Consider the following 144,179-nt stretch of genomic DNA (forward strand, 5'->3'; position numbering starts at 1 on the left):
CTCTTGTACCACCTATTAGCCACCACCCTTATAAGGAAATAAAAATTTAAATTTAGCTTGGGCTCAAACCCATATCCTAACAAGATAACTGCGCTTTCGATGTCATTGTTTTCTACCTTTCACGTTTTGCATCCACTGGGATTTCATTTTTCTTAACGGTTCTCCGTGGTTGAAATGTTAAAGAAATGAAATAGAGCTTTCTCATGTTACAGTCCCAAGGAAACGAAGACTGCAAAGCCCATTCTGCGATGTTGAAGAGGCCTACAAGGTGCACACCCTGCAACTGCTTCATAGCCCCAATTTGATCTCTGGGTTTTTGCACAGCTCCTCTCTCTCTCTTTTTTTTTTTTTTTTGGATGATGTAAACCGCGCAGGAGCATTACAGTCCCCCCACCTTGGAGGAGGATGCGAGAACAATCACCTTGGACTGCCAGTTTTTCTTAAACATGTAGCCATGGGCTATAGGCCCGAATACCCGCCCCCAAACGGGGTTCACAACAATCGTTTCCTCCCTCCCCGCCTTTTACATACAGTACACATACAAATACACACACGCAGAGCAGCCAGCAGGGGCGGGCCGGGCGCGACCACTGTGCCAGCCGCGGGGGTGGGAGACAATCAGCTCCGGCCCGCCTCCATGGAGGCCCTTCCCCTCCCTCCGGTCCCACGGCACCTGGCTGCTGTTCCTTGTAAGCAGGGGCACCTGCGGGCCCGAGCGTCTCCAAGAGCTCCGCTTCCGAGCCACGACCCTCGCCAGTCGCCGCGCCACCCCCACCTGGGCGAGCAGTTGGTACGGCCCAGCGCTAGCGGGCGCCGAGCGGGAGCCGCGCGGGAGCGGCGCAGCGACGGCGGCGGCGGTGGCGGTGGCGGTTGCAGCTCGGAGCCGTTGAGACGCCTCTGCGGCAGCTGGTGGCGCAGGTGGCCGGCGTGGACGTGGGCACAGGCAGCCAGCGCGCCCCGCAGCCCCAGCGTCTTCGCCCGGCAGGTGAAGGCCGCCCCGCCCCCGCTCGGCGCGGGTGGGAAGCGGGCGGCCGCGCTAGCTGCCTCCCTCCCCTCTCCCGCCGCGCCCCTCCCTCGTGGGCTGCGGCCCGTGGGAAAAGCCCTGGCCGCGATGGGGTGGGGAGGCGGGCGGCCGGGTGGCGGGCGGTGATGCTGCCTCAGGTGGCGGCGGCCACAGGCCCGGACGCTGCTCGGGACCGAGGCCGCGTTTCGAGGAGGCGCGCGGGCGGCTCCCCCTCCCCCTCCGCGGCCTCCCCTCCCCCTGCCCTCCTCCCCGCGGCCCCTCCCTGGGGTTTGCGCTTTAACCGCCCTCCCTGCTGTCCCTCGCAGGCTCGTCGGGACACCCCGAGGCATCCTCCCCCGCCCGCGGGCCCGCCAGTCCCAGCTCGTGTCCGCGCTCGCATCTCCTGATCGCGGCTGCGCTGCTCCCCCTTCTGGTCTTGGGACTCCCGGCGTCGCCCCTCCAACATGACTCGCGATTTCAAACCTGGAGACCTCATCTTCGCCAAGATGAAAGGTTATCCTCATTGGCCAGCTCGAGTAAGTGATTTGTAGCCCCAGTGGAGCGGTGCGGCAACCTTTCCAGAAAGAAAGGCCTGCTTTCCATCGTTTCTTCTCCGCTTCCTCTCCCTCGCTTCCCTTTACCGTTATTTGGAACCTTTCATTTTAGTTTTTTTTCAGTACTCTCCCGTGCAATTGTAAAATTGTCGGGTTTTCTGCACACCCGCGCGTTCCCTGTGGCTTGCTTTTGAGTCTGACAGGTGTTCTTCATAGGAAAAATTTAGATATGACATTCAGCTAATGTTCCATTGTAGGTGAAATCAACAAGTATGATCTTTATGTTTAAAAATGACATTTCCTTAAATTTTGGAATTTTAAATAAAATACAAGTCATCGACGAAATATGCAAACTACAATCCCTTGTCAGATGTGATTAAACTAGATTTAGATATGTTTAATACAGGATTTGCAGTTGGTGATGCACTTGGGCCTTTTTAATTCACATTCCTTGCCTTATGACCTTGAGGTTGTTTTATGGTTTTTCTCCACAGGCAAGGGGGAGGGTATAGACGGTACCCTGGGTTAAGGAAACCTGAGAAGTCTTAAGGACTCAAGATGTGATATGAAAAACCCAAGCTCCATTTTCAGAAAAAAGTGATTTTTTTTTCTAGTTTATAATGGTGCCTAGGATCAGAACATGATAAAGAATTTTGATTAGATAAACTCAAAATTTTTTAGAAAATAAACTGATGTTCTGAGATTGTAATTATTCTTCATACAGTTTTTTTTTCTTTTTGAAACAAAGTTTCTCTGTGCAGCCCTGACTGTTCTAGAACTCAGTCAAAATTAACTTGTTTCTTCCAAGACAGTACTTCTCCGTGTAGCTCTCTTTGTCCTGGAACTTGCTCTTCAGGCCCAGGTGATATTGAACTAGTAGATCCGCCTGCCTCTGCCTCCCAAGTGCTGGGATTAAAGTTGTGTGCCACCACCACCATCACTGCCAGTTGAAAAATTAATTATTTTAGAAACCTTTGTTTACAGATGGTTTTCCTTCATATATATTTGTACACCACTTCCATGACTTGTGCTGTGTGCAAAAGATTGTTTGATCCCTGAAACTGAAGTTTCAAACAGTTCAGAGCTGCTATGTGGATACTAGGACTTGAACTTGGGTCCTCTGCAAGATCAGCAAGTACTCTTAACTGTTGAGCTAAGGAGTTCATTTGCATTGGAATAGGATGTTTTTATTCCCCCCACCCCCATTTTCTTAGAAGCAGCTCAATTTGTTTTTTGATTTTTTTGGTTTGTTTGTTTGCTTGTTTGCTTGCTTATTGGTTGGTTTGTCATTTAAGACTCTGTTTAACAACTCTGGCTGTCCTGGATTATTAAAGTCATGCTCCACCCCAGACCTGGAGTTCTGACCCTTACTGCTATTCAAACATGGGGAAATAATGCTTTAAGCTTTTGTTTCGGTCTGCTTTTATATTACTTTTTTTTTTTTTTTAGTTCGGTGTGTAAGTTTGTGTGTTATGTATGCCAGTACCTGAGGAGGCCAGAGAGGGTGATGGAGCCTAGAAGTGGTGGTAAAGGACTTGGCATGGGTGTTAAAAGCTGAACTGGATCTCTGGAAGAGTTGCAAGTACTCTTAACCACGGAGCCATTTCTCTAGCCTCACATTACTTACTGTTTGTATAGCCCTCCTGCAGGATTGCACAGCAGGTTGAGACTCCTGTATGAAATGCTTGGTGTCAAATGTGTTCTGAAAATTAAGTAATTGGGGATTTTAGAAAGCTAATCGTGGTGCACTGCTTTAAGATTTGCTGCTGGGCCCAACAGTGTGGCATAGCCTTTAAACCTAGCACTTGGGAGGCAGAGGCAGGTAGATTTCTGAGTTCAAAGATAGTCGGGGCTACACAGAGAAACTGTTTGGAAAAACAAAAAGAAATAAAAACAATTAAATTGTATGAAAAATAATTACGATTTTAGAACATCACAGTTATTTTTAAATGATTTTGAGTTTATCTAATCAAAATTCTTTTAAGTATTATCTATCATGTTCTGATCCTAGGTACCCTGTCTCAAAAAAACAAAACAAAAGATTTGCTGCTGGGATGATTTAGTAAGCACATGATAACCTTAGTATTTTTCCAAACAAGGATAAAACTGTTAAATGCATGAAAAAAAAAAAGGACTCTGGTGTCACCAAATGAATCCTGAGAAAAATAATCTTGCCTTTAGAACTTATTTGAGTGGATTTGTAAAATGAGTCAATTTTGTATCTGATCCATTTAGGGTGTCTTATTCTGAGTTCACACGTGTGTGGCAGGGTGTGTAAGATTTAAAACTTTACCTTTTCTGATCTTTCTTTTAGGTAGATGAAGTTCCTGATGGAGCTGTGAAACCACCCACAAACAAACTACCCATTTTCTTTTTCGGAACCCATGAGACGTAAGTCCTGATAGTGTTAAGATCAAATGACAATTTTGCAGAGGTTAGGCATAGAATGAAAAGCATGTCGAGATTTCACAATTCAAGGGGAAGTGACAGTGAAGTAGAAGACTATTTTTTTAAAGACAGGGTCTCACTATGTAGCCCTGGCTGGCCTCTGGTGTTCCGTGTTGACCAGGCTCTCTTGAACTCACAGAGATGAACTTGTGTCTGCCTCCCATGTTTGGGGATGAAATGCCATCATATCTGGACTGAGATGGAAAGCTTAAAAGTGATCTTTAACGTCTCCTTTACATTTTTAACATTTATTTTCTTGTTCAATACTGGAACATTGTTTGTTTGAGACAGACTATGACTATGTATCCATGGCTAAGAACTCACTATATAGACAAGGTTGGCATTGAACTCAAGAGATCCGTCACCTCTGCCCCTTAAGTTATGGGATGTAAATGTGCCTGACTGGGCAGCCTTGTTTGAAGGTAGAGATTAAGGACAGTACATCTTGGGAGAAACTAAAAGGAACGTTGGCCACAGGGAATGAGGGGTGAATGTGATCAGACTATGCTATGTAATGTATGAAGTTTTCAGAGTTTGTGAGAAGTTACCCTCTCAGTGATCCCAGGAGTGATGGATGGATGAAATCAGTAGCAAGGCTTTGAGTATTCTTTGTAAGTAAAATCAGGATAGCCCAGCACTGTGTTCGGTCTTGTCCTGTTAGCCATACAGATGCCGTGAAGAAAAGAGGGAAGTGAGACTGTGAGTTTTTATAATCACCGGAGGCAGTCTGTCTGACTGCTGTCCCAGGTGTATGTATGGCTAGCTGGTGAAGGAAATTGGTATTCTATACAGCTGAATGTTGAACTGTTAGTTCCTTATAACCACATGAAATTGCTATGAAGGCTATTTCAACTTATTGCCAAAGCTTATTTTCTTAGATACCTATAATTATTAGCCTTATGTGCACTGTATAATCTACCTGACTTGAACTTAAATGTAATCTATAGGATAGGCTAGGTTACTTGACATGAAACAAAATTATTGACACCTTAATTATCACTATGTATTCTTTTTTCCTTTTCTTTCATATATTACATCTCAACCACTCTTTCCCTTTTTTCTCCTCCCGGTCCCTCACTCCCAGATCTACTTCTTCATTTTCCTTCAGAAAAGAGCAGGCCTCCCAGGGATATCAACCGTACATCACATACCAGGGCTGAACAAGGCAGACTAGTAGGAGGAATCATGTTGTTGTTGTTTTGTTTGTTTTTTGAGACAGTGTTTTTCTTTTTTGGTTTTCCGAGACAGGGTTTCTCCGTAGTTTTGGAGCCTGTCCTGGAACTAACACTTGTAGAACAGCCTGGCTTCTCATACTCAGAGATCCACCTATCTCAAGTGCTGGGATTAAAGGCATGCACTACAACTGCCCTGCTGAGGCAGTGTTTTTCTACGTAACTTTGTCTGTTTGGCTGTCCTGGAACTTGCTCTATAGACCAGACCTCAGACTCAGAGATCCACTGGCCTCTGCTTCCCAAGTGCTAGGATCAAAGCACACATCACTAGTGCTCAGCCCGTAATTAAGTTTTTCAAAACAAAGTTTTGGATCTATATTGGAATAACCTTCACAATATTTAGTTTGACTTAGGTTCACATGTGTTTTGTATATGAGAAAACAACTTTTAAGGATTGCTTAATTTGTGATTCCAGGGTAATATTCCACAATTTAGAGACCTTGTAGTAAATTCAATAGGGAAAAGGTCTTTAAAAGGTTAAACTGCACTGTGTATCAAAATAGGGATGTGCTTGGTGTGGTGCAAGCTCTGAGGTGCCAGTATCACATGGAACTGTAGTCAGAAAAAAATGCTCTTAGGGTCTGGCCCTTATCTGCACTAATTGTGTGTTCTCACTCAGAGCCACAACTCCAGCCCTCCAGAACTTTAAATGTAGAAGAAAAAAGGCTGTCTTTTACCTATCATTTAAAAACAGAACTTTTGTATTGTAAATAGTTTAGATTTTTATTTCTTTTGCAGTGCTGAGGATCATACACAGGGCCTTGCTCTACCACTGAGCTATTATACCCTAGCTTGATTTTTATATACTTGAAGTTCAACAATTGCATTAAATATGCAACTTATTTGGTTAATTTGGAATTAAGATGGTTAGTGTTGGGGCTGGAGAGATGGCTCAGCAGTTAAGAGCACTGAGTGTTCTTACAGAGTTCAATTCCTAGTATCCAGATGGCAGCTGATGACTATAACTCCCATTCCAATAGATCCGACACTTTAACACAGGACACATATATAGGTAAAATACCAATGTGCATAAGATAAAAAATAAAAAATTAAAAAAATTTGTTTGAGCTGAGATTTCAGTTTATTGGTAAAGTGCTTGCCTATAACGCATGAGGTTGTAGGTTAGCTCCCCAGTACTATGCCGATAAAGGTCATGAATGAGGAAAATGAATTAGTATGAAAGAAACTAGGATATAGTTAAAGAATTGAAAGACTTTTTTGTGGGCGGGGAGGGGTTCAAGACAAGGTTTCTATGTGTGCTGCTGGCTGTCTTGAAGCTTGCTCTGTAGACCTGTCTGGCCTCAAACTCACAGAGAGAGCCTCCTTAGTACTGGGATTAAAGGCATCCGCTACCTCTGCCTGGCAAGTTAATATTTTTTTTTCAAAATAGATTTATAGTATTTTAATCTACAGTGGCTATACATACCATTTACCTTTGGAAAAACAGTTGCTATATCCTTGTTCTGGCTATTTAACTTTTTTTTTGGTTTTTCGAGACAAAGTTTCTCTGTGGCTTTGGAGCCTGTCCTGGAACTAGCTCTTGTAGACCAGGCTGGCCTCGAACTCACAGAGATCCGCCTGCCTCTGCCTCCCGAGTGCTGGGATTAAAGGCGTGCGCCACCACCGCCCGGCGCTATTTAACTTTTTAAAACAATTTTTAAAAGATTAATGATGGGGCTGGAGAGATGGCTCAGAGGTTAAGAGCACTGGCTGCTCTTCCTGAGTTCAATTCCCAGCAACCACATGGTGGCTCACAACCATCTGTACTGAGATCTGACGCCCTCCTATGGCATGTGGGCATACATCAAGACAGAATGTTGTATACATAATAAATAAATAAATCTTTAAAAAAAGATTAATGATGGACTAAGTATGACAGTCTTTTTTTTCGGTTCCCAAAATTTGGGAGGGTAATTATTTATTTGAAATTTAAAATTTAGATTTTTCCAAGATGGAAGTGTATTGTAATAAGAAGTTAGAGAAATGGGGAAGGAAGAATATAGAAAAGCAAGTAGAAATTCAGAAGTGTACAACTTATAACTGATTTGTTTCTGAAATTTATTTATAGCTCTGATTGGCCTGGAACTTGCTATGTAAACTAGGCTATGTTTGAATTCACAGATTGACCTTCCTTTGTTTCTGGATTGCTAGGATTAAAATTGTGCACCACCATTCCTGGCCTTAAAGTTTTTTTGTGTGTGCATTTATAGTCCATTGATTACTATATTCTTTCCTTAACATATACACATCTGATTCTCCTTAATCTTTTATGTCATTTATATATCTGTTTTGGTAGTCAAGTTTTAAATATTAGACCTTGACCTCTTAAGGTGTACTAACTATTCATGGTATCTTAGACTTATCTTAGTCAAAACTGATTTTTACTGAGTGGCTCTGATATGGACCCAGTCAAAAAACTTTTGGATTACCAGACTCAGAAGTCTAGATAGTACTTCTCAACCTTCCTAATGTGACCCTGTAATATAGTTCCTTAATGTTGTGGTGACCCCCAACCATAAAATGATTTTATTGCTACTTCATAACTAATTTTTCTACTGTTGTGCATTGTAACATAAGTATCTGATATGCAGGATATCTGATGCAACCCACAGATGGAGAACCGCTGGTCTAGGTGTTAACTTTGATTTCATAGCAGATAATCCCTCCCTTTTCCCACAAATCCTGATTGACTTCTGTTAAAGCTCAATTTCATGCTGTAATCTAGGATTCCTATAATTAGTGTTTTTACATAGGTGTACTCTCTCTCTCTCTCTCTCTCTCTCTCTATATATATATATATATACACACACACACACACACACACATACAAACATACACATAAAATCAGTTATCTATGTTTCAATCAGATCATGCCATTTTGTCCAAAAATCTTCACTAACTCCCTATTAATATTACCAATAACTTAAGTGACTAACTAGCAATAAGTCCTGGTTATGAAACTCTCTATGAATTAACCTTTGTTTAGCTCTCTAACCACATTATTTTAGTTAAAAATTTTTTTAATACTGCCCCAAACTCCTCCCAGGTCCTCCCTACTTACTCTCTCAACTAAAACAAAACAAAATACAATAATGAAGCAAAAATATTATTTATTTATAATGTATACAATGTTTTGCCAGAAGAGGGCATTAGATCTCTTTCTAGATGGTTGTTGCGAGCCACCCTGTGGTTGCTGGGAATTGAACTCTGGACTTATGGAAGAACAACCAGTTCTCTTAATCTCTAAACAACCAGTTCTCTTAATCTCTGAGCCATCTCTCCAGCCCAAGGGAGTCTATAGTATGTTAGTGCATGGCGTGTGTGTGGAGGGGGGTACAAAGAGGATAACTTTGGAGTCGATTTTCTGTTTATACCTTGATGTGCATTCTGGGGACCTGAATCGGTGTTCGCAGGCTTGTGTAGCAAGCCCTTCAGTCACTGAGCCAAGGCCCCAACCAGCCCACGTGGTGTCTTTCACTGCCTTGTTTCATCTTGCCTGAGGGTGTTCCTGCTTTTTTCTGGAAAGGTTATGTTTTCAGATATTAAAGTCAGTCAGATCTTGCTTAGTTGCTCCTGTTTATATTTATATTCTTGGTTGAAATGATGGATGAATTTTGTTTCCTTGGCTTTGACTACAATTGAAGACCCTGAACAGCTTTATTACTTAAGAGGCTACCATGTACTATTAGTTCAGTATTTGATAAAGGACAACTCTTGTGCTAAAATCCTCTGTTTATGAATTTTCTGTTAACATACTGGACAATACTAAATACAGATAGACTAGAAATCAGCCATTTACTTGTTACATGACCTTGAGCAGGTCTCTTCCTGATTTGTAGACTAAGAATAATAATAGAATCTACCTTGGGCTTTTGGTGTGCTACATGAAAAGGCATGGATATGTTTAAAATTGTATTGTTTTGGGCTGGAGAAGTGTCTCTGTCAGTAAAGGATGGCATGAAGACCTGAGTTCAGATTCCCAGTACCCATGTAAAACCTGAGTAGTGGTGTGCTTCTGTAACTAGCCCTAGGGCACAGAGAGTTGGCCAGCCCATATAGATAGCTAAATCTGTGAGGTCCGGGTTTAGCGAGAAATCCTGTCTCAAGAAATAAGATGGAGGGCAAGTGAAGAAGACTGCTTGGCATCTTCATTGATTCGTGCACATAACCTGAGCGTAGACACACTTAGACACATACATATATATTGTAAAGGTTTGACAAGCTTTTGAGAATAAATCCAATTTTCTTGGATTTATAAATTAATATTAACACATTTTATAGTTTACTTATATTTATCTTTCCCACCCCCTTTTTTTGATACAGGATTTCTCTATGTAACAGACCTGGCTGTCTTAAAACTTGCTTTGTAAATCAGGCTGGCCTTGAACTCACAGAGATCTTCCTGCCTCTGCCTCTTGAGTGCCGGGATTAAACACCACCATTGCCCAGCTTAATATTTGTGTGTATTGATTGTCTAATGAATCATTTCTTATCTAAAAAAGTTAAATGCTGTTATGTAGTATAAAATCTTTAAAGTTTTTAAAAAGGTTACTTTGTGTGTTTGGATGTTACTTTTATTTTTTAATTTATTTAACTATGTGTTGCTGTGAAGGTATCAGATCCCTTGGAACTGGAGTTACATATAGTTGTGAGCTGCATGTGGGTGCTGGGAATTGAACTCAGGTCCTCTGGAAGAGCAACCGGTGCTCTTAACCACTGAACCATCTCTCCAGCCCCATGTTTGGATGTTTTGTCTGCATGCCTGTGTATCTATGCCTCTAGCAGCCAGAAAGGGCATTGGATCTTTTGGGACTGGACTTGTGAGCCACTCTCCAGATGCTGAGACTCAAAATCTGTTTTAGAGCCAGTCCTCTAAACTATTTATCAGTCTTTCTAGCCTCTTATATTTACTTTTGTCTCTTGTATTTCAGAATGACCTTGAACTTGCTATGTAGACAGTAGGACTTCTGATCCTTGTCTCTTCCTCCCTTATGTTACATTTGATGCGGTGCTAGAGGTTGAACTCCAGGGCTTGTGTGTTGGAGGCAAACATTGAGCCAGTTAATTGTCCCTCATCTCCAGCCTTTCATGTTAGAGTGGATTTTTCTTTTTTTTTTTTTTTAAATTTGAGGCAGGGTCTTTGTTTAGAGCCAGCCCTCACTGTCCTGGACCAGGACAAACCAGGATGGCCTGAAGCTCACAGACTCCTCCTGCTCTGCCTCCAACGCTCCAGCGTGCTGGGATTTAACCTTTGAATGTTTTCTGAACAGTGAGTCAGTTGTCACCACACAAGCTGTCTCTTGGGAATTAGTAATAATATCTACAAACTAATCTGGATACCATTTACTGATCCGTGAGGTTGCGTCTCCAGGGAGGGAATCGCTCTGCTTTGTTTTTCCTGCATTATGATTTTCAACTTGATCCTTTGATTCAACTCGTTTTAGAATTAGACAGGTGCAAAGATTGTGCTCCAGTAGGCTGCATCATAGCAGCATTTTTAATAATAAAAGTGGTATGAACTAATTTGGTGTAACATTCAGGGAAAAAAATTTGTCAACAAATTGTTTATTGTAGCTGTATGTATGATGTATTGAAGTGATTTTTAACGAAGAATAGTGTAGTTGATAAAATTATGTTATTTTTTTTGTAAGATACAGTATTCTCTCAGAACATAAAAACTGAGACAGTTTTCATGTTCACCCGGCCTGGTTTTGATCTTGATGTACAGGCAGTGATGATCTTGAATTTCTGATGCTCTTGTCTCCCAGCTCCTGAGTACAGTATTACAAGTATGTGCCACCATGCCTATTTTTTTTTTTCTGGGAAAAAAAAATCACAGAAGCTTTATTGAGATAATTGGTTTCATATAGTTTACCCATTTAAGTCTATAAATTTAGTAGTTTTTACATTTCCAAAACATTAGATTTTAGATTATTACTGTTTCAGAAGATACTACAGGTGCCTTCTGTTTCTCTGTCCAGTCTTTGATGTGGCTGACGCAACTCTTAAACTACTTTCCTGAGTAAATGAAACAATTTAATGAGGTCTTTAGTCACTATTAATTTTTAATTTAATATAGTGTTTCAAGATTAATACTTTAGTATGTGATAATGCTTCCCTTATTTACTGCCAACTAATATTTCATTTTCTGATTTTACCATGTTATATTTATGACTTGATAGACATCTGGGTTTCCCACTGCTAGGTATTATAAATAATGTTGATATAAGCACTAATAATGCAATTATTCTTTGGATGATGATGGGATCTAGCCCAGGGCTTTGCATATCCTAGGCAAGCTTTCTACTACTTAATTATATACAGTCAGTCATTGTGTATATGGACATATGTTTTTACCTCGCTAGAAACAAATTCTTGGTTCAAATGACAGCTAAATGTTTAATCATTTGAGAAATTGTCAGACTTCTTGCAGAACTTTCAAGTATAAATATTTCAAATTCTTCATTTTAGTTTTTGCCTTTTTTTTGAGACAGGTTATGAATATCATGAAGCCTTCAGACCACATAGATGAGGTATAAACAGAGGTAGAGCTCTTTCTTCCCTCTGCCCAGCCCCAAATAATCACACAAAAACTTAACTACAAAATCCTATAGCTTAGGCTTATTACTTAACTAGCTCTTACAACTTAAACTTAGAACCCATTTCTATTAATCTACATTTTCCCACATGGCTTGTGGCTTTACCTGTTTTCCAACATGTCTTATTCCTCTGTCAGCTTGCTTGCATCTCTTTCTAAATCCACCCTTCCTCTTTGTTTTCAGTTTGGCTTTCCTGCCTAGCCTTATTCTGCCTTGTTATAGGCCAAATCAGCTTTATCATCAACCAATGATAATACATATTCACAGTGTACAGAAGGATTATCCCACAGCACTTTAAACAGATTCTCCTTTAGAGTGCTGGATTAACAGGCCTTTGTCACCGTACCTTACATGGATTTTTGTGGTCCTGGGAATGAACCTAGGACTTCCTACATTCTAGAGAAGCACTATACCAACTGAGCTACATCCCAGCTATAAATTGTTTTTATTTATATTTCTATGATTGACTAGTGATGCTGTGACTTTTATGTGTGAATTTAAAAAGATCTTAGGCTGGGAGGTGGTGGCACATATCTTTAATCCTAGCTTTTGCAGTCTTGACAGTTTGAGGCCAGCCTGGTCTACAGAGTTCCAGGACAGCCATAGCTACACAGAGAAGCCCTATCCCAAAGAAAGAAAACAAAGCAAAAGATCTTGGGCCAGGCATGATGGGACACATCTATTTTTTAAAAAATTAACATTTTGTTGTGAACATCAAACACTGCACCTAAATATGAGCCATTCATCTGAAGACATCTTTACCATGACTGAAGCACTGGGCTGGTGTTTACAATTACACTACCCAAACTGCTTAGTGACAATGCTGTCTGATGATCAAATGTCACCAGCTGAACACAATTATGAAAAGAGCAAGCTTTCCTCTGCCTTCAAATCAAAATGAAACGTTTTCACCTGGAAAGAGCACTTATTTCACCCGGTTTTAAATAAATCCCAGCATGCTCTCAGGCTCAGGAACGATGTACCCCAGAGCTATACAGTAACGCTGGAAGTTCCCTGCAACAATCAATTGCTAAAAGAGAAGGTGTTCAGTCGTCCTAACTGCTCCTCTCTCTCAGATGCCGTGCTTCAGCAGCACTACAGAGGGGCAGAGGGGCTGCAAGAACAGAGCCTCCCTGCCACGTAGTTCTGGTCCTTGTCCGTTCCATGGTTTTTAGCAGCTTTAGTTTTGGGTCATCACAATAGTACGTTTTTTTTTTTTCCCAACTAAAACTATGCAGATAGGTTAGACCACAGGAAGTGCAGTCCTGATTACAGGGCTGTGTGCATCCTACACAGCCTGATGGAGAGCAGCCATCAGTTCTACAACAGTGCTTCAACACTTGACATCAAAGTCAACACTGAAGTTAGAGTGAGCTGGAGGACACAGGGCAATGCTGACAGAGCCGCTCTGAGGCCAATTTGGCAACAGTGCCTTAAGGTGGTTTTGGTTTTGGTTTTGTTTTTTTGAACCGGGGTTTCTCTGTAGCTTTGGAGCCTGTCCTGGAACTATCTCTTGTAGACCACCAACCTGGCCTCGAACTCAGAGATCCACCTGCCTCTGCCTCCCGAGTGCTGGGATTAAAGACGTGTCTCACTACTGCCCAGCGATGGGACACATCTTTTTATTATTATTATTATTATTATTATTATTATTATTTTTGGTTTTTTTCGAGACAGGGTTTGCCTGTAGTTTCTAGAGCCTGTCCTGGAACTAGCTCTTGTAGACCAGGCTGGCCTCGAACTCAGAGATCCGCCTGCCTCTGCCTCCGGAGTACTGAGATTAAAGGCGTGCGCCACCACCGCCCGGCGATGGGACACATCTTTAATCTAGTACTTGGGAAGCAGAGACAGGCAGATCTCTGATTTCTAGACCAGCCTGGTATACATAGAGAGTGCCAGGCCAGCCAGTCTCAGAAATTTATTTTTTTTAAAATATTTATTATGTATACAATATTCTGTCTGTAAGTATGTTTGCAGGCTAGAAGATGGCACCAGACCTCATCACAGATGGTTGTGAGCCACCATGTGGTTGCTGGGAATTGAACTCAGGACCTTTGGAAGAGCAGGCAATGCTCTTAACCGCTGAGCCATCTCTCCAGCCCCCTCAGAAATTTTTTTTTGTAGGGCAGGTAGTATTGGAGACATGCATCAGTGGTTAAGAGAACACAACTTCTTATAGATGACCCAGGTTCCCATTACCTATGTTGTATGGCTCAAAACTGCATGCAACTCCTACTCCAGGGAATCTGACATCCTCTTCTGACCTCTGGATATTGTACTCGTGCACACTCCACTCTCCCCATATACATGGAATTAATAAAACAAAAATCTCAAAACCTTTGTATAGTTATTATATGCTAGTTATTTAGGTTTGTAAAGGTCTGGGTTTGGAGGGTTCAAAGGATGGGTAGAAGTTTTAGAAACCTGCAAAATGTAAATTTAAACACTACCAATTAGAATGAAAAATTGTAAATTTTTAACTGTTTCTGTGTAAGTGGCATGCTTTTATTGAGACCAAATATAACTTGATTATATTCTGTAATCAGACACCAATTCTATTAAGGTGAGAATAGTGCAGTTCAATATCGTAGGCAGCAGAGAAAGGCTGTACTTAACTTGGTATAGTATTAGCACGCACAAATTTAGTTTCTACAGTTTAAATAACTCACATATCCAGCAACATGTAAAATTTCATTTCTGCTCTAGTAACTAAGATTGCTGTTGGTTTTGCAATCTATAAATTGAGATGTAAAAGATTTATTTATCATGTACACAGTGTTCTGTCTGCATGTCTGCAGAACAGAAGAGGGCACCAGATCTCATTATAGATGGTTGTGGGCCACTATGTGGTTGCTGGGAATTGAACTCAGAACCTTTGGAAGAGTAGCCAGTGCTCTTAACCTCTGAACCACCTCTCTAGTCCTGAGATATAAATTACTGGTCATTACCAGGTCACTTTGAAAGTTTCTTGATGTGCTAGCACACATCTTTAATTCTAGAAGGATCTCTGAGTTCCAGGACACAGAGAAATCTTGTTTAGAGAAAAACAACGATGGTGGGTCATGTTTTTATCATGGTAGATCTGTGTTTATCAGATCATGAGTAGTTTACAAGTAATTTGCATTTGTTTCCTGATAATAAACACCTACATGACATTTTAATAAATGAGCTAGCAAAAAAGAAAATGTACCAAAGAAACAGTAATAATGCTAGAAGTTAGTTGAATGTGCTAACCTTGAATAGATCGATCTGTACATTGGAGAGGTACTAGATGGCCAGCCAGAAGTTGTTAGTGAAGCAGTAGAAACAAATGTCAGCAGAAGAGAGAAACGTGACTGTAATGAAAGGATAAACATGTCACAGAAGTAAAGCCAGCAAAAAGCTATTAAAAGCATTCCCTGGGCCTGCTGAGGTAGCTAAGAGGTTAAAAGCACTGGCTGCTCTTCCAGGGGTCTTGAGTTCAGTTCCCAGCAACCACATGGTGGCTCACAACCATCTATAATGAGATCTGGTGCCCTCTTCTGGTCTGCAGGCAGACATGCAGAAGAAACACTGTACCATGTGCAGGGTGGTGCACAACTTTAATCTTAGTATTCTAGAGTACTATGAGTTCAAGGCCAGCCTGGTCTGAATAGAGTTCCAAGGCATCCAAGGTTATACAATGAGACCCTGTTTCATTATAATATAATGTAATATAACAATATATAATACAGTTTCCTAAGAAAAATGTGGGAAGCTGATTCAAACTTAAAGAGTATGACATTTATCAAGGTAGAACAATGTGCTTGTTGAATGCAAGTTATCAGAACGGAAGTACTGAAGTTGTAGCTTTTCTGTTCAGTTTTTCTTTTGTGGTGTTGAGATTAAACTCAAAGCCAGGCTGTGGTGGCACATGCCTTTAATCCCAGTACATCTAACTGTATATGGGTTCTGGGGATTCAGACTCAGACCCACTGAGCCATCTTCCTAGTTTCTATTTTAGCCCTTTTTTTTGTTTGCTTTGCTTTGTTTTTTCTCCTTTTCCCTTCACTTGAATCTCCCTAATTTCTGAGAGGCATCTCTGAGCACTGCTCATGCTCACAGGTAAGATTAGGAGGCTAAATATCTTTGAGCCTGTCTTGAAATTAAACTTGAATCTTTGAACTTTGCTTTGAAGGACTGAACTCATTCAGTTGTTGTGACCATATTGTGTTATGTAGAAGCTGACTGATCATTGCTGAAGTTAAAAACTATCCCCATGGGATGGCCAAGTATGTAAAGTGTTTGCCTCACAAGCATGGAGACTGGAGTTTGACCTTATAGAAAAATACTGAGCAGTTGGTGGGCTGCTTACAATTCCAGTGCTGGGGAGGCAGAGACAAAGGGATCCTCAAGGCCCTTGGGTCGCCAGGCTGTCCTCCTTGCTAGTTTTTCAGGCCAATGAGAGTAACTGTCTCAAAGGAAGCCGGTGATTTTCTGATTATGACACCCAGGGTTGTCCTCTGGCTCTAATTGCAATTACCTGCACACGATACACTCACACATATACTTACACAGCCACGTGCAAAAATTTAAGTTAAAGACCTCCTGTAAGTTCAGCATACTGGCAATGTATGTAGTTCTTTCCTGCAGGGGTTTCATGGGTGTGTGAGAAAAATTATTCACAGCTGATGGACAAGGCAGTTAATATGCATCTAATATATGAATACATAGTTTATGTATATAATTACATGTGTTCATTTTATATTTCTGAATAACTTGTTTTGTTTTTTAATTAACTTGGTGCTTTAAGCAAGCACACTTACTTATTTTCTTAGTTTCCATGGCCGAGCCGACTGTCTGGTGTTCTTTTCAGCTCATTCCACTCGACTCTTTAGCCTTTGTTTTTTGTTTGTCTGTCTGTCTGGTTTTTCTAGACAGGGTTTCTCTGTGTAGCCATGACTGTACTAGAACTTGCTCTGTAGACCAGACTGGCCTGAAAATCAGATTCATCCACCTACCCCTTCCTCATGAGTGCTAGAATTAAAGGGTGTGTGCTTTTTAAGCCATGTTTAAGTGTACAACTCAGTGGTATTAAATGTATTTCTTTTTTTGTGCAACCTTAAAAATAGAATTATGGATCTAGGAAATAGTGAATTTTATTAAAGTATTTCTAGGCTGGAAGTATTACTTGGTGGTAGAGAGCTTGCCTATCAGTCATCAGTACTATAAAGGAAAAGTAGGGTTTGGCATTAAATATGACTATTTGTATTAATTCCTCTACCAGCACTAATGAGATCACTAGGATTTAAAACTAGTTTGTATGATGTGGAAGTGGTGGTGTACCCTCTTAATCCCAGCACTGGCAGGCAGAGGCAGGCAGGTCTTGAGTTTATTTAGTATGTGAATTCCAGGACAGCTAGGCTACATAGAGAAACTCTGTCTTGAAAAACAAAACAAAATACAAAAAACTAGTTTGCATATATAAAGTGTTTGTTGAGTCATGTCACCCAGTAGCCTAATACATATTTATTTGAGGTTCCTTTGTACTTACATCTTCCTTTCTGTTACAGTGCTTTTTTAGGACCAAAGGACATATTTCCTTACTCCGAAAATAAGGAAAAGTATGGCAAACCAAATAAACGAAAAGGTTTTAATGAAGGATTATGGGAAATAGATAACAATCCAAAAGTGAAATTTTCAAGTCAACAGGTGAGTAATCCTATTAAATTTTATTTAGTGTTAGAGGAAAAATGTTGTCATTGTAAAATACATAACTAATTGAAGAGCTTTTACGAATTTCAGATTGTTGTGCTCTTTTTAGGTTGAACCTTGACATTTTGTGTCTGAATTGTTACTAATCGAATGGCTACCTAGATCTCAAAAACTTGGAGACACTTGGCTGCTTAGCTCTTGACTGACACTAAAGTTTATCTAAACTTTTACTGAGTTTAAAGCCATAATTTTTAAGGTCTTGTTAGATTCAGGGCTTTAAAATGTTATTTGTTTGTTATTGTATGTTTGATATGTGTGGGGACATATGCTGTTGTGCATGTGTGGAGGTCAAGAACATCTTTGTAAAGTTCCATACACCTTTACATGGTTCTGTGGATGGAACTCAGGTTAACAGGCTTGAATCAATGAGCATCACAATCCCTTATCTGCTGAGCCATCTCACTGACTTAATTGTTTAGTATATGCCCTTTACTTTTCTTACAGGTTTATAGGATGGTATTAGAATGGACCTAATGAATTAAATATGTAACAGAAGCACTTATCGCCCCAACGGAAATTCATTTCTATCTATTAATTCTAAACAGTCTCCTGCCCAGAGCTTTTAATTTATATGTGGCATTACATTTTTATAGAGCGGTTTGTTTTGTACCTGGTTTATTCCATTTTCCTTTTTTCGAGGTTTCTCTGTATGACCCTGCCTGTCCTGAAACTTCTTTGTAGACTAGGGTAACTTCAAACTCAAGAGATTTCACCCACCTTTGCATCCCAAATACTGGTATTTAAAGGCATTCACCACTACCTGTTCAGTTTTTATTCTGTAACAGACATATTTTGTTTCTCTTACATTTTTTCCTGTCGTGTACAGATACAGGTTTTGTGTTTGTGTGTGTTTATATGGGTGTATGCATAATGGTGCATGTGCTGCAGTGTGTGCATAGTGGTTTGAGTACAGCTTTGTGGATTTGGTCCTCTATCCACTTTTACCGTGGTGTTGGGCTTGCTGAGCAAGTGCCTTTACCTACTATACCATCTTGTGGCCCCAGTGCTACTTGAATAATGTTTTTCTATATTGCCAATTGCACTCTTGAATATTTGAAAACTCTGGAACTTAGATAAGTGAGCTATTGTAGCTGGGCAATGATGGCACATGTTTTTAATGCCAGCACTTGGGAGACAGGCAGGTGGATCTCTGAGTTCAAGGCCAACCTGGTCTACAGGGTAAGTTTCAGGACATCCAGGGCTACACAGAAAACTTTTCTTGGGACAGAAAAAAAAAAAAAAACAGAAAAACAAAACAACAACAACAACAAAAAACAAAAAAACCCCAATGTTTATACTAAGGCCAGAGAACTTCCAAAGGAGATGTTTATGAAACAATTTTTCTCATTCATCAATAAGATACTTGTTCAGGCCTTAGGTAGCAAAAACTGGAAAAAGTACAAATCACCCTAAAGTGACCCTTTATTCAACTCTTAAAACTGAAGATGAATCTGGTGTGGTGGAGGAAGCAGAGGCAGGTAGATTTCTGAATTTGAGGCCAGCCTGGTCTATAGATAGAGTGATTTCCAGGACAGCCAAGGCCATACAGAAAAACCCTGTGGATGGGGTGGTGGACAAAAAAAAAATCAGAAATCTAGTGTTTTTTTCCCCTATGTGCCATACAGTTTCTTTGCCTTTGACAAATTTTTAGATATTCTGTAGAATTTCGATACCTTTCCTTGATAAGCCAATCCTTCCTTAGAAGGTCTTAAGTCCCTTACTATCTACTTAGTATGTGTCATGGTACTCAGCATCATATACTGTAATTGCTTCTATGTTTGTAACTGCCACAGTCCTTACTTACAGTGTGATCAACTTGCTGATTTAATGCACGATGGCCTCAAACGTAGAATTCACCTGCCTCACTCTCCTGAGTGTACTATGTCTTGCCAAAACTAATTATTTTAATTTATAGTTTAAAAAATTTTGGACACAAGGTGTCACTATATATCCCCGCTTGATTTATCCCTAGCTGTTTAGCTTAGGGTATTTTAAAACTTGTAACCATCCTTCTACCTAAAATGCTGGGATTATAGTAGCACCACTCCCTGCTTTAAAGTTCTACGTATTAATTTCATTTGCTACAGAAATTTGGATACACCCAAATTTTTGTTTTCATGAATAGAAAAAATCAAATTAGGTAAACGATTTTTTTTAGAAATTAATAATTTATTCCTCACAGGCACCAACTAAACAATCAAATGCATCATCTGATGTTGAAGTCGAGGAGAAAGAAACTAGTGTTTCAAAGGAAGATACTGATCATGAAGAAAAAGCCAGCAATGAAGTATGTTTTATATCTTTTTCTGGTCTAAGAAGAAATGAAGAAAATGTATTTATGGATAGTAGTTACTGCAAGGGAGGGATAGGCCTGGGGGTGTCTGGAGTACTGCCTGTGAACTTTACAGTTATGGCAAGAAAGAAATTATAAAGTGAGTTGACTGGCAAATTAGGAAATAATCTTTAAAATATTTGAAAAGTGAATGAAAGCAGCTTAATTTCCTCAAATATTAAATCTGGTTTTATAAAATAGCTATGCATCTTTAGTGTGCATGTTTTAAAAAATAAAAAATTTCCTATATGGATATTTGTGCACTTGATGCATTCCTGTTGCCTGTGGAGGGCATTGGGTACCCTGGAACTGGAGTTAAAAATGGTAGTGAGCCACCATGTTCTGTGAACCAACCATGGATCTTCTGTAAGACCAGTAATTGTTCTTAACCATTACACTTTCTCTTTAGCCTTTGGTTGGATGTTTTTATTTGAAATTGTTTTTATATGTGAAACAGGTGTAACTGTAAGATAGGTTCGTGCTTATTAGAGATACTGGGTTTTTTTTGTTTGTTTTTTTAAATAGGGCTGGAGTGATGTCTGAGTGGTTAAGAGCACTGACTGACTGCTCTTCCAGAGGACCTGGGTTTAATTCTCAGCACCTACATGGCAGCTCACAACTGTAACTCCAGTTCCTCTAGACCCAACACCCTCACATAGACAGACATACATGCAGGAAAAACACCAATACACATAAAATGAAAATTTTAAAATAACAACAAACAATGTACTTTGGGCTGGAAGTGCTTCAAAAACATTTAAAATGAAAAAAATTTTAAGTAAGGCGTGCTTTATTTCTGCCCATGTCATTATCAGAATGGAGATACTCAGCCATTATAATGCTGTTACATTATATAACTGTCTGTTGTATGGTTATTGTTCTATTGCTATGAAAAGACACTACGAACAAGGCATCTTTTACCAAAAGGGGGGGCACTAATTGGGACTTGCTTACAGTTTCAGAAGTTTAGCTTGTCATCATCACAGGGGCATGGTGCTTAAGAAATAGCTGAGAGTTCTAATCTAGAGCTGCAGACAGCAGGAAAAGCTTCTGAGACCTCAAAGGCCACCCTCAGTGACACTTTCTCCACCAAGGCCATAACTCCTATTCCTTCTCAAGTAGTGCCACACTTGATGAAATTTAAATACATGAGCCTTTGGAGGCTATTACTGTTCAAACCTCTGATAATAGGTATTCCAGAATTTTTTTCCTGAGGATACTAATTGTTGCTGTTACTCTAAAGTAAGACCTCATAATTTCAAAGGTCAGAGTAACAAGAGACTTCACCCAGCACTTTCAGTGAATCATGTTTTCACTTTAAGAAAATTTCTTACCATACTCTTGTATACCAGGTTCAATTTCACCTGTGGTTTTGCTAGTTTTGTTCTGCTTTTGTTTTGTGTTTTAGGATGTGTCTAAAGCAGCTGACATAACCACTCCAAAAGCTGCCAGGCGAGGAAGAAAGAGAAAGGTAATTTCTTTAATACACCATAGGAATTTTAAAAGAAATTTTAAACTGAGGAAGAATTGAGATAAGGAAAGCTTATTCACACTTGACCTGTGCCGTTTAATTTTTAAAGGGTAAGTTGTCTAAAAGCTATTTTTTTTTTTTTTTTTTTTTTTTGGTGATAAAGCTGTGGTACATTAAGGTGAATGACAAAAGGAAATAATGTGAACCAATTTTCTCCTTTCAATTTCTGCCACATTTTCTCTGTAAAATGAAAAGTATATAATCACAGTCTTGATTATTTAATACAGTGAAATATTTATAGTAAAATCCTAACTCAGTACTAACACACGACTGTTGTCCATTGTGCTAGTTTACTGTTGTGTGAAGTGAGTGGCAGTGACAGTATAGCCTGAGTATTTCATAGGCTTTATTCATGTTAATGTTCTGTTCACAACTTTCTTTGACCTAGTTATGACATCCTAGGCCTTTGAATGCCAAAGACAGAAATTAGAAAATGGGTCAAGAATTTAATGTTTCATGAAGTAATATAAAAAAACAATTACAGTGGCTTTTTGTCCTGGTGTACATGTGGTAACTAATAACTTTACAGTGTTAAACAATGGGCAAATAAAGGAGCAGATCATCTGAGGGGCCTCTATCTATTCAGGCACATATAGAGGAATTTCAAGACTTTGTGATGCATATTTTATTATTGATAGGCTTTAAAGTTGGAGGTAAATGGCTATTAAAGCTACATTGTTTTTCTGAACTGAAATTGTGGGGAATCATTGAATCATTTTAAATGTTATGTGACTCCCCCCCTTTTTTTAACTTTTTTTATGTGCATTGGTGTGAAGGTGTCAGATCCCCTGCAACTGGATCTTCAGACAGTTGTGAGCTGCCATGTGGGTGTTGGGAATTGAAGCCCAGGTCCTCTGGAAGAGCAGTCAGTGTTCTTAACTACTGAGCCATCTCTCCAGCCCCATGACTCCCTTTTTTAAGGCAGTGTGATGATAGGGAAATTTAGAACTGATTTCACTGGCACAATGAATAAATGAGAGGTTTTTTTTTAATCAAAATAGAAAAATACAGAATGCTTCGTTTTCTTGAGCTTTTCTGTATTGCACTATGGAATACAATATAGGCTTTGTTTTCCCATTTGCTTGTTTATTTACTTACTTATTTTTGAGGTAGGGTCTTTCTGTGTATCCCTAGCTGTCCTGAAACTCACTATGTAGACCAGTTTGGCCTCAAACTCACAGAGATCTGCCTGCCTTTGCTTCCTGAGTGCTGAGTTTCAAGACCTGCACCACCATGCTTGGCCCACCTAGCATTTTACAAACTGAAGATTGGTGGCACTTCTGCTAATCTCTAGTCTTTCCAACAGTGTGTTTACTTTGTGTCATGTTTAGGTAATTCTATTTATAGATTTTGTTATTTCTGTTACGGTGGTCTAATGATCTTTGATAATTTTTTTGAGGTTCCACAAATTGCTTACATAAGACAGCATCCTTAACTGATAAATGTTCTTACTGCTCCCTTATAGGCCATTCTCAGTCTTAGAAGAATACTGAGATTAGTCAGTTTATAAAAGGCCTCTAGGTCTTCAGGTGGAAAAAGTGACAGGCAGGCCTCTTTAACTAAAAGCTATAAATGATTAACCTTAGTAAGCAGAGCATGTTAAATAAAGTAGGCTGAAAACTGAGCTTCTTGGACCTGTCAGCCAAGTTCTGAATGCAAATACAAAGGAAAAGTTCTCATACAAAATTTAAAGTGCTGCTCAAGGGAATCCTGGAATGATAAGAAAGTTACAGTAGATTTCCTGCTGCTAAGGAGAAAGTGTTAATGGCCAGAATAGAAGATTAAACCAGACAGAATGCTGCTGTAAGCCAAAGTGTAATCCAAGGCAAGGCTGATGGAGGTGAAAAAAGGACAGATTCACAGATGAAGCTATCCTGGGTTGGTTCATGAGGTACATAGCAAGAAACTGCCTTCACAGTGTAAAGCTGATGAAGGAGCAGGTCCTGATGGAACGCTCATGCTCATGATGTTACCCAGATCTAGCTAAGACAGTTGAAGAATGTGAACACACGCAATGAAATCTTCAGTGAAGTCAATGTCTGTATTCAAAACCTCAGAAGACAGGCTGATCATTAGGGTCTGGAACTACTTGTGACTTAATAGGAACTCATTTTGAAAACCCTAGGGAATTTAGGACTTAAACTAAATGAACCCTGCCTCTTCGTTATAAATGAAACAAAAAACTCTGGATGGCAGCTGTTCACAACGTGGTTTGTTGAGTGTTTTAATCCCACCAGAGTCCTACTGCTCAGGAGAAAAAGACTCCTTCCTCAGTGTTGAGTGACAGGGCGCCTGGTGGTCCAGGTGCTGGGATGTGGCGGAAGTGTGCAGATCACAGTGAGAACATTTCATGCCTGCGAATAAGTCAACACTGTGGATGAGCAGTGAGAGTGGTTTCTTGATAGAGTCTCCCTGGTGAAGATATTATAAATGTTGAAAGGACACTAAAGGATTTAGGATATTATATCAATGGCTGATAAAGCAGCAGTAGATTTTGAGGAAAGTTGACTGCAGTCTTGAAAGAAGTCTGTTGGTATAGTATTAAAACAATCACTGCATAGTACAAAGAAACATTGTGTGCATGGAATACATCAGTTGATGGGACAGATTTCAGTTTTTGTATCATTTTATGAAATTGCCACAGGTACCCTATCTTTAGTAACTACCATGCTGATTAAGTTGTAGCCATCAGCACCAAGGTAAGGTTATTTGGCAAAGCAGTATGGCTTACCTAAGGCATAGGTGGTTTGTTAGCAATTTAAATCTTTTTTTTCTGTGTTGATCAAATCTGGGGCTGTCAACATGCTATAAACAGAAACTCTACCACTGAATGAATCCCCAAAACCCTGTCTAGTGAATGTTTTTGTAGTGTGGTGCTGGGACTCAGCCAGTGCTTGCACATTCTGGACAAGACATCCACTGCCGAGTTATATGTCCATCATAATTAAGTGTTTCTAAGTTGAGGCATGTGCATTGTTCTCTTTAAGACAGTATCTTCACATATCTAATAGACTAGCATAAAGCGCATGTAACTTTGATATGTAACAGGTATTTGTTTAAATTGCCTATAATGGTTAAGGTGAGGATTGTAACAGTGGCCAAGTATGAATAGGTCATAGAAAGGCCTTTTAAGGAGTTAGCATTAAATTTCAAAGACATAGGCCTTATATCAAGTTACTTATTTATTTTGTTAGTGAGAGAATTTAGAATACTTTTGGAAGTTTAAGTGATAGCTGAATGAAATAAATGGTAAGTAGAATGGAGCAGAATGTAGGAAGACTCCAGGGTGTTTGCTTGAGTGACCGTATACTACATATGGACATAGACATGCCGGATTGGGGTCTAAAGAATTCATGGGAATTGCAGTGAAGATACCTCTGATAATAGTACAAAAGAAGGAAAAGATACAACCACTGGTATAAAGGTAAGATGTTAGAGGAGGTGAAGAGAAAATGTTTACTGGGGTAGATGCAGAAACCAGAATTGGGAGGGGATATAATGGAGATAAGGGGAGGTGCCTCTTCAAAATGGTGACTAAAAGAAACATCAGGAAACCCCAGAAGTTGTCTGTAAGCAACAGAGAAGGGAATTTGAACACGGAAGTTAACAATAGTGCCCGGTACAAAGGATCCAGTGAGATGTTTGGTATTAGCCTGTTCAGGAGCTCTGAGTTTCATTTAGGTAAGTGCTGAGGACAGAAATGAGATGGAGCAGATGGGCAGTTTTTAATGCTAATACATTTTTGAAATCTCAAGAAATGACAGAAACAATATAACAATGCATCAGGGATTTGCATATATAAATAAAATTGTGAAATATATAAAATTGTGAAATAACAGTAAAAATCTTACCATTTTTCTTAGCGAAACTGAAAAATTGGTAGTTAAAGAGTTTGAAAGGATTGATTGAAGAAAAGATGTGTTCACTTTGGCTCAAGGAAATTCTCTCTAGCTCTTTTTCTCCTTCTCCCCCATTTAGTTTAGATCAAGAGTTTGGTTCAGTGGATAAACGGCTAAAGGTTTATGTTAGCTATTCAGGGCTTGTAGTAGTTAATAGGATTAACAACAGATTTGAGATGCCAGCTTCAAATACAGAAAATGATTTCATGTTTGTATCCCTATCCCATCCTGCCTGCTAGGGCTTATCAGCTTAGTAATCTTTGTTTAGGGTTTGTGAAACAGGTGTAGCAGGGCGAGAATGCAGTGGTCTTGGAAAGGGGACATGAATAGTGGGTCCACGATGCCTGTGGGATTACTTTGGGAAAGACAAAAGATAGTACAGTTGAAAGTCAGGATAATAATGAGAAAGAAGTTTCAGTCAGAAAGTAAAGTTATAAATAAAATCTAGTTAGAATGTGAACTTTAAAGATATTCCTGCATATATTTTAAATAACTGAATTAGTCCTTTCTGTGCTCAATATTTTCTAGAGTAATGGCTTTTACTTGGATGATTTTGTATTAATAGTCATAAACATGTATCCATGGTAGAGCCAATCTTTGTTTAGTATTAGAGTTAATCTTTTTTTATTGTCTAACTATTCAAGAATGTCACTTACTGTCTATTGGTATCTTCTCAAATGATCCATCGTACCTGTAATTCTTATTTGCTTTCGACTTATTTCCAAATGCAGAAAGGGTAAGTGAATAAGTTCTTTTTGCCCCGAAGAGCTGATTTATCTATTTGAACCTAACTTTGACTTATTATAAGTCATCAGTAGGAGAGTTTAACCTTTGGGACCTGCAGATTTACTCTTACCTGGTTCCTTAACATGTGGTTGCAGGATTGTAGGATTGTATTTAGAATAGGGCAGCATGATCTCTTTTTTTTTTTTTTTTTTTTATTGTTTTCTGTTTTTGGTTTTTCAAGACAGGGTTTCTCTGCATCTTTTTTAGAGCCTGTCCTGGAACTAGCTCTTGTAGACCAGGCAGCTGGCCTCGAACTCACAGAGATCCACCTGCCTCTGCCTCCCGAGTGCTGGGATTAAAGGTGTGCGCCACCACCGCCTGGCTTTTTGTTTGGTTTTTTTTTTTTTTTTTTTTTTTTTTTTTTTTTTTTTTTTTTTTTTTTTTTTTTTTTTTTTTTTTTTTTTTTTGAGACAGGGTTTCTATGTGTGATAGCACTGGCTGTCCAGGAACTCTTTGTAGCTTTGTAGATCAGGCTGGCCTCATACATAGAGATCTGACTCGCTCTTAACCCTAGCTCCTAACGCAAGAGTTTTTGTTTTTATTCAGATAACAATCAAAGGGTAACTTTAGGTCAGTTTTAATATAGTCTGAGTGCACATTATGCATTAATTCTTAGAGATGGATATTCTTATCATCCCTAGGCATCATTGATTAAAAGATAGATTGAGCTGGGCCTACACGCAGATGCCTGAAATCAAAAGTACTTGGGAGGCTGAAGCAGGAGGATAAGAGCTTTTAAGGCTGGTCTGGGCTGTATTTCTTTGCCACTCCCTTCAAATAGAAGTAAAAGTAATGCTGTTTCTTACTTGGGAACATAAGTAAATATATTGATTTTTTTTTAATTAATTGAATTGGGTTCTACATGTTTAGATACATTCTTGCTTTTTTGGCACAGTTAAGACTGAAGTTGAAGTGGCTTTTGAATGTCCTTACATCCTTCAATTGAATGTGTTAGGCAATTATAACTGCCATCTGTTTCCTCATGTTTTTATTTCTACCTAATATATGGTTCTTATCCTTATATAAGTCATTAATAACTGATTCTCATTGGGACTCATTAACTTTCCAGCCTTGTAGTTTGGAAATCTTTCTATGAGAAAATAAAAGTAACTTCTATAGGAGAGCCTCAGATGTCCATCTTAGTTGGAAGATGAAGCATATGTATATTAGCAAAATTAATGAATTAAAGAGCAATGATATTTGTTACGGCATAATTGCATTATACTTTGGTTCTCTTATTATATTAAAAATGTTAGCCTTATTTTTTCAAATGGGAAATATTAAAAAGGTTATTAAAAAAACTGAGATGATACTCTTAAACTGATTGTTTGAAAGTAATAAAATCATACAGAAATTATTTTGATATTTGTTATTATTATAGACTGGCACGGCTTTGCTAAATAAGTTAATTAAATTTTTGTGATTCAGGCTGAAAAACCAGTGGAAACTGAAGAAGCAGGAATGGTGGCTGCAGCAACAGCTTCTGCTAACTTGAAAGCAAGTCCTAAGAGAGGACGACCTGCAGGTAGATCATTAATACTTAAATACTTTTTGGCTTGTTGTTTATATTCCAATCCATTAAAACATTGCTGGCTCAAATATTTTGGAATAAGATAGAGGTTGATGAAAGACAGTCATGTATCACTTTAAACATGGATATAGATGAGGCCTGAGAAATTCGTCATTAGAAAGGACTGTACTTACACAAGCTGGGCTATCTGTGGTACCAATAGGACATGCAGTCTCACAGGTGTACCACTGTATGTGCTTGTGCTACGTGTCCTCGAGAAAATGTCGTGCATATGTGAGACTGTATAACAATATCAAAGGAGATAGAAATGGTTTCTGTTGGAGACAGCTATTAAGTTTGAAATAATTGTGACTTGGCTTCTACTGCCAAATGAATCTGGTGAGCTTAAAATAACTACTTTGAATAGTGGACTTATTTTTTCACTTTCAAATGACTGCATTCTGGTAGAGTATTTGTTCATGAATAATTTGGAAATAATACAGAGTAGTAGAACACTAAAAATGAAACATAACAGGGCCATTTCCCCTACATCGTTATAGGATCCTTACTGAAAACTGTTAAGGGGAAAAGCCATATTGGGAAAGAGAGACATTAAAATCTGTTTATATATTTTATAGTATTACAATGGAGCAGACTAGTGGTAATAAAGTATGGACAATACTCATACAGAGTTCCAAAGATGTATGCAAAGTATACATAAACTATTGTGATAGAAATAGGATTTCTGAATGAGTGATTATTTCTGTTTTATGACACTTTGTTAAAACAGCAATGAAAAATGCTCTTTAAAAAAATATGTATATATCTTTAAATTTACCCTCTTCTCATACATTATATATTGACTGCAGTTTCCCCTTCCTCCACTCCTTCCTGTTTTTGATTTGTGAAATATAATGAGGACAAATGGAAATTTACTGTTAATAAAATTTTCACTTTCTTGATGCATGGTGTGACTAGTTAAGCCCTTAAAGAATACTTTTATATATCATGCAATATTTGTATTCAACATAAGCTTTGTATTTAAAAGGGAAATTGTATCTTTTTTCTACATGAAAACTAGCTACTGAAGTCAAGACTCCAAAACCAAGAGGCAGACCTAAAGTGGTAAAACAGCCCTGTCCTTCGGAGAGTGACATGTGAGTTTTTAATAGAAAACTCATTATATTTTTATGTTATTTTTGTATATTTATATTTTAATATAAAATTCATTTCTACTTTGTAAATTAGTAGAAAACACATTTGTGTTTTTAACAGTTTTATTGTCTTGTTTCTATTGCTATTCTGTTTCTGAAAATTGTAGAGAGTGAAGAATTTGTGTGAACAGGAAAGTTTTTTTTTTTTTTGTTTTTGTTTTTTTTTGTTTTTCGAGACAGAGTTTCTCTGTAGCTTTGGAGCCTGTCCTGGAACTAGCTCTGGTAGACCAGGCTGGTCTCAAACTCACAGAGATCCACCTGCCTCTGCCTCCCGAGAGCTGGGATTAAAGGCGTGCGCCACCACCGCCCGGCCAGGAAAGATTTCTTAATTGAAAATCTGGTTGTTTGAGTAAAGCTTTTTCTTTGGTGTATGATAACATAAACTTTAGTAATGTAGACTAAAAGGGGAAATTGGGCAGGGAAGATTGCTGAAGAAATGTCTGGGTAGATTGTAGCTAAAGCAGTGTGTCCACAGAGCTTTTTCTGTTCTGTGTAATAAGTTCTTTAAAATAGGAAATATTTAGTTACCAAAGAAGTGGGTTTTTTTTTTTTCTGTCATCTTTTCTCATAAATCCTTCACTTTGGCTTTTTTTGGAGAAAAAAAAAGGAATATTATATTTAGGAAATGATGACTATCTAAAGGTTTTGTAGAGAAAACTCAATTAAGAATGGATTAACTAAGCAGGGCCATTGTGGCACATGATTTTAATCCCAGCACTTGGCGGGCAGAGACAAGTGGATCTCTGGGAGTTTAAGGCTAGCCAGGGCTACACAGAGAGACTGTTTTTAGAAAAAAAAAATATTGATTGTATATTTGGTTGTCCATTTGTCATTTGGAGCCAGCATGGGTAACAGAAAAACTTTTGTCTCTTTAAAAAAATGAAACATAGAAATAATAGCAGTTAATGTACTTGAAATTGCAAAGAAAATTGATTTTAAAGGTTCTTAAATGCTTGTGTTAAATAGTTTGATTGAGCAACTCATGTTGAAATGGCTTACACGTATATATGTATTTAATATATATAATTTTTACTTTCCAGTTAAAACAGTGGCAATTTGTTTACAGTCATTCCACAAGAAGCCTGTGATTTTCATGTTTTCTATGATTATTTGCTTAATAAAAGTAGCTGGTCAGATATTTACCATTATATGCTTTTTAGTCCTTTCAAATGACTATTTCTAGAACAACTTTATTTTTTTTATGTACATTGGTGTTTTGTCTGCATGTATTTCTGTGTGAGGGTATCAGATTCCCTGGATCTGGAGTTACAGTTGTGAGCTGCCATGTGGGTGCTGAAAATTGAACTTGGGTCCTCTGGGAGAATAAAATCTATTAAAACGAATTATGTTAAAAGCAACTTGGAAAACTGGGAAAGATTATTTTTATTGATGTGGTGCCACCATAATTTTGTATCTTGTAATATTTGCTGTAGAAATTCATTTTATGATAGGATAGTATATACTGTCTTTTATGTTTTAGATTTTATTTTACATACACATTTGCAATGATTTTTCCCTTGAAATACTTGTTTGGTAAATGAGTATAAATGAAGGCTGAATAGATCACTCAGCAGTTTAAGAGTGCATACCTCCAGATATACATATACATGAATAAATAAAAATAAATCTTTCAAAAAAGAAAAATATAAATGAATACATAAAAGTTCATCTATTTTTGTGTTCTAACATAGGGTTATTGATGAAGACAAAAGTAAAAAAAAGGGACCAGAGGAAAAACAACCTAAAAAGCAGCTTAAAAAGGAAGAAGAAGGTCCAAAGGAAGAGGATAAGCCAAGAAAAGAACCAGATAAGAAAGAGGGCAAGAAAGAAGTTGAATCTAAACGGAAAAATGTAGCAAAACCAGGGGTTACATCAACCTCTGATTCAGAAGACGAAGATGATCAAGAAGGTGAAAAGGTAGAAAATCACATTCAGACCTCCCTACCATTATATAGTGTGTGTATACAAATAACCACACCAGCAACATCAGATGACCTCCTCTTTTGCACTTTTTGTGTGTAATTTGTATGGTTTGCATGTACACTTGGGTAATCTTTCTCAGTTGCTCTTGACCTGACTGATTAAGAAGTGTTTCTCAAGCAAACCCAAAGCTCCCCATGTGCCTAATCTTGGTGTAGCCAGTTTGCTCTAGAGATCACTTGTATTTGCCTACAAGACTGTAATTATAGATGAGCCACTGTAGTTATCTGGAATTTTTAGTTTTGGGAATACAGACTCTGGTCTTCTTGCTTGCATACCAGGAACCTTAACTGATGAACAATCTCCCTAGCGTCTTTTACCTCAGGTTAATATTTTTTGAATGGCTGTTATGTGAGTTAGGGGTATGTGGGAGTATGGACATGTTGAGACAGGGTTTCTCTGTGTATCCCTGGCTGTCCTGGAACTTGCTCTGTTGATCAGGCTGTCTTCAAACTCACAGACTTTCTTGCTTCTTAATACCTAGTATAATTCTTATGCTGCAAGCATTAATTTTTGTATAAGTTTACATGGGTATCTTTATGTTTTCTAATAGAATTCTATTAGTTAATATAAAAGGCTTATTTGAAACTTTGAATTTATCTTGCCCTTATAATTTTTAGAAATTACTTACTTCTATTAAACCAGCTATGTAAACATGTAAACAGAGGTGTAGATAGATGACCCTGATCAGCAAAGACACAAGAGGTGTATTTATTTATACATGAAATTTTAAGCTTTTCCTATCTTACATTTTTTAAATAAAATGTAATTTTATTTGGATGCTATTACATCTTATTAGGTATATCTTTTTATGAAAAAAATAGAAATTTTGATTAATAGACCTGAAGTGTTTATATGGGCTTTAATATCTCATTTATCTGAATATTTTAGAAACCAAGTTTCTAATTTTCAGGGGAAGGAATGGTTTTAAGATAGGGTCTGAACCTGGACAGTGACCCACCTGCCTCTGTCTCCCAAGTGATGAGATTAAAGGTTCGTGCTACCATACCCTGCTCAAATTCAGTGGTAATTCAGTAACTTCAGAGTGTTCAAGTTAAAATGATTGGAGGCAGACAGGTCAACATCCTTTCAGTCACAAGCTCACTGCTACAGGGTGGTAGTAGGCTCACTTCCACAGACGGAGAAGAGCCAGCACATGCTGGGTAGTTGCTTGCTATCTACCAAGATTGCAATCAGTCAGTGGGAGTAAACTAAATCCATCCTAATTCTCAAACAGAAGAGAAAGGGTGGAAGAAACTTCCAGACCGCTCACAGGAGGAATATGCTGAAAGGCCAACATGAGAAGGAAGCCACAGAGCGGAAACGCAAGCAGGAGGAACAAATGGAAACTGAGCAGTAAGTAGTCTTTTTAGTTCTATAAATCTTAAGCTTTTTTTTTTTTAAAGAGCAGTATGAAAGATTTTAAGTACACTCTCATTTTCCAGACTTGATGAAACCTTTTGAAGCAACTTTCCATATTAGAAAAGTGTTCCGTATGTGCTGTTTCAGGCTGTTCCTTTCTTGGAGGATGAAATGCACTGAGGTGATCCTCCTTGACTGTCTGTAACTTCAGGTGAAGTGCAGCGAGGAACTGTTAGCCCTTTACAGAGCACTCTCTCCTCTTTATCTGTATAACATGTGAAACACAGAATGACGGAAATAGTGGTGGAGAAAGAACGCAGTAAATATTTGTATTTGTTGTACCACCAGCAGGCCTGTATAAAAATTAGTAAAAATAACAAAAGCACAGTTGGAAAGCAGGAAGCCGATGAAAGTAAACCCAAAGGCTGGCAGGACTTGCAGTTGGTGTTTGAATTACATTTTGACACATGGAAACAATAGACGTTTTCCATGAGGAATTTCTTCCTCCTTTATTGTATACCATTATTTTAGCAGAACAAGGAATAGTGATTGCTATGATAATTAGACTTCATGTCTTTATTATATAGTTGTTTCCTAGTTTATCATTAGACTCTTTTAGACCGACACTTTATAGTGTTGAAAATTGGGCTTTTTTCGCTAGTGAGTTGATTTGAAAACATTGTAGGTAAGACAGTGTGGCAACTACTAAAAACCATTTTCTTTTGCCTTTATGATGCATCTGCAAGCTGAACATCTTTATAGATATATTGTCTCTGATTCTGTAGCTTTTTGGAGGATACAGAGCAGTTTAGCTGCTTGAGTTTAAAAGTGATTAAAATGCCAGCCCGTGGGCACATCTGTAAATGCCGTTACTCCTGTCCTTTCTCTCCCCTGAATAACTGTGACTGTTGTTGCTTTTAACTCCCAGACTTAAGACATAAATTAGTTGTTGCTTAGTAAATCTAGCCCAATCCTTCTTCAGAATCTCAAGATATCTTTTTGTATTTCAGTTTCTTTTGAATGTCCTCCAATGTAACTTTCTCAAATTCTAATATTTGTGTTTTCTTTCCTTCTCCTGTTATTACAAAACTTTGTACTTGGACAGTTTTGCTCTGTAAAGCATTTCAGATGCAACTTGTGTGAAATGCATTATGCAAAATAAAGTTTATTGTATTGTATTCCCAGCCAAACAACATGTAATCTACAGTAATAAAAAAATATATCTCATTTTGGGCTCAAAGCATTAATCCAGTAACTGAAAAGAGAATACAAGTGGAGCATACAAGCGATGAAGATCTTGAGACAGACTCATTGGACTGAATTTCCCCTCCCCCCCTTGATGGAAGAAATGTTCGATTCTAAATTGAGGACTTCATTATTAATGGCATTATTAACTGTGTCATGATTGTTAACAAAATATCCTGTAAGGTGCACACTACATATTAAGGTTGGCCATCATTCCTGTTTTTTTTTAAACCAAGCTTAAAATGAAGCTTTGTGTTTGAAAGTTATAACAAACATAGATGAAGAAGACGGTGGTTGTACATTATTTCATTTAGAAAATATGAAAACTCATCTTGTTTTGAAGCTAGGTGTTAAACTGGAATAGCTATTACGTTCTTGAAAAATGGGGCAGTTGTGCCCTTTCCTTGACATTCTTTCGTTGTTAAATTCTTTAGTCTTGTTTTTTTCTTTTTAATCCTGAGAGATTAAACATTAGACTTGTTAAGTAAAAAAAAAATGAAACTGTAACCAAAATTTTAAAATAAAGTTTTTTTTAAAAAAAATGTGATTTTTAGGTATTTTTTTGTTCTTGTCTATTTTAATTGGTTCATAATAGGGCCTGAACACCAAGCCAAGGTACTAGAGATTAAAATTTCTAATTTAAAAGGTTATTTTTGTTAATATTAGCAACATGGTTATTTTTCATTTGAGATGGTTTGTGAATAACAGTGGATGTCATTTAGCTTGATTAACAATGGCTCCCTCTCCAGTTTTAAAAGACAGTCCATATAATCAGTTTAAAGCAGATCTAATCACCATTGAAGTTAATCTCAACGTCCTTTGATTTACCTGCCCTTTGGAGATGTGGGGAACAACTAAATTGGTCTACTTTATAATATGCTTTAAAAAAGTAATTATAGGAAAAGAAGATGACTAAAAATCCATTAAGCATTTATAGGTGTTCTTTTCCCATTGTGGCTTGTTTGGCCAGTGATCTTGAAATTAGATTTTTAGCGTCACATTTCACTGTGACTGCTTCAAAGTCATACTATGATTATCTCTGAAAAACTAAATTAGCATGTTTGAGTTTTGCCTGTATTTATGCTAATGATGTAAAACTGCATAGTTTTAGAAACTAGTCAGTGTCCTGTGTTATAGGCTGATTTACTATTTTTAAGGAACATTTTTTTAAACCTTTACATAGGGGAATATGGGCGTCTGCTAACCTAAGTCACAAAGTTCCAGTGTTTTGAAATATTTTGTGTTAACATTTGATAGGCAGAATAAAGATGAAGGAAAGAAGCCAGAAGTTAAGAAAGTGGAGAAGAAGCGAGGTTAGTTATTTTACTTTCTAAGATACAAAATCACACATAGAAAGTTTATGTAAGCTGGGTATGATGGCACATTCCTGTAATCACTTAAGGAAGCATAGCCAGGAGAACCAGAAGTTCCAGGGCAACCAGGGATACAAACTGAGACCCTGACTTAAAAAACCAAAGTAAACAGATTAAGAGACTTTTAATAATTTAAGAGTAATTTTTGCAGTTCCATCCCATGTTTTTATATTCTACAAATATACCTTTTCAAGTCTGATGGAATCTATGTTAAATTGCATTTTAAGCAATTAAAGTGAACTTGCTAATGTCTTTGTATTTTAATGCTTAACGGCCAGTTTTGCAACCCTGCTAAAGCACTGGAAGTTTACCCATTTTGATAAATACCTTGCAGTTAAATGAGTGAGGTAAAACAAGTTAAGAGCTGACATGTAGGAGGTCATCATTTGAGACAGGAGTTTAGAAACAAATGCAGCTCAGTGGTATTTTTGTGCTTTTATGCTGCATGTTTCTTCTCCAGACCATATATTAAATTTAGTAGGTAACTTCTTAGACTATTCATCTATAATGGGCTTCTTAAAGACTACTAAAAAAACATTTGTTAGACTGTACAGAGATACGGTGTGGGGAAAAACTATTTACTGTTTTTCACATATTTCAATTTATAGAAACATCAATGGATTCTCGACTTCAAAGGATACATGCTGAAATTAAAAATTCACTCAAAATTGATAATCTAGTAAGTGTTTAACCTCATTTAAAATACACTGCTTTAATAGCTTTAAATATTTTCTCACATGACTTAAGGGTGTAAGTTTTTAAAGATTAAGGGAACAATACCTGGCCATTTCGTGCCTATCACCTTAAGAGCTTTAAAAAATCTTCAGAAGTAGATTATGTAGATGTTTTGGTAATTAACAGTTATGAAATTGCTGTTTTGTCATGAAGGATGTGAACAGATGCATTGAGGCACTGGATGAACTTGCTTCACTTCAGGTAACAATGCAACAAGCTCAGAAACACACAGAGATGATCACAACATTGAAAAAAGTAAGTGGTTTGACGACCTGTAAATCTTTTCTCAGTTCTTCATTTTTAAAGAAAGTATAAGTAAATCAATTAGGAAAGATAATCATGACTATTGTTTTCTCAGATACGGCGGTTCAAAGTTAGTCAAGTTATTATGGAAAAGTCTACAATGTTATATAACAAGTTTAAGAATATGTTTTTGGTTGGTGAAGGAGATTCAGTTATCACCCAAGTGCTGAACAAATCTCTTGCTGAACAAAGACAGCATGAGGAAGCAAATAAAACCAAAGATCAAGGGAAAAAAGGGCCAAACAAAAAGCTAGAAAAGGAACAAACAGGTATGTAATAACTTAATGCTGGGTTTCCCTCTCTCAGTTACTTGCCAGCACTGCTTTTGTAAATGGTTTTGTTACATGTGTTAGAAAAGGTGGCTATTGAAACCTGTATCAGCAATGAGGTTGCATTGTATATTGAAACAGCTGAAATGTTTAACACAGACAGTACTTGTACACAACCTGGTAAAAATGTTATGTTGGGTGTTTTGAAGGACTAGAGCAGTAATACTTGTAACAAAACCATTGTTAATGACAGTTTAGTTTCGGGGAAAGAATGTCTTCTAGAGAACCAACCCATTTTCTCTCATTTGCTTTTGCCAAAAAATACAATATACAGTAGGCACAGAACCAGAGTTGTTGGAGCCAAAGATGTTGCTTGTTTCTGATAATGCCAACAGGTTTTCAGTGTTAGTTACCCTAAGCATGTTGTACGCTGTGTTAAGTAATATATCTTTAAATTGTTAAGTGGCTATATGTGGATATAAGTGGTATTTTACTGTGTTAAAAGAAAATAGTATCATCTAAATGGAGTCAGGAATAGAGTGCTGACAGTCAATCACAGACTGTCCAAACAGATGGCCAACACACCTTGTTTTGATGTGCCAATGCATAAAATTGTCTTGAGGCAATGTGTTTAAGATACATACGAAATTGAGTCTTATAATCAAGATATCTAAAACACTGCTGGCTCCAAATGGTTAGGTAAATGAGTGATATATATATATATATATATATATAAAATCTCCATCCTGTGTAGCCTTTTGCCCACCCAAGTAAATTTAAAAATAAATTTCATACATGCTGTAGTTCAGAACTACAATACATTGTAGTTCAGAATTTACCTACAGAGGATTCTAAGACTAGAACACTACTATCTGCCCTCCAATCCCACGACAAAACACCATAACTGGCATATACTTGTGGCAAAAACCAATCTTTTAAAACAAAACAACAACCAAAAAAACTTTTATACTCATTAGATTCCCTTAGATATTTATTAGTAAGTTTTCAGAAAAATGCCTAGTCACATTAGTTTGAGTACTTTATGCTCTAAAATACTATAAATACAAAATTTAATTATTCCCCCCAAAAAGCTACATGCATGCTAGTGACTAAAAAGTTCTGCCAGTTACAGTATTCCAGATGTAATGTGATGAGATTAGTAATTCAAGTCATCTGTACACTTTAAAAACAACAAACCTACTCTAGACTTTGAATGATACAAGTTAATAGTATATCTTTTCATTCATCTTCTTTGAAATGACATCAGACCTAATCCTAAAATTCATCAAAAGGTTGAAGTGTTAGGAACAGAACATCTAGGATACTAGGATAATTTAATGTATTATTTTGTATGTGCTAACAGTTTTTGTATTCTAAAGGTTCAAAGACCTTAAATGGAGGATCTGACGCTCAAGACAGTAGTCATCCACAACATAATGGTGACAGTAACGAAGAAAGCAAAGACAGCCATGAGGCTGGCAGTAAGAAAACGTAAGGGCAGTGAGAAGAGTAATGGCCTTTTGAAAGTAAGGCTGGAGAGATGATGGCTCCAATGTTAAGAGCACGGGCTGCTCTTCAGAGGACTTGGTTTGATTCCCAGCACCCACATATATAAAGCAGCTCAGAACTGTCTTAACTCCAGTTCCAGATGATTTCCTACCCTTCCTGACCTTGTTGGCACCAGACACTCACATGGTACACAGACATATGTTCAGGAAGAAAACTCATACATAAAATAATAGAAAGAAGTTCTTGAAGGGTCTTAAGGGTCTTGCTTTTTTGCTGAGTCTGGCTTCAAACGCCTGAGCTCTAGAGATTCTCCTGCCTTGGCTTTCCCAGTTGTCGGGACTACAGAGTTGTACCATTGTGCTTGGCTTATACAGTTTTTCTTTCTTTTTTTTTTTTTTTAATCCTGGAACTCGTTCTGTAAACCAGGCTGGCCTCAAGCTCAGATGCCTGCCTCTGCCTCCCAAGTGCTGGGATTAAAGGTGTATGTAACTACCACCTGGCTAAATATGCTGGGGAAATACTATATCACTGAGCTCTATGCTCAATGACTAAAAAAAAAAAAAAAGATTTTTGTTTAACACTTCCTTTCCCTACACACCCCTTTTAGACACGGTCTCACTGTGTATTTTGTGTTTCCTGGCTGTCATGGAAGTTGCTGTGTAGACTAGGCTAGTCTTGAACACATAGAGAAGTCTGCCTCTAGAGTGCTTTGATGGTCCACTATATCAGTCTTATTAAATTGTGAATCAAAACGGCAGGAGGGACTGAAGAAGTGGCTCAGTGGTTAAGAGAACTGGCTGTTCTTATAAAGGTCCCACAACCATCTATAATGAAACCTGATGTCGGCTTATGGTGTGCAGAGGACTATGTAGAAAGAGCACTAATTTTTTTAAGGGAAAAGACAAGAGGAAGAAGGGTGGGTGTTAAGTACTAAGGCAGGCTGAGTACAGTCTCTAGCACCAACAAATAGAAGGCTACATAGCGAGACCCTGTCTCACCCCAAGACCCCCAAAAGATTTATTGAGATAGGATCTCCCTACGTTGTGCAGGTCAGCCTTGAACTTATAGCAGTTACTCAGACAGTCTGTTTGGGATTACAGGTTATATAATTACTGCCCCTATATTTACTCAGGAAAATGGATCTCAGTAGGAACTCTGAAAGAAAACAGTTTTTCTTTGAACCTTGATATGTTAAGTAGGTACTTTGTAAAGTACCTATAGACCTGTATTTGTCTAGTTCTTATTTTATGTTGTCATCACAGATACAAATTCTGTTTAAATAAAATTCATCTTAAATTTAGTGCCAGATCTCGGATGCCTCCTTGGGTTATCTCACCAGATCTGTGTATTTCTTTAGCAACATACATGTTCTAGAAGTGTTTGTGATTTTTTTAAAAATAAGAATTAAAGCTTTTTTTCCCTCAAGAGAAAAAAAAAACCCAATACTTGTGACACCTTTCTTTTTTTCCTTTTATTTTAGATCACCCGGAGAAGAAAGAGAAGCCGAACTATCTCTGAAGGAGTCACCACTAGATAACTAGATTGGCAGACGTGGGGTGTAATGAATATGTGAAGTCTGTTGTGAGTGGCTTCATCTGAAATACTTAGGCTGCTGACTGAAAGGATTAAATTTTTTATAAGTATAGGTTTTGATGTTTAAGTAGTTTGGGGGAAGAAAAATCCCTTTATGTTTGTGTAAAAGTAAAACTTATTGCTAATTTTCCGTGTGCAGTATTAACAGTTCCATCATCCAGTTCAAGTGTGAGGGAAACCTACTTAGAAAGGCTGACCTGCTTTATAGTCGTGACTAGTGTATCTCAGTTAGTGTGTGTGTGCGCACATGTAATTGGTAGTAGGCCAGTTACATTTTAAAACTGCTACTTGTATAAATCGTTCTCCCAAATAACGTGGGTTTTGTGCATAGTTTTTACAAATCTTGGATTTACCAGACTGTCTTTTCACTGTTTGTGGGTTTTTTAGAAGTTGAGCATTTTTATGGTTGATAAAATGAATGTTACTTCTAAGTACTCCCTCCCTTTTCTCAGACGTTAATGTAACCTCAGTCTATTGTGCTGCATTAGCTTGCCTCTTCCTAATAATGTATGGTCTGTGTGACACCTACATGTCCAACTAGGAGATACAAATTTGATGACTTTTGAAAGTAATTTAGTTTCAGGGCTGCAAATTCAGTGGAGTCAGAATTAAAGAGAACAGTTTGGGTATATAGAGGAACTTCATATACAATCCTTTACAGTTACTAATCACAAAAACCTAAAACTAGTTTGTTTTTAATATCACACTCATTAAGAAGGTCACGCCCATTGAGGTATGTGTGTGTTTTTAAATTGTAATCAGTCTATGATGCTTATTAAGTGGTAAATAAGAAAACTAATGGGATTTGTATTTAGTTTCTGTATCATCAGACATCACAAGATTACAAAAATAAAAGGTAGAAACATCAGTTGCTCCAAGACAGTAAGTAGATAATCCATAAACACAAATAGACCATCAGGGTCTGCTAAGGAATAACATTTCAAAGGTATTCTGAGTAATCACGCCATCATTGGTTTCCAATAGGAAGAAAGGTTCATCACTATGCTTTGAAATTTTAATGGGAAAGTGACTTAAAAGCAGTGTTTTGTGTGTTATGTTTATATATGACCTTGACGTCTCATAATTATTTTCACTTATGTAAAGGACTTTGAATTATTCAATAATTGAACTTTTGCTCTTATTGAAATGAACTACTGTTTTGGGCAAATGCTGTACATTATATACACCACTCTTCTGTTTTGTCCTTAGTACATTTTTAGCTTGAATGAAAATTATTCTAGTTAAGCCATAAGTGTCAATTGTGTAAACTTGTTTTAATTAAAAATTTTTCTACCAAACTCTATTAGTAAATTATTATTACTGCTAATTGAGAAGAACTACTGAAAGAATTCTAGATTACCTGCTAAGGAAGCAGTGTCGTCCTTAGCCCCACTGAGGTCCTGTTAGGGATACAGGAGGTGTGCAGTAGTAAGCTCAGGGAAGCACCGTCACTTGCCTGCGTGGACTTCCCGTTCTTCACTACCACAGTGTCAGCTATAGTGTCCGCTCAGTGCTAGCAGCGCTCTTCTAGTCAGGCACCTTCTTAGGAGGTGTCTGTCACAGGCAAGCTATCACTCTCAAAACTGCAAACAAAATTGCATTAAAACTACCACCTCTCCCACTGTGCATAGTATGCATGTGTAATATGCATGTATGAATACCTATTTTGATGTTGTTTTTCCCAGTTGTTTGGATCAGTTTCACATATTCCACATAATGAATGAAAGATTCTGATTCCAAGTCTGTATGTACAAACAATTCACCAGTGCTCATTAGACCATATTTGCTATTCTAGTTAGGAATTCTATAGCATGATGGATTTTTACCCAGTGATGTGGCACACTAAAAATAGTCCTGTTTATATCCACTGACCTGATTAAAAAGTGCCGGGTAGGGATGCAGTCTGCCATTTACTCCTGTATGCAGAGCAAAGGCGTCAGTTAACAAACTTTATTCCATTGGTCAGAAAATAGACTATCTACTGCAAATATCAAAATGTGCTTAAATTTGTGTTGTGTGATTCACCAACAGATACTAGTGATGAGTGCCCTGCTATAAAATTACTAGGTGTGATTATCCTTAAAAGAACTGTGAAGTATAAGCAAGATGCTTGAGGAAACAGTTATTTTCCATACAGCAGTCTTGTGCCGATATATCTATAGGGTTTCACTGATAAGGTTGTGCCATTCATATTTACCTCTGCCCTTAAAGTGACACATGAAATTTAATTGTTATGTTGCATTTAAGAGATATACTGGCATAAAGAAAAACTGAAGTCAGGGGCTTTACAACTTGTAAATATAAATTGAAATTCTTTTCATGTGAACTAGTTGGGATACTATATAATTGATAATTACAGTAACCTGGTGAGCCTTTCCTTATTTCTACCATCAAAGAAATGGAAGGTATGTGAACTTTGGGTAAAAAAAAAAAAGTAGTAGAATAGCATTCTTAATAAATAATAAGGATTCCATATAATAAATGTTTATCTGTTATCTGTCATCTTTGTCTATTAAAATGGAATCACTGGCATTACATATGTATTAGGGATAACTAACTTCCTGTAATTTACTTTGGGAGAGTATGAACAAGACCCACAAGAATTGCCATATTAACCTAGGAATTGAATAAATCATTCATTCATTATGTGTATGATATGAAGTAGAATTCTCAGTGTATTTAATGTTAATATCATTCAATACAGGAAAGTAAGAAATTTGGGCACACTGTAAATTAGCCCTGGAGAGTAAATGACCTGTGTTGGCTACAACACTCAACAAGAATACTTTCAGACATACCACACATAGGCACTGGTCATCTCCATGTCAGCTGCCATAAGTGTATTTGTGCATTTAAGTCCATGAAACATGCTTCACAATCTTTAAACAGATGAGTAGGTCTCTGATTTACTGATCTGTTCTTAGCCATCTGGAGAAGATTCAGTGAATTTAAGTTAAACCTAGGACAGAGAAAGTTAAGTTAAAGTTAAATGTCTATTTTATAATATTATAAAGTTCATTTTCTACCCCAAAAGTTTCCATAAAATATTCTGATAGTTTATCAGTTTTCTTTCTTCTGTAGCTCAGAATGAGAAATGTCATTACGATTTTACAGCAAGGGGACAGAAAAATGGAGACGCTAAGCTGGAAAACTTTTACTTACTGATTTTCACATGCTCAAAATTATTATGAGGATTAAGTGAGCCATGGTAATATAAAATCCGCTATTTTATTTAGCCACGGCAGTTTAAACATTTGTGATTTCAAGAAATGGGCTTAACTAAATCTTTTTAGATTCATTGTAGTCTATTGTCTACCTTAAAAAATATCACAGGAGCCCAAAATGAAATTATAGCTGCTCCTAATTTTCTGCATTTAGTTTCTCCTTACTACAGATACTCGAAGGGTCTTTACCTTGGAAGCTTCAAAGTAGGTGTAGCTCTCATGTCCTTCCCAGATTTCTTTAGAGGACTTCTAGATGATGTATTGTCAGCTGCATTCTACCATTAGCAAACCCATTCGGGTACAGAATGCATAGGAGTCAGAGACAAGAATCAAAAGCTGGTTTCCAACAATGTTTATATATTCAGAATACAAAAAAGTATTTCTAATCTCAGTAACATAAACAACATAAGTAAAAAGCCACAAGGAAAAAAAAACCACTGTATAATAAGTATGAAATATATTAACCAAATTTTAGTATAATATATATATATATATATATATATATATATATATATTTGTGGTACTAATTAAAGGTTCCTGGGTCAACATAAGGATAAGCAAGGAATTCCCCTAGTTTGTTGCCTTCAGAATCATAATGGAGCATTCTGAAACAGACATCACAAAAGAAACATGGATCCTCTGGTGCAAAGGTGTCGTTGTTCGTCACCCATCTGGAGTTTAAAAAAAAAAAGTATGTTATATTATAGCTGGGATTTTTTTTATGCTTCAGTATTCTATGACTTCTGGCCTATAACAGTAGTTCTCAACAGATTACATAATTCATAATAATAGGAAAATTACAGTTATGAAGTATCAACAAAAATAAATTTTACGGTTGGGGTCACCACATCATGAGAAGCTCTATTAAAGGATCATAGTTATAGGACAGTTGTGAACCACTGCTCTGTAGCAATACATAAAAAAACATTCTCACTACTGCTTCTATACCAACACAGTAGGGACATACACGAGGAAATTGCTGCTTACGGAAACTATCAGAAAGCAGCACACACATTTACGAGAACTCCTGTCCTTTAACTCATTTGTTTTCTAATAATCACCCTGGAAAATTAATAGATATACATTTTACAGACCCCAAAAGACTTCCTTAAATTATGTAATCCAGGCTGGCTTTCAGAGTGCTGGGATTATAGATATGTATCCACATACACAGATATTTATTTTAAAACAAGACCAGAAAACAGTCCCCACGATGTAAGCACGCTGGCCGCACTCAAGCCTGGCTAAAGAGCTCTTCACATTGTGCGCATCCCCACCTTCTGTTTCTATTCTGTGAGGAGGTGAGGTCTTACACTCAATCTTCCTGCCTCAGCCTCAGGGAATGCGCACAATGTTTTAAAGATAGGGCCTCACACAACTGAGCTGACTGTCCTCAAACCAATGGTGTAAATTAAGGACTTGACCTTGAATTTCTTATATTCCTGCCTTAGTCTCTTGAGTACTGGGATTATAGGTGTAAACCAACTGAGATGATTCGTACTGTTAATCAGAGCCAAAAATTTTGGTCTATTTAGGGAAAAAGTTGAAAATTTAGTATCTTCAGTTTACTTTGGATTCCCTATCAAAGTATTTTTCTAAAGGATCATTAGGAAAATAGAAATCAGTTACCAAAATGAAAATCCAGGGGTTGGCTTAAATTTTTCAGATCAGAAAAAAATTAAACTAAAATGATAAATTTAAGAGAAACTTAAAAACAGAAATTTCATGTGATCAATGACACAGCATGAAGTAATCTCAGGTGAACATTGTCCCTATACTCTGTGTATAGACCAAATTGTAATATTTTTATCTTCAATCTAGATTAAAATCCTTACATCCCAAACTAACCAATTTTTGTTAGAATAAGCATGATATAGCATATTATGGCCCTTATGCAGGGATCATATACAAATTCAAGTGTTTATTTTGATGGCAAAGGTAACCAACCTATCATCTCCAATCATTGATACATTGTAGAGTAACTAAAAGACATGGTCACTACATGTAGAAATGTCATGCTCTATACTATTTAGATATATGTACTTTTGTCTTGTTTGTCCCACATTGATTGTTTAGAACATAAAACTTTCTTTTGGCTTCACGAAAACCTGAGTTGAAATGTAAATGACAGTCAAGCAGAGAAAGCATGGCTCCTTGATGTTTCTTCTGAACTCATGTATACGCTCCCTCATTTTCAAACGATATGGGATGTAGCCTAGTGGTGTACACATGCTGATTAACAGGCAGCAGGCTCTGGGTTTGATCTTCCGAACAAAAAGCTCATTTTCACCAAACTGCATTAACACTGGCATACTGACTCTAGAATATTAAAACTTTGAAACCCAAACTGAACACAGATATCTGAAGCACTGAAAGTGAAAGCCAGTACTTTTTAAAGGAAAGAAAGCTGTCACTCACCTTGCTGTATACATTTTGCAAACAAAACATTTTCTGGTCCACAGCCAATGCTTCTTGGTAAGAAGGGGATAAAGTGTTCTATCCAAGCAGTCATCGTGATGCACAAGCCTTTCACGAGGAAAGAGATTATGTGAAACACAAATGCTATACCTGTTCCCAACATTAGGAACATGGTTTGACCTTCTATATTTTGTTCACAAAAGATTTCAGTAAACTGATTTCTTACACTTGGTTTAAGCAGCTTGTACTTTAAAAAATACCTATCCCATTACTGGGGATGTAACTTAGTTCTAGAGTTCTTGCCCAGCTTACTATAGGGCAAGACTATATAGGCACCTGTGCTGAACACTTTGCCCAACATGCTTTTCAGATTGAGCAAGAAATCAATTTTTCAATTCCCTTTATGATAACATGCTGTGACAGTCTAGTCTGCATGTGGTATTTTTTATGTATTTCATCAGAGTCCTTATTCTAACACCACACTGTTATTTGTGGAACACAGTATAAGCAAGGCTGCCCAGTGATACCTTGCTTAGATCAACTGACTCTTACTACATGACTTTTTCATTATTAAAAATCAAAGATTTGGATCCTTGAATGACATGAATTATGATTTTAATGTTAAATGTCAGAACTACAAAATTTAAGTGCCACTAACCAGCAGCAGGGTGCTGGATAAGTCATAAACCCTAGGATCTATTGTAAAATTTACAAACTAGGTTTAATCTCAGCTCTGCTGGGCTCCTGACATGGATGGTTGTGGTTATCTTGTGAGTGCTGGAGGAGCAGTTTGTGCTCTGGACCACTGAGCAATCTTTTCAATCCCAAGGGCCAGGAGTTCAGTGCTTAGCTTATACAGCATGTGTGAGGGCCAGCCTGGGCTAAGTGGAACAAAACAAAATGTATTTGTACATAAATAAAAGACCAGGTTTTAAATCTTTTAAAGGTTAGCAAAGAGATATACTGTAAATAGGTTTTAAAGGTAATATAAATATGAAGTTATGAGATCTTACCTTTATATCATTCCTCCCCAGGGAACTAGTTTTCTGTTTTTTATGTGTCTGGGGTAGGTCTATATGGTACTTGTGTGCGTGTAGGTACCTGAAAAGGACATGAGATACCCTGCACCACCACTCTCTGCCTTACTGCCCTGAGACAGGGCCTCTCACTAGAGCTAGGCTGGCAGTCAGGAAGCCCCAGTGATCTGTCATTGCCTGCCAGAGCACTAGTTACAGGTGTACAAGGCCATTCCTGGCTTTTCATATTTGAACTGGTCTTATCCACAAAGCCATTTCTTCAGCACCTCAATTCTAAACTATTCATTTTTTTTGGAATTTAGTTACTCAACTTCCCACTATAGAATCACTATTTCAATTAAATTTAGATACTTAAAAAATATGGAATTTTAATCCTCCAATAAATACTTATTTTTATAGGTTTTCTAATATATAGTTTTGATTTATAGACAGAGTTTCTTATTAAATAACTCTGGCTGACCTGGAATTCACAGAAATCTGCTTGCCTCTGCCTCCCAAGTACTGGGGTAATAGGCCATGTCTACTAGATTTTCAGAAAAATCAAGCAGATGCTTACTGCTCCCAGGCCAAACCACAGTGATAACTCTTTAATTCGCTGAATTTCTTTTACGTTACGTATACTTTTGTAGGGAGACAGAAAAGTAGTTAATGAGCTATCTCAGTGGGTAAACATGCTTGCTTCTGAGCTTGATGACTTCAGTCCAATTGCCAGGGCCCCATGCACATGGTAGAAGGACAACAGACTCCTGCTAGTTGTGAATAGCATGTGTCCTCCTCCCCCCCATTAATGGCACTTTTTAAGATAAAATATTCTCCAAGTGATGCCACATACCTTATGTCTGTAATAACAACAACATGTTCACAGTCTCCCTGGTGACAGTATAAGTAAGGAAAGCCAAGTTTAATATTCAAGTCATTAAACGTGAAATCTTCCATTCTAGCAGTCTGAAATTTTCCATATCCTCGATCATGGGACTCTGACCATTCTATAATAGTTCTGTTTGGGGGGAAAGATAGGGATAAAGCATTATTATTAAAACTTGAACAGGAAAGAAAAGAGTTTATACCTGCAATGTTTCATACGATCTGGCCTCCTTATTAAATGGATCGTTGCCATCTAGAAGGGAAGATCATGGTGGTTTGTGAATTCTTGGATTAAAAGAACAGTGAATTTGGACCAGTAGGTAACAGCATTGGTCACCAAACCTGATGACCTGGGTTCAGTCCCCAGAATCCCCCACTGGAAGGAGACTAACTCCTATCATTTTCCTCTGTTCAAACTTGTGCCATGGTACAAGCATACACCTAAGCTCCAAGAATGAGAAATAGTTAAGGGGAGTAGGGGTGTAGAGAGGATTAGATATGGAACTTTTTATCCGACTGAGTAACAGCTCTTTTTTATTCTTGGGTTTTTGTTGTTTTCAGACAGGGTGTGGCTGTCCTGGAACTCACTATGTAGACCAGGATGGCCTTAAAATTAGAGAGTCACTTCTGCCCTTTTCATCTCAGTAAGGACCAGTTTTTTAGGATGCTGTTTTTAGGATATGTACCACTTTAGCACAAACAAAAAATGTTTAACAATGCCACATTTTGTCCTCAGTTTATTTTTGGCAATAGGGTTTTTGGTTGTTTTTACATATTTAGCATATGCTGAGATTAGAATGTTACTATTTCTTAGTTTCAAATTGTAATTAAGGTGCTAGCTGGTGGTGGCAGTAGTGCACGAATTTAACCCTACTTAGCATTTGGGAAGCAGAAGCAGATGGATCTCTTGAGTTCGAGGCCAGCCTGGTCTGCAGAGCGAGTTCCAGGACAGCCAGAGTTACATACAGAAACACTGTATAGTTAGGTGTGTTGGTTAGCATTTTTAATATCAGTACTTGCGGAAGCAGAGGCAGGAGGATCACTGAGGTTCAGGCCATCCAGGACTTTCTCAAAAGGACAAAAAGCAACAGGAAACAAAACACGAAGACTTGAGAAGATTTTTGGGAGTAGTACCTGCTTAAGTCTCTGCATTCTGGGTACCTTTTGTCATTGTAAAAGGTTCCTTCAAAATAAAAAAAGGCTGATTTGTATAGGTCCTGCAAGAAAACAGATGGTATTTAATGAAATCCAGTTGTAACAATATAAGTATTCAAAATCTATACACCATAAAATCACACGAATACCCTTGGTGCCCCTCTCTGCTGCCATAAGCTGTCACTCCTCAATAAAACCCCACACCACACAAGAGAGAGGAGGCTCTTTTCAGTTGTACCCTTTTGCTGTTTTAATCATAGTGTGTTCTGAGACTCCAGAAAGGTAACCAAACTGATTCTGGTCAGCCTCACTGCTCACTACTCAGTCATTTCTGTATCAGAACTAGAAACTCGACAGTCACAGCTTTGGTGGTAATAAATGACAAAGATCTCTTAGTTGTTTTTAGTTTTATATATAAAACTTTCTTATTTTCAATAACTCTTAGAGCATGGATGTCTATTTTTTGGGGGAGGGGGACAGAATTTCTCTGTATCATCTTGGCTGTCCTAGCAGTCTGTAGATCAGACGGGCTTCCAATTCAGAGATCCACCTGACCTGCCTCCTGAGTGCTGAGATTAAAGGCATGCACGACCAGGATTTCTGTTCTTAAGCAGTCTTGCCCCACAAGTAATAGGCACAAGTGGCCTCAATTCGGAGGCTTTAAATCATATTACCAGACTTCAAGGGGTGGCCATGATCCTCACTACAGTAGGCACCGCGAATCCTCAGGGTACAGTGTATTTAATGTCCCGGCTGGCAGCTTGAACTCCAACCTGTCCAATGTATGCTTCTGAAGCACTCAGAACTGTAAACTAAAATCTAAAATGAAGCTTCAAGGGCCAGCGAGATGGCCTGGGAAGTAAAGTGACTGCTGCCAAGCCTGAGGGACCTAAATTTGAACCCATTCTCACAGTTGCTCTGTGGACCTCCACACATGGACCACAGCACACGCTTGCCTACAAACATACACAAGTAAAAATTTTCTTCTTTGTTTTTTCGAGACAAGGTTTCTCTGTAGCTCTTGCTGTCCTGGAACTCAGATCCCCCTGCCACTGCCTCGTAAATGCTGTGATTAAATGACATCTAATCCCATCATTCAGAGAACTGCTGCAAGTCTGACACCAGTGAGTTCTGGATCAGCCTGTGTTACACAGTGAGACCCTGTCTCAAAACAAACAGCCAACTAATGTCCTAAAACAATGAATAGTGCCTTTATTTTGTTTCATTTTGGAAACAAAATAAAGTTTGGTATGCATACAATTTTGTTTGTCATATAACACTTGTATAAAACTTCAGAAGTGACTTGAGCAATTTAATGGCTTCTCACATTATTGCTTATTTACAAAGAAAACTCTAAAAGAACAAGAATGGCTTCCACCAAAAGTTAGCTGTTAATAACCTCTCCTCGCTGTACAAACAGGTAACATATTGGCAGATTCAATTCCAGTACTGGTGAGATTGAAGCAGAAGAACCACAAGTTCCAAGCCAGTCAGAATACATAGGAAGACAATATATTTGATACTTGATCAGAAAATACTAGCACTGTTAACACGTTTGTTTTAAAAATACAGTTCCATTCTAAAAAAATATATATATAATTTATAAAAAACCCAAATATCTGCAAATTCTTTTCCACTTTAAAGTTATAGGGACTTAAATACACTGGAATTTTACCCGAGTTCTGCGCACACTGGCAATGACTCATCGTACAAACTGCAGGCCCTGTGCACCTCGTCCACAACTGCCAGTGGGACATATGCTAGGGAGCCAACGAAACACCAACCCAAGGGCTGCTTTTCATCTTTCTTTGGTGTACATAACACATTCTCTATATTGATTATATGCTTGAAAATTTTCCGACAGAAACCTCACAAATGAGGGGAAAAGAATCCCAACAACACTGTAAAATACAAATGTCAATGAAATCTTTTTGTAAGGCTCATAAATTGTTAGGCTCAAGCCAAGCCATGATGGCACACACCTTTAATCTCACCACTTGGGAGGCAAAAGCAGGTGGATCTCTGTGAATTCAAGGTCAGCCTGGTCTACAGAGTGAGTTCCAGGACAGCCAGGGCTATGCAGAGAGACAAAACAAAAAAACAAAACAAAACAAAAAAAAAAAAAAAACAACAAAAAAAAAAAAACAAAAAATCCAACCCAGTAACAACAAAAAGATGCTAGGTTCAGTCAATACCTCATTTATTGTTATCTGTCCTTCTAAATGCTTTTAAACTTCATAGATTTTTAAAACATCAATGAAGAACAAACAAATGGAGCAGACTTCTGAAGAGATGAATAATCCACAAAGCACTGTGCTAGAAGCCTGTTACCAGATAGCCATCCACAGCCAGCAGCAGGGGTTTGGAGGGAGAAACATGGGTCTGACTTCAGCCTCTACCAAGGCTTGAACTCATGACTGCTCTGTCTCCTGTGAAACGGTGACAACTCTCTCCAAGGCCAGCATGTTCTGGGCACATAACTGCTACACGATCAGGCTATTATTTAGTAGACAAAAGCAGAAGGAATGTCGCAGCACAGCTGTTGATAGCATTAAATAAGGCAGGATTCAGAGGGATGGCTTAGTGGTTCTGAGCAATGGCTGTTCCAGAGAACCTGGGTTCACCCCCAGCACCCACATAGCAGCTCACAACCCACATGGAAGCATAAAAGCATCCCTAACTCCAGGTTCTAGGTCCAGTGCCCTCTTCTGGCTTCCTCAGGCATTGTATACATGTGGTACAGATGTGTAGGCAAAACACCCATACAAATTTTACAAAATGTAATAAGACAAACTGTTTAGTTCCTGCTTAGAAAACTGAAGGGTTTAGCACCAAGGTGCAAATTCTATAAACTGACTGGTCCTGCTGACTCAAACTGCTCTGACCAATCCTGACAGGTTGCTACAGATGGTGAGTTAAGATTTTTCACATTAATTGTTTTTGCCCTCTTGTTTTCAAAGAAAAAAAAAATCTCTATGTAGCCCCAACTATTCTGGAATTTGCTATGTAGACCAGGCTGGCCTTGAACTCACAGAGATCTGCCTGCCTCTGCCTCCTGAGTGTACCACCATGCCCAACTCACGAAAATTAAATTAATTTATACTTATACCTTGCTTTTCTGCTAGGGTTAAGAAAGCCTGCAAAAGACCAGTGCTTTCTTCCTTGGGAAAAAAAAAAAAAAAAAAACATTTCCTTAAAATTCCATTTGCTTCTCTTTATCATGGCAGATACTCCTCAAGCACTGACAGGACAATTTGGAAGAGTTTACGTATCTTAAAGCCATTTTCAACATAAGCACAGACATTTAGTGTAATCTCTGCCTGAGGTATGATGCTCATTTCCATGTCAGTCACTAGAAGATGGTGGTTTATAGGGCAAACAGATGGAAACAGCACCAGGACATCACAATATGCACTGTAATAGACACAGCAAGCCTGCAATCGAGTTTGGAAACGTGACTATGAAACCCCCAGATGCACGGTAAAGTGCTTCTTGCCACACCGTGATACTCAAAACAGGAAAGTGGAACACATGGAGGACAGACACACAAATTCAGTCGTGAAGTCACATGGGATGCTAACATGGGGCTCAAAAATCAAAGAAATAAAATGTACATGGCTGGTGGAAAAAGACTGACTTTTTTTAAAATGATTTTTTAAAAAATATTTATTATGTATACAATATTCTGTCTGTGTGTATGTCTGCAGGCCAGAAGAGGGCACCAGACCTCATTACAGATGGTTGTGAGCCACCATGTGGTTGCCGGGAATTGAACTCAGGACCTTCGGAAGAGCAGGCAATGCTCTTAACCACTGAGCCATCTCTCCAGCCCCCAAGGCTGACTTTTGATTCTTCTCTAAGTTCTAGCTTCATTCTACTGTTTCAGATGTCATTTCATGTGCCTGCAGAGATGCTCTCTCCTCAGCGGGCATGTCAACCCAGGGTTCTCTGCCAAGATGGCACCACGTAACAGACTCTGTCTTGAGAATTCAGCGATATTAGGTCATTCTGTTTGTTTAGGTAAGCCCTCCCTCACTTCTGAAAATGTTTTGGGCAGCCCACCTGATACTTTGCTCCTCTCCAAGACATACTTGGGGCATTTCTGTCTCATGAAGAGTGCCCTTATAAGGAAAGGCCAGCAAAGATCAACTTTCCACATCTCCTTGTCTGACATTGGCCTGTGGACTTACTGCTCCTACAAGCAGTGAAGGAGTGCAAATGACAGGCTCTTACGAATGACAGGCTCTTATGAACTCCAGACTTTTCCTTGAGGTAGTTAAGATGGGCTGAAAACCTTACAGCATTTTAAACAGGAAAGGATGAAGAACAAAATCAAAGCAACAATAAGGCCAGGGCTGTAACTCAGTGGAGAATGCTTCGTTAGCACTAAATAAAAACAAATAAATAAGGGAGCCATGGTGAAGTCCAACTGTAAGGAAAAGGAAAAGAGAACAACAGGCCAGACAGCTAGCTGGTCAGTATTAGCGCAGAAGGAAGAACATCCCAGACATGCTGTACATGGTGAGCACTGAGGAACACAAATACTGCCTCAGTCACAAGAACCATGAGAACAATCAACATTCATGACCCTGTTGCAGCAATTACTGTTTCCTCTGCTTACTGTTTTCTTCTTTAAGGGAAGGGAAAGGACACCTTACTTTGCTGATATGCTCCGGGGCTTGGTCTGGAGTGCTACTGAATTCTCCGCCAATCTGGAGGTCACTGACACAGCAGATTGAATCCCGCAGTTCGGTTAGCTTCTGACTGCCCAGTACCAACACTGTCTGGTAGGGCTTGTGTTCTTTGTGCTGAAGTCACACAGTAAGGAAGTGTCCGTTAGAAAACCCAGATAACCACAAATCCCATGACCTCATCTACATCAAGTTACTACTCCCCCCCCCCCCCCTTGAAACAGGGTTTCTCTGTGTAGCCCTGGGTGTCCTTGAACTCAGAGAGTGACCTGCCTCTCCCTGAGTACTGGGATTAAAGGTTGTGCACGTCAGGTGTGATTCTCTTTATTTAACCTACCCCGTTAGGCTGGACAAGGTTTGGTAGTCAGCACTTGCCTAGTGTACACAAGCTTCTGAGTTTGATTTATAGTACTGAAAACAAATCACATTCTTAAGTTGGCATTCTGTATTTTCTTAGTTTCTGTATTTGCATATTTCATGTCCATTAATTAGAAGACCAACCTACCACAGTCAGCTCAGTGGTAAGGTGTACGTCCGCCATGCACAGGTGCTGGGTGTAATTTATTCTTGGTTTTTGAGACAGGGTTTCTCTGTAGCTTTGGAGCCTGTCCTGGAGCTCACTCTAGACCAGGCTGGCCTCGAACTCACAGAGATCTGCCTGCCTCTGCCTCTTGAGTGCTGGGATTAAAGGCGTGCGCCGCCACTACTCAGGGGAACATTTCTTACTAAAACACACCTTGTCAGTCCTAAAAAGTAAGATGTCAGACTGTATATGCTAACATTTATTTTGAAACCTGAGATAGAACTCAAATAATTAAATACCTTGTTAAAAGTTCCTTTTAGGGACTGGTGGTATCCCCACGGTAAAGTGCTTGCCTAGTATGCTTGCGGTCCTAGGTTCTACCCCTAATGCTCAAACAAAACCAGGTTTCACCACTGACCTTATTAAATATAACAGGGTATAAGATGTTCACAGATAAGATGAGCTCCCCTTCTTCGATCATGTCTTCTGGATTTTTAGGTTTTTTCCCAAGTGCATGAGATTCCTGAAAAAAGAAAACAGGACCTTGATTGAAATCAGTCACTGTAACTCAGCTAAGAGACAGTGCAGTGCAGAGGCCCTAGTGAGGGCTCCAGTCAGCCTTGGGTTTGATGGCCATTTCCAAGTGAGGAACGGTTTGTCTCCTTATGCTCAGCTTCACCTATTGTAAGAACAGAGTACTTTTTACAGACTGGTTTTTGGGAATGGGCACATAAAACATGTAATAAGACATTTGGTGTTATATGCTTAACAACCAATGATAAACAGGAATATTAGCCAATTGCTGTTCTGAAAGGCATTTCTCATCACTACTCCTTGTTTACAGCCTTAATATGCTTATAAAATCAGTTTAAGAGAAAGAGGGGCTGGAGAGATGGCTCAGTGGTTAAGAGCATTGCTTGCTCTTCCAAAGGTCCTGAGTTCAATTCCCAGCAACCACATGGTGGCTCACAACCATCTGTAATGGGGTCTGGTGCCCTCTTCTGGCCTGCAGATGTACACACAAAAAGAAGAATATTGTATACATAATAAATAAATAAATATTAAAAAAAAAAAAAAAAGAGAAAGAGCTTGAGGTTCAGCAATCTACTTAGGATTGCAAATATATATTATCTTTAATATACCATATTGTTTTATATGTGCTTAATAGTTATAAGGGGCCACTAAAGTACAACAGTTTTGTTTTAAAATTAGTGAGAACAGCTGGGCAGTGGTGGCGCACACCTTTAATCCCAGCACTCAGGAGGCAGAGGTAGGTGGATCTCTGTGAGTTCGAGGCCAGCCTGGTTTACAAGAGCTAGTTCCCGGACAGGCACCAACGCTACAGAGAAACCCTGTCTTGAAAAACCAAAAGAAAAAAAAATTAGTGGGAATCAGGGCTGAAGAGATGGCTTGATGATCAAGATCAGTTAGTGCTCTTGCCGAGGTCCCAGGTTTAGGTTCCAGCATCCACACTGTGGTAGACAGCCACCTGTAAGTGCAGTTCCAGGGGATCTAATGCCCTCTTTTGCCCTCTGTATGTGGTGTACATTCATACATCCAGGTATGCAAACATACACACAAACTAATATTTTTGTTTTTTAAGAAGTGGGAGTGATGTCATGCAGAGTAGGAAGTTCTCTCTACAGAAAAAGCCACTAGGCTGAGAAGATAAAATGGAATAAATTACTTTAGAAGTCTGGAAAGTGACTCCCACATGCAGGAGTGTTTGGAGAAGGGAGAAGCTGATTGTATTCTGCAAATAAGCAGTATGTGCAAACCAATACTTCTCACTATTCCCTCCACCCCACTGCAGAAGTGACAGCAGCTGAGTTCCCAAACAATAGGAGGGCAGTGCCAGGGCAGACAAGCAGAGACCCTGTCCTTAAAATGTAGGGTTATGTTTTGGTGTGCCTTAAGGGCCTGGCCAAGTGCTGGCCTTGAATGGCCCTGTAGGTAGTACCCAATAAAGCCACCTATTGGAATATTTACATAACATTTCTTAACAGGTTTTTTTGTTTGTTTGTTTGTTTTTTTGACATTTAGGTCACCGATAAACACAGACGTAACTGAATAGAATTATCAATGACTATGCACATAGCAAAACAGTCTGGAAAGAGCATAACAATAATGTATAGTTTTCAACAAAAACTCAGGCATGGAAAAGGAATATATGGCTCATTTACAGGGAAGTAGGAATTTTATACTAACTGACCTCAAGGAAACTCAATCATTGAAATTACTAGTTAAAGAGTTAATTAGGAATTAATTAAACCCAGCGCTCAAGAGGCAGAGGCAGGCAGATTCTGTACGTTCTCTCTGACATCTCTTTGCCCAGCAAGTTCTACAAAGTGACTTCCAGGACAGCCAGAGCTACACAGCATCTTGAAAAAAATTAATGAGGGCTGGCAGATGGCTCAGCAGGTAAAGAGTCTGTTGCCAAGCCTGGCAACCTGAGTTCTTGATCTTAGGAACCCTTACAGGGAAGAAGAGAACTGAGTCCTATAAGTTGTCCACATACATGCTGTGGCAGGAGTATAGACATGGTATATGTACATCCTGCCCAACAGTCTCACGCGTCTCTCTGAATACAATGTAAAAAATGTTTTAATACGGCAATTAATTATTCCTACACACAAATTCTAGACTCACATATAAATAAAAGTCTATTGAATAAAAGCAAATAAAAAAGATGCTAAGCCAGCTGTCATAAATATGGTCAGTGAACCAACAGAAACCAATTACTTAACTACAGGAAATCAGGTTCCTCAACTGATTTAACAGCAGATTTCTCACCAGAAAAGACAATAAACAAGTCAGATGACACTCTTCAAACCACAAAAGAAAAGTCACCCAGAATTCTGTACCTACCAAATCTATTAGTGATGAAGGGAAGATGCAGATGCTGAGGTCCACAGCAGCAGACCTTCAGATGCAGTGAAAAGGCAGCAGCAGAGCCACACACGGTAACCACTGACAAGGTATTTTCAATAAAGGTAGAAAAGGAGGGAGGTGGGCATCAAACTGATATACAAAAATCAGTATCTAAAGTAAGGAAATAATGAAAGGACAGAGGAACAAAGGACAACCAAAGACCTGAATAACAGAAGCTCTTTTCTTTCCCTGCTTTGAGACAGAGTTTCTCTATAGAACAGCCCTGGCTGTGAGGCTGGCCTCGAACTTGCAGAGATCCCCCTGCTTCTGCCTCCCACGTGCTAGGATTAAAGGTGTGTGCCGCCACTGCCCGGCTAGAAGTCCCCCCCCCCTTTTTTTAACCAGTAACCAGTGTAACTGTAAATGGATGCTCCTATTGAAAGGGCAGGCTGACAGACTGGATTGCAAAAACTTTATTTAGCTGTATGTTGTTTACAGGAGACTCGTTTTAGATACTAAGATGGAAACACGTTGAAAGTCAAAGGGTAGAAGATAGTCCATGCAAATCATAAAAAAAGAAAACTGTTGGAAGTGCCGGGGCGGTGGTGGCGCACGCCTTTAATCCCAGCACTCGGGAGGCAGAGGCAGGCGGATCCCTTTGAGGTCGAGGCCAGCCTGGTCTACAAGAGCTAGTTCCAGGGCAGGCTCCAAAGTCACAGAGAAACTATGTCTCGAAAAACCAAAAAACTGTTGGAAGCTGTTTTACTGTCTCTCTTAATCTTAAACAAGGTTTAAGAGAGATTATGAGACAGGGTATTATATGTTGATAAAAGGTGCTACACAGTAGTGAGACACATAATTACATAGAACAAAAGGATCCTAAAATATATGCGAAAAAAGCTGATAGAGTTTTTTAAAAAAAGAACCAAATGATTCTGGACTTTGATATTTTTCTTACAATAATGAACTCAGACAAGAATTCATTAGGCAGTGGAAGAACAAACTGAACACGAAAAACAAAGACATAAACTGCAGACTCTTCAGCCAGCAGTAGCCTTCTCAGGTGCACACGAACCATTCTAGACTTAAAGGAACTAAAACCATACAAAGTAGTTCTGACCACAATTCAATAACCCTAGAAATCGGGGGCTGGAGAGATGGCTCAGAGGTTAAGAGCACTGGCTGCTCTTCCAGAGGTCCTGAGTTCAATTCCCAGCAACCACATGGTGGCTCACAACCATCTGTACTGAGGAGATCTGGCGCCCTCCTCTGGCGTGCGGGCATACATCGAGGCAGAATGTTGTATACATAATAAATAAATAAATCTTAAAAAAAAAATAACCCTAGAAATCAATAATAAGGAAAACTGAAAATTCCAAATGCTTGACAATCTTAGAAATTCAATAGTATAGCCATGCACAGTGGTTTATGCCTGTTACCCCATCAATGTGGGGTCAGGGATGACTGGGACAGGAAGGTGTTAAAGTCTGAAGCCAGCCTGGGCTATACAGGGAAACCCTTCTCAAAAACAAACCAATGGGCTGAAGAGGCGATTCGGAGGTTAAGAGTATGTACTGCTCTTGCAGAGGACCTGAGTTTGGGTTGCAGCACCCATGAATCTAGCTTCGGGGGAATCCAATGCCCTTTTCTGGGCACTGCAGGCATGTTCATAAATTCCCACTCAGGCACACACATATACACAATCAAAATTAAAAAACGAAACAAAACCCATTTATAAGACAACCACAGGACAAGATACACAAGGGAAGTTAGGGAACACTGAGACAGCGAAAGCACAGCAAACTGGAGAGAAGCTTGTGCACGTAGGACAAGCTCAAACATTCATCTTATTTAAAAGATAAAAATTTTTATCTTTTTTATCATATGTGACCAAATCAAGATAGTATTCTAGTGAGATATCCTACCCCTAGCACTGGGATCTGAGCCTTGGCCTGGGCACTGCAGGCTAGCACTCAGCCTAGACCAAACCCATCCATCTCTTCACTTCCTGACTGCTCAGAAAAGGGACCACTTAGTGCTTCCTGCTTCCTAGAAAGAAATTAGAAAAGGAGTGGAAGGAGGCGAGGGAGAGAGGGCATGTTCACACCACCAAATCAGCCACATGAACTCATCTTGTCACCCTTTTCTCAAGTTTGTTTCTAAGGTGTCTTCATCATGTTTTGTATTAGCCAGGGCTAGAGAGACCTTGACTACCTTCTGTGTAACACTTACAATTTTATATTATTTTGAGTGCCAGTGGAGTAGCACACACCTTTGATCCCAGGACCAAAGGCAGAGGTGGGCAGATATCTCAGTTCAAGACCAGCCCGCTCTACATAGCAAGTTCCAGGCTAGCCAGAGCTACACAGTTGAGACCCTGAGGTCTCAACAAAACAAAAGCAAACACAGACAATTTAAAAATTATGCTTTTAGGGGGCAAGGGTGCTCTGTACCGTACCCCACCTGGCTGCAGTCTGTGGGCTGGTGTGTACTACTATGTATGAAAGAATGAAGTTAGCCTTTATTTTACATCACATATTAAAACTAATTCAAAATGGGGCTGGAAACATGGTTCAGCAGTTAAGAGCATTTCTTTTTTAAGAGAACCTGGGTTTGGTTTCCAATATCCACATAGGGTTCACAACCATCTTTAACTATGGTTCCAAGGGATTTAGCACCACTCTCTGGCCTCCATGGGCACCAGACACACGGGTGCTGTACAGACCTACATGCAGGCATAATCCCCAAACATAAAATAGCTTTCTTTTTAATGTTAAAAAAATCAAAATGAATCAAAGTTTTAAAACCTGAAAACATCAAGAGTGAAAAAGATAATCTAGAGAACGAAAGAAAATATTTTTAAATCATAAATAGGGTAAAGCCTAGCATTCAAAATACCCACTAACAAGACAATATACTTTAATTGGTAAAGAATTAAAATAGCCCAGGCTGGCCTTGAACTCATGACCCTCCTGTCTCCGTCTCCTTCAGCAAATCCTACCAAAGTGCCTTTAATCCCAGAACTCGGGAGGCAGAGACTGACTCTGTGAGTTCGAAGTCAGCCTTATCTACAGAGTGAGTTCAAGTATAGACTCCAAAGCTACAGAGAAATCCAGTTTCAAAAAACCAACCAACCAACCAACAAACAAAAAACAAAAGAAATTAGAATTTAGAATAGATGTTTTTCAAAGAACATATACAAATGACCAATAATTACATAAAAATGCTTACCAATGGAATCGAATAGAAGACCCAGATCTTAACCCACAAATCTATGAACACCTGATTTTTGATAAAGGAGCTAAAAGCACACAATGGAAGAAAGAAAGCATCTTCAACAAATGGTGCTGGCATAACTGGATGTCAACCTGTAGAAGAATGAAAGTAGATCCGTGTCTATCACCATGCACAAAACTCAAGTCCAAATGGATTAAAGACCTCAATATCAATCTGAACACACTGAACCTGTTAGAGGAGAAAGTGGGAAGTACTCTACAACATTTGGGCACAGGAGACCGCTTCCTACGTATAGCCCCAGCAGCACAGACATTAAGGGCAACATTGAATAAATGGGACCTCCTGAAGCTGAGCAGCTTCTGTAAAGCAAAGGACACTGTCACTAAGACAAAAAGGCAGCCTACTGACTGGGAAAAGATCTTCACCAACCCTGGAACAGACAAAGGCCTGATCTCCAAGATATATAAGGAACTCAAGAGACTAGACTTTAAAATGCTAATTAACCCAATTAAAAAATGGGGCACTGAACTGAACAGAGAATTCTCAACAGAAGAAGTTCGAATGGCCAAAAGACACTTAAGGGCATGCTCAACCTCCTTAGCAATCAGGGAAATGCAAATCAAAATAACGTTGAGATACCATCTTACACCTGTCAGAATGGCTAAAATCAAAAACACCAATGATAGCCTTTGCTGGAGAGGATGTGGAGTAAGGGGTACACTCATCCATTGCTGGTGGGAATGCAAACTTGTGCAACCGCATTGGAAAGCAGTGTGGAGGTTTCTCAGGAAATTTGGGATCAACCTACCCCAGGACCCGCAATCCCACTATTGGGAATTTACCCAAGAGATGCCCAATCATATTACAAAAGCATTTGTTCAACTATGTTTATAGCAGCATTATTTGTAATAGCCAGAACCTGGAAACAACCTAGATGCCCTTCAGTGGAAGAATGGATGAAGAAAGTGTGGAATATATACATATTACTACTCGGCGGTAAAAAACAATGACATCTTGAATTTTGCATGCAAATGGATGGAAATAGAAAACACCATCCTGAGCGAGGTAACCCAGGCCCAAAAAGAGGAACATGGGATGTACTCACTCATAATTGGTTTCTAGCCATAAATAAAGGACATCGAGCCTATAATTCGTAAAAAATCCTAGAGAAGCTATATAAGAAGGTGAACCCAAAGAAAAACATATAGTTATCCTCCTGGATATTGGAAGTAGACAAGATCGCCGGACAAAAAATGGGAACATGGGGGTGGGGTGGGATGGGGGGATGGGGGGATGGGGAGAGAAAAGTGTGAAGTGGAGGATGGGAAGAGCTTGGGGGAATAGGATGGTTGGGGTATAGGAAGGGTGGATATGGGAACAAGGAATTATATATCTTAGTTAAGGGAGCCATTCTAGGGTTGGCAGAGACTTGACTCTAGAGGGGTTCCCAGGTGTCTAGGAAGACGCCCCCAGCTAGTCCCTTGGGCAGCTGAGGAGAGGGTGCCAGAAATGTCCAGATCCTATTGTCATACTCATGAATATCTTGCATATCACCATAGAACCTTCACCTGGCATTGGACGGAGAAAATGACAGAGCCCCACATAGGAGCACCAGACTGAGCTCTCAAGGTCCTGATGAGGAGCAAAAGGAGGGAGATCATGAGCAAGGAAGCCAGGACCGCGAGGAGTGCTTTTACCCATTGAGACGGTGGGACAGATCTAACGGGAGACCACCAAGTCCAGTTGGAATGGGACTGATGGAGCAGGGGACCAAACCGGAATCTCTGAATGTGGCTGACGGTGGAGGAGGACTGAGAAACCAAGGACAATGGCAATGAACATGAACTCTACAGCATGGACGGGCTCACTGTGAGCCTTGTCAGTTTGGTTGCTCACCTTCCTGGACTTAGGGGGAGCTGGGAGGACCTTGGACTTAACATAGTGAAGGGAACCCTGATGGCTCTTTGTCTTTGGAGAGGGGTGGAGTGGGGGTATGGGTGGAAGGGAGGGGAGGGAAGGGGGAGGAGATGGAAATCTTGAATAAAAAAATGAGAAAAAAATGCTTACCATTATTAACCATTAGAAAAGGACAAATCAAAAATAAAATTATAAAATAAGATAGGTGTCTACTAGGGTGGTTATTCTAAACAATGTATGAATTGAAAAGGATCTGAAGAAACTAAGCTTCATGAATTACAAGTAGGTACAAAATGCACCTTTTTATGGAGGACAATAGAACTAAGAATTATCACATGTCTATAAATTTTTTATGTTTATAAAATTTTAAGCAATAATTATAGTGCCTAGCAATTCCATCCCAGCTGTATCACAAAAAGAACTGAAAATAGAACTCAAACACTTACTTATACTTCAGTATTATTCACAATAACCAAAAGGTGGGAACAACTTAAAAGCTAACAGCATACTAACAAATAGAATGTGGTGCATCCATGTAACAAAAGATTTCATTTGGCCATAGAAAGAAATGAAGTTCTAACATATGCTACAACATGGAAGAAACTTTAAACTTTATGCTAAATAAACCATACAGAAAGAAAAATATCATGTAATTCCACGTATGCGAATATGTACACAGAATAGCAATTTCATACAGATCAGAGTTACCAATGAAAGGAGACTAAGTCATTTCTTACTGGGTACAGAATGTCTGGTCCTGGAAGTGATGATCGTAAACATCTTTGTGAATGCCCCCCCCTTTGGATTTTCAAGACAGGGTTTTTCTTGCTGTTCTGGAACTTACTCTCCAGGCTGGCCTCGAACTTACAAAGATCCACCTGCCTCTGCCTCTCAAATGCTGGGATTAAAAGTGTAAACCATCACATCTGGCTAGTCTTTGTTGCTTTTTGATTGTTTGTTTTTTGAGACAGGGTCTTACTGTGTGGTTTTGGTTAGCCTAGAACTTGCTACAGACACCAGGCCTGACCTCAGACTCGGTCACTTTCACTTTGTCGTAGAGTTTCAGGCAGGAAGCAATAGATTAAGTCTATAGTTTTAAAAGCTGCGTGTGCTGGTACGTGCCTTGAATACCGGCACTTAGGAGATAGAGGCAGGTTAATCTTTGAGAGTTCAAGGTTAGCCTCATCTACAGGAATCTGCTCCTGTTGGAAAACAATATGGTTAAAGTAAAATTAGGAGCAAAACAAAAGGCTCCAGGAACAGAGTGGTAAGCGGGCATAAATGTGGCCGGATACTGACAGTAGTAACACACTAAAGCAGAAGTCAGTCAGTGAGGTGGAGTCCAAGTGTGGTCCTTTCAGCTCCGTGGGGAACGCTCTCGGTCACTAACAGTCAGTGACATTCTCAGCTTACTGTCTCAGAGCAGAGAGGGGTGGAAAGGTGAGACTTACCATTTCATAAGCAAATGTTTCTTGTCTACAGGCGCGATCTATTGTGATGTTCTCTTCTCGATAGTCCAAGAGCCCCTTCCTAACACTGACATGGACACATGAAAATAAAACAGTCAACATGCTTTCCTGAATATTGAAAAAAACTCTTAAAAAAAGATTTTCATTTGTGTGTTTGCATGCATGTGTGTCTGTGCACATGTGTACCTGGTGCCCACAGAGGACAGAAGAGGACATCAGATTTTTTGGAACTGGAATTACAGATTTGTGAGCTCCTATGTAGGAATTGAACTCAGGTTTTCTGGAGGAGCAGCAAGTGTTTCTAACCACTGAGCAATCTCTAGGCCTTTTTTTTACTGTTGTTTTAGCAGGGATAAGAATCAAACCCAAAGTTTCACATATGCTATGCACTGTACTACTGATTCACACTAACCAGCTCCAATCTTAATATTTTACACTACTTTTAGACTTGAATTACAAAAATAGCACAAGACTATCTCCCTTATGTCTCTCCCCACAGCTTCCTCCTTCCAGTATCTTCTGGGATCACAAAATCACAAATAGGAATTAACCTCAGCACAATGATTATTAGCTACAGATGGTTTCCAGAATGCACACAACCTTTAATTTTTCCTCCCCTGTTCCAGAGTCCTACCTAGGATCCTACATGATGTTTTTTCTCTTTGACCCTTTAAGCCTGTTCGTTTCTCAGTCTCTCCTCATCTTCATGATTCTGACACTGCAGAAGAGTGCCAGTGAGTCAGTTTACACAACGCCCTTTAATTTAGGTGATTAGTTTCCATGGACTGGAATAAACAGCATTTTGTCAAGAACGTTGCAAGACTGATGGCGCTATTCTTGGGGCAGCCCAGTCCAAGAGTCCGGTACTAACATATAGCGTTACTAATGATGCTCGCGTCAATTCTGCCTGCTCAGTGCCCCACAGAACAATACTTTATTTCCTGTGCAACAGGTAGAGATTTGGAGAGAGGTTCTTTGAAACTGTGCAATGCTGCTTCTTTATGCACTCATCTCACACACACACACCCCCAACACTATTTACTGTGGTGCATACCTAATGATTGTCCCCCATTGGAATTCTACTGCAAACTAACATGGCTTTTCTTTACTCTTTTTTTTTTTCTTCTTTTTTAGGTTTTTCGAGAAAGGGTTTCTGTGTAGCTTTGGACCTTGTCTTAGAACTAGCTCTTGTAGACCAGGCTGGCCTCGAACTCACAGAGATAGATCCGCCTGCTTCTGTATCCCAAATGCTGGGATTAAAGGCGTGCGCCACCACCTGGCTTCTTCGCTCACTTCTATTAGTACAAACTCTACTCACACTCATTTTATTCCACGGGTTAAAAATTTAATATTATTTTGTTGCTCAAATTGTCCTAGTTTTGGTTATGAGGAGCCCCAAACATTCAACAGGCTCTGATCTTTTATTATTTTTGGTAGTGGAGGAAGGTGTGTGTTCCTTAGTTTTTGGAAACATGAACATTCAAAACTCATGCTCTACTTTTCCTATGAAAACCCTGGCATTAACTCTTCTAGGAGCCCGAGTTCCTTTACTGGAGAGGAATTTTTTGTTTATTTTTAAACAAGGTTTCATGTAGCCCAATCTGTTCTTGAACTCACTATCCAGCAAGGGATGACCCTGAACTTTTGTCTCCATCTTCTAATCACTGGATTACAGATTACACCATCATGCCCAACTTGGGAGACAAATTTAGAAACCAGTATCTAGATACTGTGTTTTGATTACTAGAGTTACTGCTTCTACACCTTTTAGCTGAGACAGGCAAAATAATGTATGTCTGTTAACCCATGTATGGACAAGTAGCTATATTTTCTGTGCCTTCATTATGTATTAAAAAAAAACCCCTAAGTTTACATATGTATACTTTTATGTGCATGTGGTACACACATACAAGTGTGTATATATGTGTGTAAATGGAGGTCAAAGGTTGACACTGGATGTCTTTATCATGTTCCTTTATTTTATTTTAATTAATTTGCTTATTTATTATAACAGGATCTTACTATATAGCCCTGCTAGCCTGGAACTTGTACACCATGATGGCCTTGAACTTGGAGATCTATCTGCCTCTACCATCTCAGTGCTAGAATTAAAGGCATACATTACCATATCTGGGTTCCCCTTATTATTTTTAAATTACCATTATTTCATTTTATGTATATGGGTGTTTTGCCTACATGTCAGTCTGTATACCACCTGAGTGTCTGGTGCTCTTGGAAGCCAAAAGAGAACATCAGATTTCCTGGAAATGGAATTACAGATGTTTGTGAGCTACCATGTGGGTGCTGGGAATTGTACCCAGGTCTTCTGGAAAAGCAGCCAGTGTTCTTAACCCTTGAGCCACCTCTGCTGTACTGTTCTCAGGCTCCCCATGTCTCTGCTTCACCTGCAGCAGGATTAGATGTGCACCACTACCTCTTTTACAGTAGGGGCTAGGGATCCGATTCAGTTGTCATGCAAGCACTTTCCTGACTGAGCCAGCTCTCAAGTCTTCTATTTGACACTCCAAACCCCAAAACCAAACCACAAGACTCATCACTGTGTTCAACTTATTACTTCTCTCCACAAGAGAGAAGGATGGCTCCAAGGACTGGCACCTGTTATTGGTTCAAGTCCAGTAATCACATCAACCAGTCTCCAAGCTGCTGCACTACAGCCTGTGTTCAGCCATACATCACCCCCAGCTGCAGGCTCTGAGCCAGTTCTCTGTGTCCTCCTTAATGCTGTCATACAATTGCTAGTTTTTGTATCCTATTCTGGGCTTTTGTACTCATATGCAGGCATACATTTTCAAGTGTGTGTGTGTGCGCGCGCGCGCGCGCGCGCGTGCAAGCCAAAGGACAGTCGCTAGTGTTGGTCTTCAGTAGCTAGTCACTCTCTAAGATTTAATTATTTACTTATTTATTTTGTTTTTTCAAGACAGGGTTTCTCTATGTAACAGCCCTGGCACTGGTTGTCCTGGAACTCCTTCAGCAGACCAGGCTGGCCTCAAACTCAGAAATCCCCTGCCTCTGCCTCCTCAGTGCTGGGATTAAAGGTGTGCACCACTGCCCTACTTAATTTACTTTTTATTGGTGAGGTCTCACTAGACCAGGGTAACCTTACACTCATGGTCTGTCTGTTAGCCTCCCAAGTGTAGGATTACAGATGTGAGCCACCACATCCAGTTTGCAAAATATTTGTAGTATCTTAAATACATACACACACATATATATGAATATATATGAGAGTATTCAACACACTGTGGGAAATCCACACGGTAGAATAAATAATGAGGCTATAATGAAGATTGAAATCAGTAACTTCCAAGACATAGTAATGAATGAAGACAGCAAAGCCACACAGCATATGGTAACCTTGGAAGAAAGGTAAACTGGGTCCAGCCCATTGGTTCTTACCTACAGATAGACATGTTTCTACCTGTTCTGTAAGAACGAACCTTCATGTTTTAAATAGTTTTCGTTTGCCAGCTGGCACTCATTAACTCTGTAAATAAAGGACAGTGGAGAAACCTTGTATTGTATGTAGCCCATGAGAGACGTGCCAGCTCAGCAGTCCTAAAGTGTACACAGCCTCCACCATGCCAATGCTCAGCTCCCACAGTGCACTGCAGTGCACAGCACCTAGGTCCGGAGGTCTTCCTTGCCGCCTTCTCTGAATAGCTTTTCCTGGTACACTCAGGGTGGCGCTCCACCACAGTAACATCATGGCCACCCAGGAAACACAGGCAGGCCCTCTCTTAAGGGTCCTACTCTTGGGGAAGAAAGGCCCTTCTCCGGCATCCTCTCAGCCCGAAGTATAGGACGTTCCTAACATCTGCTCTGCCATATACTCATATTTCTTTTATTGTTTCTGTCAAGGTGCCATTTCTCCAATCTTTCTTAACATTTGTTTACTTGTTTTTTAAACTGGAGGGTTTTCCGTATAGTCCAGGCCGTGCAGGAACTCACTGTGTAGTCCAGCTGGTTTCAAAGTTGGAGTAATCTTCCTGCCTCCTGCACCTAAGTGCTGATATTACAGGCATATACTACTATGCCCAGCTTTGAAGCTAACAGTTCTTTAGATTAAGCTTTCTCCACTAAAGTGACTGTTCTGCTTCTCCTCCTAACTCAGACTGCTAAAGGAGATAAATATGAACCAATGCTGTAGAGAGAGGTTGGCTGTCTGCAAGGGGCCAGTGGGTAGGAAGTGAGGGAAGGGGAAAGCTTAGTGAGACCTAAGGGGTGTGGCATTCTTGACTCTGCATTGTTGTGGTTACATTTCTTCTCGCTGTTGTTATGCCCTAAGGTAGTCAGGCCAAATCAGTGTTTCAGTTTTGCTTTGACTTTGGAACAGGAGGTCAAAGCCAGTGCCTTATGCACACTCTGCAAGTGTTTGCTACCAAGAGCATCTTATTCTGGGGTCTTTTGAGACAGGGTCTAATTTGTAGTCTAAGCTTGCCTGGGACTTGCAGTGACCCTTCCACTTCAGCATTTCAGCCAGGACTAGAAGGGGTTGTAACTGTGGTCCACATACCCACATCACCTTTCTTAAAAATTTAAATGTAAACTATTGGCTCATATCTCTTCCCCTCATTTTCCCATGGACTATTTTTGTCCTATACATGGCTCTTTGTAGTAAATACTTTTCTCCAAATTCACAGGCTGTCTTTTGGTATTTATAGTGCTTCTGCCATAAAAGCATTTTATCAGTTTCTTCTCACTGTCTGTGATGAGTCCCAGGTTTATTGCACCTTAAATTGACCTATCAACAGCCACTTCCTGCAGTAAGTTCTCTTTGGAATCTCATTTCCTCCTAAACATGTTTCTGTGGTATTTGGGATTGGTTTATAAGAGTCCCAATTTAATGGTGTTTTTTTCTGTCATTCTAGCATTCTATAGTTTTTGTTTTTACATTTATTTGTTTTGTATGTGTGCAAGCAAGTATGCTCTTACTATGGTGGATGTACGGAGATCACGGGAGGATTTATGAGGAGTAGGTTCTCTCTCTTTTTTCTTTTTTTTAAAATTTATTTATTATGTATACAATGTTCTGTCTGCATGTATGCCTGCCCACCAGAAGAGAGCACCAGATCTCATAGATGGTTGTGAGCTACCATGTGGTTGCTGGGAATTGAACTCAGGACCTCTGGAAGAACAGCCAGTGCACTTAACCTCTGAGCCATCTCTCCAGCCTGGAGTAGGTTCTCTTACTTCCACAATATGGATTCCAGGAACTGAACTAAAGTTGTCAGGTTTGATGGGAAATGCCTTTACCCACTAATACATCTTGGTGGCTCAAAATCTACTTTTAAAATATCGTTTCTGGTCTTGGTCTTAGGATGAGAGTTATGGACCTTCCACTTTTGTGGTTCTCTTTTTATTGTAGAACTTGTACAGTTTCTTTTAATCCTTTAAATGGTCCAAGATGGCTGGAGCAGTAAATAGTGCTTTCTTGGCCACACCAGTGAGGGGGATGGGTAGATACAGTAGTTAAAATTGTTATGTGTGAAATGTAATAAAGGTGTTGAAGGCTTTGGGAAATAGATTTTACCATTAGCATATATAGTATTAACAATTCTCTCTCTGTGTTCATGAATTAAAACCCTTTGTTTTGCCGGGTGGTGGTGGTGCACGCCTTTAATCCCAGCACTTCAGAGGTAGAGGCAGGCGGATCTCTGTGAGTCTGAGGCCAACCTGGTCTATAAGAGCTAGTTCCAGGACAGGCACCAAAGGTACAGAGAAACCTTGTTTCGAAAAACCACAAATAAATAAATAAATAAATAAATAAATAAATCCCTTTGTTTTAAGTTGTTAAAAATTTGAATACTGGGAGCTGGAGAAATGGCTCAGCAGTTAAAAGTACTGGCTGCTCTTTCAGAAGACCCAGATTCAATTCCCAGCACCCACATGGCAGCTCACAACTGTCTGTACCTCTAGTTCCAGGGGATTTGGCACCCTCACACAGGCAAGACACTGCATAAGAATGAATACATCTTTTAAAAAAGGAAAAAAAAAACCCTTAAATACTAAAGCCAAGTTATTTATCTTGTTATGACAAGGAGGATGGCACAGAGCAAGAATCCATTTCTGACACGTGTCTTCTTTCCCTCTTCAATGCCTGAGTGTGCCAAGAAACTTCTTCATCAGAAAGGGATACAGGCTGGGCAGTGTGGCACACACCTTTAATCCTAGCACTTGAGAGGCAGAGGCAGGAGGATCTCTGTGAGTTCAATGCCAACCTAGTCTACAGAACAAGTTCCAGGACAGGCTCCAAAGCTACACAGAGAAACCCTGTCTCAAAAAAACTAAAGAAAAAAAGGAGGAGGAGGAGGAAGAGGGGGAAGAAAGGGAAACAGAGTGGCAGAAATTTATAATTAAGGAATTTTAGATTTCTGTTCTTAAAACAGCCTGCAATAAGGTTGACCTTGATGTTCTGGCAATCCTCATTCCTCTCTCTCTCTCTCAAATATTGGGATTACAAATGTGAGCTGCTACTCTTGCTAGATTTTTGTTCTTATTTTTATGTTATTGACAGAAGAAAGTTTTAGGGAAAGATAAGCATAGAGACAGATTTAGGCTGTTTTGAAAAGTCGAACATTTTACAAGATTAAGATTAATTAGTGAGCCTGTAGGTGGCGTCCACACCTTTGACCTGTTACAGAGAAACTGGTGCTTGTTTCTTTCTTTCTTTCTATTTTCTGTTTTTTTTTAGACATCATATATATCCCTGGATGGCCTGGAACTCACTATGTAGACCAGGCTGGCCTCAAACTCACAGGGATCTGCCTGCCTCCCTCCGCCTCCCTGGGATTAAAGGTGTATGTCATCTTTTCTACAACTCGCTCTTTACCATGGGTATTTCAAGAAACACTATCTGAGTTATTTAGCTTACATTCCAAAATCTAAATAGATTAAGTCTATATTAAATATAAGTACGAATTTGAATATGTATTGTATATCAGAGGTTTTGTGTTTATCAGGTTTTATTTTAGATGTAGAAATATCAACCTTGCTAGGCAGTCAGTGGTGGCACACGCCTTTAATCCCAGCACTTAGGAGACAGAGACAGGAGGATCTGTAAGTCTGAAGCCAGCCTGGGTTACAGAGTTCTAGGACAGGCTCCAAAGCTACACAGAGAAACGCTGTCTTGAAAAACCAAGAAAAAAAAATCACCCTGATTATGCAAAATGGTACGTTTGGAGCTACAAAATGATGTACTAGTGGGAAAACTGTGCCCCATACTCAAAAGGTTAAAGCAAGGAAGTCCAAATGTTTAAAAAACAACAAAAATCAGTCGTTGAACTCACTGTGTAATCGAGGCTAGCCTCTAATTTGCATTAATCTTCCTGGCTCAGCTTCCTAAATGATGGAATTGCAGTCATGAGCCAGGACACTAAACTCAGTGGTTGAATTTAAGTGGTGGGAATGTGGAGAATACTACACTTTCCAAAGGAAGACATTCCAAAAATGTTCAGATGAATAGCAGAAAGGCTAACAGGGTAGTTTAGTGATAGGTCGTGCTTCACCCCAGCACCAAAACAAATAGCGGATAACAAAACAAAATCATACCATAAAGTCACTAGATCAGTGTTCTCGGGGATGACTTCTGGGTCTTCATCTTCTTCGAGGCATCTCAGTTTATCAAGGCTTAGAAAGAGGGAGGGGTCGGGAGGAGAAAGGAAAAGCAACATTTTATGATCAGCAGAGCATTTTTCAACAGCGGGTCAGAGCTTGTCCTAAATACATCACTAAATAATTAAGAAGTCTTATGAAATCCAGCAGGCGGCTCAAAGGAGGCCAGAATTCAAGACAATGGTTTTTGTGCCAATGTTACACTGAAAGGATGGACTTGAGGACAGTTAGTACGGTCAAATGGAGAACTATTACAAGGAAGTTTTATATTTCTACCCCCAGGTAGTTCTGGAGAAATTTAAGTAATAACATATTAAGGAGTACCACTAGAGACTACGTTTAATTCGGGCTTCAACAGTGCTCTGATTAAGGCTTCTCCAGCCTCACGTACTTCCATTGTCCAAATGTCAATGATATACACCGCTGGTACTCCAACAAGCGTTTTAAAAGATCAAAGAATAGGAAAGTCTTCTATTCAATTGTCGTGTCCCGTTACTGAATCTATCCTCATAAACTGTACTTTTGGACCCCAGCACCTCTTCTCCTTCCGGAAAGGGTGGGGGGTGAGGGATGAAGGTTAAACCACTGTCCCTCGCCCAGAAGAGTCCCCGGGGAGCGCAGGGACGAGGCTGCACCCTGCCGTACCCACGCTGAGCGCCGAGGCCGCGCACTCACCCGCACACGACCCTCAGCTCTGCCGACGCCTCCAGACTGCAGCCCAGATCCCGGGCCACCGCAGCATCCTCCAAGCTGTTGTCCGACGCCCCTCGGTCTGCAGGCTGCCCGGCTGCCTGCGGCTCGCTCAGCGACAAATCCCTGGCCCCGAGCCGGCCGCGCCACAGCTCCCCAAAGGCGCCCACGTGGAACGCCCGGGTGTGCAGCTCCGGAAGCTCGTACTCTGGGAAGCTGCCGTGGCTCACACTAGGGACTGGGTGCTGCGAACAACCCGTACCGCCGCCCTGCAGGTTCTCCGCCATGTCAACCGCGATCCCTTCCGGCAAATCTGGCGAGCGAGTGTCGCGGGGCGTGACGGGATTTGTAGTTGCGCGCGGCTCCCGGGCGGCGGGCAGTTGCGCAAGTCAGGCCTCAGAAACTACATTTCCCGGCAGGGCGCGGCCACCGCCTGGGCGCGGCTCGGTCGCTGGGGGCAGGGCTGGGTGTATTGTTCTCTGGGTTTGTCCGAGGGCGGCGGCTTTCGGTGTGTGCAAGGCGGAGCTGAGGGATTGCTGAGACCAACAATTACCTAAAGACTCTATCACTTTCCTCAGCCCTGGGTCGTGGAGGCACTTTTTTCCACTGGTGTTGGGGGCTGTGCTGCTACTCCCCTGTCCTAGAGCGAGAGAGTCCTGGAGGGCAAGGACCAGGGGCACTGAGACTGGTTCGATCAGAACCTTTTGAAAGGCCCCGTGTGCATTTGTATGTGTGCCTTGCTGTATACATACAGAATAATGCTCATGGAACGCGGCTCTGCATCACACACAGTTCATTCTTAGCCACGGTGTTATTTTAAAAACTTGCGACTTTTCCAGGGAGAGAGAGAGTCGTATGTGACTGTTAAAGGGGTTAACGAATAAACTAGCAAATGGAAGTGGCTTGAAACTCCGTGGGTTTAGATACATAAGAAGCTTTTGCCATCTCTCAGGTGTTACAAAAATCAAAACAGGGTGTGCAGTACAAGCCCTGGCTTGTATGGTTGTCATGTGAGACATACTGTATAATTCATCCAGTTAAGCTATTCTTTCCGTGACTGTTGAGGATATTCAGTTGAGCAACGGTTTGAGCGTTTTACCACTCACAAAAAGAAAGTTAGTTGCATTTAACTGTAACTCCTAATCCTTCCAATTTCAGCCAACAACTTAAAAACCGTGCATCTGTAAAGTTTTGGTATCTGGGCTTTTGAAAACAGGATTTCACTATGTAAACCAGGCTATCCTTGAATTTACAGGGATCAACCTGCCTCTGCCTTCAGAATCCTGGAATTAAAGGTGTTTCCCACTACACCCAGCTTATTTTCTGTAGTTAATATAAATATGTATGATCGTTTGTGACTGGTTTCTGTAATATTGCACAATAGTGCCACTTTATAGCAAGTTTTGTTACTTTATTCCTTTTTTGGTTGAATTAAATTGCAATGCATAGATATTACAGGTTTTATGTGTTGAAACTGTCATTGGATGGGCTGGGATGTAGCTCAACTGAATAGAATATTTAGTTCACATGCGTGAAGCCGTGGGCTCAGTCCTCCACACCACATAAACCCAGTGTGATAGCACACACCCATAATCTCAGCTCTTGCAAGGTGGAGGCAGGAGGATCAGAAGTTCAAGATCACTTATAGGGAATCGGAAACAAGCCTGGTATACATGAAACCCTGTCCCCAAAGCAACAAGGGGGGTATGGAGAGGTGGCTAAGGAGCTCTGGGTGCTCCTCAAGAGGACAATGGTTCAGGTTCCAGCAGCCACAAGGCAGCTCTCAATAGTCTGTAACTATAGTTACTGGGTATCTGATGCCCTCTTCTGGCCTCCTTGGGCACCAGGCATGCAAGTAGTGCACAGATAATACATACAGGCATAACATCCAGAAACATTTAAAAAAAAAAAAAAAAAAGGAAATGCCAAGTAAAAGTAATAGGAAAAAAGTTCAATTAAAACAAGGGGGTAGAGAGATGGTTCAGCATTTAGAATACTTGCTGCTCTTTCAGAAGACCCTAGTTCAGTTCCTAGCAGCCATGTTGAGCTCACAATTCCCTGTAATTCCAGCTCTAGGAGATTCTGATGCTAATGTCCTCTTTTGGCCTTTGAAGGCACCAAGCACACACATGCTTAAGGAAAAAATACTCATACACATAAATCTCAAAACAAAGCAAGAAGCAAGAAAGAAATGTCATTGGAAGATTTTTTTCTTTATTTTTCTAAGTTCTGAAGGAGACATATACAAGATTTCACACAAACACCCTGTCACTTCTGGCTCTATAGCTAGGAGTGTATTTATGATAATTATAATGTAGGATTATCATGAGCAGGATCCTAGTTTCCTGTCTTGAACCCCAACAGCAATTTCAGTGTTATCAGGGAAATTGGAGTTCCTTCTTTGGGTACGTAGTCTCATTAATAAAAGAATTCTAAACTTTTTTTTTTAAAAAAAAAGGAAGGCTTGGTAGCACACACCTTTAATCCCAGCACTTGGCAGACAGAGGCAGGTGGATCTCTATGAGTTTCAGGTTAGCCTGGTCTACAGAGTGGGATCCTGTCTCAAATAAAATAAATATTAAAATGGACCCAGAAGGAAGCTTGAGGATGGTTTTGTTAGAGTTTAAGAAAGAAAACAAAAACAAGAGAGCAGGCAAACTGCAAGTCTCAGCAGCTTCCAGGAGAATAAAGTGGAAAAGAGAGAGAAGAAAGCCACGCCTTTTGAGTTAGACCTGGAGGTTGGACAAAGAAGAGAGCGATTGTGGCAGAAGCTGGGGCGTGGAGTGCTTAAGGAGAAAAAGGCAAATGCCCCAGGGAAGGTCAAGACCACTCCCACAGACTATTTAAACTGCCCCTCAGAGAAGGAACAAGTGGTCTGCCCAGTTCTCCTTTCCCTTCTCCGTGTTTTCCTGAAAGGCCACCTAAGTGCTGGCATCCATTAAACCTGGGCTTTTTCTAATTTGTTTTAATTCGGTCTAATTTGGATTATTGAATCGGCAGAGAGGCTTATTGGGCCACAATCTTTTTTTAATATTTATTTATTATGTATACAATATATGCCTGCAGGCCAGAAGAGGGCAGCAGACCTCATTACAGATGGTTGTGAGGCACCATGTGGTTGCCGGGAATTGAACTCAGGACCTTTGGAAGAGCAGTCAATGCTCTTAACCGCTGAACCATCTCTTCAGCTCCCCCCTTTTTTTGGAGGGGGGCCTCAATCTTGAAGAATCCAGAGCATGTACTGGCTATTTTTATATCGTTAACAAAAGCTAGAGTCATCAGAAAAGAACCTCAACAGGGAATGTTATGGTAAAAATGAAACAGTGCAGAGGTCCCCAAGTGCCTGCAGCGGGCAGTGGGCCACTGGGGCTGTGGTGGTTCCCCAAGTGACCCATGGGTCACGAGGGCCAGCAGGTCCCAGGTAAGGAGCTGTGAGGTAGGTGAGAGACAGAGGTGTGCCATGCAGAGAAAGAGCGTATTTATTTAGTGGGTTATGGAGGGGAAAGGGGGGAAGGGGAGAAGGGAGAAGAACAGAGAGAGGGAGAGAGAGAGAGAGAGAGAGAGAGAGAGAGAGAGAGAGAGAGAGAGAGAGAGAGAGACTGGAGACACATAGAGAGAAAGAGAGAGAGAAACGGGGAAGAGAAGAAGTGGGGAGAAGGGAGAGAGGCAGAAGCTGCCTTTCAGGAGAGAGATGGAAAGGAAGAAACTCAGGCTGGAAGCAGAAGGAAGATCTGCTTGCTTCAGCAGGGGTGGGGGGAGGGAGTAGGAGGGGCTTGCCTCTTAAAGGGACAGGAGAGACCATTACAGGGAAAATGCCTCCATAAGATCTGGCAGTAGGAAAGTCTGTAGGAAATTTTTCTTAATCGGGGAGGGGAGCAAGTCAGTAAGCGGCAACCCTCCATGAATTCTGTATCAGCTTTTGCTTCCAGGTTCCTTCTTTGTTTGAATACCCATCCTGACTTCTTTCAGTGATGACCTGTGATGTGGCAGAATAAGCCAAATAAACCTTTTACTCTCCAAGTTGCCTTGATCATGCTGTTGCATCGCAGCAAAAGCAATACTAAGACAGATGGGGATGCAATGGTCTGTCCTGTCCCTTTAAGAGACAAGCCCTGCCCACTCCTTCCTCCTTCACTGCCTATCTTCCTTCTGCTTCCAGTCTGAGCTCCCTTCCTTTCCATCTCTCTACCAAAGAGGCCGTGGCTCCTCTCCTCTCCCCCTCTCCCCCTCTCCCCCTCCCCCCCCCCCTCTCTCTCTCTCTCTCTCTCTCTCTCTCTCTCTCTCTCTCTCTCTCCTTGTCCCCTTTGTTCCTCCCTCTCCCCTTCCCTTCCATAACCCACTAAATAGATATCCAACCTCACTCTGCATGGCATGCCTATCCATCTCTGTCTCTCACCCGCCATGTGGCTCCCTGCCTGGGACAGCTGCCTTCATGGCCCGCCACGGTCTTAGGTCCCTCTGCCTGCTGCAGCCACTTGGGGAACAGCACCATTTTACTATTACCATAGCATTGGTGCTTGTGACTAGGCCAGGCTCTCCACGTTCCCTCCTGCCTGTGAGCAGGACTGCTGAGGACACATGGAACCCTGGGCTCAGGAACCAGGCTTCTTTACAACAGCTCTGCATTCTATCTGCCTGAACGCTGACCTCTATGCACACCGGCAGCTTTGGTGGAGAGTTTTCCCCTTCCAGTCCCCAACCACAGCCTTCACAGCCACAGTTGAGCCCTTCGCTAACTTTCATCTCTCGTTGCTTTCCATAGCCAAAGACATAACTGGATGACCCAGTGTCAGTCCTCCCACACTAGCACTGCACACTGCTGTGCATTTGATTTGGGAGCCCAGGGTTCCTTGAATTTTTCTTTATCCTTTCTTTTACTTTTCTTCATTTTCTTTTCTTTCTTTTTCTTTTCTTTTGGACCACCTGTAAGCGGTCCCTGCTGGAAGAGAGGATTATTGTGATGCAGATACTTTTCAGTGAAGATGTGTTACATTTGTTTCACTTTGCCTGCCTAAGGCACCGAATTGGTCTAATAAAAAAAAAGCTGAATGAAAAAAAATTTTAAAAAAAGCTGAATGGCCAATATCTAGATGGGAGAGGACTAGGTGGGACTGGTGGCAGAGAGAATAAGTCAGAGAAATATAGGCTCCAGAGAGATGAGAAGGAAGGAGAAAGAGAGGGATATGCCTGGGGCTAGAAGCCAGGCAGTTGCCAGCCAGCCATGGAGACAGCAGAAAAGCAAAAGAGAGAGAGAGAGAGAGAGAGAGAGAGAGAGAGAGAGAGAGAGAGGGAGGAGGACGAGAGGAGGAGGGAGGAGGAGGGAGGGAGGGAGGGAAGAATAAAGGTCCCAAGGAAAAACATAGATAAAGAAAAAAGATTAAAATAAGAACATTTATAAATAATAACAAGTCTCTGGGTCATCATTTGGGATCTGGTTGATGGCCTAAAAGAAAAAGTCTGCTACAAGTACCCCTTTCATAGGCTTAGTCTCATAGATAAAAAAGAATTTAAAAATGAAGTCAGGATGAAACTTGAAAGGAATAGGAGATGCAAGATGGAAGAGAGGTAAAAAGCCACAAGGCAAAATGTAGATTAATATAAATGAGTTAATTTAAGTAATAAGAGCTAGTAGGACAAGCCTAAGCTATAGGCTGAGCTTTCATAATTAATAAGTCTATATCATTTTTTTGTGAGTTGGCAGCCCAAAGAAAAAGTCCGATTACAACCAGCCTTTCTGGTACTATTTACCAGGCCTGTGTGCCAGCTCTCTAAAGAAGAGATGGGCTCCTCCCATTTTGTTAGTAATCTGGCCTTTCTTTCTTTCTTCCTTTCTTCCTTCCTTCCTTTCTTTCTTTCTTTCTTTCTTTCTTTCTTTCTTTCTTTCTTTCCTTCCCTCCTTCCTTCCTTCTTCCTTCCTTCCTTCCATTCATTCTTTCTCCCTCTCTCTTTCTTTCCTTCTTCTTTGTCATCTTTTTTTAAGAACAGGATGGATCTCTCTATTATGTATCTTTGGCAATCCTGGAACTCACTATGTAAACAGGTTGTCCTCGAACTCACAGAGATCCACTGGCTTCTGCCTCAAGGGCTGAGATTAGGCGTGTGGTACTACACTTGGCCACTCTTGTATTTCTTAATTGAGAAATTAATTCTGAAATGTTGATGTGAATTGAGGGTGGCTTAGAAGACTTAGGCTTGGCTCGGCACTGCTGTGGAACCCATAGCCTCACTCTGTCTTATGAAACTGGATGTAGGGAAGGACCTTAGAGTAGGTAATATCAGGTCCCCTGTACCAACTATCCCACCTTATGCTGCACAGAGTTGGACACATCTGCAATCCTGTTTAGTTTAGCAACCCAAAGGGCTGCATGGTGTTCCATGTACTTTGAGCTAGTTCCTATGTGGATCTGTGAGCTCTAGGTTAGTGAAAGCAATGTTTCCCTGAAATTGTTTCTTAGTTGTTGGCATTGAGAATAATAGTGATTATAATAAAGCTCTTGATTTGGGGGAATGGAGAATGATGTTCTTCTTTTGATATTAGAGAAGATCTTTCACCAGTGGTAGCACTTTTTTTTAGATTTATTTATTTTTCATGTATACAGGGTCCTGCCTCCAGAAGAAGGCACCAGATCTCATTACAGATGGTTATAAGCCACCATGTGGTTATTGGGAATTAAACTCAGGACCTTTGGAAGAGGAGCCAGTGTTCTAAACCTCTGAGCCATCTCTCCAACACCAGTAGCATATGTCTTTAATATCAACACTGGGGAGGCAGAAGTAGGTGAATCTCTGAGTTTGAGGCTAGCCTGGTCTACAGAACAAGCTCCAGCCACGACTACATAGAGAAACCCTATCTTGAAAAAAACAAAACAAAAGACCAAAAGGAAAGGAGCTTTCACAGGTGATGATGGACATTAGAAAATAATTCCACACTAGCTCAGAATTGAATATAATAAAGGGTTATTTATTTAAGGGTAGACTCACAGATCACAGTCCTCTGCATGAACGGGGAACAGGAACAGAATCCAGAAGCTGGGAGAAAGAGTGAGCACATGCTTTACATTGGCATTTATAGTAGAAGAGGTCATGCCCAAGTGGGCTGTATCTTAAAGGCTACTGGCTGAAGGAGTTCCCACAGCACCTCCCCCTTTTGTTTAAATAAAAGAGTTCTAAGCCTAATACAAAACCATGTATAATAAGAACAGATATCAAGTACAAAAATTAGAATTACAACCAGTATAAATAATATCAAACAAGAAACAAATGCTAAATGTTTCAGTAATTATCCTATCCTAAGGAGTCCAAGTCTTGTATAAGAAATAGCTTGGCCAAGTCATGAGGGAAAAGTAACTTACAACTATCTAGTCTTCAACCCCATCAAAGACTTGAGAAGTGAAATAATACTACTTGAGTAGACAGGAAGTGCAATCAAGCAACTTCCAAAATCTGCAATAAATGACAGAGACAATTGATTACCTGGGAAATTACTCAAAGTCTCGTTTGCAACATTGGAGCAAACAACTTTGGCTAAGGCCTAGCATAACTGACAGACCATTTTTGGAAGTAGGAAAAATTTCAGAACCATCTTACCCTGTCTTGTCAAGGTTTGGCTTTAACAAGCCTCCTGAAGTGAGCTGCTTGTTGGTTCCTGGCTGCCCAGCTAGTTTAGACCTGAAATAATTATGCAGAAACTGTATTAATTAAATCACTGCTTGGTCTATTAGCTCTAACTTCTTATCAGCTAGCTCTTACATTTTAATTTAATCCATCTCCATTAATCTGTATATCACCACATGGCAATGGCTTACCTGCAAAAGTTTCAGCATGTCTGTCTCTGACTGCGCTCCATGGCATCTCCCTGACTCCACCCTTCTTTCTCCCTGCATTCAGCCTAGCTTTCCCCACCTACTTCTGTTCTTCCCTGCCATAGGCTGAAAGCAGTTCTTTATTCATTAACCAATAAAAGCAACACACAGACAAAAGGACCTCCCACACCATTTGGCAGTCTTTTTTCTTGTATCCTGCTTGTCCTTTCTGGACGCTGTGCATTTTGTCAGTGGTCAAGTGGGCAGTGTCAGTGTCAGATGGGCAGTTCCTTGCCCAAAGGTCAGTTTTGTCAAACAGAAAACAAATTCCAAGTAGAGTGTCTTTGGTGCTCAACAGTCTCTTGAGAATAGATCAGTGCTGCCAGGAGCTTCATGTCTCATACAAACAGAACCCTAAGAGATTTAAATGCCATGTTCTACAGTTCTCTGAAGTGGTTAAAGATTACGTATCTATATGGAATACAATCTATATGTATCTAAAGAACTTGATTAGTCTTACTATAAGTATGACAAACATGGAAGACCATAGACCTATAATACTTAATAAATATATAGCTTAAAGACTAAGACTTCATATTAGAATATTAAACAATCTTTAAACACAACTGTTCAGCAAATGAGGACAATTACTTCAAAATGTAAACAATGTATAAGTATCTTGATTAGAGGTAGAAACTTCATATTAGAATATTAAACAATCTTTAAACACAACTGTTCAGCAAATGAGGACAATTACTTCAAAATGTAAACAATGTATAAGTATCTTGATTAGAGGTAGAAATGTATATTGTAATATGATAAATATATCCTAAAATTGTATCATTATACAAAATGTCTTAAGCAGAGGGAGAAGCATGCATGTATACAATATGACAAAATAAATTTGCCTAGATGTACAAATAATGTAAAGAGAAATAGGAGCATATTCAATATAATTTGAATTTGTATCAATATACAAGAATCTATACCAATATAAATTGCCTATAAATAATAGTTCACAAATATTTTATTATTTTAAATATTTTAAATAAATATTTTAAAAAACTATTATTATTAGTGTGAACAAGCGCATACTAATCTATTATCCCATCCAGTTTCCTCTCTTTTAAAAAAATGTTTATTTATTTATTATGTATACAATATTCTGTCTGTGTATATGTCTGCAGGCCAGAAGAGGGCACCAGACCCCATTACAGATGTTTGTGAGCCACCATGTGGTTGCTGGGAATTGAACTCAGGACCTTTGGAAGAGCAGGCAATGCTCTTAACCACTGAGCCATCTCTCCAGTCCCTCCTCTTTTTTTTTTTTTTTTTTGGTTTTTCGAGACAGGGTTTCTCTGTGGCTTTTTGGAGCCTGTCCTGGAACTAGCTCTTGTAGACCAGGCTGGTCTCGAACTCACAGAGATCCGCCTGCCTCTGCCTCCCGAGTGCTGGGATTAAAGGCGTGAGCCACCACCGCCCGGCCCTCCTCTTTTTTTTTTTTAAAGAGATCCCTGATCCTACATAATTTCCATCCCAACCTGCAACCCTACACCAGTTATAATCAACCCCTAATTGATATCCCTAAACCTGAGGACAAACTTTGTTGGGAGAGGGGACATTATTTTCTAGAATTACTTCTAGCCATCATGGGGGTGATGTTCTTGCTTTCCTTTTTTTCCTTTTTAAAATTAATTTTATTGAGATATACATTTTTCTCTGCTCTCCTCCCTTCTTCTACCCTCCCCTCCAAACCTCTCCCATGGTCCCCCATGCTATCAATTTACTCAAGAGATCTTGTATTTTTCTACTTTTCATGTAGATTAGATCCATGTATGTCTCTTTTAGGGTCCTCATTGTTGCCTAGGTTCTCTGGGATTGTTAATTGTAGACTGGTTTTCTTTGCTTTATGTCTAAAAGCCACTTATGAGTGATATTTGTCTTTCTGGGTCTGGGTTACCTCACTCAATATGATGTTTTTTTGGATCCATCTATTTGCCTGCAAATTTCAAGATGTCATTATTTTTTTTCTGCTGTGTAGTACTTCATTGTAGAAATGTACCACATTTTTCTTATCCATCTTTGTGTGAGGGGCATTTAGGTTGTTTCCAGGTTCTGGATGTGATCAACAATGCTGCTTTGAGCATAGTTGAGCACATGTCCTTTTGCTATGATTGAGTATCCTTTGGATATATACTCAAAAGTGGTATTTGCTGAATCTTGAGGAAGATTGTTTCCTAATCTTCTGAGAAATCACCATACAGATATCCAAAGGGGCTGTACCATTTGCACTCTCACTAGCAATTCAGATGTGTTCCCTTTACCCGACAACCTCTCCAGCATAAGCTGTCATCAGTTATTTAATGTTGGCCATTCTTACAGGTGTAAGATAGAATCTCAGAGTTGTTTTGATTTGTATTTCTCTGATGGGGTTGGTGAAGATCTTTTCCCATTCTGTAGGCTGTCGTTTTGTCTTGTTGACAATGTTCTTTGCTTTACAAAAGCCTTTCAGTTTCAGGAGGTCCCATTTATTAATTGTTTCTTTCAGAGTCTGTACTTCTGGGGTTATATTTAGGAAGTGGTCTCCCGTGCCAATGTGTTCAAGTGTACTTCCCACTTTCACTTCTATTAGTTTCAGTGTGGCTGGCTTTATATTTAGGTCTTTGATCTCTTTGGACTTGAGTTTTGTGCATGATGATAGACATGGATCTATTTTTCTTCTTCTACATGTTGATATCCAGTTACAGCAGCACCATTTGTTAAATATGCTTTTTTTCCATTTGATTTTTTTTTTGCTTCTTTGTCAAAAGTCAGGTGTTTGTAGGTGTGTGTGTTAATATCCAGGCTTCAATTTGGTTTCATTGGTTCTCCTGTCTGTTTTTATGCCAATACCAGGCTCTTTTCAGTACTATAGCTGTGTAGTAGAGTTTGAAATCAGAGATTGTGATGCCTCTAGAAGATCTTTTATTGTACAGTGGTGAGGGAGGTCCTTCTGTCTATGTGTTGCTTTTATTGGTTAATGAATAAAGAAACTGGCTTGGGGACCCACTTCCGTCCCTTGCTGCTGGAGACGGCGCTCCGCCGGGGTAGGTGAAGGATCCCAAGATGGCCAGGCGTAAACTTGCTCTAAAAACCATTGACTGGGTGTCTTTTGTGGCGATCATACCCCGAAACCAAAAGACCCTCCGCACCAGGTTGGTAAATCTGTCTGAGAAACCACCAGCGATTGACTGGGCTTATTACAAGGCCAATGTGGCCAAGGCTGGCTTGGTGGATGATTTTGAAAAGAAATATAATGCCTTGAAGATCCCGGTGCCCGAGGATAAGTACACATCACTGGTGGACAGCGAGGAGAAGGAGGATGTGAAGAACTGTGCTGCGTTCGTGTCTGAGTCCCAGGTCAGGATCCAGGAGTATGAGAAACAGCTGGAGAAGATGAAGAACATCATCCCCTTTGACCAGATGACCATCGATGACCTGAACGAGGTCTTCCCGGAGACCAAGCTGGACAAGAAGAAGTATCCCTACTGGCCTCACCAGCCCATTGAGAACCTGTAAAAGAGCCCAGGAGGGAGCCAGCCCTTCATTCCAGACTCTGGACTTTAAAATAAAGCATTTACATAAAAAAAGAAACTGGCTTGGCTTATAGCATGGGAGAAGGAAGGCTGAGTCAGGGAGAAGCCATGGAGCTGTTACTGGAGACAGAAGCAGGGAACTTTACCCAGTAAGCCACAGCCATGTGGCGATATACAGATTAATAAAAATGGGTTAAATTCAGATGTAAGAGTTAGCCAATAAGAAGCTAGAGCTAGAGCAGTGCTTTTAAATAATATGGTTTTATGTGATTATTTCAGGACTAACCAACCAGCTAGGAACAAACTAGTGGCCTTCCTACTACAGTACAGGATTGTTTCGGCTATCCTGGGCTTTTTGCTTTTCTACATGAAGTTGAGTACCATTCTTTTGAGGTCTGTGAAGAATTTTGCTGGGATTTTGATGGGCATTGCATTGAATCGGTAGATTGCTTTTGGTAAGATTGCCATTTTTACTATATTAGTTCTACTTATGCAAGAGCATGGGAGATCTTTCCACTTTCTGTTGTCCTCTTCAATTTCTTTCTTCAAAGATTTAAAGTTCTTTTCATATAAGTCTTCCACTTCTTTGGTTAGAGCTACTCTGAGATATTTTATGCTAATTTTGGCTATTGTGAATGGTGATGTTTCTCTGATTTCTTTCTCAGCCCATTTTTTCATCTGTGTTTGAGTTAATCCTGTATTCTGTCTCATTATTGAAAGTGTTTTGGGTTGTAGAAGTTCCTTGGTAAAATTTTTGGTGTTGCTTATGTAAACTATCATATCATCAGCAAATAGTGAGAGTTTGACTTCTTCTTTTCCAGTTTGTATCCCCTTGATCTCCTCTTATTATAGACCTCAAGAACTATATTGAATAAGTACGGGAGAGAGTGGACAACCTTATCTTGTCCCTAATTTCAGTGGAATTGCTGGGAGTTAAATCTTTCCATTTAATTTGATGTTGGCTGTTGGCTTGCTGTATATTGCCTTAATTATATTTATGTATGTTCCTTGTATCCATGCTCTCCCAAGACCTTTATCATGAAGGGATGTTGTATTTTGTTGAAAGCTTTTTTGGCATCTAATGAGATGATCATGTAGTTTTTATTTTTCAGCTTGTTTATATGGTGGATTATGTTGACAGATTTTCGTATGTTGAATCATCCCTGCATCTGTGGGATGAAGCTAACTTGGTCATGGTGGATGATGGTTCTGATGTGTTCTTGGATTCGATTTGCCAGTATTTTATTGAGTATTTTTGCATCAGTGTTCATGAGAGAGATTGGTCTGTAATTTTTTTTCTTAGTAATATCTTTCTGTGGTTTGAGTATAGGGTAATTGTAGCCTCATAAAAAGAGTTTGACAATGTTCCTTCTGTTTCTATTGTATGGAACAATTTGAAGAGTATTGGTATCAGTTCTTCTTTGAAACTCTGGTAGAATTCTGAGCTGAAACCATCTGGTCCTGGGCTTTTTTTAGTTAGGAGACTTTTGATGACTGTTTCTATTTCTTTAGCAGTTATATCTGGTCTTGATTTAATTTTAGTAAGTGATACTTTTCCAGAAAGTAGTCCATTTCCTTTAAGTTTTCCAATTTTGTGGAGTACAGGTTTTCAAAATATGACCTGATGATCCTCTGTATTTCTTCTGTGTCTGTTGTCATGTCCTCCTTTTCATTTCTTTTTATTTCATTTCTTTTGTTAATTTGGATATTCTCTCTCTGCCTTTTGGTTAGTCTGGATAAAGGTTTGTCTATTTTGTTGATTTTCTCAAAGAACCAACTCTTTGTCTCATTGATTCTTTGTATTGTTTTCTTTGTTTCTATTTTGTTAATTTCAGCTCTCAATTTGATTATTTCCTGCCATCTAGTTCTCTTGGGTGAGTTTGCTTCTTTTGTTCTAAAGTTTTCAAATGTTCTGTTAACAACTGGTGTGGGATTATTTCCAGCTTCTTTATGTAGGCATTTAGTGCTATGAACTTTCCTCTTAATACTGCTTTCATTGTGTTTTATAAATTTGGGCATGTTGTGTGGTCATTTTCATTGAATTTTAGGAAGTCTTTAATTTCTCCCTTTATTTCTTACTTGACCCATTGATGCTTTTAGATGAGCATTGTTTAATTTCCATGTGTCTGTGGGCTTTCTGGACTTAGTGTTGCTGTTGAATTCTAATTTTAAGTTATGGTGATCCGATAAGATACATGGGGTTCTTTCAATTTTTTTTTGTATCTTTTCAGGTTTGTTTTGTTATTAAGTATGTGGTCAATTTTTGAGAAGGTTCCATGAGGTGCTGAGAAGGTATATTCTTTTATGTTTGGATGGAATGTTCTATAGATGTCTGTTAAGTCCATTTCAGTCATAACATCTGTTAGTTCCCTTCTCTGTTAAGTTTTGGTCTGACTGACCTATCCAGTGGTGAGAGGGGAGTGTTGAAGTCTCCCACTATTCGTGTGTGTGTGGTTTAATTATATAGTTTAAGCTTTAGAAGTTTTTCTTTTACTTGTGTCCTTGTATTTGGGCCATAGATGTTCAGTATTGAGATTGCCTCTTGATGGATTTTTCCTGTGACTAATATGAAATGTCCTTCTTTGTCTCTTTTGACTGATTTTCGTTTGAAGTCTATTGTGTTAGCTTTTAGGATAGCTACACCAGCTTGTTTGTTAGTTCTATTTGATTGGAAAATTTTCTCCCAACCCTTTACTCTGAGGTGATGTCTGTATTTGAGATTGAGGTATGTTTCTTGTATGCAGCAGAAGGATGTTAATGTAGGAGTGTTTCTATCTATCTGTTGTTTCATTGGTTAATTAATAAAGAAACTGCTTGGCCTGATAGGTCAGAACATAGGTAGGCAGGGAAGACAGAACAGAATGCTGGGAAGAAGGGAAGTTAGTCAATCGCCCTGCCTCTCCTCTCTGGGGCAGACGCCATGGAGCCAGCCGCCAGGTCAGACATGCTGAATCTTTCCTGATAAGCCACCACCTCGTGGTGCTACACAGATTACTAAATATGGGTTAAAGCAAGATGTGAGAGTTAGCCAGTAAGAGGCTAGAGCTAATGGGCCAAGCAGTGTTTAAATGAATACAGTTTGTGTGTTATTATTTCGGGTGTAAAGCTAGCCATGTGGGATCTGGGCGGGATGAAAAGTAGGCCTGCTCACCTCATCACTACAGGATGGATTCTGTTTTTGTATCCAATCTGTTAGCCTGTGTCTTTTTATAGGTGAGTTGAGTCCATTTATATTAAGGGACATTAATGACCAATGATTGCTATCACCTGTTAATTTAGTTTTTGTTGTTGCTGATGCTATTTTGTGTGTTTTTCACTTCTTTGGGATTTGCTGCTGTAAGATAATAAATTATCTGTGTTTTTGTTGATGAAGCCAACCTCCTTGGGTTAGAGTATTTTTCTGGTACTTTAGGGTGATGTTCTTTCCATGGGATCCTGTAAAAGTAAAATGATGGTTAAGTTTCAAGATGACTGTCTGGTATAATTGCAAATAGTCTTTGAGTACTTGGTAGGGTTTATTTATTTATTTTTAATTAGATTTTTAAAAAAATACCAATTTAAATTCCCACTCCCTCACCTCCTCCCATTCCTTCCACATACCCTCCCACCTGGTTTTTCTTATTTAAAACTCTAACTGGAATGTTGGTGCCAATGTGGTCAACTAAATCCACTTAAAAATGTGAGAGAGCTTGAAAAGGATTTCTAGACACACACACACACACAAAAAAACAGAGTTTAATGCAGCTTCTTGCTCTGTTTGCTGGTGGGCAAGCAGAGACATGGCTCCTTTAAGAGGTTTCCAGACTCAGCCTTAGCGGTAAAACCTGCATGGCTTCCTTGTTGCCAACACAAATAGTTCTGACTCTTTCAAGAGGTCTGGCTAAGGAGCGTTTTAATGGGCTCTGTGAGCAATGTGTTACAAATTGCTTAATGGTGACATAGACCCACTGCAACCCTGGCTCTGGGGTGGAAAGAATGACTCTCAGAACAGTGAACATGCCTCTGCCATGTTGTAGTGGGTGGAGTTGGTTCTAGGCATGCCCAGTTAGCATTAAAAAAAAAGAGTGCTCCTGGTCAAAAAATAAATACAGATACACACACAATAAAGTCAGATTCAGATAAAAAAGACCTCTGAATGAGTCACAGTGTTGGATAAATGTATGTAGGCTTAGGAGAGAGAAGAAAAAGAATATACACAATTAAAAAATAAAAATGTAAAGTCTTTAAAGAAACAGAGTGGAGACAGTCATTGATTAAAGGAGTAAAGTAAAATAAGCCATGTAAAGATGGAATATACACAGAGAGTCTGAATTATGCAAATTATTGTAATTTCTTTGAATTTTTTGACTGCAGAGAGACATTTGATTCTGGGGATTGCTAAGCTAAACCAACACATATATTTTAAAGGTATCTTGACTTCAAAACTTGGGTCTAAGGATATATTGTTGGTTTTTGTTTTGTTTTGTTTTTAGAGACAGGGTTTCTCTGTGTAATAGTCCTAGCTGTCCTGGAAATAGCTCTTGTAGACCAGACTGGTCTCAAGATCACAGAGATTCACCTGACTCTGCCTCCCAAGTGTTGGGATTAAAGGCATGTGCCACAACCGCCCAGCAAGGATATGTTGTTTTGGAAAAAAGGTTCTGTTTGTGTTTCCACAGAGAATGAGAACCTGTGGATTCCTTCCAGACGAATGTGGTTTGATGGAACAAGACTACTCCCCCCAGAGGTCTCCGTGAACCCTAGGAATGATTTGCCCAATAAACAGCAGGAAGCAGTTTGGAGAGAACTATGCCCAAATTCCCCAAATATTGTTTATACATGTTTATTTGCATTTAAAGAGGGATATGTTATAGAGATGAATACTTTACATTGGTAAGGATCTTGGTCTGTTGATACAAATTTCAGTTCAATTTTGTAAAACTGTGTATTTGTTTCTGTTTCTGATTAAGGTATGTTTGTGCAGCTCATTTAAAAATGTAATGTATAATTAAGAAATACAGATTAATAGATAAACATCTGTAATAGTCAATCTGGTAGTTATGTTTGTTAGGTTTTCTAGATATATAGAGATATATATTAGTAAGTTAGGTCTTCTTCAAATCTTTCAAAGACTAACAGGATATGGCATTTAAATGTTTTAAGAAATTAGGACTTTTCATGACAACAAGACACATTTGTTCCTGGCAGCACCAATTACTTCAAGAGGAAGAAGAACATTGAAGAGGCTCATTATGGAGTTTGGTAACCATTTGGGCAAGAAACTGCTCTTGCCTGGTCTGCTTGATGTTATTTATGCTGTATGAACTAGACATGCAGGACCGATAGAAAAATGAACTGAACTTGCTGAACTTGCCTAAAGGTGAGACAGTCCTTTGGGATTCCTGCTTCATGATAGAACAGAACGAGTCTGACAGATGTTCTGCAGGACACAGAAGAAAGCAACTGATGGACTTTGCCATTACAAGGCAGAACAGATCTTCAAATTTCTTGCTTCATGGAAAAGTCTGCTGGATTCTATGGACGTGTGTAGAAGGAAGCGGCGGGCTATGTCCCGCCAACCGGCTAGCTTTGCCCAAAATAATTACACGGAAACTGTATTCTTTTAAAACACTGCCTGGCCCATTATCTGTAGCCTCTTATTGGTTAATTCTCACATCTTCCTTTAACCCATATTTAGTAATCTGTGTAGCACCACGAGGTGTGGCTTACCAGGAGAGATCTTAACCTGTGTCCATCTCAGAGAGGAGAATCATGGCGACTCACTATGGCTACTGCCTGAAGCGTCTCCCCACTGCCTGCTACCCCTTTTCCCACAATTCTGTTCTGTCTACTCCGCCTACCTAATTTTCTGTCTCTTAAAGGGCCAAGGCAGTATCTTTATTAAAAATGAAAGTAACACATAGACACTCCTCCATCAGACGTGTAGGCTGAAGATTGGATGCCCAATGTTACAGAAGATTTGGATGAGTGTCCAGGTAGGGAGATGTTTCTGTCAATTCTAGAGTTTGGGATGTTGCTTACAATACACTTCCTATTTACTTAGGTAATATATCCTTTTGCAGTCTTTGATGGAGTTGAAGAATAGTTATAATTATAGTTTTCCTTAGTTATAACAGAAGATAAAATCGATATAAATATTTTAACTTTAATTCTTACTTGATAACTGTTTTGTTGTATATAATTTTACTATGTTAAAGTTAAAACCTTCTTTTTTACTTAGAAAAGGGGAGATGATATGGGAAGTCCTTCTGTATATGTGTTGCTTTTAGTGGTTAGTGAATAAAGAAGATGCCTGGGCCTATGACAGGGCAGAATAGAACTAGGTGGGAAAACTAACCTGAATGCTGGGAGAAAGAAGGTGGAGTCAGAGAGAAGCCATGGATCTGCTGCAGGTGACAGACACCGGATGCTGGATGGAACTTTGCCGGTAGGCCACAGCCACGTGGTGATATAAAGATTAATAGAAATGGTTTAATTTAAGAAATAAGAGCTAACTAGCAATATGCCTAAGTGATGGGCCAAGCAGTGTTTTAATTAATACAAATTTCTTTGTGATTATTTCAGGAGTCTGGGTGGCTGGGAAATGAACAAGCAACCTCCCACAACACACAGGGGATTTTCTTGTCCCACTGATCTTTGTTTTATTGTCTGAGACAGTGACTCCCTGTGTAAATCCTATGTCTTGGAATTGTTGGTTCTTAAAAATAGCATGTGAGCCAGGTATAGTGATGCATGCCTTTGCTCCCAGAGCCTGTAAAACTTGGTCCTGATCTCTCAACAGGGGGAGCTCTCACTTCGGATAATTCTGTTCAAGTAGCATTCTTGCGTTATCTGAAGTTGTCTGACATTGGTTGCAGAAATAGGGGCCAGAGAAGTTCCTGGGCAGCCGTGTGTGAGAGAGGACAGGGTCAGGAGAAGTGGAGCATGGTGGATGGGGGGTTAGGGGGATTGCAGGAAGTGTTACACTCTCAGATTTTCCATTGGAAAGCAGCAGCTTGAGAAGTGTAAGGTTGCAGGAGGATTAGTGGTGAGCACCATACGAACCACAACAGGTTGACCGGCAGCTGCCCTTTGATGGGAAGAGGCACAGCAAAGACACCTTCTGGCCCTATGGCATATTTGGTTGATGGGGATGTGAAGCCTGGCAGTAAGACCAGATGACAGTAGAGAGAGAAGGAGAGATTTCTGCTTCCAGAATAACTATGGTTCCTGTATTTCTCTCATCTCACCTTTGTCCTTAACTTGGAGGGAGGAATGAAAAACAACCTATGATTTCCTAATTGTGGATATTGGAACCAACCACTGTGCTACAATCACGATGTAGAGTATAGAGTCAGGAATTCTGAGTACTGGCACAAGGCAAAAAGGTTATGAAATGTTATCTGGCTCTTGATTTCCTAACGCTTTTTTTTTTCTCTTCTGAGACAGGGTTCCTCTGTGTCGCACTGACTGTCCTGGAACTCACTCTGTAGACCAGGCTGACCTTGAACTCAGTGTTCTGCCTGTCTCTGACTCCCCAGCACTGGGATTAAAGGTGTGTACCACCACTTCCGGGCCCCTAACTCTTCTTTTATCAAATAAAAGACTAAACATAGGTGAATGAGACTAGGAACCCATGAGCCCTCTAAGTTTGCCTCTCAGGTTTCTCACCTGGCTTGAATCAGCAGGTGATACAATTATAGTGATCTTAAACAAGACAAGCACATTGTCCACCCAAGGCTCAGGCAATATCACTGAAGAAGGGGCAGAAGGATGTAAGGGCAAGGGATGGGAATGCGTGCTGGTTGCTATGGTTGTGATGAGACCCATGACCAGAAACGACTTGGGGAGGAGAGGGTTGATTTTGCTCACACTCCCTCATCTCTGAATCACTGTTCATCACTGAAGTTAGGGCAGGAACTTGAGCAAGGAAGGAGCTTGGTTACTGGCTTGCTCCTCATAGCTTGCTAGACTTCTGTTCTTATAGATTCCAGGACCACTGGTTCAGTAGTATCTCCACCCCCAATAGGTTGGGCCCTCCCCCATTGATCACCAATTAAGAAAAGGCCCTATAGGCTTACCTGCTTACAGCTTAGATATTCTGGAAACTGGATATTTTCTTAAATGAGTTTCCCTCCTCTCAGATGACTATAGCTTATGTTAACTTGACAAAAAAATAAAATAAACTAGACAGCACACTTGTGAATAACTGCTTTCTGGACATGATCTGAACTTACAGCTGCTTTGATTGCCTGCAGAAGTCCTGTATGAGAAAGGGCCCTTCAACATTCTAGTATGGTTGAGGGGGTGAATCACAATCTCTAGGCAGCTACTGGACATTCTTGCTGCCTGGGCAGTAGGAATCATATTCCTCAATGGTGTGTCCTTTGGCAAAGGCCCATCCATGGTCCAGTAAACAACCTCCATGCACCCTGAGGTAAGCAACCCTAAGTCTGGTGCATCACAAAAACCAAAACCAAACCACAAAAAGAAGTATTCGGACTTGTTGGGAAGAAAAATGATGTCAGTGAGACCAGGATGGGGGAGGAAGGGGCATGGAGGATGGGGATGAGCATTCTATCTACATGTGAAATAGTAAAAGATAAAGACATAAAATAAAGACAGAGGAGCAGCCACTGTCTGAAGGAATAGCTGCAAAACCAGTGCCATGTAGGCGGTCAATCCCTAGAGCCCACGTGGCAGAAAGAGAGAACTGACTCCCACAAGCTGTCCTCTGACCTACACACACACAAACAAATAAAAATACATGTTTTTAAAAAGATGTCATGCTTTAACCTCACAGTTTTCAAAAGAAACAGATATGAAACATTTATCTAATTATTCTTTATCAATAAAAACTCAGGAGGTAAGAACCTGAATGGTCAGAGAAGTGGTGGAAAAGTACCCAGAGGCCTCTTCAATCTCCTTCCTCAATTAAAAAAAAAGCTGAGAATCTTTCTAAGCCCCATCCTACTACTTCCTGTAGCTCTCTGTATGTCCATGATTCTCCAAAACCTCTGTGGCTAATTTTGGTCAGCTAGCAGCTAGCTCTGCCCTCTGATTCAATGTAAACTTTATTGCTGGTCTTGGGAGTTTCAGAGTGTGATCAAAATATCCCACAACACAGATATCTATTTTTATTTATTTATTTGGTTCTTGAGAGAGGGTTTCTCTGTGTAGCCTTGGCTCTCCTGGAACTTAATTTGCAGACCAGGCTGGCCTTGAACTCAAAGATTCACCTACCTCTGCCTCCTGAGTGTTGAGATTAAAGGAATGCACGACCGCTGCTGGGCTTAGATGTTGATTTTTAAATATAAAAATATCTGTTCTTAAAATGTTGGTAATTAATTTATATTAATTTTGAAAGCAGCAGTCATCTGTCCTGTGGCTTACAGGTTTGTGACCTTTCATCTATGGTATTTCTACCATCATTTAGCCCCCAATAAATGTAATTCCATGTGGGAAATCCTCCCAGTTTGTTTGCTTGCTTGCTTTTGCTACTACCGGGGATGGAACCAAGGACCTCATGCATCCTGGCCTGGCCAAGTACTCTATTGCTGACCTACAGCCCTGACTACAACAACTCTTATAAAGGAAAAAAGTTTAACTGGGATGACTTACATTTTCAGGGGTTATTCCATTATCATCATGGTGTGACAAGGCATCATGCAGGCAGACATGGTCCTGGAAAAGTAGCCAAGTGTCCTACATCTTGACTTGTAGGCAACAGGAAGTGGTCTGTCTCACTGGGTGAGGCTTGAGCATATATGAGACCTCAAAGCCCACCTCCATAGTGATACACTTCCTCCAATAAGACCACACCTGCCGGGCGGTGGTGGTGCACACCTTTAATCCCAGCACTCAGGAGGCAGAGGCAGGCGGATCTCTGTGAGTTCGAGACCAGCCTGGTCTACAAGAGCTAGTTCCAGGACAGGCTCTAAAGCTGCAGAGAAACCCTGTCTTGAAAAACCAAAAAAAAAAAAAAAAAAAAAAAAAAAAAAAAAAAAAACCACACCTACTCCAATAAGGCCACACCTCCTAATATACCATTCCCTTTGGGGGCCATTTTCTTTCAAACATCACACCCTGCAATCACCTTTTCATCTATCCATCAAAAGGTTTATGCTGAGAGTTCATGAACAGTGGTCTCATTAAATTACGCCTAAAATCTAATCTACATGGGAAGTAGAAAAAAGACAAGATTTGATGAGTAAATTGGGAGCATGGGGACCTTGGGAGAGGGTTGAAGGGGAGGGGAGAGAAGGGAGGGGAGCAGAGAAAAATGTACTGCTTAATAAAAAAAAATCAATAAAAAATTACGCCTAAAAATGGGCCTAAGTAAGAAAAACAAATCCATGCTGGATCACCAGCCTGCTGGAATTCTGGAATCTATATATGTAGATGGGTAAAGAAGTTCTTTTTTTTCTCTCAGTTAGAGGGAAATTTGAGAGAAACCTGGGTGTCCTGGGGAAGAGAGGTGACACTGGAGGGTTGTACTTCCCATTGGTCCACCCAGGGGTGGTGCGGGAGAATTGTCTGTAATCTTTCAATCATGTTTTAAATAAAATGCTGACTGGCCAGGCAGAAAGTATAGGCAGGAAAACCAGACAGGAAGTAGAAATGATGTAATGAGAACAGGAGAATTCTGGGAAGGAGGAAGTTGATTCCTCCCACTCCTGCCCAGATCACTGAAGAAGCAGGATGTGATCTGCAACCACTGAAAAAGGTACTGAGCCACATGGCTAAAATAGATCAGAAAAATGGGTTAATCAAGATGTGAGAGTTAGCCAGTAAGAGGCTAGAGCAGATGGGCCAATCAGCTTTATAACTTATAGAGATCTCTGTGTTATTTCTTTGGGGCTTGCTGGCTGTGGGGTACTGGGCAGGACAGAAACCCAAACAAGCAGGCCAGGCTCCCTCATTTTACACAGGAGGAAACTCCCCTGAGATGTTTTTCAGAAGTGCTGTGAAACTGTTGATCTATTTCTCATGGTGACCCAATGAAATGAAAGCCAACCACAATAGACTCCTGAAATACACAGACACCATCGTTTCTTGGCTCCTGAGCAGAGCTCCCTCCTCTCAAACCCTCTTCATTCACTTGAAACACACGTCCAAAGAAAACACGAGTGCTAGAAACAGATTACATAGCACACATACTTTTAGACAGGGCCTCACTATGCAACCTTGGCTAGCCTGGAGCTCATTATATAGACCTGGTTGGTTTCGAACTCATAGAGATCCTCCTGTGTCTGCCTCCTGAGTGTTGGGATCAAAGGCATGCACCATCATGCCTGACCTCTTTGGGAAATTTTCGTTTGCCAATTCTTTCTGCATGGCAAGGACAGATCATTTGGGGTCCTAAACCATTCCCTGGTGGGGGGCAAGTGTCCACTGGGCATGGTGATGGCTCTGGTTCCTGAAGGGAACACTCATAGTCACGTGCTTATCCAGATCCTACCCTTCACTGCATTCTTGGCCCAAGGCAGTGAAAAGCAAAGCTCCGAAAGCAATCCATGAACCCAAGAGAGAATGTCTCTTAACCACCACCAGGGTGGTACAATATTGCCACTTCTGTGGAGCTCTGGCCAAAGCTAACTAGGAATTGGGGCAGCATGCTGCCTCTCAATTCTGTAGATACCTTAGTTGGCCAGGACTGTTTCCTGACTGACAAAGGTTGGGATCCACAGTTTGCCTTAGTATGTGGGGATCAGGATTGCCATCGTTTTTTTTTTTTTTTTTTTTTTTTTTTTTTTTTTTTTTTTTTTTTATAAATGAACAAACTCCTGAATTAGGTTAGCACAGATATTGTAGGAGACATTTAGTCTTGGAAGATAGGAAAGACCCTATAGTGGGGTACAGAAGCATATACATACACAGAGGCCAATCATAGGCAAAGCAAGGGGGCTCATAGATCTGGGGCAAGACAGAAAGACAGTCTGGAGAATGAGTCCTCCAAAGGAGTCTGCTCAAGGATCGCAGCTGGGATTTGAGCTATCAGGAGATTATCTAAGACATAGAATATAGCCACCTGCTCTTTCCTCATAGGGTCTTTTTTTTTTTAAGGCAGCCATGGTTTACTTTATTTATTTAATTTATTTATTAATTTATTATGTATACAACATTCTGCCTCGGTATATGCCCGCACACCAGAAGAGGGTCCAGAAGAGGGCGCCAGATCTTATTACAGATGGTTGTGAGCCACCATGTGGTTGCTGGGAATTGAACTCAGGACCTCTGAAAGAGCAGCCAGTGCTCTTAACCTCTGAGCCATGTCTCCAGCCCCGTCATAGGGTCTTTTTTAGATGAGCCCATGTTCAGGTATCACTTCAATCTTTGTATTTTGACCATCAGTCTACACTTTGTTTCAGGGTCCTGAGTCAGCTCACCCACTGTTCTATTATGGCAGCACGTTTGTTAGTCCCCCTTACAGCTAACCTCCTGCCTAACACCGGGTAAATAGGAGTTAGGCTCCAGACATGTGTAAGACAAGCTAGGGCTCAGATTCCATGTCTCGAATGCCGACCTGTGGGGATTTAGCTTTGGTGTTTGATCTTTTGTCTCTGTCAGCTATACAAAGATAAGGGTCAAGAAGAAAGATGAAGGTAGCAGTTCTTTCAGTGGTAAGGGTACATACCCATGTCAATCAACATGGAAGAAAGAGCATGCTTGCGATCTTGTGGGGGATCTAGGTTCTGTTTGGTCTCCGCATGCACATGAAGGCTCATAACCACCTGTATTGCAGTTTTGGGGAGGCGAACACTCTCTTCTGACTTTCACGAGCTTCTGCAAGCACGTGGTGCACATGCATACACTCCGGCATACACATACGCAGACATACAAACATGCAAGCACACAAACATTTTTTAAAAAGGGAATCTAAACATTTCCTGGGCAAATCGCTGTTCAGATGGTTTTTTTAGACCCCTCTAAACATCAGGTAACTACAGGAAGTTTAGAATTTCCTCTGCTCTGTTGTATTTGAGAACAGGAAATGGAGAAGTTGGCTTGGCGATTCTCCTGAAGCCACAAGGGCATGTGCTTTCTGGCAAAGAGAAGAGTAGTGGATCAGTGGGTGGAGAATCGTGTCCACAGGAAGCCAGCAGAAGAGGGCATCGCTATGAAGGCAGCGTAGTAAGAACAGCCATTGCTGTCAGAAACAAGATGCAAGACCGCTAAGAAGCCTGACGGTATATAAGGAATTCCAGCCAGGTAGAAAACCTGACTCCAGTATCTGCTCTGTTCTAAGCAGTGCTTCTGATAAAGCCTGAATAACTAAATAGATGCATATTTGCATAATGACTTTTCTCTTAATTGCCCTAAGATGTCTCCACAGTTCCTATTTCTCTCAGCACAGCCGTCTCAGCTCCACTGCTATGTGAAAATAAGAACTAGCTTTTTCAAGAATTGTGCCCGACTTATTGGAAGATGTTGAAGTTCCTAATTAGCAGGGGCAGGGGGGAAATGTGGTTAAAAAATACAGAGTCAGAGAAAAGACATCAGAAAATATTCTAGTTCTACTAGGTTATAGGAATGTTGGATACAGGGTGAGTGTGTGTATGTGTGTGTGTGTGTGTGTGTGTGTGTGTGTGTATGTGTGTGTGTGTGTGTGTGTGTGTGTAAAATGAAGGATTTGGGAGAAGATGCAGTATTTTTGGTATTTTTTTTATTTTATTGGGCTATAAATTTTTCTTTGCTCCCCTCCTTTCCTCTCCCCTCCCCTTCAACCCTCTCCCATGGTCCCCAAGCTCCCAGTTTACTCAGGAGATTTTGTCTTTTTCTATTTCCCATGTAGATTAGATCCATGTCTGTCTGTCTTAGGGTCCTTATTGTTGTCTAGGTTCTCTGGGATTGTGATTTGTAAGCTGGTTTTCTTTGCTTTATGTCTAAAAGCCACTTATGAGTGAGTATATATGATAATTGTTTTTCTGAGTCTGGGCTACCTCACTCAATATGATGTTTCCTAGCTCCATCCATTTGCCTGCAAATTTCAAGATATCATTTTTTTCTGCTGTGTAGTACTCTGTTGTGTAAGTGTACCGCATTTTCCTTATTTATCTTCGGGCGAGAGGCATTTAGGTTGTTTCCGGGTTCTGGCTATGACAAATAATGCTGCTGTGAGCATAGTTGAACACATGTCCTGTGGCACAGTTGAGCATTCTTTGGATATATACCCAAAAGTGGCATTGCTGGGTCCTGAGATAGGTTGTTTCCTAATTTTCTGAGAAATCTCCATACTGATATCCAGTTTGCACTCTCACCAGCAATGGAGGAGTGTTCCCTTTACCCTACATCCTCTCTAGAATAAGTTGTCATCAGTGTTTTTGATCTTGGCCATTCTTACAGGAATAAGATGGAATCTCAGAGTTGTTTTGATTTGCATTTCTCTGATGGCTAAGGATGTTGAGCATTTCCTTAAGTGTCTTTCAGACATTTTAGATTCTTCTGTTGAGAGTTCTCTGTTTAGATCTTTACTCCATTTTTTTTTATTGGATTATTTGTTCTTTAGATGACCAGTTTCTTGAGTTCTTTGTATATTTTGGAGATCTGCCCTCTGTTCAATGTGGGGTTGGTCAAGATCTTTTCCCATTCTGTAGGCTGATGTTTTGTCTTGTTGACCGTGTCCTTTGCTTTACAAAAGCTTTTCAGTTTAGGAGGTCCCATTTATTGTTTCTCCCTTGTCTGTGATACTGGGATTATATTTAGGAAGTAGTTTCCTGTGCCAATGTGTTCAAGTGTACTTCCTATTTCCTCTTCTATGAGGTTCAGTGTGGTTGACTTCATGTTGAGGTCTCTGAGATGCAAAATCTCTCTCTGAGATTTTGGAGAGAGGTTTGGATCACAATGTCTGAATTCCATGACAGGAAGCTAGCTGGTGTTACCCTAAATATCTTAAATTTCATGACAGGAAGCTAGCATTATCCTATGTTTCTTCTTCTTCTTCTTCTTCTTCTTCTTCTTCTTCTTCTTCTTCTTCTTCTTCTTCTTCTTCTTCTTCTTCTTCTTCTCCTTCTCCTCCTCCTCCTCCTCCTTCTCCTCCTCCTCCTTCCTCTGCCTTCTCCTTTTTCTCCCTCCCTCCCTCCCTCTCTCCCTCCCTCCCTCCCTTTCTTTTCTTTTCTTTCTTTTTTCTTTTTTTGAGACAGGGTTTCTCTGAAACTTGCCCTGTCGACTAGGCTGGTCTCAAATTTAGAGATTTACCTTCCTCTGCCTCTCAGGTGCTGGGATTAAAGGAGTGCCTGGCATGTTCTGAATGTCTTAAGCTGATTTTTTTAAAACTTCCTTCAGTGATGAACAGTGATGCAGAGATGAGGGAGTGTGAGCAAAATCAACCCTCTCCTCCCCAAGTCGTTTCTGGTCATGGGTCTCATCCAACCATAGCAACCAGCACGCATTCCCATCCTCTTGCCAGAACGTCCGCTGCCCCTTCTTCAGTGATATTGCCTGAGCCTTGGGGTGGTGATGAGCTTGTCTTGTTTAAGATCACTATAATTCTATCATCTGCTGATTCAAGCCAGGTGAGAAACCTGAGAGGCAAACTTAGAGGGCTCGTGGGCTGGGGGGAGGGGAGGCAGACCAGAGCCAAGACAGGCTCTCTTAGTAGTCCTGATAGAGATCAGGCCTTAGTTTCCGTTCACTAGACCGGACAGAGCTAAACAGAAAGTCCTCAGGAAAACCACAACTTAGGAGAAACAGTGATCAGGTGCTCCACAGCCTCTGTTAGCTTAGTAGGCACCCCAAAACCCTTTCTACTGGCTCAGCAAGCCCCCAAAGCCCATTTTCTGGCTCAATAGGTACCCCCCAGTCTCCTGATAACTAGAGGTAGCTTTCCCTACCCTGCTGCTGAGGTCCCTAACCACTAGGACCTCCCACCAATCAGTCCCCATACTAATCTTTCCTCCACCAATCAGCCCAGATTAATCCCCCCTCTCTGGAATTCCCCGAACTCTACTTAAAACGAGCTTGTGACCTTTTTTGGAGGTCGCCAAGTGCCACCCCAACATTGGGATTAATAAAGGGTTCTTTTTATTGCATATGTGGCTGTTGGTCTTTCCTTGAAGGGGCTTCTCTTAGACCCTAACATGACTAATGTCCCATATCTTGATTTTGGTTGTAATTTTACAGAATTATGTAGTGCCAAACTTATCAAACTATATATTTAAGATGACTGCATGTCATAGTACATAAATTAAATCTTAGTAAAACCAGTTTTAGGGAAGAGACGGTTGCACTTTTGCTAGAAGGAATGATTTCATTTCTGCTAACTAAAGTACCTTATAGCTTTTTGGAAAAGACTCTTGGGTTTTTTTTTTTGTTGTTTTGTTTTGTTTTGATTTGATTTGATTTGATTTGATTTTTCGAGATAGGGTTTCTCTGTAGCTTTTGAGCCTGTCCTGGAACTAGCTCTTGTAGACCAGGCTGACCTCAAACTCACAGAGATCCACCTGCCTCTGCCTCCCAAGTGCTGGGATTAAAGGCATGCACAACCACCGCCCTAGCCTTATAGCTTTTTGGGAAGGAGGAAAGAAGGAAGGAAAGGAAGAAGGGAGGGGGAGAGGGAGGGAAGGAGGGAAGGATCTTTGTTTATTAATATGCAGAGTAAGATTCTGTAAGATGCGCTAGAAAGAGGGGCCGCAGTAGGACAGCCGGAGAGATGGACACAGTGATGCACACCTGTAATCCAGGCACTGGGGAGCCAGAGGCAGGAGGACCAGCAGTTTGAGGCTAGTTGGGTATACGGAAGACTTTGTCTCAGAAACCAGCCATCCAAACAAACAAAAAAAACCCTAACACAAAATAACAAAAAGACATCCAAAAGGAGTTACTCGGTACACCACTCCACACTTGGAAAGAACCCCAAGAGAGCATCTCTGTAAGCAGAAATAGGCACATTCAGGCCTGGGCTGTCCTGGGAGGGCTCCCGAGGAGCTGAACACACAGGCCCAGATCAATATCCTTTAAAAATATGACCAAGAAAAGAAAAACGCAGAGGGAAGCCAGTTTCCTGACAGGACTGGGGCATTACCATTTAGAATTCTCCTGAGCTAAACAGCTATGCCATGTGACAGCTGCATCCGGTGGGAGGTACCTTCCAGATTGTCTTGATGTCTGAGAGAACTCCCACGCAGAGAAAACAGAGTGGTCAGTTCTTCCTTCACAGGCTCCAAATAAAACAGCCAGCGAGCTAAAAGCCGGAGCTAGCAATTAAGGAGGACACACAGGATTTGGTTTCTTCTGCTCACCTGACGTAAGGCAGGCCCCAGCCGGGGATCTTGGATTTCAGAGCCAAGATCAGTTGTTTGTGGTGTTCAACCTCGGCTCCCGCTGAAAGCCAGGCAAGAGTTAGCTGTGCTCAAGGAAAAGCAAATGATAGGTAGAGAAATACCGTTCTCTCCTTCCCGAAGGGCGATGTGGTACAGGAGACAGCTTGAGCCCCAATAAGGCGCTTAGTTATTATGGTTTGGATCTCTGTCCTCCGTTCTGCTCTAATCATGCTCTTTAATTACAGAAGCTAATAGCCACCTTGATGAGCTCTTGTAAGGTTTAAGGAGCAGGCTCGCAGGCGCCTAGCACAAAGCCTCGTACCGAGTGCCTAGGGAATAGTAAACGTTATCTGAACAGCGTCTGAAATACCACCGGAGAATGTTGCGTAGCGAACATCCTATGTAAATAGTGACTAAATAAACGGTGTATGTGCGCGTGGACCTCTGTTGGAGGTTGTTGCCATTGCAGGACTAACCCCGAGAGGGTTGGGTAAGAGTGAGCCTGGCGGAGACTTCCTGCCTTCAGTGGGGAAGCAAAGCAAGATCTGCAGTGCTACCGCAGTGCTACCGCAGTGCCGGCCTGGCCTTGTCGGGTCTTCTCTTTGACCTCACAGCCGTTTCATTCCCCGGAGGCGACTCTCATGGGCTCTCTTACTCAAGCTCCTGCGCTGGCTGGCTCCCGGTTTAATTGACCAGTGTGGGCTCTGACAATTTCTCATTGAGTGAGAGGAGGGAGTTTGGGCATTGCATCCCTGCTGCCTGTCTATACTCATGCCACGCCTTTGGCAGTGCCAGCATCCTTTCAGAATGATACGTCTAGGCTGCTCCTCGATCACCTTTCTTGCTTTATTATCGACACTAGGGCTGTGCTGACTAACAATGCTCACAGTTTCAGAGGTGTGAAAAATCTTGGTCTTCCTTTACTCTTTCATGCCTGGGGTGGTCATTTTTGGTTTTGTTTTTTGTTACAGATCTGTAGGCAACATTGTCTTTCTGTGTCCCATTAAGCCCATTTTTGTAATCTGTGACGTGGCCCCTTCCTTAGAGTCTGAGGGACCATTTGAGGTACATACTATTTATTCTATGTCAAGGTCCTGACTCAGGGGTCTCTAAAGAGGTCACAAATATGTGCTTTAGGAAATGACAGTTGTTATTACCATCCCTGGGTAACAAGGCTCTGAAAAGGTGTTAAAAATCTCTCCATGTTTGCATTCAGGGAACAGGACTTTGGGGGTTAGAATAGCTCAAAGTCCTGATCCCAGAGAGGGACTGTCTCCCAAGGAAAGGTTAATTTCAGTCTGACAATTATCTTAAAGTTAGTTCATACTCAGTTATTCATGGTTCTGTTTTACCTTTTCTGTAAACTGTAACAGGGCTATATAGGCAAGGCAGGGGGAAGCAGGGAATCTTTCCTTCCCCAGGTTTGGCCAAAAGTCTAAATAAACACATTTCTTTTTGTCAATTCCTATCTCTTAGTTTCAGTCCAACCTAAGCAGAGAACCTGAGGTTAAACGGAAACAACCGCTTAACCTGGATTGTGCCAGCAAAAATTCCATGTCCCCTAATGCTTTTCCTGGAAATATTAGAAACACAGCTAGCAAGGTAAAGAAGAAATAACAGCCCAAAGTGGCAGATAATCTAATACCACCTGATAATGCGTTAGAGATGGGCAAGTGGGGAGAGCGGTCCTCAGCTAACAAGAAACTCAAGCCTGAGACTGTAGCACTTAACCAGGTAACTGGAGGAAAACCAGGAAGGCCTCTGTGGTGTCTTGAACATCCCTATAGGCTCATATGTTTGACTGCTTGGCCTCCAGTTGTTGGCTGTATAGAGAGGATTGGGAGGTGTGTCGTTGGGGGTAGGCTTTGAGGTTACAAAATACCTGAGCCATTTTGAATTGGCTGTCTCTGCCGCCTTGCGCATCTCAATGTGAGCGCTCACTTGTTCCTGCTGCTGTTGTGGATTCTAGTCCTCTGAAACCTTATGTATGTTTAAGTTTCCTCAGTCATGGTGGGTTGTCAGAATAGAACAGGAACTAAGACAGCCTCAGTGTCTGCTTTGTGATTTTAGGAAAAAATTCCAATGAGTACATTTAAAAGAGGCAAATGTGACTTGGGGTGCTGATGTGGGACTCCCCTCTGTGTGCTATGAATATCATTGGTTAATAAAGGAACTGCTTTGGGCTATAGCAGAGCTATAGGCAAACAGAGCTAGGTGGGGGTCGGGGTAGGAGGGAACTAAACTGAATGCTGGAAGAAAGGAGGCGGAGTCAGAGAGAAACCATGCCAGAGACAGATGTGCTGAAACTTTGCTGGTAGGCCACAATCATGTAGTGATGCACAGATTAATGGAGATGGGTTAAATTAAGATGTAAGAGTTAGCCAATAAGAAGCTAGAGCTAATAGGCCAAGCAGTGATTTAAATAATACGGTTTCTGTGTGATTATTTCAGGGCTAAGTGGCTGGGAATGAAACAAGGGGCCTCCTCCAACAGGGTGTAGCTCACTGGTAGAGTTCAAGTTTAGTGTATGTGAGGCTCTGGATTTAAGTCTCAGCACCCCCAAAATAAAGTAAAAATCAAAGAAAAATAAATACGCATCACTGTATTTGTTAGGGCCATGCTGCTTAGTAGGGAGATTCTGCACTTTCTGTGGTGTACTAGCGGCAACTCTGGAGAGATTAGTCTGCCAACAAGGTCACAGAGGTAGTAGGTCTCACCCATGTTACCAGGAACACCAGAAACGACCACTCAGACAGCTTATAGTCAACTGCACTGGTGTTCAGGGTCCTGGGTGTAGGCTGGGGTGTCCAGAGCATGGGATTTTTAAAGGCAGAAACCACATCCTGGCATCTTGATAGTCAAACCTGATCTGGCCTCAGCAAGAATACACAGTGGAGGAACCTCCTCTGCCTGCCCTGTCACATACATGCCCCATGCCCAGCTGTGGATGGACATCACAGAACTCATTGATATTTTGGAGCTTAAAAAAAAAAACAAACCTTCCAGGTCTTTTGCTCATATATCATGGCTTCTGGTTTTGTGTTTTTATGTTATTTCTGTGTGTGTGAGTGTATGTGTGTCTCTGTGTCTATATATGTTTCTTGTGCTTTTTCTTGGGCTCTTTTTATCTGTTTTGTTCTAGTCTATTTTGTTTTTATTTTATCTTATTTTGTTGTTATTATTAAATATGAATTATCATTATTAGACATGAAAATAATATAAATATTTTATAATAAAATTGCTTTATTAAACATAATTTAATAGTTCAATAGGTTAGCTTTCATAAATATGAAGGGTACAAAACTGAAGGAAAAACAATGGGCTCAAGTTTTTATGGTGCGCAGCAAATGTACATGGGAAATAGCCTCTTGGTGACAACTGCCCTTGGAAAGTACCACAAAAATATTATTCTGAAGGCAATTGCCACAGACAACAAGGCAGAAAAGCAGCTCCTTCTAGAGAGCATCCAAAGAGAAATATGGGCCAGTGAGATGGCTCAGTGGGAAAAGATGCTCGCTGTCAACTAGAGGACTTAAACTTGATTCCCAGGATCCAGTGGTGGAAAGAGAGAATGGATGGGAACCTGCAAGCTATCCTCTGACTTCCACACATTACTGTGGCATGTATGAGCATGTACACACACACACACATGTGTACACATGCATACACACACACATGCATGTGCACGCACGCATACACACACACACACACACACACACACACTTTTTTGGTTGTTACTTTCCTAATCACTCATCTTTTAAGGGCAATAATACTTTGTTCAATTGTTTGTTATAATTGTAGACATTTTCCCCATCATTCTTTCAAAAGGAAAATTACCTATCTTTTTTCAATTTTTTCTTTTTAAATAATAGGTTTTCTGCCTCCTCCATAATAGGTTTCTCCACTGATGCAGTAAGCCAGATCAAGCTGAATTGGAAAAGTATAACAACAGGTTTATTTGAGCAAAGCAACTCCCGGGCGAGTGCTCCAGCCCAGAGATCAAGGCTGAAGTAGCCACACACCTGAACTAAAGCAGGGAGATCATATAGGTTGCAGGTGACGGGTGAAGACGTGTCCACCACAAGCTGGGTTTGTGCCCAAGGATGGTCAAAAGCTGATGACCACTTTAGGCAGTGACTTTTTCATGATGCTGTTAGCAAAGTTAGTTGTTAGGGTTAGAGCCTATCTCGTGAGAGGCTGTGCGTGACCACTTGTCCTCAATAGAGCAATCACAGAGAGAGGCATAGGAAGATTAGTTACATGTTGCCACTGTTAATCCATAGATTCAAGGAGAAAGGCCACCCACTCAAATCATGGCCATATTAATTTAAACAAGCTTCTTTTTTTTCTGTGTACACAGGCTGTCTCTTCCTAAACATAACATTCAAGAGATCAGCATTGGGCATAAGTAAGTTAAGGGCTTTTATAGCTTAGGGGAATTCTGATGCTGAATGCATTGAATGGGGGAAACGCAAGTCAAATAATCCCAAACTAACTCTGAATAGAGTAGTCTAAGGTGGTTTTTTTTGGGGGGGGGAACTCATGGAACAGGAATGGGGGTCCATCATCAAGGTGTGGGGCACAGGAAGAAGGGGCAAGCAGCAGGACCCCAGCCTTTTGGTCTCCCAAAGCCAAGCCTCAACCTGATCCAGCCTCTCAAAGGCCATTGGCTGAAGGCGGTTCCTCATCAGAATTCCAAATGGGGATTTGCCAGGCAAATAAGTGGAATTACAGAATCAGAACATAAGCATAACAAATTGGCCATAATAGCCTCCTGAAACAAAGACGTGCGTGTAAGGTGGTCCATAACTAGGTAATCATAACAAGGTGTCCAATTAGCACAGTATAATTTTCTATTTGTTCTATTCATCTACATTTTCAGAATATCCTGTAACGTGTAGTGTTTTTGTAATATGAAAGCTGTTTTCTTTGCCAGGCGGCGGTGGCACATACCTTTAATCCCAGCACTCGGGAGACCGAGGAAGGTGGGTCTTTATGAGTGCGAGGCAAGCCTGGTTTATAAGAGCTAGTTCCAGGACAGGCTCAAACTACAGCAAAACCCTCTCTAGAAAAACAAAAACAAAAACCAAGCAAACAAACAAAAAAACAAAAGAAAGAAAGAAAGAAAGAAAGAAAGAGAAAAGAGCTGTTTTAATTTCTAAAAGGTTAATGAGAAAGAACAGCATTAAATTCATTGGACCCTGATATTCAAACTCTGGACCAGGGAAAGGTCCTAGCAAAGGGCACCGCAAAGGCTTTCTGACTTTCAAGCACAGCACAGTGGTTTGTTTGTACTTACAGGTTTATATGTTCCCATAAGAGCAGCCTTGGTCAACTGAGAACAAATGGACTCTTATTATCTTGTAAATTAAGTAGCTACTCTTTGGTTATCGAGACTAATAACTGGGAAGACAGAATTGAAGTTAGAGTGAGCCAAAGAAAAGCAACACAATCAAAAAGTTTGTTTAAAAATATTTTCCAGGCCTGGTGATTCAGGCCTGGAATCCCAGCTACTCCGTTGATAGATGATGGCGCTGGAGGTGAAACCTGGGGCCTCATGCTAGGCAAGGACTGGACTCGAGCATAATTCTAGCTCCTTGGGAAACTGAGGCTCAAGGGTGGGAAGTTCAAGGCCCACCTCAGTGTCAGGAACATGGGTGATCACTTTTGTGTCCTACAGTGTCAGAATTTACAAATTCACAGGCAACATTAGCTTCCTTGGCTGGAGTTTGCCACGTAGTCCCTTGATTTCTTTCAAAACATGGATTATTTTATACCAGTTCGTGCTACCAACACTAACTCCCAAAGATTACACTTTACGTTGTAATTGTATCTGTACATGTACATATGTGTAGATAGAAAATTAAAGAGGCCACAGCAGAGTCCAAGGAGTTAAAAAAAAAAAGCCTTCCAGAGGGCAGAGGCAGAGCACTGATACGGCTACAAAGAGAATGACCAGGTGAGATGTGTGGATCCCAGTTGCAGTGCTGCTGGGGTTGAGCAGAGCTGAGTTGTGGCATCATAGGGGTGAGACAGAAACAGAGCCCCTTGGGGAAAGAGGCATAGGACCACAAAGGTGAGATGCACAACTAGGTCTGGATGGGTGAATGCAGGGATGTACCGATACTAGATGAGGATTGGGCTGAGTGTCAAACATTAGCGATTGAGTTGAGCCGAAGCCCCACAGTCAGCTTGGAAATCTGCCTGTCTGTCCTTTGAAGTACTTACTTGTGGTCAGATGATGGGTCAGTGTGCTCATTGCCTTCACAGGATAAGGTGTACTCTTTATGGAGTACAGGTAGGAGCATTGCATGTCTCATTAGTCTTGTGTATCTTATTTTGTGTATATGAGGGCTTTGCCTTCATGTATGGATGTATAACATGTGAGTGCCCGGTGCCTGTGGAGGTCAGAAGGGGTCAGATTCCTCTGAACTGGAGTTACAGGTGCTTATAAGCCACTGTGTGAGTGTGGGCCCCAACCCCGGGTCATCCATAAGGGCAGCCTGAGCCAACTTTCCAGCACCAAAATGTCTCTTTCTTTTCATTTAATGTTTAGTACTTTTTTTAAAAAAAAAAGATTATTTTTATTTTATGTGCTTGGGTGTTTTGCTTGCATATGTGTCAGCGCAGAACATGCATGCCTCGTGCCCTTAGAGGCCAGAAGAGAATTTCAGGTCCCCTTCTGATGCTTGTTTCAGACCATTGTTTGCTGTCATGTGGGGGCTGGGAATAGAACCCTGGTTCTTTGGAAAAGCAGACAGTGGTCATAACCACTGATACATCTCTGCAGTCCCAGTACTTTTTTTTTTTTGAGATAGGTTTTCAGTATGTCCTCATGGCTGGCCTGGAACTGGCTGTGTAGCCCTGGCTGTCCTTGAACTCAGAGATTCCTCTGTTTCTGCCTCCTGAGGGCAGGTACTAGAGGTGTGTACTAGTCCTCCCAACTGTAGTGAAGAGCTGCGGGCAGGCCTGCTTTTCATCCCACCCGGCTCCTGGCCGCCTGACTAGCTTATGCCCTGAAATAACAACACACAAATTATATTTTTTTAAACACTGCTTGGCCCATTAGCTTCAGCCTCTTACTGGCTAACTCTCACATTTTGATTAACCCATATTTAGTAATGTGTGTAGCACCACAAGGGGAGGCTTGCCGGGAAGATACTAGCCTACGTCCATCTTGGGTCAGAGCTTCACTGCATCTGACCCAGAAAGGAGAGGCATGGCGATTGTCTGAGCCATCTGCCTCACTTTTCTCTTCCCAGCATTCTGTTCTGTCTACTCCACCCACCTATGTTCTGACCTATCAAGCCAAGCAGTTTCTTTATTAATTAACCAATGAAATCATCAGATAGATAGAAGACACACCTACACCACCCAACTTTCACTAATCTTTCAAACATCTTGCTTGACAAGTTCTCAGCCTGTTTTTTTTCCTGACATGGTTTTAATATTCCCATATGCTTCTATGCTCTAAATCTGCGTGTTAACATTATAGATGGTAATAGGTTTTCTGCTCTCCAATGGTAAGTTTCTCTGCTGATGCAGTAAGCCAAATTGAAAAAAAAAAGTAGAACAAGAGGTTTGTTACAGCAAAGCAACCCCAGGGTGAGTTCTCCAGTCCCAGAGATCAAGGCCAGGGAAGCTGCACCCCCACCCCCAAATGAAGCAGGGAGATTATATAGATTGTAGGCAAGGGGCATGATGTGTCAATCATAGATTTGTGCCCAAGTATGGTCAAACACTGAGGACATAAGCAGGGATTTGGGCTGCTGGTGGCAACAGGGGAGGAAGTTGCAATAGTTGCCAAGAATGTGGAACTGGGCATTTGGGTGCAGGGCAGAGGGGGGGGGAAATGGGGCTTTCCAGATCATTCAGGGGCGAGCTGGAGGTTCCAACTGAACAGGTGGTACCTTTTTTCTTTTAGGAATAGGTTATTATCAGTTTGCACTCTGTGGTTAGTGCAGGAAAGCTGGTGTTGTCTGCCTTTACACTAAAAAGGGAACCAGATGCTGCACTGTCAAATGGAGCCAGCTAGGGCAAATCTGCAAGCCACTGTTGTACAAAATATGGAGGAATTAGGACAGGAATTTGAATCAGCCATACAGGCGTGTGCTCCGTAGACTCAAGATACTTTGGAATAAAGAGAATACTAAACCCTTAGCTCCTTGTGGTGAAGCCTGTGATGTGTGATACCAGGTTTTCCAGCAGTTTTAAAATCTACATTCTCTTTCTTGAATCCGTGGAAGACAATGTCCTTTCTGCCTTGTCTAAAGCTAATCCCTGCACTTCTGGTCTCTTAGAATAGCCAAGTACACACATACGTATACCTCATTGATTTGCACAAGGAAATTACATTCATAGACTCTCTTAACCTAATATGAGAATGTCCAGGGGACTTTATACCTTGGTGGTATAATGTTCCCTCCCCCTTTTCTTTCTTAAGGGACATTAAAAGAAAACCTTGTGTTCCCTGGGTAGGCTAAAGCTTTATTTCTGACCCCTGATGTGCTAATGGCTCTAATAAGTAGCTTACCCAGAGTACAGCGGGGCTCTATGCCTTTCTTTTCAACCTTCCTTCCCAAATCTAACATCTTGGTGCTCACACACCTGGGAGAGGTAACTTCACAGTAGGGTCCTGTGGGGCCCCTCCTAGGCTGCTGTTTTCTCTGCTTCTAGCCCTGAACTTGGACTCTTTTCTGATAATTCTCCGGGGTCCTCAGAGACACCTGTCTGTCTGTTCCAGGAATTTTGGTACTTGGTCAGAGGTCCTCTGGGCTTAAGTCTGTTCCCTTGTCCAGACCTGTGAGTTTGGGGGCTGGAAGGGAACCTGAGGAACAGGAGGCTGCTTGTTTCCCTCCCTCCATTTCCTCCAACCCTTTTTGAGTCAGTGGAGTTCAGAATGGTCAACCTCACTTACCTGAAGACACACCCTGCTTAGTTATCTTCTTTGTGACTTCACAGTGCTGTATCCTGGGAGTGGTGCTTGACCTAGGAAGTCAGTCTTCCTTTTCATACTGTCTGGCCTGTCTGTAGCATTGCTGTATGCTAACTGGATAAGGGCAGGCAGTGGCTTGAAAATGGTACCTTTGACTTTACCTTATTCTTAGAGACTTAAGCAAATTCATTCAGGGCAATGATATAAAGTGGTCTGAGAGTCTTCATATTTGGGGTTTCTTCTTTGTCTACAACCAACACCCCCCCCTCGTCAATACTAAAACACCTTCCAAATCCTGCTAGGAGGCAAAACACCTGCACCTTTGGTATAACCTTCTCTTCTGGAAGATCAACTCTGGCCCCACTGACTATGCTTGTTAGAGCATAATGCTTGTTATCATTAATGGAGGCAGCACAGAGCAACCAATTGTGTTCACCTGGTATGGAGGTCTTGGGGTCTTATAAGAGGGAAAAGGGGAAACTTTGGGGATGGAAGATTCCACATTACAGGTCAGCTCCCCTGTTGCCTAGAAGTGGTAGATACCAGCGGGTTTGGTGTGTGGGTCTCCTTATCGGAAACTTCCACAGGTGACATCATCACATCCTGTCCACAGTGGCTTCGGCCACCTGAGGCTTTTAGGTGATTAACCCTTTAATGCTCCCTCCCTCCTTATGTCCCTTAAGCTGCCTTCAATTACTTCTCCTGGCCCTTTACTGCCTTTTCATTCTTCTCCCCTGCTCCTCTGGTCCCACTAACCAAATGACCTGAATTCTTTTTCCTCTGTGGCATCACAGAGCCAGGTTCCTCCTCTCTCTCCCTGCTCCAACATTCTCCTGACTCTTGCCCCTCTCCCACACTGCTTTTCCCTTCAGCCATTGGCTTAAAACCCAATCCTTTGAGGTTTCTAGAACCTTTCTGCTCTCCAAGTTACTGCGTCCAAGGGTATATTCATGTTCACACACACACACACACACACACACACACACACACACACACACACAGCCTCATTTTTCCTGAATCAATAAATGTCTGTGGTCTTCTGGAATCCTACCTGGTTCACCAAGGAATTCCAGCACATCTTCAACTCTCAGGACACTTATGTTGATATTTCCTTCTCTGCTATACTGTAAGAAGAAAATCCCATATCTGGGCTTTGGCAATGTTTTTTTTTTTTTTTTTTTTTTTTTTTTTTTTTTTTTTTTTTTCAAACTCTTTTTAGTCCCAGGATTCCCACTATCACCCTGCTGGTAATGAGGTTGTCCCCTCTACCTAACCTAGATAGAATTATCAGCCTAACTCTGAAGATCTGGTATGCATGTCACTTCCTCACCTGGGGCTCCAGGATATGGAAAAGGCCTCCCTTATGGTAGTAAACTATGATAAGATCTAAGAAATCACCAAGAGGGCTGATGAAACCCTGCTTGCCTTTATGACCCTATCTTACAGAGCTTCCCAAATATAACCATCTAGATCTGAATTCAAGGGCAGGAGATCTATGTTTACATATCTCATGCATCACCTAATCCTCCTGAGACACTAGGAAAATGCTCTCTAAACTGGAGGATGGCCTTTAAACTCCTCAGAAGGACCTTCTTAAAGAAGCCCTGAAAGTCTTTAATATTAACTAGGCAGCAAGCACAGAAAGATCAGGTCAAATACCAATTAATTCCACTCACATCCAGGACACCTGAACAGGAAGCCACCAGGGCCTTGCTTTAAGAGTGGTCAAGATGTAGCCTGGGTCAAACCTTGCCCAGACCCATGAACTCTACTGGGACACTAACCAGCATGTACCATTAAGGGACATTGAGAACTAGAATGTTTTTAAACTTGTGGGTGGAGGCCAGCTGTTCCAAACACTAACTCTGAGCCAGGATTCTCAATGTCTAACCTGGCTGGTTAGTTTTTTGTCAGCTTGACACAAGCTGGAGTTATTTGGGAGAAGGACCTCAGTTAAGAAAATTCCCCATCAGACTGGCCTCCTGGCAAGCCTGTGGAATATTTTGACAAATGGTTGATGTGGAAGAGCCCAGCCCCTGTGGGCTGAGCAGTAAGTCAGCAAGCAGCATTTATCCAAGGTCTGTGACTCAAATCCTGCCTCCAGGTTCCTGCCTTGAGTTTCTGCTCTGGCTTCCTTTCATGGTGCACTATAAGCTTTAAGTTGAAATAAACCTTCTCCACGCCAGTTTCTTCTAGTCATTTATCACAGAATAGAAAGCAAATGAGGACTCTAAACTTTTAGAACAGACCAGCAACTATACTTCTGTCTGGTGGGGAAGAATTGTTTATATTCTGTCAATTATGTTTTAAATAAATGCTGATTGGCCAGTAGCCAGACAGGAAGTATGGGCGGGGTAACCAGACAGGAAGTAGAGGCAGGTCAATGAGAACAGGAGTATTCTCGGAAGGAGGAAGCCCATTCCTCCATAGTCCTGTCCAGATACCAAAGAAGCAGGATGTGACCTGACCCACTGAAAAAGGTACTGAGCCATGTGGCTAACATAGATAAGAATAATGGGTTAATATAAGTTATAAGAGTTAATAAGAAGCCTGAGCTAATGGGCCAATCAGTTTATCATTAATATAGAACTCTGTGTGATTTTCTTTAGAACTTGATTGCAGAAACCTGGTGGGAAAGAAATCCCAACAAGCAGGCCCTCATGTTACATCTGTCCAGACTCAGAAGCCCTCACAGACACTGCCATCACTCAGGATGAACCTAGAACAAACATCATAGTTGCAGGTAGGTCAATACCCAGCCTTCCTTTTAGACTCATTTGTTCTTAACTGGACACTCAGGATCAATGCTATCACTTTTTGTCTTTTTTATGTAGATGGATAGCCTTACCTCTCAACCCCTAAAACCCAGCCCCTCCTGTGTCTAAAGACACGTGAATCTTTACTCATGATCTGATTTCCACTTTTGGGGTGAGACATTCTATTCTCTACATTGCTCTCCCTGCTCACCTGCACATGACCCATATAAGGATTCTTCTCATCCTAATGCCTCCTCTTCACTCTCAGCTCCTCTCACAGCCCAAGTCAATTCCATAGTTTGGGACACTTAGCATTTCTCTGGGGCCATACCTCATCCTCCTGTAAACACTGCTCTAAAGATCATTGTCCTGGTTAGGGTTTCCATTGCTGTGATGAAACAACATGACCAAAGCAAGCCAAATAGAAAAGGGTTTATTTGGCTTACCCTTCCACGTTATAGTTCATCATCAAAGGAAGCTGGGACAGGAACACAAATAGGGCAGGATCTGGAGGCAAGAGCGGATGCAGCAGTCATGGAGGGTTGTTGCTTACTGGCTTGTTCCCTCTGGATTGGTCAGTTTGCTTTCTTATAGAACCAGGACAGCCATCCCAGGGGTACCACCTGGGTACCACCTACCATGGGCTGGGGCCTCCCCCATCAATCACTAATTAAGAAAATAGGCTTGACTAGAGCCAGCGACATTTTCTTTTTCTTTCTTTCTTTCTTTCTTTCTTTCTTTCTTTCTTTCTTTCTTCCTTTCTTTGTTTTTCAAGACAGGATTTCTCTGTGTAGCCCTGACTATACTGGAACTCACTCTGCAGACTAGGCTGCGTCAAACTAAAGAGATTCCCCTGCCTCTGCCTCCTGAGTGCTGGTATTAAAGGCATGTGCCACTATTTCCTGGCAACAGAGGCAGTTTATTAATTGAGGTACCCTGCTTTAACTTTAGCTTGTGGGTAGCACAAATCCTACTTGGTCTTAATAACAAAAACACAGAGTCAGATATTAGGGGGTGAAAGCTGAAAGATCAGAGAAGTAAAGTAGCCAGCCACTAAAGCTCTTACCTCTACAAAATCCTCAGACTTAAAAGGGCTGAGTTCCTGTCTCTGCCCACCTTATAGTTCTCTCTCTGCCCAGCCATATCACTTCCTGTCTTCTGTCTGTACAGACCTCCAGACCTCTATGGTTAACTAATGGCTAGCTCCATCCTCTGACTTTCAGGCAAACTTTATTTGTTAGAATACAAACAAAATATCACCACACTTGTATCAAGTTCATATAAAAGCCATCCAGCATAATCATCAACTTTCCAAATGGGATACAATATTCCTTTCTTTCTCCGAGCATTACAGAGCTTCCAATGGACCATAAATGCTTCAATCCCACCCTCTCTCTATTCTGGTTGTCAGCCACACTCCCCCACCCCAGGAAGACAATAGCTTGCTCAGACAGCATACTTCAATTAAGCAGTGAAAGATCTGAAATTCTTCCTCAGACAACGCACCAACCAGACCAGTGATAACTGACCAGATGTTCTGAGACAGTCTCTTCACTGGGTCACAGTTTTTCTAAAAATAGTTCTTTAAAAAGTCCAGTTGTAGGCTGGAGTGATGACTCAGTGTTTAAGAGCACTGGCTGCTCTCCCAGAGGTCCTGAGTTCAATTCCCAGCAACTACATAGTGTCTCACAACCATCTATAATGGGATCTGGTGCCCTCTTCTGGCATATAGTCAATAGAGCGCGCACGTACACACACATACACACACACACACACACACACACACACACACACACACACACCTTTTAAAAATCCATTTGTTTTGTGTGCTTTGCATGTGACGTGGCACATGCGTGGCTATCAGAGGATGACTTTCTGGAGCTGGTTCTTTCCTTTGACTGTGGGCTTCAGGGACTGAATCCAGGTCTTCAGGCTTGTGCCGAAGCTCCTTTACCCCTGAGTCATGTCACTGGCCTGGAATACTTCTTACCCTGGACTGGAGTATGACAGCTTGTTGACTTCCTTTGGGTGGAATAATTTTGCATGCCAGAGCTCACTTTAGCTGAGTGTGCCCCTGCCTTTTGGTGCCATGAGTACTTTAACAATCTACCCTCTGACCATTCTGTTCTCTCCCACACTGCAAGTGTTTAAAAAACCCACTGCTTAAGACACAGCCAATCAAACTGCTTTTCTTTTATCATCTACTTTTACTGAACGTGTGTCTTCAGTGTTTGTTTTTAGCTTTGGTTCTTCTCTTATCTTCTTGAGATGGGTCTTGCTATGTAGCCCCAACTTTCTTTGACCTCTTTATCATTCTGCCTCAGTTTCTCAAGTAGTTGGAAGACAGGTGTATTTTTTTTCTATTGCTATGAGAGAAAACCCTAAGAAATAAACTTAAGAAAAAAAAGCTTTTTTTTTTTTGTTTACAGTCCTTGAGGAATATACTCCTTCATGGCAGGATACATCAGGAAGCTGAGGGAGAACAAGAAGTAGGACCAAGTTACCAAATCTCACCTCCATCCTCCTATGATTTCTTTCTCCAGCAAGGCTTCATCTTCTAATGGTTTCACACCCTTCAGAATAAAGCCACCAGCTATAGACTACGTTCTTAGATACATAAGCCTATGGGGGACCCTTCATGTTTAACACAGCAGGTATGAGCTGCTATCTTCAGTTTCCTAATGCTTGCTTTCACTCTGGTTACCTTTGCCTGCCTTCATACTAGTCATACCACATTGAGACCTGAAAACAAAGCCTTTTCCTATGTAGTGCATGTTGCAGAACATTATTTTAAGATGTGTTACATTTATTTATGCTGCAGAATATTTGTTTAATGATGCAAAGATATCTTGCATTCTTTAATGTTGCATTTGTTTAATTTGGTGAAGCTGTGTTACTTTGCCTGTCTAAAACACCTGAGTGGTCTAATAAAGAGCTGACCAGCCAATAGCAAGGCAAGAGAAAGGATAGTCGGAACTGGCAGGCAGAGAGAATAAATAGGAGGGGAGATCTCGGAGAATAGATTGATGAGTGAGAAAAGAAGGGACCAGTCACCCAGCCACCCTGCCAGACATAGAATAAGAAAGAAAGAAAGAAAGAAAGAAAGAAAGAAAGAAAGAAAGAAAGAGATGAATAAAGAAAGAAAAGATATACAGAAATAGAGAAAGGTAAAAGCCCAGAGGAAAAAGGTAGATGGGATAATTTAAGAAAAGCTACCTAGAAATAAGCTAAGGTTAGACATTCATAAGAAAGAGTAAGACTGTGTGTGATTTATTTAGGAGCTGGATGGTGGGTCCCCAAAGAGTAAAGAGTAAAAACAACTAACAAGTGTATTCATTGGATTTCTCAGTTACGGACGTAGGCAAGTCAGTTATTTGTAGCTTGGGTACAAGTTAGTCTCCATAGAGTTTATGCATTATTAATGCCTTGGCTCAGTTCAGACCAAATGAATCATACTGAGAGGGATCCAGGCCACAGTATTTCGAAAGACTTTCCCAGATGATTCCTTATGTGGCCAGGGTGGCAAAGTGGTGACTTATATCATGTCAGCATCTTGTCATTATTTGGCTCAAGGATGAGTTTTTCTTAGTCATTTGGACAGACAATAAAGGGTGGGACAGATATGGTGGCAGCTCTCACCAGTGAAGTTTCAGGAGCATTAGAAGCTGTGTTGTTGTACGTCTAGAGACGTGTAACATTCACATGGGGACAAGTGTTTTCAGGTCCTCTGACCATCTAGAGAGAGCTATCAAGAGCTTTCATGTCCTCTGACTATCTAGAGAGAGCTACCCATATACTTTTCCCACAAATGTTTTTCTCACCACTTTTGTAATTATGCTCCTTCCAAGGCCCTGACCATCAGCCAAACCAGTGTCTACAATCCATGCATCAGTATGTAACCATACATCTGGCCATTTTTTCCTCCCTTTCTCTATTCTCTCTCTCATATTCATATATATATATATATATATATATATATATATATATATATATATGGACTTTCTTAGTCTGAGGGACTTTCTTAGTCTGAGGAGAAGAGATATTCTATAAACTTTACAAGGGAGCTGAGAGATGCTATGGAGGAGCATGCAGGAGAAAAGAAACCAGTAAGTGTCTTTAGTAGAGAGTTGCTGACAGCTATATTAGGCCAGAGCCAAGAGAAAATTGCCCATCTGATGGGTACCCAAGGGTGTAGTAGACTCCCAGAGCTAAAGAGACACTTATGGCATAGACAAAGAGTGAAACGGTTAAGGGATAAGGAAGAACAAGCAGGAACTCCACCCCAAGAAGAGTTCCAATATCGTGGAAGCCATAAGGGTGTAGAGAAGCTGCAGGACTTTCAGGATTGAGCTGAGAGACAGGAGGGACAAGGTGGCAGAGGCCCAGAGGACTTTCAGGGAGTCGCGTGGTGAGGCTCCATGCTGCTGCTCTCCGAGATGGACACAGGTTAAGATCTCTCCTGGTAAGCCACAACTCGTGGTGCTACCCAGATTACTAAATATGGGTTAAAGCAAGATGTGAGAATCAGCCAATAAGAGGCTACAGATAATGGGCCAGGCAGTGTTTTAAAAGAATACAGTTTCCGTGTAATTATTTCGGGTGTAAAGCTAGCCGGCTGCCGGGTGGCGGGACACAGCCCCGCCGCTTCACACTACAAGTTCCAATATCGTGGAAGCCATAAGGGTGTAGAGAAGCTGCAGGACTTTCAGGATTGAGCTGAGAGACAGGAGGGACAAGGTGGCAGAGGCCCAGAGGACTTAAGGAAGCTGTGGGAGTTAGCAGGCAGTTCTTTGGGGAAGGCCAGGGTACTCACAACATAAAAGAGAGATGCCCTGGTGGGTGTAGTCAACCAGAGGTGTAGCAGGCTACAGAAGGTGTCTATGTGGAGGACATAGCAGGCCAGAGCCCAGAGAGATGAAAGACAAAGGGTTAGAAAGTAAGTACAGGAAAGAAGTGACAGCTGAAGAATTGGACTCTAGAACTTGTGATCAAATTTGTATGTGGTGGAAGCCAGCAAATGATCTGTGCATATCTTAGGAGAGGCTGTTCGGGGGGAGCAGAGAGACACACAAGCCAGTGAGAGGTGTACCCAGTGTGTGAACACTATGGCTAGCCTGCTCCTTTGCTTTCTCTCCTCCTCCTGCTAGGTCTGGCTCCTGGCTCCCACTTTGCAATAAACTTACAGATCCATAAATGACAACTTAAAGATAGGACATTTACACAGTGTGTGTGTGTGTGGGGGGAACCAGACAAAAACAAACAGGACTTGGAGCTAAGAAAAGAGAGATAGGGAATGGGGAACCTCTTCTCAACCCCACCCCTATCACTTGCAGTACTTGCAAAGGTCTCAAATAATATTGGGACCTAGGGTGCTACTCATCAGCCACATTTGGATTGATTATCTGAGGGATATTGAGGCCAGATTTGATGCAAAAATGAATAGATTTGGGGCCCTTCAGGTGGAGTGCCAGATAGAGAAGCTAGAAGTTTTCTAAAAGGCACCCCAAAGGGGAGCCAGATGGCATGAATGATGCCATTCCTGTGGGTGAGGAAGAGAGGGAGTCCTAAGCCTGTAGTCTACGGCATCCCCAGGACCCAGGAAGGACTGGATGAAGAAGACACAAGCCATTCAGGGGGCCAGTACTGTACTCAATGGGGGTCAGAGCTAATAGCCCAAGGAGGCTCAATGCCTTGTACCAGGGCTTTCAAGCGAAGCTAAAAGGCAAAAACCAAGCTCAAAATTGAAAACTCCAAGGAAAAGGTTTGGAAATGCGATGTGTACCTTTACCTTCAAGAGTACCCAAAACTCAGGTAAGTGTTTACACTGATGAGAGAATCACTTAACAATTGCCAGTGATGGATGGAGGACCAAATGGACAGTGGGCCAGGGCATGGGTCTGTTGTGGGTGGAGTGAATAGGTTGTGTCCTGATGTGACTCAGACCTTGAGGAGAAGCACAGGTACCAGGAGGGTCTATCTGAGTCACAGCACCAATGTAAGGGTTTTGCAGTGAAGGATCCTGGAGATTGGAGGGCTGAGGAATGTCAAAGAAATTACATCAAACAGACCTTACACAAGAGATTTGTGGATGAGTGTTTTGGGGTATTTGTCTTACTATGCAAAGATGTGTTGCATTTGTTTAGCTATGTAAAGATATATTTGTTTCTGTTGTGGAATATTTGTTTAACTATGTAAAGATGAGTTGTTGTTTTCCCTTGCCTGCCTAAGATACCTGATTGGTCTAATAAAAAGCCGAATGGCCAATAATAAGGGAGGAGGTATGGGTGGGACTTCCAGTCAGGGAGAATAAGTGGAAGAATTTAGACATAGGAGAAGAAAAGGAGACAACAGGGAGATGAAAGAGACAAGCCATCCAGAAAAGGAGGAATCAGGAAAGTAGGACCTATAAAATGAAAGAAAGGGAAAAAGCCCCAAGACAAAACATAGATGAATAGAAATAGGTTAAATTAAGTTAAAAGAGTTAGTGGGACAAGCCTAAGCGAAGGCCATGCTTTCATAATTAATAATAAGTCTCGGGCTGGAGAGATGGCTCAGAGGTTAAGAGCACTGACTGCTCTTCCAGAGGTCCTGAGTTCAATTCCCAGCAACCACATGGTGGCTCACAACCATCTGTAATGAGATCTGGTGCCCTCTTCTGGCCTGCAAGTATACATGCAAGCAGAACACTGTATATGTAATAAATAAATCTTAAAAAAAATAATAATAAGTCTCCATGTCTTCATTTGGGATCTGGTTGATGGCCTAAAGAAAATTCCAACTACAAGGGGTTGGTGAAAGGCTGCTTCTGGATGGGGAAGAGAGAGAGAGAGAGAGAGAGAGAGAGAGAGAGAGAGAGAGAGAGAGAGAGAGAGAGAGAGAAAGAGGAGAGAGAGAGCAGGCCAAAATGAGGTGGTGTGGAACATGTGAGAAAACACTCAATGGTGTTGATGTGTCACATTGACCTTTAGTAATGATGACTGAAGGTGGCCTGGGGATGGGGAACACCTGGTTCTGCAATGTGGGCTGTTCCAACGCTGAGTATGGAGGAGGATCCACTGATGTGGACATTAGTGGTTATTGACTGATGTTGCCTTTCAACAACCTTGGGAAAGGAAAAAGACTATTAGCTACTCTTCTGCTTCTGTGAAAGGCACCATGATCAAAGCAACTTTAGGAAGAGAGGGTTTATTTTAGCTTATGGTTCCAGAGGGATAGAGTCAATCATAGTTGGGAAGGCATGGCATGGTGGCAGGAGAGGAAACCAGCCAATCACATTTTTACCAAACATAGGATGCAGAAAAAATATAAAGTGGCTATAACCCTTCAAAGCCTGGCCTCAGTGATGTACTTCTGCCATCAAGGCACTGTCTTCTAAAGGTTCCATAACCTCCCTAAACAGCGACACCCATGGAGAACCAAGTGTTCAAACACACCAGCCTGTGGGAACATTTCCCATTCAGACTACCATAGCATCACTGTTTGTTGGCTTATTTATTTGGGACAGACTCTTACTGTGTAACCCTAGCTGGCCTGAAACTCATTATGTAGACCAAGCTAGTTTCAAACACACAAAGATCCACCTGCCGGTGATGTGGGAGGTGATGCATGCTGCAAATATTGTTTTATTTCCATTGGTGGCTAATAAAGAAGCTGCTTTTGGCTAATGGCATAACAGAGTAAAGCCAGGCTGAAAGAGATATATAGAGAGTAGGCAGAGTCAGGAAGAAGCCATGTAGCTGTCACCAAAGACAGACATGCTAAAACTTTGCCAGTAGGCCATGACCTTGTGATTATGCGCAGATTAATGAAGATGGGTTAGTTTAGGATATAAGAGCAAGCTAGAAAAATGCTTAAGCTATTGGCTAAACAAGATTGCAAATAATATAGTTTCTGGGTGATTATTTCACGTCTGGGCAGCTGGGAACAAACAAGCGGCCTTCCTCAATATACCTCTACCTTTCTAGAATCAAAGGCATGCACCACTATGCTTGGCCTGACAGGATTATTTTAAATTATCTGCTTATTCTCCTCTGTCTAAAGATTATTTGAGCCAATTTCTAGTATGGCTGCAAAAGGAATAAAAATATAGAATGGTCAGGGAATCTTAAATGGTGACCGTGAGGATAGGCCATGGAAATGCAGTAGAGCCTGTGTTAATCCCACAGATGAGGGGAGAAAAACCACTGACTCAAAGCATCATGACCAAAATTAATTATTAAAGCAAGCTTTTTATTCATGTACACAGGCTACTTCCCACTAAGGTACGGTTTCAGAGGTCAGTTTTGTGAGTCCTCAAAAAACAGAAATAAAAAGCAAAGGCCATGGCTGCTTCTAGATATGGTAGAGGAGAAATTTTATTGTAGATACATGAGAGGACAGTCAGAGGCAGGGACATCTGGGAGAGTCTGGAGTGAGCATGACCAGATTACCAGATTAAGCTGGGCCATGTGGGAGAGGGGGAGTAGAGGGGAGAGGGGAGAAAAGGGAACCAGGTGCAGCAGCCAGAAAACAAAGGGCCAAAATGGGTTTGTAACCAAAATGTCTGGTTTATATAGGGAACAGCCTCTAGAGGAAGGGCAGCACAGCCCCTGGGCTGAGAGTTCAGTTCAGAGGGAGGGGTATGCTGCAATCCTTTCCCTATAATGGGTAGGGACTGAGGGATGCTGGGAGAACCTGGTGGTCAGGTCTACTTTGATATGTTAAATAGGCACCAAGCCTTTTTTCTGGGTTTGAAACTTAACAGGTTATAGGCAGGGCATAGCCCAATCACTAAAAAACAGAAGTTTAATCACAAACAGGAATAAACCTGGTTTATCTTTACAATAAGTTGGAGGCAGGCTAGTTTTTCCCATGTAGTCAGTATCCAAGCAATAAGAAGCTATCGCAAGCTGGACAGCTAGATCTACCACAAATGAAGGACATGTTCAACAAGATGAAAGGGCAGCCTACAGAATGGGAAAAGATCTTCACCAACCCCACATCAGACAGAGGGCTGATCTCCAAAATATACAAAGAACTCAAGAAATTGGTCATCAAATGAACAAATAACCCGATAAAAAATGGAGTACAGACCTAAACAGAGAACTCTCAACGAGGAATCTAAAATGGCTGAAAGACACTTAAGGAAATGCTCAACATCCTTAGTCATCAGAGAAATGCAAATTGATACAACTCTGAGATATCATCTTATACCTGTAAGAATGGCCAAGATCAAAAACACTGATAACAGCTTATGCTGGAGAGGTTGTGGGGTAAAGGGAACACTCCTCCATTGCTGGTGGGAGTGCAAGCTGGTACAGCCCCTTTGGATATCTGTATGGAGATGTCTCAGAAATTTATCTTTCTTTCTTTCTATCTATCTTTCTTTCTTTCTTCCTTCCTTCCTTTCTCTCTCTCTCTCTTTTTTTTTTTTTTTTTTTTTGGCGTTTGCAATGTTCTCTAGGACAGAGTTAGAAGGTCTGCCGGGCTCTCCCTTTCATTCTGCTTCTTGCTGTTGAGAGCTGTCGGGTTAGGGATCCAGCTTCATGCTCTCATCTGCCACCGCAGGTGGTCCATGGTGTGTGATCATGACTGAGGACTTGGATTTACTGTGAAAACAGTTTCTCTTGCAATGAAGTGAGCAGAGCTGTCATTGTTCACAGAGGGTGACTAAGTCTGAGTCAGCCAACAGTCTCTTACCCCTGCATGGTAATAGTTCTCTTTTTTGTTTTCTAAACCCTTCCAACCATGCCGTGATACAAGAACAGAAACGTGTGTGGGCTCTGTATGTGTAGCATTCTGTGTTTCTTGGTTAAGATTTCGTGAATATGCTTTAAATATGCTGCAAATGTGTTGTCAGTGGAAGGTTCAAAACACTCAAAGAAGCTATTCTAGCTGGGTAGACTTGAACAGGGAGTGGTAGTGTACATTTAGTAGCCGAGCATTCAAGAGACTGAGGCAAGAGGATTACCAAGAGTTCAAGGCCAATCCAGGCTACGTAGGAAGGTTGTGTCACATTAAAAAAAAAAAAAACAAAAAAAAACAAATTGGGGGTGGGTGGGTGAAAGATGACCTAGTTGTTAGTCTACTAAGAACCACACACATTCCAGAACCAGGTGCTTTCCCATCCCCCACCCTACCTGTGATGACTCAGCGTCAATGGGCACCATTATTACTACCTGCCAATGGGACACACTTCCACCAATGTTGCCACCATTGCCTTGCCCAGTTTTCCCTATACACATGCTCCACACCCCTCCTCCCAATAAAGTCTGCCATCACCACCTTGACTGCTGTCTTCATGCCTGCTCAGAGGCAGCCATTTTGCACCCCTCCCCCCAATAGATCTTGTGCATCAGGTCTGTTGCATGGTGTGATTTTTGTGGCATTCCTTGGTCACAGTTGACAAGATAGTTTTTCACCAAAAAACTCTTTCATTAGTGGTTAAGATTACAATCTCCTCTTCTAGAGGACTGCAGCTCAGTTTCTACTACCCACATGGGACAGCTCCTAACCACCCACAACCCCAACTCCAGGGTATCTGATACCCTCTTCTGGACTCTGAGAGCATCTACACTCATACATGTACATACCCATCCTTCTTCACATATACACATCATTAAAATAAAATAAATATTTACAAAATAAATAAATAAGAGGTTGGAGAGATGGTGTTAATCCCAAAGATTTCAAGGAGGAAAAAATAAACGCCAGTCCAAATCATCAAGGTCAGATTATTAAAGCAAGCTTTTTTTTATTCATGTACATGGACTGTCTCTCCCTAAGGTAGGGCTCAAGGGGTCAGTATTGGACATGCGGGAGATAATGATTTTTGTAGCTGAAGTGTAGGGGTTTTCAAATGTGGGATTTGACAAATAGATGGGGTTCTAGAAGCAGAAAATAACAAGGTAGTCATAACAACAAAGTAGTCATAAGAAGGTAACAATAACAACAGGTGTTTATAATAACCTTTTGAAACAAAGGTAGGGTTGCAAGATGTTCATAACAACTTTTTAAAACAAAGTATTGGTTGCTGTTTTTCAAAGACTGAGGCAGGGCCGGGCGGTGGTGGCGCACGCCTTTAATCCCAGCACTCGGGAGGCAGAGGCAGGCGGATCTCTGTGAGTTCGAGGCCAGCCTGGTCTACAAGAGCTAGTTCCAGGACAGGCTCTAAAAAAAAGCTGCAGAGAAACCCTGTCTCAAAAAAAAAAAAAAAAAAAAAAAAAAAAAAAAATCAAAGACTGAGGCAGAATCAATGTCCCAGTAGATGGGAGCACTGTTGCTCTTCCAGAAGACTTGAGTTAAATTTTCAGTACCTGCATAGTGGCTTCTAACTCTCATAACTCCAGTCTCAGGGGATCCCAAATACTCTTCTAGTATCCATGGGCACTAGGCATGTACAGGATCATAAAAAATATATGCAGAAAAGTATTTTAATAATAAGATTAAAAAGATGGAAAAATGACATCATTCCTTTAGAAATATCATGTTCATTCAATACCTAAATACATATTGGAGTAATGATAAACATTATAAACACTTCACAATTTTATTCACCCCCACTGGCAAGGTGACACATACTTGTAATCCCAACACCTGGAAGGTGAAGGCAGAAGAATCAGATATACAAGGATATCTTCAGCTACCTAGAGAGTTTGAGGCCATCTTGGACTACATGAAATTCGGTCTCAAAAAATACTTTTTTAAAAATCTAAAGCCAAGTGGATAGACTTGTTTATGTCTGATTCCTTCAGGGGCGGTTCCTGTAATGATCAGGCTCACTGTGTTTCTGCTGCATTGTCCTCCGCCAGGTTTGATACAGTCTCTCCTGTTGGTACACAATATAGTCTTGGAAGTGAATTTGTAGGTTGTGTAAGTGGGAGTTAAGTAAGTGATACATGGGTATTAAATTTATAGAGAACTAAGAGAATAGCAAAGTTATAGTGTTTGAAGAGGCCTCTTGCCTTAGAAATAGGTAGCTAAGTGTGAGAGAGAGGTTTTTGGCATCTTGCTCCTGGAGGAAGAGAGAAGAAAGTGAAAGGGAGATGCTGGGCTCAACCAAGTAAGGCTGGATGTGGGGGAGTGGGGCACCGGTGGGATAGCGTAAGAGACTGGGTGTGGTATTGCTAAGTTCTGAAAGAGGGTTGTCTATGCTGACAAGAATGGCAGCCCTTATAAGTAAGGGGCATTTTCTTTGGCACTTTGCCCAGCGCAGACACTCCACAGCTATAGCAGCTCACAGGTGAAATCAATAGTATTAGCTTTAAATTGGCCGAGTGGAGTTGAGAAGATTAAAATTTCTGCCTGGGGCTTTAGCAGTATTAGTTAGTGTACAGTATCAGAGTCTATGACTTCTAAAAGCTGGTGTCCTCCCCCTAACTGATGTCAGCCTTGCCTCATGTAAAGAAGGAAAACCACATGGCACCATCATTCTGTAGCCTGTAAAACTTTGTTTCTATAGATTTCTTGATTCAGTCACACAAGGACGCTTGCAAAACATTGGACCCTGAAGGCAAGTGTGCTCCAAGACTTGAAGGCAGTCAGAGGAAGAATATATGACCACATGCTGACATATGTGAGGAACAGATCACATGCATAATGGTGGTCCCTTAAGGTCATGTCACATAAGATACTCTGGCTGTCTTAGTTTGTTCCTGTACACCATGATGTTTTCATAATGAAGGAACCTCCTAATATCTTTGACTATGTTTTATTGTTAAGACATGTATGAAGAAAAAAGATGTATGAAAATATTTTTCTCATGGTCAGTTATAAATGTGCTTTACTTAAGCAATTGATGTTTTGTAGGTTAGCTGGAAGTAGGCTATTTTTTCTTTTACAACTGAGTCATCTATTGAAAATTTCAAGCTTTCTATTTAAATAAATATATAATAATAATCATTTACCTCTTTTTTTTGGAGACATGGTCTCACTATGTAGCCTTGTCTGGTTTAGGAATTAGCATGGAGACCTCAAACTCCCCTTGGCCTCATTGAGATCTGGCTACCTCTACTTCCTGAGCGCTGAAATTAAAGGTATATGATACCATGCCCCGCTTAAAAATTCACTCTTATGAGCATCTGTATTTAATAAATTTCATTTGCCTTTCAAGTTATTTTTAATTTTTAAACATTGAACCCAGTAGCCAGTTCTAAGAGGATTCTTTTTTATTTTATTTTATTTTTTATTATTATGTTTTTTTATTTAAAATTTCTGCCTCCTCCCCGCCTCCCATTTCCCTCCTCCTCCCCCTCCCTTTCCAGTCCAAAGAGCAGTAAGGGTTCCCTGCCCTTACTGTGGGAAGTCCAAGGTCCTCCCCCCTCCATCCAGGTCTAGGAAGGTGAGCATCCAAACAGGCTAGGACCCCCCAAAGCCAGTACATATAGTAGGATCAAAATCCAGTGCCATTGTCCTTGGCTTCTCAGCAGCCCTCATTGTCCGCCATGTTCAGGGAGTCTGGTTTTATCTCATGCTTTTTCAGTCCCAGTCCAGTTGGCCTTGGTGAGCTCCCATTAGATCAGCCCCACCATCTCAGTGGGTGGGTGCACCCCTCGCGGTCCTGACTTCCTTGCTCATGTTCTCCCTCCTTCTGCTCCTCATTTGGACCTTTGGAGCTCAGTCCAGTGCTCCAATGTGGGGCTCTGTCTCTATCTCCATCCAACGCCAGATGAAGGTTCTATGGTGATATGCAAGTATCATCAGTATGGCTATAGGATCGGGCCATTTCAGGCTCCCTCTCCTCAGCTGCCCAAGGAACTAGCTGGGGACATCTCCATGGACACCTGGGAACCCCTTCTAAGAGGATTCTTATGCTTCATGTTATGCCCAAATCCACGAAGTCCCCACAAAAGCCAACAAGGAGACTGAGTCCTGTATGTAAAAGCAAAGAACCTTTATTTTATGCAAGTTTGCAAAGACTGTCTTTCTGCATGTCCAATGTATTGGAATAAACGGAGAGCCCCAATCTCAGTTAGAATTGGGTTTTTATAGTAGTAAAGGTGCGGGTAAGGGGTTTCTAAGGTTTAGGACCCCTGATTGGCTGACATTTGTCTAGGGGTGTCCTGGTGAGTGAGTTCTGTCTGGTGGTCCTATCTACAGTGGTTGGAATGCTAGGAACTTCCTTTGGATGGTTTGTTTTTGGGTGGTGCTTGTGTAATCTCAGTTTGTGGTTCTTCCTGCAGCCAGGTATTGCTTCAGGGTAAACTACTGAGACTCAGGCCTCTATTTAAATTTATTAATGGCTGAGTCCTACTATGGCAGGTGATAATGGTTGGAAGTAAAGAACTTTCTTTGGCTGACCTGCCCACATACTTAGCTTATCATGGCTGGCTCCCATACTTCACAGCTTTGGTGATCCCTACCCATATATAGTCAGAGGTAATCCTAGATGATGGACTAGAACAAGGTAGAGAAGATAATGTGATGTCTGAGGACAGATAATAAAGGGAACCTGCTTCTTCATTCTCTTAGATCTTTTGCTCAGTAAAAAGCTAACCACCCTGTGAGGCTACTCAGGGATCCCTGAGAAGAAGTCATGGGGAAGGGAAACTGAGGCTTCTTGTTGCATGACTTTTTCTGAGAAGATTTGAACAAATGTCTGCTCACTTTGGTTAATGCACCAACAACAGACTAAAACCACATATTTCACCCAAGTCTAGCTTAAAGAAATAGTAAGTTCACTACGGCTAATTATAGCAGTGTGGATGAGCAGTTGCTTACTGGAGTATGGGTGACTCAAAGGCGGCTGCCCCACGGAAAAGCCCACCCCAGAATGAGTGACTCACAACAGCTGCTTCCCTGGCACCCCCTACACAACTTACAGGCAGGTTGGCAGACCAGAAAGTCTTCAGCAATGACTTAGTGCTTTTATAACTTTGGAGAAGGACCTTGTGAGTCATGTAAGTTTCAGGACTTCCCTGGACCTTGTATGTTGTGTGAGTTTTCCTCCTCCCTTTGGTAGGGAATGTTTCAGAGGAAATACCTACATGACGTTATCCTTTCCTCTGGCTCTTATATTCTTTACGTCCCCTGCAACGTTCTCTGAGCTACTGCTATAGATGTCTGGTTATTCCATTCATGGCTGAGTACTGGGCCACTGTGGCAGAGCAATAGTCCCTCTTAGGATCCTGAGCAGTTATGACTCTTTGTGGTGTATTTTTCATTGCAAGAAAGAAGTTTTCCTGTCATGACCAATTGAGGATAACAAGAGCAATAATCTATAAATGTTTACAAAGCAATTTAACAGGCATACCATATCCATCTAACAAGAGAATAGCAATCACTTCTGCCACAGGGGCTTATTGTTACAGTGGTATTGGAGGGCCATTAAGGGAAAGCCATTTCTCTCTCAAAAGAATAAATCTACTTCAGAGATATGCCTTGTCTCCTCTCTAAAGAGTTAATATAATTGGGTAGGTTAATCACCTGGCCCAGAGCCCACCTGTAATGATCTGTCTCTTTAAAAGACAAGCCACACCCACTCCCTCCCCCATCCACTGAGGCAAGCTGATCTTCAGCTTCCAGCCTTAGTCTCTCTCTCTCTCTCTCTCTCTCTCTCTCTCTCTCTCTCTCTCTCTCTCTCTCTCTCTCTCTCTCTCTCTCTGTTCTTCTCCCCTTCTCCCTTCCCTTCCATAACCACTAAATAAATATCCAACCTCACTCTGTATGGTGTACCTATCAGTCTGTCTCTCACCTCTCACCTGTCAATGCCACATGGCTCGACACTGGTGACCAGCCACCTTCAGAAACCTGCCGTGTGGTCTGCATGGGACTGGCTGCTCTTGGGACCCCCTGCTCACTGCCTGCCACTGCCAGGGATCCCGCAGCAAGCTACTTGGGGATCCGCAACAATCTTTAATAATCCATTACATCACCCTCAGAAAGACTGATTAACTTTAAGTCATGCTCAGAGAGGTTCTTTCTTTCCCAGAAACCATGCCCACAGAGGAGTTGTTAATGGAGCTGCTGCCTTGCAGTTAAGCCTGCCTGCTCTCATGAACTACTCAGAAAGCTTAATTTGCCCTTCTTCTTTTCTGTCTCTTTCATACGTTGGCTAGAGCCCAAGGATGCTTTCTCTGGCTTTTTTTTTCTCAGAGTCCTCTCTACTCCCCTATGTGGTTGACCACCATCCTGGCTTAATTCCAATAACATGGCCTTTTCTCTTCCTTTTCTTCATCTTTTTTACTTGGATAACTGTGGATTTGTAGCTTTCCTTTGGGCTTTTTAAAAACTCTAATACAATTGTCGTCAAGATTCTTTCTGAGTCAGTTCTTAACCTCTTTCATTAATTAGACTAAGATTCCTAAGCGGGGACCCTAATTTCTCTGGCAGCATATTGTGGAGGCCAAAAAATGCAGGTGCATTTCCACTTTGTTTGACACTCAGAGAGTTTGGAGATTGACAAGTGTAGTTGCATGTCCCAACTCAGGATGTGTTTGGTTGATTTTTTTTAAATTAAGATAGCTCCATGCCATGCTGACAGGTGGTCAGGATATGCAAATGTACTTCTGCTCCTTCTTTTGTAACTATGAGGTCACCTGGGGAGGGGCTGCCTTCAGAATACGGGATCTAGAGCAGCTTTGCTACCTGGACAACAGAATGCTAATGATTTGATGTCTCAGGGTAATAAAAGATTGACTGTATGAATTACCCTTTATGTCATGTTAATAAAGTCTTTTGTTACCTTCTCCCCTCACTCACCCCTACCCCCGCCATTTTTGTTGGGTATAAAATCTGTGGAAAAATAAACCCAGGTGACTTCAGGATTTCAGAATTTCACTCACTGGAATGCCCTCCTGATACTTTCTGTGGTTTCTGTCTTATTAATTTTATGCATCTTTATATTCTTTACTTATTCTTATTCACTTCCCATGCCCCTACCCTGGTTAGAAGCACTTTTGTCGAGGCTGGTCCTTGACAGCATGTGGTGCTTAGGAGCGACTCTCTCCAACATGTCCATCAACACTGTGATCTCTCCTGACATTTTTATTATAGTACCAATCATGTGGAGTGATGTTTTGTTTATGTTTTAACAAATAAATTTGCCTGAAGATCAGAGTGCAGAGGTAAGCCACTAGAGGCCAGGGAGTGGTGGCACACACTCGCAGACAGAGGCAAATGGGTCTCTGTTAGTTCAAGACCACCCTGGGCTACACAAGATTGAGTCTGTCAAAAAGAGAAACAGGGCTCACACAAGGGTAACTCGAGCACTAGGGAGGTGGAGACAGGAGTGATACGGCTGGGTGGGTAGAGAAATATAAGGCAGAAGGAGACAGGAGCTCAGTGCAGAATGAGGTTTGGTGGAGACAGTTGCAGTCTGAGGATGAAGTTTGAGTAGACAATCTGAGGACAGGATTGCTTCTTTGATCTGAGCATTGATAGAGGCAAAAAAAAAAACTCTCTAGTGACTTGGCACTTTGCTTCTCTAGTCTTCAGAATTAACCCTTTTATCTGACTCTGGGTTTTTAATATTAATACCAAATAGAATTTGTGCTATAATTGTAATGACTTCAGTCACATAAAGGGGATACCTCCGGGTTCTAGGGGTCATACAGGTGCAGACAAGCCCTCAGGCAGAAGTGCCTAAATGCCCCCAGGGATGTTAAAGGGCCCCTGTGTGATCCACATTTGACTCAGCTAAGCCCTTGCGCACATGTGTGAGCCCCATCATCTGTGTATGATGTAGCCATGTCAACCCCCTGAACATATGCACTGGGCAGCTTTTGAAAGCTGGACGCTCCATCTTCCTCTCTTTCTCTGCACACTGACTTCCCAGGCCCGTGCACTTCCTCTCTAATAAACTCCTAAGCGGGTTTGTTGTGTGTTCCGTGTTTCCTTCTCACTTGCGCCAGTGATTATTAATTTCAATAATCATGAGTTACTTCATGGGGTTCAGATTTTAAACTGAATCCAAAAGTCGTTGATAAAACCATGATAGCTGTGCCACTATTCCACTTGTGGGCACATCCAGCCTGGCATGCTGCTAAGCCCCCTGGAGCCAGTTCTTCCCCAGAAGCCTACGTGGTGCCTTCCAGCATTACAAAGGCCAGTCAGCAAGAAGGGAGCTGCCAGCTTAGTTCCGACCTGAATTCTTTGTTGGTTCCAGTGGGGCCACATCACACTGACCAAGCTCAGGCCTAATGGAGAGCAGGGCCCTGGTCTAGCTTACTGTGGAGCCAGATCCCTGCTTTTGACAGGTTCCAGGCCAGCAACACGGCCTTTCCCTGTCTGGGGGCCACACCTGGATGTTGGAAGGACTCTGGGTTGGCTGAGCACTAAAGCTTGCCTCTCGCTGGGTGGCCCCAAAGATGGCATGACAACTATGGCAGTTACCAGACTTAGGTCCATGCGTTTGCCACCTCAGTTACCCTACCTTCCAGAGAAGTTAGGATATAGAAGCTGGCTAAGGAAAACGGATCCAGCAGGCCGGCACGAGAAAGACACATGTTTCCTTCTGGCTTCTCATGGGAGGGTCACGAAACAAAAGCCAGGAGACCGCACTGTTAGTGAAGCAGTTAGAGGCAGGTGAAGACTCTCCTTCGGCTCCTCCCCATCACTGCACAGGATTCTGGAAGCTGTTAGAGTCCTTTGGGTCTCTTGTTTTAGGGTTCCTGTGTTCTAACCACTTAGTAATTCAAAAGTAATTGAATTGGTAGAAGATACCCTTACACCTGATGAAATTATACAGCACAGCATATAAATATTGTTTTGACCTACTTGGGGGTAGATAAAAGCTCTCCTGAGGACAAGGGAAAGACAGATTGAAAATATGAGGAAGAAGTTTCTTTAAAAAATTCTGTTTTGGGTTTGGTGAGATGACTTGGTGGGTAGAGCTACTTGTCACCCAACCTGATACCTGAATGCGATCCCTGGGATCCACAAGGTTGAAGAAGAGACTTGATTCCTGCAAGTCTCCTGCCCTCCAAACACACACACACACACACACACACACACACACACACACACACACACACACACACACTTTAATACAGAATTTAAAACTTCATTCTCCAAAGTTGGGTATGGTAGCAAATGCCTGAATTTACGATTAGGAGGCAGAAGCAAGAGGATCAGAAATCCAAGGCTAGCCTTTAGCCACACAGCAAGCTCAAGACTAGCTTGGGCTATGTGAGGCTGTACTGGGTGGTTTTGGGTGTCAACTTGACACAAGCTAGAGTCATCAGAGGGAGGAGCCTCAGCTGAGGAAATGCAGCCTTGAGATCCAGCCCTTAGGCATTTTCTTCTTTAGTAATACACTCCTTTAGTAATCAACAGGCCTGCAGTCATTTGAACTGGTGGTAAGAAAAGAATTTCTCACACTAAGAATCTTTTGTTCTTGCTTTTCTTTCTCCATATATAGATACATTTTACGAAAATACATTTTTGAGACAAAGTTTTATTGTGTAGCCTTGGCTAATTGGAACTTACTCTGTAGACCAGGCAGGCTGGACTCATAGAGATCTACTACCTCCACCTCAGTGCTGGGATTAAAGCTGTGGGGCACTGTGCCTGGCTTCTCTCTGATTCTTGCTCTCTGAATCTTTGTTCTTCTGAGAAGACTTGCGTGTGTTTAGTAAGTGCATTCTGATGGGCTAATTACGTAACTTGACTTTATTATTCAAAATACAGTTATTCAGCAAAACAAGCTTAGTCTCTATCTCATGAAGCTTTTACAGTCTCATAAAGAGTATTACTAATCAAATAAAATTACAAATAAATATATACCTGTGATCTATGATAAAAACCATGGAGGAACAGGATGCTATGAAAAACCATTGAATAGTCTTTACCAACCTAAGGAAGGTCAAGGAAGATTTTCTTGGAAAAGCAGTTTTGTTACAAGTGTAATGATTGTTCTGTCTCTTTAAGAGACAAGCCATGCCCACTCCCTCCCCGATCCACTAAGGCAGGCTGATCTTCAGCTTCCGGCCTGAGCTCGCTCTCTTTTCCGTCTTCCTATTGGAGAGGCAGCTTCGTTTCTGCTTCTCTCCCCACTTCTCCGCTTCCCCTGCTTCTGTCTCTCTCTTCTCCCCTCTCTCTCTCTCTTTCTCTCTCTCTCTGCTCTTCTCCCCTACTCCCTTCCCCCTCCATAACTCCCTGAATAAATATCCAACCTCACTCTGCATGGCATGCCTATCCATGTCTCTGTCTCTTACCTGCCTGCCACATGTCTCCCTGCCTGGGACCAGCCACCACTCAGGGACAGGCAGCTGTTTCTGCCTGGGACTGGCTGCTCTCAGGGCCCCGCTGCCTGCCGCCACATGGCCTACCACGGCTTGGGGACCAACAGCATTTCTGCTGCCTACTGCCACCGGGGATCCTGCAGCATTTTTAACTTTTCCATAACAACAAGTGTCCTAAGCCAGACTCTTAGGCCCAGTTGTCCTAGAAGACCAAGTTTGGCCACTTGTCCACAGGAATCCAGACAGCAGAAACGAATGGTGTTAAAACAGGAGGGGGTTTTGTTCCACTTCCTGTCAAAGGAAGGACAGGAGAACACCATCCTAAATTCTGTGCGGTGGTTTGAATAAGAATGGCCACCACAAGCTCAATGATTCGAATGTTTTGTTAGCAAGGACTGACACTATTAGGAAGGATTAGGAGATTGGGCTTGTTGGAAGAGGTGTGTCCCCTTGTTAGGGTAGGTCTGACCTTGTTGGAGAAAGCGCATCACTGGGGGTGGGCTGTGGGGTCTCATGCCAGGCCGAGTCTCTCTGCCTTCCTGCTGCCTGTGGCTCCAGATGTGGAACTCTCAACTATCTCTTCATTACCATGTCTGCCTGCATGACACCCATGTTTCTTACCATGATGATAATGGACTAGACCTTTGAAACTGTAAGCAAGTCCCATTACATGCTTCCTTTATAAGAGTTGATGGGGTCATGGTGTCTCTTCACAGCAATAGAACAGCAACTAAGGCATATTGCCTTTAAGGTGCTGATGATAGCTCCAGGATCACACAGAGGGAGAATCAGAATAAAAGGCTAGGGAGGGGGTGTACTTAGAAAATAGTCAAGCTATTGCTGGATTGATCGTTACTGCAGGTCTGGCTTTGCAGAGTCTCCTGGCTCTAGGGAACCACCATTTCTTGTGGGGGTGATTTCAGTTCCCATCATGGGTGTTTGCTTGCAAGAATTGCTGTTCCTGGAATTTGGAATAATGTTTGAGGAGAAATGTCTCCAAGAGTTTGCAGCAACAACCTCTTTAATTAAGTTGTTAAAACAACAACTGAATACTCCTTTCTGGAGACACAAAGGACAGCTTCAAAGGACTTGTTACAATTTGACAGTAAGCCTGACAAAGGATGGAAATAGGACTAGGTCACACACCAAGGTCACAAAGTAGACGGCAGGTCAGTCTGAGGGAACAGAAGTTACTGTTTACCTGTTAGCCACTTTTCCTCAGTATAATGAAATAGCTGTGAAAATTAACTTACAAAGGGAAAACTTTCCTTCTAGGTCACAGACATGACAGTCTTAGTTGATGATTGACAGGTCAGGTGCCATGAACGCCAATACTGAACATTCCACGAATTTAAACACCTACCGCCCTGAGCACTAAGCAAGTTATTGGGACACAGAATCAACACACAAATATCAGCCACACTTCTGTATCCTAACAGTGACCACACAGAAACCAGAATTTAGAATGTCACCACATTCAACAATTGCTCTAAAGGAAATAAAGTACTTTTGCTTTAAATATTACTCTTATGAAAATAGTATGCACTTAATAAAAAGAAAAGATCTATGTGAAAATCAAAAAACCTAATTAAAGACTAACACTCAAACAAATAAGGGTGACTGTTTCCCTGAATACTGGAAAAATCAATTTAGTACAGATGTCAGTTGTTTATCAGCAGCAGCATCATTATTTTATTATCATGTAGCAATTCCTACCTAAAAATCTTAAGAAGATTTATGAAGAAGACTATTCCAAAATTTATATGGTAAAACGTAGGTGCTGCAAGTAGCTAATGTTGTTGAGGAATAGGGAAGTGGGAGGACTCGTTCTTCCTAACAATAAGCAGTGACAGATCAGTAGAACAAGACAGAACTCAGAAGCACACCTCATAGACATGCTCAGAACAAGACAGAACTCAGAAGCACACCTCATAGGCACGCTCAGAACAAGACAGAACTCAGAAGCACACCTCATAGACACGCTCAGAACAAGACAGAACTCAGAAGCACACCTCATAGACACGCTCAGAACAAGACAGAACTCAGAAGCACACCTCATAGACACGCTCAGAACAAGACAGAACTCAGAAGCACACCTCATAGACATGCTCAGGACAAGACAGAACTCAGAAGCACGCCTCATAGGCATGCTCAGAACAAGACAGAGCTCAGAAGCACACCTCATAGGCATGCTCAGAACAAGACAGAACTCAGAAGCACACCTCATAGGCATGCTCAGAACAAGACAGAACTCAGAATCACCCCTCATGGACATGCTCAGAACAAGACAGAACTCAGAAGCACACCTCATAGACATGCTCAGAACAAGACAGAACTCAGAAGCACACCTCATAGGCATGCTCAGAACAAGACAGAACCCAGAAGCACGCCTCATAGACATGCTCAGAACAAGACAGAACTCAGAAGCACACCTCATAGACATGCTCAGAACAAGACAGAACTCAGAAGCACACCTCATAGACATGCTCAGGACAAGACAGAACTCAGAAGCACGCCTCATAGGCATGCTCAGAACAAGACAGAACTCAGAAGCACACCTCATAGACATGCTCAGGACAAGACAGAACTCAGAAGCACGCCTCATAGGCATGCTCAGAACAAGACAGAGCTCAGAAGCACACCTCATAGGCATGCTCAGAACAAGACAGAACTCAGAAGCACACCTCATAGGCATGCTCAGAACAAGACAGAACTCAGAATCACCCCTCATGGACATGCTCAGAACAAGACAGAACTCAGAAGCACACCTCATAGACATGCTCAGAACAAGACAGAACTCAGAAGCACACCTCATAGGCATGCTCAGAACAAGACAGAACTCAGAAGCACGCCTCATAGACATGCTCAGAACAAGACAGAACTCAGAAGCACACCTCATAGACATGCTCAGAACAAGACAGAACTCAGAAGCACACCTCATAGACATGCTCAGGACAAGACAGAACTCAGAAGCACGCCTCATAGGCATGCTCAGAACAAGACAGAACTCAGAAGCACAAATCATAGGCATGCTCAGAACAAGACAGAACTCAGAAGCACAAATCATAGGCATGCTCAGAACAAGACAGAACTCAGAAGCACACCTCATAGGCATGCTCAGAACAAGACAGAACTCAGAAGCACACCTCATAGGCATGCTCAGAACAAGACAGAACTCAGAAGCACACCTCATAGGCATGCTCAGAACAAGACAGAACTCAGAAGCACACCTCATAGGCATGCTCAGAACAAGACAGAACTCAGAATCACCCCTCATAGACATGCTCAGAACAAGACAGAACTCAGAAGCACACCTCATAGACATGCTCAGAACAAGACAGAACTCAGAAGCACACCTCATAGGCATGCTCAGAACAAGACAGAACTCAGAAGCACACCTCATAGACATGCTCAGGGATTTTTGTCAAATGTACAAGAGCAATTTGAAGGGAGGATAGACGTTTAGTCAACCATGCTGAAACCATGGGGACTTTGAACTATGGTTCAAAGACTCAACAAAGTTCAACCAGATGCAAGCATTTATTCAAAATTGGTCATGAAATAGGTTTTCTTTTTTGAGACAGGGTCTCACTACGTAGCCCTTCCTGTAGGAACTTGCCGTGTAGGCTAGGCTGGCTTTAAACTCAGAGATCTGTCTGCTTCTGTCTCTCAAGTTCTGGGATTAAAGATGTGCACCACCATACCTGGCTAAACATAAAGTCTTGAGGAAAATAGAGAACGGAATAAAACTCATCAATCTCTAGATTTAGGCAGAGCTTTCTTAGGATCCCCGTGAAAGTACCATGTAAAACGTTGCTGAACTCAAGTTCACCAAATAAAAAGTTCTCTGTGAAGTTCCTCCTCAGCGAGGAGGTAAAATAATGTGAGGGGTGAGTTTACACACTCACAAGTCCACAGAACACAAGTATTTAGGATGCTCTTAAACACAGGAGTAAAGATATTAAAATGGGAAAAGCTGTGAACAGACACCTTACAAAACAGGGTATATAATAACAAAAAAGCTATGAAAAATCGTCTAAAACTGTTAGCCACAGGAGAATGCTAATTAAAGCGCACCATTAAGGGCAAACAAGCCAAGAATTAGTAGTCAGAGAGAACGTTAAGATCCGGGCAGAGTTTAGAAATATAGAGCAAACAAACAAAATACAACTAATCAATAAAAGAAGTATTGAGTCTCAGAAAAGATAAAATCAGCCAGGCTAACCTAGAGAGAAGACCCAAATTAGTAACATTAGAGGCAAAAAGGGAAACATTGTAACAGATACCAATGACATTCAGAAAACCATAAGGACTTATCTTTAAATCTTACATTCCACTAAACTGGAAAAAAATCTAATAGAAATGGATGTTTAGATGTATATGACCTATGAAAGTTAAACTAAGATGAAATAAATTTGCAAGAGACCTATAACAAAAAACGAGCCTGAAGTAATACAAACAATCTGAATTTGAAATGCCCAGGCTCAGACAAGTTCACTGTGGACCTCAGCCAGATTTTATAAGAACTAATATCAATCTTTCTCAAATTATCATGAAATAGAAAAGGTTTCCAAGTTCAGATTATGGAGCCAGTGTTACCCTGATACTCAAACCTGAAAAGAAACAACAACAAAAAGAAAATTATAGATCTCTCTTCCTGATGAATACAGGTGTAAAAGGTCTCAATAAAATATCTGCCAGCCTGAGAGATGGCTCAGTGGACTAATGCTCTTGCTGTGTGAGCCTGATGTCTTGAGTTCAATCCCCAGGTCCCATGGTGGAAAGAGGACCTAAAGTTATCCTTTGACCTTCACATACGCACCTCCACTCTGAGAGTTTTCTGGTAGAAGCATCTTGGGGTCTTGTTTGTTTATTGAGTTAGGATCTCATGTAGTCCACGCTGATCTTAAACTCTTTATATCACCAGATCAGGCCTTTGAACTCCTGGTCCTTCTGCTTCTCCCTCTGAAGTGCTGGGATTATAGTTACATGCTCCCTTGCCTGGCTCATCTTTGGGGCATATACATATATATATATATGTATATGTATATATATAATCTGAAAGGAAATAATTACATTTAGTCTAACCTCAAGCAAGAAAAGAAAACAATTTGAAATGAACCCAACCAAAGAAATAAAAACTCTCTACATGGAAACTTTTAAACCCTGAAAAAAAATTGAAAAAGAGCCGGGTTGTGGTGACGCATGCCTTTAATCCCAGCACTTGTGAGGCAGAGGCAGGTGGATTCTCTGTAAATCTGAGGTCCAGACTGGCCTACAAAGCAACTTCCAGGACAGCCAGAGCTGTTACACAGAAAAACCCTGTCTCGAAAAACCAAAAAAATAAAATACTTAAAAAAAATTAATTGGGGACCTTCCTAGCAGTGAGAAGAAAGCCAGCCCGGGTCCTTGGACCACACTCCCCTGATGCAGGTATGTTCAGATGGAGCCTTGCCTACTGGGACCCACCCAACAGGAAGAAGAAAGGCAGCCTTGGGACTGGACTGGTGGGAGGACAGCCTGGGGCTCGACTGGCACCTAATGGTGTCAGATGTGTGGGTCCCCTCATTTTAAGGAAATAAGGGGCGGAGAAGTGGAAGAGTTAGAGAAGTGGAATGGTTCATACGCCATGGAAATACACACAAGGGGAGAAAGGTAGATGAAGAGTTTGGGCAGATGCTGGAGACCAGCTTGCCATCTGGGTCCATGGCGATGGTGGTGAGGAGGAGACTCACGAGGGAGGTTTACTTGCCACATGAGATCATGGCCAAGTCCAGACCAGGCTGCTACCGAGGGCCATGTGTGGGTCTCTGGTCCTATAGTAGCCAGGGTCTATGTTGATATCCATGGCTTTTATTGCCATTGAGTGCCATGCTGACTCCAGAGGCTTGGGATTCCTCCTGAGTTCACGAGCCATGCTGCCACTGGGGCCATACTGATCTGAGTGGCCTTTGCCGTCACCTGGGGCCATGGTGACAGCCAGGCCTACTGCCGAGGACCATATCCATGCCCGTGGTCCTACTGCAGCTGAGGTCTATGCTAATGCTCATGTCCCCATGTTGTCACCAAGGTCACATGAAGCCTAGGGCCTAGGATGCATCCTGTGACCTTGTTGGTTGGTGTCCAGGTGTCCATGCTGTTCTAAGTGCCCAGAGCTACCACTCAGAACAAGGATGTCGATCTGGCTAAGCTGCTGCCTGAGGCCATGTCTGGGTTCATAGCCCAGCTGCAGCCAGTGTCTGCATTGAACTCTGTGGCACAGGTTGCCACTAGGGCCATACAGAGGCCTCAGATCTGGGCAAGAGCCTGCAGCTTTGGTGGAGTCGGTGGTGGGTGGGTGTGCACACCACAGCAGAAGCCATACAAATATGGGTGACCTGCATTACCACCGGGGTCAGGGTGTCATCTGGGCCCAGGCTGCCGCTGAGGGCCATGCTTGGATCTGTGGCCCTGTAGTGGCCAGAGTCCGGATTGACATACATGGTTCAGGGTACCACAGAGCGCCACGAAGAAGTCAGAAATCAAACCAGTTACCTGAGACTAGGTTGGTATCCGACGACCAGGATGTCTCTGAGGGGCCTGCATTCAATGACATGGCCACATCTGGGCCTGAGCTGCAGCTGAGGGCCATGTCAGAATCCAAGGTCCCACTGCAGCCTGGGCCCCTGTTGCCATCAAAGACTGTCCAGATGCCCAAGATCAAGGGCCAAGTTAGTACCTCGGGTCCATGCCACAGCTGGGGGCAGTGGTGATATCCAGACGCAGCTGCTACTAAGGACCATGTTGGGGGTCCATGATCCTACCATGGCTGGGGGGCAGACTTGAGGTTCAGGTGCTGAATTGCCACTAATGGTCACATAGAGGCCCAGGGTTAGGGCCGCAACCTAATACCTTGGTGGTGTCCCGCAACCACACAGCTGCCAGAACCATAACCCACTTGGGTGGCCATTCCTTCCACCCAGAGCCACGATGTCATCTGGGTTTAAGCTGCTGCCTAGGGCCATGTCTGGATTCAAGGTCCAACCGCAGCTGGGGTTGTTGTCTGTGGCCAGTGTCATCTCAGGAGGCCTTAGGAATCATGCGAGATGAAGTCAGAGGGCTATACTGAGCCAGTCCTGCCCTTCACTGTCCTGGGAAAGCTGGCCTTGCCTCTCGTTGGCCACTATAGCAAGAGAACTGGCCCCTGGACTTGGGAGAGAGGGCCTCCATCCCTCACCACAGACGAGGATGGGCCTAACTTGAGGACATGCATGAAGGGTAGCTGATAACTCTGCCACTGCACACTGCACCCCTGTGGCTGGATCTGACCTGCCAGGCTAACACCCAGGTTCATAACTGGGCCTTGGGTTGACCAACCCTAGCATCTACCCCATCTAGGTCCTGCTGGAGCTCGTGAAGGGACTGATCCTGTGGAATGATGCCCACAAGATCTCCACATCACAGAATACCCCAGAAGAGCTCCAGTGGGGACCCAGTGAGGATGGTGTACCAAAAACCAGACCAATGACTCACTGAAATGAACATTTGCCAGTCAAGCTGATGAGACAAAGGGATGTACTATATGACACACTGAAGCCTCCAAGGCCATCAGATGGATGAAGAGGTGGTGGAGGGTCAGGAGAGAAGGAGAAACAGAGATTTTGCTGTCTTGGGTGTGGCTTTGTTCTATTTTGATTTATTGGGTTTTTGTTGTTGTTGTTGTTGCTTTTGTGTGCATGTGTGCTCACTTTGTTTTGTTTTGTTTTGGAGGGATGCAACAGGGATAAGGAGGGAATATGGGGAACCAGGAGGTGAACGGAATTGAGGTATATGATGTGAAACCCCTAAATAGTCAATAAAGAAGTTTTTAAAAATTATTTAAAAATTGAGGAAGACTTTAGGAGATAGAAAGACCTCCCATGTTTATGAATTGGAAGACTTAATATTGTGGTTATATATAATTTTACAGTCTAAATAGAATTAATATAATGATTGTGCTTCCAAAAGCAGCCTTGAGTTTCAGTGCAATCTCCCATTAACATTCCAATGTTATTCTTCACAGAGACGGAAAAAAAACACAATTTTCAAAGTCACATGGAAGTACAAAAGATCCCAGGTACTCAAAGCAACCCTTAGCAAAAAGAATCTATATGCATCTTTACATGCTACATGCGTCCTTACATTCTATATGATATGTCTTCACACTTTATTTCAGAGTATACCAGTGATCCATAGTAAATGATTAAACAAAACCCCAGCCCAAAACCAGTCACAGAGCTCAATGGAATAGAGAACTCAGATAAAAACCCATTCAGCAACAGCCACCTGACTTTTGACATAGATGCCAAAAATAATAGGGAAAAAGACAGCCTTTTACACAAATGATGCTGAGGAAATGGATGCCCACAAGTAGAATAATGAAGCTAGGTTCCTGTATCTCACCCTGCACAAAAATCCACCCCAAACTGATCAAAGACCTGAAACTCCACAGAGGCAAGCAGTTTCTCAGGAGGTCCTCAGTTGTTCAGGAAATAAGGCCAAATTTGCAAAGAATCTGTAAAATGAAAAAGCTTCTATACAGAAAAGGAAATTTTTCCATTCAGAAGAGTGAAGAGATTGCCTAGAGAATTGGAGGAAATCATTGCAAGCCATCTCTCTGGCGGAGCAGCAATACTGAGAATACACAAGCAACAAAACAAGAAAGCCAACAACCCGACCAACCAGCGGACTAATGAACAGGCAGTTCACAAAAGATGAGCCACAGAGGGCTGGAGAGATGGCCCCGTGTGTAAGAGCATTGGATGGTCTTTCAGGGACCTGGGTTCAATTCCCAGCACCATGTGGCAGCTCTCAACTACCTGTAACTCCAGGTCCAGGGATTCTGACACAGTCACATAGACATATACACAGGCAAACACCAATGCACATAAAAACTAAACTATCAAAAAAAGATGAACTACAAAGACCAATAAATATGAGAAAAGCCATCAGAGAAATGTAAATAAAAACTATATTGAGATTCTGTCTTACATCAGTCAGAATGACAATAATTAGGAAAACAACAGAAGATGCTGATAAAAATGTGGACAAAAGAAAACCATCATACACTGTTCAAGGGAGTGTCAACTAGCCCAGCCACCCTGGAAAATCAGGATGGAGGGTTCTTAAAACATTAACGATAGATTTCAATATGACCCAGCCATGTCACTCCTGAATAATGTCTCAGAGGACTTCAAAGTGACACATCACAGAGACAATGATGTATCCGTATTTACTGCAGCACAGTACACAATAGCTAAGTTATGGAAGCAACCTTGGTATCCAACAACAGAGGCGTGCTAAGGAAAACGTGTCACACCCACACAATGCATTTTTGCCTTAAAGAACAATGAAGCCATGTCATTTGCAGCGAAGTGGATGCAACTGAGAACAATCATATGAGTAAAGAAAGCCAACTGCAGAGAGAAAATTGCACGTTCCCTCCCACTTGTGTCTCCCGGCTTTTAGGTTTTATATAAACAAAATGTGTCTTGAAGGTAGAAGAAGGCATCTACGGAGACAAGGAAACCAATGAGGGGGGGGGCAAGAAAAAAATGAGTAGGAGGGCATGAGGCGAACTAGCTTAGCATAAAGCTTGTACAGGAACAAAATAAGCCGGACTAGAGGAATGGCTCAGTGGGTAAGAGCCCTTGCTGCCCAAGCAAGAGTAGCAGAGGTCAGATGCCAGAGCCCGAGTAGCAAGCAGGGTCCTGCACACTCTGCAGCCACAGAGCTGAGGCAGGTGGAAACAGGTGGGGGACTGGCCCATCCAGACTGCCAGCTCAAGAGAACATGCAAACACTGGGTTCAGCAAAGAGGTTTTGCCACAAAGAAACAAGGCAAAAGTGAGAAGATCCCGACTCCTCTGGCATCCATGTGCTCACCCTATGCTGCATACACACACACACACACACACACACACACACACACACACACACACACATCACAGCAGCAATAAAAGTCTGGATGGAGATATTCTGTATGGGTGGATCAAGTTCTTCCCAGAAGGCACACATTTACATGAAAATCCCAGTTCAGGGTTCCCTGTGAGTTGCTGGCCAAGGAGACTCCTGTAGCCCACAAGCAATATGTGCTGTTGCCACTCCTGCCAGTTGTCAGCAGAACTGTTAAGACCCTGTTGCTGAAGGCTCCAAATACTTTCATTGCAGGGTATAGAGAAATTAAAGTGCACTAATCTGGCTTGCTTTCATAACGTCAGAAGATGCTACGCAGGCATCTGGAAGAGTTGTCTTCAACAATCCTTTCAGCTGCGGCCCCGCATATTGCAACGCTCATCTACTTTGGTGCACCGCTTCCCCGCCCCCCCCCCCCCCCCCCCCCCCCCCCCCCCCGTGTCTGTGTTCGGTGCGCTTGAACCCAGTTACTGAGCTTCCGGCAAGGGGCAGGAGGTTAAAAAACACAAAGACTCATACAGACAGAGAGACAGCGACACAGGTCATCCTTGAATTCCCCAAGAATGCCCCCTTTATTGTGTTCAGGGGCAGATTATATAGAGATAGCCATGCCCCAGCCAAACCCACCAGAAACCACTCTGCCATCAGGAACTCCTGAAGGTCTCGTGCTCAGAACAGCTGTAGGCACTCAGATCAGGGGATTACAAGAAATTCAGGATCTGGGGTCTCACTGCTCCCAACAATCTACTGCTGATATATACCCGGTGGTGCAACGTCATGCAGACATGACGATTACTGGAGTAAGCGGCTGCTTTCAAAAATGAGTTAAAGCTTGCTGCAGGGCCTGGAGAGATGACTCAGTTGTTCAGAGCACTGGCTGCTTTTTGGATTTGGTTCTCAGCACCTATGTGGTAGCTCATGACTCTCAGTGCCACCAGTTCCAGGAGATCCAACACCTTCTTCTGGTTTCTGCAGAGAACAAGGTTTGCATATGGTGCTCATATGCAAATGTGGGTAAAATACTCATACACACATAAATAAAAGTCTGCCCTCATAGTGACACACTTTCTCCAGCATGGCTATACCCACTCCAATAAACCACATCTCCTAATAGTACCACTCTCTGTGAAATTATGGGGCCAGTTACATTCAAACTACCACACCGTACCTACAAATGTCTAATGTATGATAGTGTAAGACAGAGGGTGGGTGGCCCCAGACCTGACTGTGCTGGTAGCATCTTTTCCTTGTCTCACCCATCCCAGTGGAAGGACCTTGATTTTCCTTGTGTCCGTAGCTTCCACCAGCAGTACTTTTGCCTTTCATTTCTATCCCCAGCTCTGTCCAGCTCTTTTCTTCTCTGAAAGCTACCTCCTCGGTAAAGATCTTTTCCTTCTGAGATCTCAAGCCCTTGGTTGGTGCTGTGAGTGTCCATTAATAAGTTCTCTGTGTTGCATCATTTGTATGCCAGTTTCTTATCTCTGCTAGGGCAACTAAACACAGGTGGATTCCTCTTCTAGCTCCCTGCCATGCAGTGTGGCTGTGGACACGGACATCATGACACAGTTCTGAATCCCGGAGGAGCTCACAAGCCAGAGCAGTGAACTGCTTCCATCCGTAAATACCTTCACTTCCATCAGTCCTGAAGCGGCCCAAGCACAGGGTTGTGTTTTGGTTTCTCTTGCTATTTACCTCTCCTGAAGTCCAAGCTCATAGTAAGAGGCAGAACAAATATCTAGGGGTTGACTCTCCCAATACATATCTTTGTGCCTTTGCTGCGTCACTGGGGCTGCCAAAGTCAGACTCTTAAGAGGATCATTCACTTGGGAGGGAGATGTAGAAAGCAAAATGGCGTATGTGGGAGTTTTACGCCATCCTAGAGCATAGCAGGTCTCCAAGGCTTTGATAAATGAGGCAAACAGGTAAACAAAACCAAAAGAAACTTGTGCTCGTGTGTGTGCATGCACGTATGTGCATTCTCTCTCTCTCTCTCTCTCTCTCTCTCTCTCTCTCTCACACACACACACACACACACACACATATACACACACAAACACATACTCTCTCCAATGAGAGAAGGGAATCAGACATATCACCATTATATCTGTTTCCTTTTAGATTTCTCTCACACTTGATAATATGAATGCCTTAGTTGCTGCAATAAAATTCCCCCCCCCAAAAAAAAGCAATGTAAGGGTCAAAAGGCTTATTCAAGCTTGACAATCAAAGCGTAGTCCATCATAGCAGGGAAGCTAAGGCAAGAGCTTGAACCATTGAACCAGTTAGTCACATTGTGACTGCAGCAGAAGAGAGCACCGGATGCAGGAATGCGACCGCTCAGCTCGACCGCTCAGCTCAACTTCTCCACTTTGTGCAGCCTAGAATCCCTTGCTTAAAGAACAGTTCTGCCATGCAGGAAGATGGGTCTTTCCACATCAACCAGAACAATTGAGATAAGTCTCCAAAGGCATGGCCAAAGGCCCTTCCAGAATCATAGCCCACACAGTTCTAGAGTTTTACAGGTTGTAAACACCAACCGTTGCAATGATGATCCCTTCATATTCAGTGTACGCTGTTACATCTAGCATGCCCAAGGCTTGTTCTTCCTTCAAACTTTTAATTTATGGAGGTTGATCAATTTTCCTCTTGTTTAAGCTAGCCTTATTTGAGTATTTATCACTAGTAAGGGAATACAGACTGAGGTACCATAGTATTAAAAATCAAATCAAAATTACAGATGTTTCTTCGGTCCCCGAACACCTTGAAATTTTTGATCTGCTGGTCTATTTTTGGTTTTACATGTGTTACAACATGTCTTAGTTTGAGTTCTCTTGCTGTGAAG

The 144,179-nt window shown here is 41.3% G+C and overlaps 3 protein-coding genes and 1 long non-coding RNA gene across 9 annotated transcripts; 2 read left to right on the top strand and 2 right to left on the bottom strand.

Moving 5' to 3' along the window:
- Window positions 1–848: 848 nt before the first annotated feature.
- Window positions 849–40,508, top strand: Psip1 (PC4 and SFRS1 interacting protein 1). Of its 5 annotated transcripts, XM_038332488.1 has the most exons (16): window positions 849–985; window positions 1,330–1,539; window positions 3,872–3,948; window positions 17,368–17,506; window positions 19,752–19,856; window positions 21,310–21,372; window positions 27,546–27,642; window positions 28,709–28,784; window positions 30,533–30,758; window positions 32,059–32,177; window positions 34,686–34,741; window positions 35,410–35,480; window positions 35,690–35,791; window positions 35,895–36,108; window positions 37,488–37,599; window positions 39,098–40,508. In XM_038332488.1, exons 2-16 carry the CDS (start codon window positions 1,468–1,470, stop codon window positions 39,156–39,158), a joined length of 1,590 nt encoding a protein of 529 aa, XP_038188416.1. In that variant the 5' UTR covers window positions 849–985; window positions 1,330–1,467; the 3' UTR covers window positions 39,159–40,508. The 5 variants fall into 5 exon arrangements, with proteins under 5 accessions (XP_038188416.1, XP_038188419.1, XP_038188417.1 ...); XM_038332491.1 differs by lacking the exons at window positions 34,686–34,741; window positions 35,410–35,480; window positions 35,690–35,791; ... (1 more) ...; window positions 37,488–37,599; window positions 39,098–40,508 and adding an exon at window positions 32,267–34,670; XM_038332489.1 differs by lacking the exons at window positions 34,686–34,741; window positions 35,410–35,480; window positions 35,690–35,791; ... (1 more) ...; window positions 37,488–37,599; window positions 39,098–40,508 and adding an exon at window positions 32,331–34,670.
- A 1,500-nt stretch (window positions 40,509–42,008) lies between these two features.
- LOC119816147 lies at window positions 42,009–42,929 on the bottom strand. Its single transcript, XR_005285686.1, has 2 exons — window positions 42,624–42,929; window positions 42,009–42,169 (listed from the first exon to the last, which is right to left on the bottom strand). It is a non-coding gene; the product is annotated as an uncharacterized LOC119816147 (long non-coding RNA).
- Snapc3 (small nuclear RNA activating complex polypeptide 3) lies at window positions 42,930–71,231 on the bottom strand. The gene is made up of 9 exons (XM_038332493.1): window positions 70,924–71,231; window positions 70,186–70,263; window positions 62,599–62,683; window positions 53,541–53,645; window positions 52,567–52,716; window positions 47,888–47,970; window positions 46,722–46,886; window positions 44,853–44,960; window positions 42,930–43,105 (listed from the first exon to the last, which is right to left on the bottom strand). Exons 1-9 carry the CDS (start codon window positions 71,223–71,225, stop codon window positions 42,958–42,960), a joined length of 1,224 nt encoding a protein of 407 aa, XP_038188421.1. The 5' UTR covers window positions 71,226–71,231; the 3' UTR covers window positions 42,930–42,957.
- Window positions 71,232–81,845: 10,614 nt separating this feature from the next.
- LOC119817869 (ATP synthase subunit d, mitochondrial-like) lies at window positions 81,846–82,363 on the top strand. Of its 2 annotated transcripts, XM_038335312.1 has the most exons (2): window positions 81,846–82,037; window positions 82,110–82,363. In XM_038335312.1, the coding sequence occupies exons 1-2, from the start codon at window positions 81,846–81,848 to the stop codon at window positions 82,296–82,298; spliced, it is 381 nt and encodes a 126-aa protein (XP_038191240.1). In that variant the 3' UTR covers window positions 82,299–82,363. The 2 variants fall into 2 exon arrangements, with proteins under 2 accessions (XP_038191240.1, XP_038191239.1); XM_038335311.1 differs by having other exon boundaries at window positions 81,846–82,329.
- Window positions 82,364–144,179: the final 61,816 nt, after the last annotated feature.

The sequence above is a fragment of the Arvicola amphibius genome, chromosome 6, assembly GCF_903992535.2.
Source record: "Arvicola amphibius chromosome 6, mArvAmp1.2, whole genome shotgun sequence".
In the NCBI taxonomy this organism is placed as follows: Eukaryota; Metazoa; Chordata; class Mammalia; order Rodentia; family Cricetidae; genus Arvicola; species Arvicola amphibius.

What these genes read in the sequence shown, in the direction of transcription:
- Psip1 (XM_038332488.1), top strand. Translation starts at nt 1,468, where the DNA reads ATGACTCGCGATTTCAAACCTGGAGACCTCATCTTCGCCAAGATGAAA. An exon ending in TGAAATTTTCAAGTCAACAG is followed by an intron (nt 17,507 to 19,751) that starts GTGAGTAATCCT and finishes TATTCCTCACAG; the next exon opens with GCACCAACTAAACAATCAAA. An exon ending in CACTCAAAATTGATAATCTA is followed by an intron (nt 35,481 to 35,689) that starts GTAAGTGTTTAA and finishes TTTGTCATGAAG; the next exon opens with GATGTGAACAGATGCATTGA.
- Snapc3 (XM_038332493.1), bottom strand. Translation starts at nt 71,225, where the DNA reads ATGGCGGAGAACCTGCAGGGCGGCGGTACGGGTTGTTCGCAGCACCCA. An exon ending in GAGCTGAGGGTCGTGTGCGG is followed by an intron (nt 70,264 to 70,923) that starts GTGAGTGCGCGG and finishes CCTCTTTCTAAG; the next exon opens with CCTTGATAAACTGAGATGCC. An exon ending in AAACATTTGCTTATGAAATG is followed by an intron (nt 53,646 to 62,598) that starts GTAAGTCTCACC and finishes TTCTTTTTTCAG; the next exon opens with GAATCTCATGCACTTGGGAA.
- LOC119817869 (XM_038335311.1), top strand. Translation starts at nt 81,846, where the DNA reads ATGGCCAGGCGTAAACTTGCTCTAAAAACCATTGACTGGGTGTCTTTT.